The sequence below is a fragment of the Urocitellus parryii genome, chromosome 3 (genome assembly GCF_045843805.1).
Source record: "Urocitellus parryii isolate mUroPar1 chromosome 3, mUroPar1.hap1, whole genome shotgun sequence".
NCBI classification, from domain to species: Eukaryota; Metazoa; Chordata; class Mammalia; order Rodentia; family Sciuridae; genus Urocitellus; species Urocitellus parryii.
Genome location: NC_135533.1, coordinates 134,819,880 through 134,942,156, shown reverse-complemented (window position 1 = coordinate 134,942,156; position 122,277 = coordinate 134,819,880). Strand labels below are relative to the sequence as shown.

The window sequence follows — 122,277 nt, the reverse complement described above, 5'->3', positions numbered from 1 at the left end:
ATTCTTGTTCTGTGGCCCCTGTGCTTAATGGTGAGACCTGCTTCCTGCAGGTGCTACCTGTGATATCTTGAAGTACTCTCTTACCCTTTCAGTTACCTCAGTTTATGCCTAGGTAGCAAAGCCTTATATCACCTCCATTAAATAACTGGTGTAATCAGGTATTTAATGGCACACCCCTGTAATCCCAGAGACTCTGGAGGCTCAGACAGGAAAATCACAAGTTCAAGGCCAATGTCAACAACATAGGCCCTGTCTCAAAAAATAAAAAGGGGGGCTGGGGATATAGCTCAGTTGGTACAATGCTTGTCTTGTGTGCATAAGGCCCTGGGTTCAATCCCCAGCACCAAAAGAGAGAAAGAGAGAGAGAGAAAGAGAGGAGAGAGAAAGGTCTGGGGATGTAGCTAAGTGGTAGGAGCACCCTTGAATTCAATCTCCAGTTCCCCCCAAAACATACAAACTAAAAACTGTTGTAGTTTCTTTTCTTTTTTTAAACTGGTGTAGTCTCTGTCTCCTTCCTGAACTTTGATTAATACAAACAAAGCATGTGGTGGCCACACTTGTAATCCCAGCAACTTGTGGCGAGGTTGAGACAGGAGGATCTCAAGTTTGAGACCAGCCTCACCAACTTATTCAGATCTTGTCTCAAAATAAAAAATAAAGGGCTGGGGTTGTGGCTCAGCGGTAGAGCACTCGCCTAGCACATGTGAGGCCCCAGGTTCGATCCTTAGCACCACATAAAAATAAATAATTAAAGATATTGTGTCCAACTAAAGAAATAAATATTAAAATTTTTTTAAAAATAAGGCTGGAGATGTGGCTCAAGCGGTAGTGCACTCGCCTGGCATTCGCGTGGCGCTGGATTCGATCCTCAACACCACATACAAATAAAATAAAGATGTTGTCTCCACCAAAAACTAAAAAATAAATATTAAAAAATTCTCTCTCTCTCTCTCTCTCTCTCTCTCTCTCTCTCTCTCTCCCTCTCTCTTAAAACAAATTTAAAAAATAAAAAGGACTGGGATATAGCTCAGTGTAAAGTGCCCCTGGGTTCAAACCCTAGTACCAAGAAAAAGTTAGCAGTAAGGAAAAGGTTGCAAAAGTATTTGAAAGCCATCCTCAAAGAGCCTTCTATTCTCAAGATTTTGAGTTTGGACTTTATTCCGTAAACTATGGGGAACTCAGAAACCTCCTGTGCAGAAAACCACCACACTTGCATGTGCATGCTAGAAGGTCACTCTGGAAGCCATGGAGTGGCCCAGAGGGCTCTGAGAACCTTACTGCAGGAGACGGGGTGTGGCTCAGGTAGAGCACCAGCACAAGGACCTGGGTTCCAGCCCCAGCAGGGCAGGGGAGAAGGACTGGGCCCCAGATATGAAGGCCAGAAAGGCCAAGAGAAGGTAAGAACTTGAACCAGAGCAGAAATGTTGAACAATAAAAGATGACTAAGTTCAAGAAATATTTAGGAGGTAAAGGCAGGGGAAAAAAAATGGCGACTTGTTGAATAGCAATACTGGAGAGAGAGGAATCTAGGGTGATACCTCAGTTTCTGGCTTGGGTTCTACCCTAGATAATGATGCAATAAGTTGAAACTATGTTCCCAAGAAGAGAAGCAAGTATAAAGAGAAAGTTAATGACTTTGGCTTCAGGTGCAGAGAATGGTTTCCTTATCTACTGCCATGTAACCAGCTACGCCAAAATGTAAAGGTTAAGCACAACAACCACTTTGTAATTTCTTATGATGTTGCAAACCAGGATGGGCTTACTTAGCTAAGCAAATGTTGCTAATAGTTATTTGTTGGATGACTATAACTAGCTGATGGGTCAACCATGGGCTGGGCTCAGCTGGGATGTTGGAGTAGCTGATTATCTCACTCTTAGACCTGCCCATGTGATCTCTCCAGTAGCCGTTCCATGGTTCTTTATGACAGCTAAGAGATCTCAAGCATATGAAAACAGAAGATGCTAGTCTTTTTAAAATATTAGGTTTACACTTGACAAAGTGATGCTTTATGTTGGTTAACAAGGCTGACTCAAGCCAGGTGTGGTGGCACATGACTGTAATCCCAGAGAATTTGGAGGCCGAGGCAAGAGGATTACAAGTTTGAGCCCAGCCTCAGCAGCAACTCATCGAGGCCCTAATCAATTTAGTGAGACCCTGTCTCAAAAAGAACAACAACAAAAAAAAAACCAAAAAAACAGAGGGCTGGAGAGGTGGCTCAGTGGTAAAGTGCCCCTGGGTTAAGTCCCCAATACCTAAATAAATACATAAATAAAATAAAAATAAATTGCTGAAGCTGGCCTGGAACATGCAATCCTTCTACCTTAGACTCCAAAGTCAGTGGTATTATGGGCACGCCTCACTGAACCCAGCTTCTTTTTATATTTTTTACTTTGAAACAGGGTCTCACTAAGCTTCCCAGGCTGTCCTTGAATTTGTGATCCTCCTGCTTCAGCCTCCCAAGTAGCTGGGATTATATGCCACTGCACCCATTTTATCATAAAGGAATTGAAAGCCTATGGGAAGTCCAATGGCAGTGTTTAGAAAGTGGCTGGAATCAACATGCTGAGGTTCCTGATGGGGGTTACAACAGGGGAGAATAAGAGAGTGTACTAGGAGAGACTGCAGAGACAAGAGCAAGGACCAGGAGCTGACCCTAGAGTTCCCATCTAAGAGGTAAGTGCCTAGTAAGCTTGAGATAGATCAGTCAAGGAGACCAAGTTGAATCTGGGAGAGATTATTTCATGAATGCCAAGGGAGTAAAGTTTCAAGAAATGAGTGATCTGAAACAGCTAATACAGCAGAGGATACTGGAATGCGGCTAAAGTATTTATGGTTTTCTTTCAAAATGGCAGACCTCAGGGTAAACACAGTAGCTGTTTCTGACTGTTCAGAATCCATCCTTGTTTCTTCACATAGAATACCTCCATTTTATCTCCCCCTCTTAAAAGTCCCCTCAAAAGACACGAACCCTCACCCCCACACAGCATCAGAGTTGAGCTTGAAAGCCAGGTTTGGCCAACTGGAATACTCAACTATTGCAAAGCCAAAGTGACTGACTTAGAGTCAGGCTAGGGAGCCTCAATTCCAGGGTTACTTTTTTTTTGAACTGGTGATGGCCCCCAGGGGTGCTCTACCACTGAGCTATATCACCAGTCCTTTTTACTTTTTTAAAATATTTATTTATTTATTTTTAGGTGTAGATGGACACAACACAATGCCTTTATTTTTATGTGGTGCTGAGGATCCAACCCAGGTCCCGCCTGTGCTAGGCGAGCGCTCTACTGCTGAGCCACAATCCCAGCCCCTTTACTTTTTATTTTGAGACAGGGTCTTACTAAGTTCCCCAAGCTGGCCTTAAACTTGCAATCCTCCTGCCTCAGCCTCCTTCTTCCTGCCTCAGTATCCTGAGTCGCTGGGATTACAGGCATGCACCACTGCACCCAGCTCGAGTCACTTGACTTTAAATATTTCAGGTACCTAAGAATCATCACTTGTTTCTTAACATGGAGGTTCACATAGAAAGCGCATTTATAGTTATTATCTCACGGGGTCATCACTGTAACTATCTTCTCAAAGGAATTATTCTAGTTTATGTATGGAACAGTTCTGAAATCAGGGGGATTGACAGGGTGGGAAGAGAGTTTGTGCTTGAACTTTTCACCCTATGTATAGATCAACATAAAAATATTTTTCATGTTTTTATAATGGAAGACTTGCTATTCACTTTTGTAAACTTTCCCTTAAAAGCACCACATTTAAAATTTTGAATTATTATGATTATTATTTTTGGTACCAGGGATTGAACCCAGGGGTGCTTAACCACTAAGCCACATCCCAGCTCTTTTTATTTTTTATTTAGAGAGAGGGTCTCTCTGAGTTGCTTAGGGTCATACTAAATTGCTTAGGGTCTCACTAAGTTGCTGAGGCTCGCTTTGAACTCACGATCCTCCTGCCTCAGTCTTCGAGCTGCTGGGATTATAGGCATGCACCACCACACCTAGCCCAAATTATTTTCCAAAAGTACTGTCAAGGGGCTGAGATTGTGGTTCAGTGGTAGAGCGTTCTTCTAGCACATGCAAGGCCCTGCGTTCGATCCTCAGCACCACATAAAAATAAATAAATAAAATAAAGGTATTAAAAAAATACTGTCGGGGCTGGGGATGTGGCTCAAGTGGTAGCGCGCTCGCCTGGCATGCCTGCAGCCCGGGTTCAATCCTCAGCACCACATACAAACAAAGATGTTGTGTCCGCCAAAAACTAACTAACTAAATAAATATTAAAAAAATATACTGTCACTATCTGGGCACGGTGGCTCATGCCTGTAATCCCAGTGGCTCAGGTGGCTGACACAGGAGGATCATGGGTTTAAAGCCAGCCTCAGCAATGGTGAGGCACTAGGCAACTCAGTGAGACCCTGTCTCTACATAAAATACAAAATAGGGCTGGGGATGTGGCTCAGTGGTTGAGTGCCCCTGAGGGTTCAATCCCCAGTACCAAGAAAAAAATAATACTGTCATTAAGTATTGTGTTTTGTCCCCCACAAATTTACATGTTGAAATCTTGACTCCTACTACCTCAGAATGTGACCTTATTTGGAGATAGGATCTTTATAAATCTAATCAAATTAATCTATTCTTTTAAAAAAAAGAGAGAGAGAGTGAGAGAGGAGGAAGAGAGAGAGAGAGAGAGAGAATTTTTAATATTTATTTCTTAGTTCTCGGCAGACACAACATCTTTGTATGTGGAGCTGAGGATCGAACCTGGGCCGCACGCATGCCAGGCGAGCACGCTACCGCTTGAGCCACATCCCTAGCCCCCGAATTAATCTATTCTAATGATTAGAGTGGGCCCTAATCCAACATGACTATGTCCTTATGAAAAAGAGAAACTGGCTAGGTGCAGTGGTGCACACCTGTAATCCTAGTGGCTAGGGAGGCTGAGGCAGGAGGACTGTAAGTTTGAGGCCAATCTAAGCAATTTATATAGGTTCTCATCAATTTAGCAAGACCCTCTCTCAAAATAACAAATAAAAAGAATGAGGTATGGATCAGTGTTAAGAGTGCTCTAGGAGTTTAATCCCCAATACTCCCCCAACATACATACAAAATAATAATAATAATAGGAACCTGGCAGGGTGGTGCCATCTGTAAACCCACCTATTTGAGAGGCTAAGACAAGAGGATTTCAAGTTAGAGGCCAACCTGAGCATCATAGTGAGAGCCTGTCCCCCCAAAAATAACAATAGAAATAAAAGTAAAATAAAGGTGGGGAACGGGGCTGGGGTTGTGGCTCACTGGTAGAGCACTAGCCTAGCATGTGCGAGGTGCTAGGTTCGATCCTCAGCACCATATAAGAATAAATAAATACATAAATAAAGGTATTATGTCCAACTCCAACTAAAAAATATTTTTAAAATAAATAAAAGTGGGTGAAATTTGGAGACAGAGAGAATGCCATGTGGAAAAGCTGGCAAATATTGGGGTGACCCTTTTTTCCCCCTAATATCAGGTTTTGAACCCAGGGACACTTTACCACATCCCCAGCCCGTTTTAATGTTTGAAACAGGATCTTGCTAAATTGCCTAGGGCCTTGTTAAATTGTCCAGGCTAGCCTTGAACTTGTGATCTTCCTATCTCAGCCTCCAGAGCCTCTGGGATAACAGGCATGCACTTTCTTCCTCAGCCCTCTCAGGGAACCACCCCTGCCAAAACCTTGATATTGGACTTCTAGCCTCCAGGTGAGAAGTTGGCTGTATAAGCCATCCGGTTTGTGATACTTTGTTACAGCAACCTTAGCAAACTATTGTAACTATTAAGAAAACTTCCTAGGACTGGGGATATAGCTCAGTTGGTAGAGTGTTTTCTCATATGCATGAGGCTCTGGGTTGGATCCCTAGCACCACAGGCCTGTGCCACTGTACCTGGATAAGATGATAGTTTTTAAAACTCAAAGGACTTGGGCTGGGGTTGTAGCTCAGTGGTAGAGCACTTGCCTTGCATTTGTGAGGCCCTGGGTTCATTCCCCAGCACAACATAAAAATAAACAAATAAAAATTATATATATATATATATATATATATATATATATATATATATATGTATGTATCAAAGGACTTCCCAATGAATTGCATAACTGGTTTATAATATAATATGTGTGTATGTGTGTGTGTGTGTGTGTGTGTGTGTGTGTATGCATGAGTGTGTTGCTGAGGAACAAACTCAGGGCCGTGTGCATGCCAGGCAAGGGTTCTACAAAGGAGCTACATCCCAGCCCATATCTTTTTTTTTTTCCCCACTTTTTTTTAAGTTCTAGGGATTGAACTCAGGGGCATTTGACCACTGAGCCACATCTGCAGCCTTATTTTATATTTTATTTAACGACAGGGTCTCACTGAGTTGCTTAGCTCTTTGCTTTTGCTGAGGCTGGCTTTGAACTCAGGATCCTCCTGCCTCAGCCTCCAGAGCTGCTGGGATTACAGGTATGCTCCACCGTGCACAGTCATATCTTTTTGTAAAGAGAGAAGGTGGAGAGAAAAGAAGCTATAGCCATTTGACAGATAAGAAAAAAAAACTTATCTTTTTTAAAAATATTTTTTAGTTGTTGATGGATTTTTATTTTCACTTATTTGTATGTGGTGCTGAGAATCAAACCCAGTACCTCAAGTATGCTAGGCAACCCCAACCCAAGAAAAAAAGGCTTATCAAACATAAAATGTTACTTGGAGAGTACTTCATCTGAAACCAATTTTTCAGCCCTTGAAACCATATTTTCTGTTTATTTTCTACATGTCCAATGACAAGAGAAACCTGACTATAGAAACTTCTCTTACAGGGCTACTTAAAAGAAAAGTTTTGGCCACTTTCCTAAGACACCAAGGAAAAGTCTAAGGAAGGAAGTGTTGCTAACTCTAAATTACAACAATCCACTAAGATGTGATTTTGTAACTATTTTGTTCACCGCTAAATGGCTAAAAATTTCAAATTCCTACATCATATATGAATTATATTAATTTTTATTACTTAATCCTAACAAACCCATGCAGCAGTTTACATTGTTTTAGTTTTAAGTATATTATATACAGCATATGTGTTATTCATATTAGTGTGTGTACATATGGAAAGGGAATTATATATGTGTTTACATGTAAAACATATATGCATATATACGTAATACTCTGCATGTGTGCATGTGTGTGCGTGTGTGAGTATTTACAGTGGAAGACTGGGACGGAGTTAGCTGACCACAGTGGCCACTGGCTGTGAAAGTGGGCCCTCCATATCTGTGGGTTCTACATCCATGGATTCAGCCAACCCAGGATGGAAAATATTGGGAAAACATTGCTGAATCTGTACAGAACACAGACAGATTTTTTGTTCAGGGCATTATTCCCTCAATGATTCAACATAATCACTACTTTTATAGAATTCACATTGTATTTAATATCATAAAACATCTAGAAAATGACCTAAAGTATGTAAAAGGAATGTACATAGGTTCTATGCAATACTTTTCTATTAAGGACTTGAACAACTATAAATTTTGATATCCATAAATTTTGATAACCATAAATTTTGAGTCTTGTAACCGATCCCCTTGGATACTGAAAAGCAACTCTGTACATATCCCATTTGGCACAGACCTTACAAGAACTTCTCAGCATGGTTGAAAAAGCCTGTAATACCAGTGGCTCACAAGGCTGAGGCAGGATGATTGAAAGTTCAAAGCCAGTCTCAGCAACTAAGAGAGGCCCTGTCTCAAAATTAAAAAAGGGGGCTGGGAATGAGGCTCAGTGTTAAGCACCCTGGGTTCAATCCCTGAGGGGGCGGGGGGAAATCTTGCAAGAACTGATACTAACACAAAGTATTTAACAATGGCAAATATATGGAGTAAATATGAACACAAAGATAACACTAGAATAATGAAAGTCATCTTAGCATTTGTGTGATTGCACTGACAAAACGTGTCCACCTCAGGAAATAAGGAATCTAATAAATAGACAATCTAGAAATGTGCCACATTATTCCAAGATTCCAAGTCTGAAAGTAGAAACACATAACTTATGTCACTCTTTGCAATTAGAGTTACTCTTCAGATTTCCCAACCTATCTATCTATCTATCCTTTGCTTAAAACCAGTTAGTAGGGGGTGGAGGCTGGGGTTATGGCTCAGTGGTAGAGCTTTTGCCTTCCATGTGTGAGGCACTAGGCTTGAGCCTCAGCACCACATACATAAATAAATTAAAAAAAAGGTATCGTGTTATGTGGAACAATAAAAAATAAATAAATAAATAAAATCTAACTTCTTTTTTTTTAGTTTTTGATGGACCTTTATTTTATTTATTTGTATATGGTGCTGAGAATCGAACTCAGTGCGTCATACATGCTAGGCAAGTGCGCTACCGCTGAGCCACAACCTCAGCCCCATAAATCTAACTTCTTATTAAGCCTCTCTGACAGTTAGGGTCCAGTCAGAAAAACAGAGTTCAAAATAGGAAATTCATGAAATGGGTGCCAGAGGACCAAAAAAGCAAAAAGGGGAACATTGAGGTGACATAAATCACCAGTACAGGAAGCAGCGACCATGTCTCCAAGGCTGCAGAACAAGGTGGGGTGAGCAGAGCTGGTAAAGTGGGAGGGGGAGCCCTGGAGAGCTGGTTCTTCTGCCTCCAAGAAAGGGGTGCCACCAAGTAGCTGCTGGCCCTCCCACTGATAGACCCAACCTTTCTTAAAATTGGGCATCTCGCCATAAAAACATGAAAAGATAATTTCGGCTTTACTATAAATTACTGCAAATTCTGAACCTACTTGGAATGCCTGCCCGTGCCCTGAACTCACCCAGGTCCGGTTTTCCCTGACCAGATAACAACCCTTTCCTAAACCTTAGTGACACCTCATAAATTCTGGCCTTCCCTGGCTGGACAATGACCCTCTCTGAGTCTCTAAGATCTCCATAAATTCTGATGCCGGGGCCAGCAAAAATGTAAACTTGTGTTATGCTCCTCAGAGTGTTGTTATCTGTAACCCCCCTTTGTGTAACTTTTTGGGCTATAAAACTGGGCCACAAAGAAGCCTCGGGGCTGTCTTGTTCCCGCCGTTTTTGGGAGGGAAAGGCAGCCCGGCCGGTCGAAATAATAAGCTTGCTTTAATTTGATTTTAATTGGAGTCAGTGGTCTTTTCTTGCGTCCTGGTCTAACACCACAGCCTACAAAACTGGGGTCCAGAATTCTGAGGGGGGTGGTGCTGGCATTGTGGGGGGGTGTGCATGAAGGTTGTTTCTTTTCTTTTCTTTCTTCCTTTTTTTTTCTTTTTAGTACCAGGGATTGAACTCAGGGACACTCAACCACTGAGCCACATCCCAGCCATATTTTGAGATTATTTAGAGACAGGGTCTCACTGAGTTGCTTAGTGCCTTGCAGTTGCTGAGGCTGGCTTTGAACTCGCAATTATCCTGTCTCAGCCTACCTAGCCGCTGGGATTACGGGAGTGCGCCATCATAATTGGCCATGGAGGTTGTTTCCGTGAGTATGGAAAGAACTTGGAGATTGAACTAAATGCCATTGCCAGAGTAGAATGTCACTACATAGGGAGCAGGTAAGGTACAGTAAGGACATGGGAGTAAGCCAAGAGTAAGTCCCTTCTCTGCCAGCCTTTTGTCCTTCCTCCTCCACTCCTAATAACAGAACCAACTCTAGCTGGCAAGAATTATGATTTGTAGCCCTGATTTCACAGAGCAGCATTGAGAAAAGTGAATTTTGAGCTGAGATACCAGCAAAGTCTTAAGGACCTAGATGATATAGCCCCTGCTCACCTTCCCAGCCCAATCCCTTTCATTATCCCCCCATTATGAACTCAACTCCAATCATCCTACTGGGCTTCTTTTTATTTCCCAACCACCACTAAGCATTTTTATTTGCTATCCCATCTACCCAGAAGTACCTTTTACTTTGGGTCTTCCTTAAAGCCACCAACTCAAAGAGGACTTCTCTGATTTTACCAACCTAAAAAAAAAAAAATAACTGGCTCCCTTTACACTTGGTAATATTTCCCATTTTCATTTTTCTCATAACATTTATCACTATTTAAATTACGTTTTGCAGCTGGGTACATGGCACAGGACTGTAATTACAATGATTCTATAGGCTGAGGCAGGAGGACTACAAGGTCAAAGCCAGCCTCAGCAATGAAGCAAGGCCCTAAGCAAATTAGTGAGACCCTGTCTCAAAATAAAAAGTAAAAAGAGCCAAGGATGTGGCTTAGTGATAAGGTACCAAAGTCCCTGAGTGTTCAATCCCCAGTTCAGCCCCACCACAAGTATTTGTGAAAGTAGATTAAAAAAAAAGTTAAAATTTTTGTGGTGCTAGGGGTGAAATCCAGGGTCTTATGCATGCTAGGCACAAGCTCTATCACTGAGCTACACTCTCATCCCCTACTTTTTTTTCCAGTAGCGGGAGATTGAATTTAGGCATGTTTTACCACTGAGCTACATCCTCAATCCTTTTTGCATTTTTTAATTTGAGACAAGGTCTTGCTTAATTGCACAGACTGGACTTGAACATGCCATCCTCCTGCCTCAGCCTCCTAAGTAGCTGGGATTACAGGCATGCACCAAAGCCCCTGGCACAAACCTTTCAAATTTAGGAATGAATGAACAAAATTGCTGCAGAGGCCAAGGTGTTGGAGATGCCAAACTGGGCGAACTCGATTGCCCAGGTCATAAGGTGAGGTGCAGGGGTCAAAGGTCGGGTTCCGGTCAACACCAAAAAGAACCGGAAGTCCCAGATCAGGTCCACTCAGCCCGGACCTCCAGCTGCAAGACTAAACTAACCGAGGCGGAGCTTCAGCACCAGGAGAGGGAGGGGCTTGCGGTCCTCCAATGGCAGCTCGACTGTCCTTCCACCGCAGCCAATCAACGCCAGGAGACGGTCAAATTTAAACCCCCTCCCATCTCCTCCGCCGGGACCTGTCCCGAAAGCGTTTGTAGAAAGTGCGGCCGCTGGCCCCGCCCCCGGAGGGGAGGTGAGGAGAAGGGCGGGCTCTCTCAGCCAGTTCGCCTATCACGACCGGCAGCCTTTGGAGAGACGGGAGGAGGCGCCAATCAGGGCGAGCAGCTGCAGCTCACCGGAGCAGTTGGCTACAGTTGTTGCAACTTTTTTCGAAAGCTCGGTTTCCCGGGAGATCCAGGAGGTGACAGAGCCGGGCCATGGCTAGAGGTATTTGCTTGGGTGGCTAGCGCAAGGAGCGGGGGATGGGGGTCCCCTGGAGGGAGCCCGGTGGCGGGAGCGGCGGCGGGGTGGCGCCCTCCTGCGGGTGGAGCGCGGGGGCCGGGAGGAAGGGGGCTGCCACAGAACCTTCCCCGCCCGCTCCCCGCCCCCTGCCCCCTGCCCCTGCTCCTGAAGCCTGCAGGAGCGCCTCCACCGCGGCGCCTCAGGCTCTTCTCAAGTGTGGGCGCCCACTGACCGCCTCTCCAGAGGCGGCGGACCCATGTGCCAGCGCCCTTTGGAAACTGACGACCGGGGCACCTCTAGGAGCGGTTGTTTGTTCGGGGGGGTGGGGGCCGAGGCTTCGCCCACCTTGGGGCGCCCCGTCGAGGGACAGGAAGCTCCCGGGGCGAGGGCGCAGACCCGGAGCCTGCCTCCTGGGAGCGCCGCGGCGGGCACCCTCCTTCCCCACTCCCTGAGTCAGCTCTGCGCCGCGGGGCGAGGGCCGGCCGCTGGCACACTTCGAGCAGAAACGTGTCCCCCGGCACCTCCCGGAGCAGCCCTCCGCCCAGAAGCCGGCCAGGACTCCAGCCCTTCGCGGATGGCGTGGGTGGGCTTGTGCAGCCTCGGCGGGCGACGTCCCTGCCTCAAGTCAGTCTTTGCATACTTAGTTTGCTGTCAGGACAGTGGAGCCCACGTTATGCGGCAAAGAGATCTCCAACCGCTGGTCATTTCCAGCGGCTGCCTCCTCCTGCACGCTCAAGGGACAAAAACTTAAGCGTGACAGGCAACTAGAATTATCGATTTTTTAAAAATCGAGTTGTAGTATTATATTCTTCTCGAAATTCCAAGGCATCGTGTGTTGGTAGTAATTTGGCTTACTGTAGTGTACTCCCTGTAGCAATAATAATTAATAAAATCACGATTCATTCAGCAAATCTTTATGGAGCCCCTTTGTTGTTTTCAGGCCCTATACTCGATTGCATCATTTATTCAGGGTAGGATCTTTTGGGACAAGACTTCCCCAGGGATTTATTATTTAATTTTGTTAGTACTGGGAATTGAGCCCCCCGGGGACTTTACCATTGGGCCATATCTCCAGACATTTTTATTTTATTTTATTTTCATTTTAAGACAGAGTATTGGTGAGTTGCCCAGGCTGGCCTGGAACCTGTGATCCTCCTGCTTCAATAGTAGTTGGGATTACAGACGTGGCCACAGCATGGGGCTAGACTTCCCTAGATTCTAATGAAGTAATGAGGCCTAGTAAACTTCCGGTTAAAGAGTTGTAATCCAATTCATAATTCACAGGGAAATTAAAACTAATATTTTTCCTGAAAAAAGTGTTAACCATCAAAAAGTATATTCATCTGACAAGACTTAGTAAAACTGATTCTTTGTTTTCCCCATCACTGCAAAAACATTTAAACTACCAGTTTCAAAAGTAAAAGTTAAAAAAAAGGAAAAAAAGTGCTTAAAATCATTATTTTTAAATTTTTCTTTTAGATATTGATGGACCTTTTATTTTATTCATTTATTTATATGCAGTGCTGAGAATCGAACCCAGTGCTTCACATATGGTAGGCAAGTGCTCTACCACTGAGCTACAACCCCAGCCCAAATAATAATTATTGAGGGCCAGGCAGTTTATTATCTTATTTAATCTTTTTTTTTTTTTTCCCTTCACTTCAGATGGGTAATGTGCCTATGCTGTAATATGTTTAGAGGGAGGCACATCTCACACAATTGCGGGAATACCCAATCATCACTTACGAACAGAAGGAGCTCATTTAATCTTTACAAAATGTTTTTTCAGAGATGGAAGCTGAAGTTCAAGTCACCTTCCAGACTCTAGCCATGCTGTGCCTTTGCTCATTGGGCCCCCATCTCCCTTAATTAGCCTCAGTGAAGGTCAAAGTTTTCCAGCTTCTACCATGGTAGGCTTACAAATCACCGTTGTAATTATTGGTTGGAGATTTTCACTGTCTCACTTGACCCCTGGATTAGTACTTACCTGTTTCTTAGGCTTCGCTAAGCTTGCAGACTAGTAAATTGGATTGTAAACACCAAATTATTTGTAGAATAGCAAAAGAAAGCTTTTTCTTCTAGAAAATCATTCTTTGTTTCAGATTTGCAGTTTATTTTGAGAGCCCCAGTATGTTACAAACTGTTCAGATACCAGTCGACTCCTAGCTGGTTTTGAAGTTTTATTTATTTATTTTTGTGGTGCTGGGAATTGAACCCAGGCTCTTAACCACTGAGCCACATTCCTAGGCCTTTTTTTTTTTTTAAAGAGAGAGAATTTTTTAATATTTATTTTTTAGTTTTTGGTGGGCACAACATCTTTATTTTACTTTTATGTGGTGCTGAGGATCGAACCCAGTGCCCCAAGCATGCCAGGCAAGGGTGCTACTGCTAGAACCACATCCCCAGCCCCATCTAGGTCTTTTGAGACAGGATCTCACTAAGTTGTCCAAACTGTCCTGGAACTTGTGATCCTCCTGCCTCAGTCTCCTGAGTCGCTAGGATTACAGACATGGGCCTCCCCACCCAGTTGGTTTTAAAATTTTATAGTCTCGTAACTATTTACAACCCCAAGTATTTTAGCTTGAGGAGGATCAGTCCATCTACTTCTCTCATCTCTTCTATTGTCAAATGGCCCTTTTCAGATGGTTCTTCCTTCATGCATTTTTACCACTTCCAGTTCATTATCCCTTCATAGGTAGAGTAGTTCCCGAGAATACAGATTTTTAGCATGGGACCCTTACTACTCTCTCCTTCACCAATCTTCCCATTGCTCCTAGAATAAAAGCCACAGTAGTTAACTGTGGCCCACAAGGTCACCAACAATGCCACGGCAAGACCCCTGGCCTCACTGTGCTCCACCTATTTTTGTGTTCACTGCCCTATTTTTAGCACAAGACCTGAAACAAAGTAGGTATCCAATAAATATTTGTTGAATGAATGAATCAGTATGTTAGCATTTGAATTCAAGAGATGCTATATACATTCTTTTTTTTGGTAAAATATGCTTATCTAGCAGAACTAGGTTCAGATTCCACCCAGTTTCATCACTTTCTAGTCATAGAACTTATAGTGATTTATTTGTCCTGACCCTCAGTTTCCACATCTGTGAAACAGGAGTAATAGTACCTTCTCATCAGTTCCCGGGAAATTTAAATAATGCAATATTTCAGGGCCTAGCACATCATAAACATTCAATAAGTGTTAGTTATTAGTAATATCACTGTTGCATTATATTTCTACAAATTCCTGGGCAAAATAGAGCATCTGTATTTCCATCGATGGATATATATATATTGCAAATAATGCAAATAAACAGGTGCAGAGAAGGGGAGAACTGTTTTGATACATTGAATGATTTGCATTTACTTCTTCTGGGTACTCAAGCTTCAGTTAGAGGAATTGGTGCTAGACTTGAATCCCCTGCTTTTGGGACTAACATTGCAATGAAAGCTATGGCCATAAGTGTAGAGAGGGAGAATGGTATCCTTGTGAAGTGAACAGAATGATTTGTATGTATGTTTCCTTCTCTAGAGCCATGATTCCCATCATGATTTGACAACAGTCTGCAAAATATGCTCTATATGTAGAGACACTTTTCAAATGGCTTTACTGGGTGTCAGAATGTCACTTTGGAATCCTCTTTCTTCCTCATCCCGGGTATTCAAGTACAATAGACTCTGCAGAGGGCATGTGAAGAATGCCCTATCCCACTGGGGTTAATGGTCAAGGTGGAATCCTGTCTTGATGGATGTTAAAACTTGAGCTAGTTTGGGAGGCATTGCCCTGAGTGCCATCCTGTCACTTAATCCTACTCAGTCATATCCCTTCTGAAGGGAGGCAAGGCAGAGAGGTGGCTATAGCCTTTTTTTTTTTTTTAACCTGTATATGTTAGAAGGTGCCTTGGGTAGATTATGGAATAAAATGTTCTTGATTTTTACCCATGAGGAAGCTGAGGGCTAGCCTGGGGAAATGCCTTGGCCATGGCCACAAAGCTTCGTTGGGCAAATACAGTGAGAGAAACCCAGGCAGTAAGAGCTGGACATCTTGAAGTACCTTGTTTGCATCTATGACTTTGCACAAATATACTGACGAATTTTTGGCTGTGGGCCCACAGCTCTAGCACAAGGCAGTGAGCTCTGCAGAGACAGCCATCAGAGTGCCTGGAACCCAGTCTACCTGGGGCATTTTCTCATGGGAGTTAAGGCAGGAGCACAAGGTGACCTGCTATACCCTCTGCAACACCATTTTCTCCTCCTAAGCTCAGTTGCCTCATCTGTAACAGGGAATGGTAGTGGCTAGGAGAGCAGTCTTCAGGGTCTGTTGTCCTGGGCTAGAAACCCGTTTCTAGTTGTGAGATCTGGCCAAACTCTTCACTTCCCTGAAGCTTATTTTCCCCATCTGTAGAAAAGAGTTAATGGTGCCTTCCTGCGTGAGACTTTTGTGAGGTTTGAATGACACAACTATGCAAGGAAGCACCCAGTAAGCTTATCAATACAAGCCCAGGCTCTGCCTCCCCAGGCCTCCTATCGGCTAAGTACAGACCACTTAGGTTTGACTCTTAGCACGGTCACTTCCTGGTTCTGTGACTTTGGGCAAACTCCTGCCCAGACCTTTAGCCTCAGCATCCCCATCTTAAACTGAGATGGCGACAGTGCCTGCCCCCGCGGGCTGGCGGAGTTTAAGAGACGTCGGTGAGCACAGCTCCGGGCGCACCGAAGCCCTCTCCTCCCATTCTCCGCTGCTGGTTTCGCCTGGCACCAACCGGGCTCCCTGAATACCCGTGGAACCGCGAGAGGACCGGCCGGCGGGGAACCTGGCAGTCGTGACCGTGTTCCGCACCCGGTGCTCGGCGAGTGGCTGAGGACGCGCGCGAGGGGGCGCGCCCGAGTCCGGATTCGCCGCGCCGCGCCCTCCCTTCTCCCGCCTCGCTCGCTCCCTCCCTCCCTCCGAGGAGCCTTGCAGCGCCGCCCCTGCCAGCCCCCTCCCCGGGCGGGGAGCCGGACGGTGGGCGGCGGCGGCGAGCGGGCCGCGGAGGACGCGCCGCCAGCGCCTCTCTCCTGCGTCCCTCGCCCCGGGCAGCCCGGGGCTGCCGCGGCGCGCGGGTGCCCGCCCTGCCTCGCAGGCCATGGGGGAAGGGGGCGCCGTGGGGCGCCGCCGGCCCTTCCCCGGGGCGCCGCGGCGGCGCTGGTGGCGGCGGCAGCAGCAGCAGCAGCGGCAGCGGCAGCGCTGGTGGCCGGGCCGCGGCGGCGGCGGCGAGGGCGCGGGGCGCGCCGCCATGGGCCTGGCCGGGCTGCAGGTGGGTGTGTCGGGCCCGGCCGCGCGGGGGGCGGGCGGCGCGCGGGGCCCGGCCGGGCCGGGCGGCGGGAGGGCGACGCGGGCCCCGGCCCGGCCCGGCCGGCCGGCCCCTGCCTCCCGGCGGCGCGGTTGGCCCACTACCGCTGGGCCCTCGAAACATGGCTGCGGCGGGAGGCGCCGCCGCGGCGCCCGGCCCGGGCGGCCCCGCTCCCCGCCCCGCCGCGCCCTGAGCGCCCCCTCCCCCGCTTCCCCCGGGTCCCCCTCTCCAGGCAGGAAGATGTCCAAGCCCCGCGCGGTGGAGGCGGCGGCGGCGGCGGCGGCGGTGGCGGTGGCAGCGACGGCCCCGGGCCCGGAGATGGTGGAGCGGAGGGGCCCGGGGAGGCCCCGCACCAACGGGGTAAGCAGGCACCCTCCCCGCACTCAGCGGTGCGCCCGCCGGGCCCGGGCCGCGAGCACGTGGTCGCACCCGGGCCCCCGCCCGCGCCGCCCTGGGGCGCCCGGCCGGGGCAGCTTCCTTTTCTGCTGCCTGGCTGGGAGTGGCGGCCACGCTGGGTTCCGCCATGACCCTGGCAGTGTTTGACCTCGAAAAAGTTTGACGGTGGCTCAATGTGCCTTTCCGCTCCCCGAGACTCAGCGTCTCCGGGGGTGGCTGCCTTCCGAGGATGTGCGGGGCCTGTCTGGGTGCCCCCAGAGAGGTTGCCGGTTCTCTGACTTGGCGTTGGATGGATCACCAGGCAGCAAGGCCCGCATTGTTTCTGGGGAAGACCTCCCGCTATGTGCTCACTGGGAGGAGAGGCCCCACACCCAGAGACCTGCAGTGACCTGTACCCTAACCCTGCCCACTGTTAGTAGCCAAGTGCGGTTTTGCCTTAGGGTGACCGCCCTAAATGTCCTGGCCCTGCTCTGCTTTCATTAGTCTCCCTCACCACCCTGGAGAATCTGCCAACCACAGTCCAGGGAGGAGGCTGGGTTGTGGTGATTTGAGAGGGGCCAGGCTGGGCACTCCGGAGGCTCAAGCAATATGACAAGCCTTCCCAGGTGATCTCAGGACCAAGTGATTAATCATGTTCCCTGAGGCCTGTTTCTAAGTTAGAGTTGCTGCTCCTGCCAGGGAAGTTAACTTCTAAGCTCAGCCTAGCCCTCCAGATTGCCAGTAAGTTTTCCTTGGTTCACTTGGACCTGGTAGGTCTGCTTCCTCCCATGTAGACCTTGGTGTACAACTGGTTCTCCCTCTGGCTAGATACCACCATAATTGGAGACCTCATGTGTTCTTGGATCTGGGGAAATTCTAAACCTGCCAGTGCTCCCCTGAGAATTGGAGCTGGCAATCCCTTGTAGCTTAGTTGTTGTTGAGAGATAATGTCATTTGTCTTTTGTCTTTTTTTTTTTTTTTTTTTTTTTTTTTTGGTACCAGGGATTGAACACAGGGGTGCTTTACCACTGAACAACACATCCTCAGTCTTTTTAAAAATTATTTTTTATTTTGAGACAGGGTTTTGCTACCTTGCTGAGGCTGGCTTCGAACTTGTGATCCTCCTCTCTCAGCCTCCTGAGTTGCTGGGATTACAGGCGTGTGCTCCCACACCCTGCTGTTTTTTGTATTCTTATTTTCCCTTCTCCTCTTAAATGCTATGAGATTTTCTTCTTTTTCAAGCCTCTTTCAGAATACTCATTTGTCTTTTTAGGAGAACGTATTTGCCGGGCAATCAAAGATCTATACCTACATGAGCCCGAACAAATGCTCTGGAATGCGTTCCCCCCTTCAGGAAGAGAACTCAGTTGCACATCACGAAGTCAAATGCCAGGGGAAACCATTAGCTGGAATCTACAGGAAACGAGAAGGTAAGCCTTCAAAATGGTCTTATTCTGATCTCAGCTGATTAGGTTGCAGAAACCCCCTCCTTTGTGAGGACATATATGTGTATATGTTTATCCAGGCTTTCCAATCCCTAGTTTGAGAAATTTGAACTATGTTCCATCTTCCTGCTAAAAAACACAGGGGAGGGCTGGGGTTCTGTTTGCCTAGCGCGTACTGGGTTCGATCCTCCGCACCACCTAAAAATGAATAAATAAAGATGTTGTGTTCATCTACAACTAAAAAAATATTTTTTAAAAAAATACAGGGGAGAGCTGAGGTTGTGGCTCGGCGGTAGAGCGCTCTCCTTGCACGTGCGAGACCCTGGGTTCGATCCTCAGCACCTCATAAAAATAAATAAGTGAAATAAAAGTATTGCGTCCAACTACAACTAAAAAAAATATTAAAAAAAAAAAAAGGGAAAAGAGTAGCCTATCCCAGGGCGTCTGCCCTGTTGGTCCAACAGGTTCTCCCTGCCTTCACAGGAGTTAGCATGTCCTTCAACTTGTCTTGCCAAGTTACAAACTAATGCGCCTGACCCACAGTTAGAGAATCTAAGTGTGAAAAGTACAGATGGTATAGACAAGGCAATCATGTGCTGTGTGAATACAGGGGATCAACTTCGTTCCCTTTGGTGGGCCTTGACTCCGTTTCTAAAGTTTCTTTCTACCCAAATATTCAGCATTACTGTCTAAAGCAGCATACTCTGCAACAGGATGTGGAATTGAAGTGCTGAGGGAGAGCTAGGGTTTAGCCCCGTCATAGAGCGCTCGCCTAGCACACATCAGACTCTGGGTTTGGTCTTCAGCATGGCAAAATAATTAATTAATTAAAACCAGAAAATGCATGGTTATGTAAAATTCTGTCTGGTCCTGCAATCAAGCTAAGAATCTTACTCTCATCCAAATATTCTCTTTTGGAACTTCAATAGGGAGCGTGAGTTCTTTCCCAACTAGTTAAAACCTGCCTGACAGGAGCAGAGCCTCTGGCTCCCAGCGGCTCCATGGGGGAAGCCTTGTATTTGCCGACAGATAACATCCTAAGTGATGATGGAGCCTGACCTCTGGGGCCAGATCTGAGAACCAGGCATGGAGGCTGGAGCCTGCCCTCAGCTTGATTCCCCCCAGACACAGAGTGATACTATTCTAATCTCAGATGAGTTGGGTTCTAATCCTAACTGCCATCTGGAAGGAGGATCCAGGGAGGTTGCTTATCTTCTTCGAGCCTCGAACCTCGGTTGTCTCATCTGTAAGTTGGGAAAGAGCAGTCCTACCTCACCTGCAGGCTATCTAGAGGATAAATTTCAGCAAAAATGCAGAAGGGCTTTGTGATACGCTCTAGATGCCAGCTTTCCCCACTGCCAGCATCACGTCCTTGCTCATTCCTGTTCCTGTAGCACTTAGGATAGCACCTGCCACTCAGGTGTGGGGCAGGAAGCTGTTGTGGTAGCCAGCCAGCCTCACATGTATTTTGGGATAGGACAAAATGTATGTTGTCCCAAATAAGCTAACTTATTTGGCTAATGGTGTTACCAACTGGCAATGATTAAAATTTGGAGTCAAATGTACTTTGGAGACCCCAAGGGCCAGGCTCTTACACCTAGTTCTACCATGGCAGACTGACCGCAGAGGGAATATTCATGGAGACTCCTGGGGTTACCCGTGCCATACTGACGCCAATATTCTGTGGTTCTACTCAAGAAGGCATGTAAGGGAGTGAAAAAGATCAGGATTGATATTGTCAGAACCCACTGACAATCTGTAATTCCTGGTACAGCAGAGATGCTTAAAAAAAGACACACACTCACATTCAGTAGAAAATGAGCACTTTCTTTACTTTTTTCTCTCCTTCTTTTGTACCACATTGTTAATTAAAACAAGGGAAAAGTAAAAACATCCTTTCGGCAGCTTAATCCTTTTAAGCATGGATAAACATCCTCAGGAAAACTTTATGGTCACAGTGCTCCGCACTTCTTATCATTTAACTTGTGGTTAGTTATTCCCAGGCAAAAACATATATATAAATTTTACACTTGGCAGAACATTCTTTTATGTTCTTAAGACAGCAACAAGGACACAGTTCAAAGAGTTCATACTTTCTCACAGAACCCCTTGTTTTGCTAAGCACAGCAAAACTTAACTGTTTGTGTGCGTGAGCACACGATGTACTTATTTATTTTTTTATTTATTGAGCTGTAGTTCATGTATCATAAAGTTGAACATTTTAAAATGTACAGTTCAGTGGTTTTGAGTATAGCCACAGAGTTCTGCAACTATTATCGATGACTGATTCCAGAAGATTTTCATCATCCTTAAAAGAAACCCATGAGGGCTGGGTTGTGGCTCAGTGGTAGAGCACTTGCCTGGCATGTGTGAGGCATTGGGTTTGATTCTCAGCACCACATATAAAAATAAACAAAATAAAGGTCCATTGACAAGATATTTTTGAAAAACTAAAAAATAAAAAGGACCAGGTGTATAGCTCAGTGGTAAAGTGCTTGCATAGCATCTGTGAGGCCCTGCGTTGCATCCCCAGCACCACAGATAGAAAAGAAAAAGAGGAGAGAAGGAGAACTTGTTTTGTCAAGCATCTGAAAGGATGCATGCTGGGCAGTGCTTGGACAGAGTTTCTCCTTTGTCCCCTACTTGCATGGACCAGGACTATCGTGCTTTAGGAAGTGAGCTTGTTTTTTGGGATCTGAAACCTAATTCCTAAAATCAGTTGATTGGGTGCTCCTGCCAGTGTTGCCGTCCGTGGTGCTTTGCCTTACGGGCTCTCTCCCCGATCAAGAGGCAGAAGGCTAAATCCTCTGCCTGGTGGGTTAGAGACTAGAACCAGGCACTTCTGCCTTGATGGCATGGTGGGCCCTGGCTCAGTAGGCTGGGCATTGCTGCCTGAGGTTCTCATGATCCTCTGTCTAAAGATTGGAAGACGGGGAGTAGAAAATAAACCCGTCTTTTCCCACCCTCCCCTGCAGAGAAAAGAAGTGCTGGGAATGCCATCCGGAGCTCCCTGAAATCCGAAGAACAGAAGATCAAAGACGCCAGGAGAGGTCCCCTGGCACCTTTTCCAAACCAAAAATCTGAAGCAGCAGAACCTCCAAAAACTCCAACCTCGACTTGTGATTCTACCAATGCAGCCATTGCCAAGCAGGCCCTGAAAAAGCCCCTCAAGGGAAAACAGACCCCTCGGAAAAAGTAAGTCCCCTCAATCTCTCCTCCCAGAGCAGAGCAGTTTGACTCCTATGACTGCCAGAAGGCTGCTTGGGTGCCCACTGGGGTTCAGCATTCCATCTTCTCAGCCCCTATCGGGCAGAGGCTCAGACCCCTGAGGCCTCATCCTGGTGTCCTTGTATGCCAGCACCTCAGTGTGGCTTGAGCCGACAAGGCCTGCTCTGCCTGCCGTCCCTCCCTGATGAGAATAGACAGTCTATCCTTTGTCTCTGAGGCCCCCCGGGCAGGTGAGCTGATATGCCACCAGGCCCCAGTGGGCAGAGGTGTTAGGTGACATTGTGTCCAAGGTGCCACCTCTTAAGGAGCTGTATGGGTGTGGTTTCAGGCCTGATGGTTGCTTTCTCCTCTTCTCACCCAGAGCTCAAGGAAAAACGCAACAGAATCGCAAACTCACGGACTTCTACCCTGTCCGGAGGAGCTCCAGGAAGAGCAAGGCCGAGCTGCAGGTAGAGTTGGGTGGTGTGGCCCCCCGGGCCTGGGCTTCATGCTGTCGTCTTAGGCCAGGCCTCTTGTCTCTCTGGAGCTGGTTTTGCCCTCCCTGTAGCAGGGGTCACCAAGAGCTTGCTGGGGTCATCAGGGGCTGCAGTTGGGAGGCTTCTGTGAAGAAGCTCAACCTATATCATAGGGCACAGAAAGCCAGGTGTTCTTGTCAGGGTGGCTTTTCCAGGACTTTGGCAGAGCCATTTGGAGCTGGAATTGTGGGAAAGGCCATCTCTTCTTTCAGAGGCTTGCCCTATCTGTAATCTAAAAGTTTCCATGTTGTTGTTCAGGATAGTAAAGAGCAGCGGTTGGAACCATTTCCTGATTGTGCAATCACAGGTCGGTCACCTACCCTGCCACACGCTCCTATCTGTAGAATGAGGAGATAAAATAGTGCCTGGCGTGGTTGGTGAGGGGAATAAAGAAATGGGTTCAGATGTGGGGAACACAGGACTGTGCCCGGCCCACAGTGAGGCCAGTTAACTGTGACTATCGTCCCCATTGCTTCCCAGCCAGCTGGGAACATGCAGAATGAGTGGAGAACTCGGGCAGAAAGGCCAGGCAGCCTGTGGCGGCTACACCCGCATGTGCCATGCAGGGGGCTGCAGTGTCCTGTGTGCTGCAGTGGGCGTGGCCACTGCCTTCCTGTTCCGGAACTGCAGGGTGTGGCTGGGCCCCAACACATGGACACATACACCCTGACTCCCCTCCCACAGCCCTCCCACAGACCTGGGTGCTCAGGATCACCTTCCCGCACAAGGAGGGAGCCCAGCTGGACAGTGTCTCTGCCTCAACCTTTCCAGACTCCTCTAGCTCGTGTTACGTTAAATCTGCAAATGTAGATACACAGATCTACCATGCTTTTACTTTTAATTGAGGGAGCTTTATTTTTAAAAAAGAAAGAAAGAAATTAAAACAGTCCATTTTTCTAACCCCAGAGAACTACTTTGGCTTTATTTTTGGAGAATGGCAGTTTCTTTTGGCCAAGAAGGAGCTGTTATAAAACAGGCCAGCAGTGGGAGGCTGTGCTTGTCACTGCCAAATGCAGTGATGCAGAGGGAGGGCGGGGCCTGCCCAGCGGACTCCTCCCAGCCAGGGCTGGAGCTGCAGGCTGCTGCTCAGGAGCGCTGGGGCTCGGGTCCAGGCAGCTGAGTTCACCTTGTTGTACTAGGAAGCCAGGGTTCTTGGGCCTGGAGGAGAGAGGAACGCAGTGGGGTCTGCTCAGTCTTGGAGTACAGGCGGGGGAGGGAAATGTCCTGGTCTTCTCAGAGCTTGGGCTGCAGACACAAAAAGCTCATTTGGGGACAGACCAGGAGCCAGTTGTGAGCAACAGCTGTGCTGTGCCCTTCCCTATGTGTGTGGGCTCTGCCGAGTGAATGCTGGGCTGTTGCTGCCCATGGCAGTGAGCCTGCTGCTGGCCAGGGGTGAGGCTGTCTCTGTCCCAGCCAACGTGGCTGCTGTGGGCCTGGGTGTATACTCTCTTGAGTGTGCAGAGGAAACCCCAGGGTGTGGCCAGTGGGGCTTGTCTGAGTGGTGAAGTTGGTCTGACCTTGCTGCCCTTCAAGGCCAGCAGGAACTGGGCCCAGGCTGGGGTCCAGGTAGGTGGGAGTGAAACTGAAATGAAAACCTCTGAGACATTTCACTGAGCTTGGAGACAAAGTGGGGGATGGGTAGCTGGGTCCAGGGTCCAGGCCAAGGCAGGAGAGAGGAATCAGGTTGCAGGATTTGAACTCGGGATGGGTCCTAGGTAGTTACCCTCAGCCCCTTGGTGCTGTGCAGAGGGGCCCCAAGGCTGGCTGGCCTGGGTGTGGACAACATGGCAGCCACACTGGGTTGCGAGCTCCACCTTTTGGCAGCCCTTTCTAATTCCCAACCAGCCCCAGGGCTGGACCTGTGGTGTTGTTGCCGATCCCACCCTGGCACTGTTAAAAGCGTCTGCTTCTGTCCACAAGCCCCCCTCACCCTCACTCAGGCCCTGCCAACACCACTCCATGTGCTGAAGGCCAGCTTGTATTCTGCCAGAACTCTCCTTAGGAAGCCCAGAACTAACTGCTTGCAGGCCTTGGGCTTCTGGCCTTGAACCAGATTCCAACTCCCTGGCTCTGTGTTCAGGGCATCTAGCTGCTTGGGTCCTCTAGCCCGCGTTCAGTGTCAGCAGGAAAATTCCAGTTACCTGTCCCCGGTTTTCCACGCCTGCTCCCATGTATGTGGCCCTCGTCCCTCATCTGTACACTTTAGCCATCACTATGAGTAAGGTGCGTGTGGTTGCTAAAGGGGTTTGTTTGCTCTACCTCCAGGTCCTAGTCAGGATTCTCCAGTGGGAGCAGGGTAGGCTCCTGTGCTCCTGGAGCTTACATTCAGGTGGAGAATGAGTAGCAATTTCAAAAGACCATTGTGCTAAGGACAGTAGTGCAGGTCTGTAATCCCAGCCCCTCGGGAAGCTGCTACAGGAGGATCACAAGTTGGAGGACAGCTATGATAACTTAGTGAGACCCTGTCTCAAAATAAAAATCAAAAAGGGCTCCGGAGGCCTGGGGCTGTAGTTCAGTGGTAGAACACTTGCCTAGCATGTGTGAGGCACTGGGTTCAATCCTTAGAACTATATAAAAATAAACAAATAAAATAAAGGCATTCTGTCCATCTATAAAAGAAAAAGGGCGGGCTGGGAATGTGGCTCAAGCGGTAGCGCGCTCGCCTGGCATGCGTGCGGCCCGGGTTCGATCCTCAGCACCACATACCAACAAAGATGTTGTGTCTGCCGAAAACTAATAAATAAAATTCTCTCTCTCTCTCTCTCTCTCACTGAGCTAGGGCTATAGCTCTAGCTCAGTGGTAGAGGACCCCTGGGTTCAATTCCCAGGACTACAATACATTTTTTTAAAAGGGCAGTGAATGCAAAGCCCCATGGCAGGAGCAAGCTTAGCCTTGGAGGAACATCTGTGAGGCTGTGGTGGGCTCCGGGTAGGCAGGCATAAGGGCTGGGAGGGAGATCTGGATCTTGCAGAACCTTCCAGACCACAGAGGAAAGTCTGGGTTTTATCCCAGTAGCAGTAGAACCTTTGTTTTTTTTTTAAATGAACTTTTAATTTTGGAATTATTGTTTTAGATTTATAGAAAAGTTGCAAAGATAGTACAGAAAGTCCCCACAGAGGCTTTGCCTGGCTTCTCATTGTTAACATTTTTTGTTACTCTGGTAAATTTGTCACAACTAAGGAGCCAGCTCTGGGATGTGAGTGCCTACTCTGAAGTCAACGCTGCAGTGGCCGATCTCTTTGACCTTTTCAAAAGACTGCTCCCGCTGCTGAGTGCAGAATGGGGTGTGGGGTGGCAGAGTGACAGCCAGGAGACCAGCAAGGTGTAGCTTGAGTGGAAAGGAGGCAGAGACCTGTCCCATTCACCAGTGTCCCCAACACATCACAGTGTCTGGCCCACTGCAGGTGTAGAGAGCTGGTTCAGGGAGAGCTGGTCTCTGCTGTCATGTTAGGCAGAGGTCTGCTGCTGCACTGCGCTGGCCTGAGGCTGCTAGTCGGACTTCACGTAGTCCCTTTTGTTCCATAGTGTCTATGCACTGAGAGCAGCAGGGCCCAGCTCCATAGGAAAAGGGATATGATAGCTTTGCGCAGTGGCAGTATCCTAGCCAATGAGGTTTATTATTGCTAATTGGAAAAGGGAGATGGGAGTGTCCACTCTTCCAGCTTCTCCACTCAGGGCCATGTGGACTGTCTGGCGGGGATCCCCCTTGTCCATGGCCGTGGCTCCTGGGGAGATGCAGAGTTCTGTGGGCCTCACAGAGGTGATGGGCGGGGAAGGGTATGGAGCACACGTGTCCTCTAAAGGGCTCAGCCTCTAACCTCCTACAGTAATTATGTATGGAGTTAGACTCCTGCTACACGCCGAGAAGAACATATCTAGAAGGCTCTGTGTTAGCTTTCTGTTACTGCATCAGACACCCGAGATGGTCAGCGTATAGTGTGATTTTCTGCTTTTACCTCATAGTTTAGAGGTTTCAAACCATGACCCCCATGGCTTTGGGTTAGCCAGCATGTCACAGAGCAAGTATGTGACAGCAAAACCACTCCCCTAACAGCCAGGAAGAAGAGAGGCTGAGGTCCTACTGTGCCCTTCAAGAGCATGTCCCCAGTGACCAGAAGACCTCTACTAGCTCCTACTTTCTCAGGGTTTCACTGCCCCCCAGTAGTGCCACACTGGGGACCACACCTTTAACACATGTGCCTTTGGGACACTTAAGATCCAAGATATGACAGACCCCCTCTGCCCTTGGGCTAGCACTGGGTCCCTCCTGCTCCAGGTGAAGCTGGTTCCAGGTGACAGTTGTCCGCAACAGATGATGATGAAGAAAGGACGGTGCTTGGGGACCCATGTCATAGAGACCAGCCATGGCCCTGTGATGTAGCCTAGAGTAAATGCTAAAACTGCTCTTTTCTTCTCCACCCAGTCTGAAGAAAGGAAGAGAATAGATGAGTTGATTGAAAGTGGGAAGGAAGAAGGCATGAAGGTAAGGGTGGTCATGCGTGCTGGGCTCGTGGGGTTCTGTCCTCCTTCTCGGGGCCCCAGGACTGTGGCTGACAGTCCTGTTGCCTTTATTGAGGTGTCACTGACAAGTCAGATCAAAAAGCCAGGTAGGAAAACTGTTGTATGAAGGGAGCATGGATGGGCTTCGTATGTAAATGTTATCCTGAGAAACTTCTTAAAAAATTGTAAAATACCCATAACATTTATTATTTAAACTAATGCCAGCTATTCACGAGGCTGAGGCAGGAGGGTGGCAAATTTGAGGCTAGCCTGGGCAATATTGTGAGACCGTGTCTTTTAAAAAAAAAAAAAAAAGACTGGGGATGTGGCTCAGTGGTGAAGCACCCTTGGGTTCAGTCCCCAGAACCACACACATATTAAAAATAGGCATGCCATTAAAGTGAATGATGCAGGGGCATTTAGAACATTCAGTTTGGGCAGCCAGCATCCCTGTGTACTTCCAGAGCTGCTTCATCTTCCCAAATGGGAACTTGGTACCTTGTGCCCACCATTCCCTCACCAGTTCCTGCCTGCCACCGTCTGCTGTCTTCTCCACAGAAGTGACTCTCCAGTCCACACCCGTGGAAGCTCATAGTGTGTGGCTGGTTGCATCTGGCTTCTTTCACTTGGCAACATGCCTGGGCAGACTTTTCAAAGAGCAGTTGAGTTTGTCCTGACTTTTACCACATGACCATGTTCATGACATTTGCTTTTCTCTGTGTGTGCATGTATAAGGGGAAGGTTAACCCTGAACTCAGGACCTCACGCATGCCAAGCACACACTACCCCTGAGCTCCACCCCTGGCCCTTAGTGTATTTTAAACACAAGTGGCTCTGTCAGGAGGGGGTTACTGCCCCACTCTATGGGGACTGGGAGCCAAGGGACAGAAGGCTTCCTTTCCACCCACCATCTAAGAGGATCCAAACTTAAGCCTTGGGCCCCTCAAGCAGCTACCCTCGGACTCCATTTATAACAGAGCGAGGACAAACACGGAGGGTAAAGGAAAGAGTGCAGGAGAGGCCAGGACACAGGCCCTGCTCCTTACCCAGAGCGCAGTGCATTGTGGGCTGACTTCCCACCACACCCCTTCCCAGCCTGTGGCCTTAGACACGTGGCTCTGCCTCAGTGTCCTCATCTGCAGATGGGGCAGTACCCACCTAGCAGACTGCTGGGATCTGATGGAACAGTGTGTGCCGATGGGCGCGGAGGTGCTCTGCAGGGGCGTGGAAGGCGCCTACAGTTGCATTGCGGTTGCACAGCGTGTGCTTTAAGTGAAGCCCCTGCAGCCGTGCCCCGGCAGGAGTGGATTTTGTTTTTATTGAGGCCTAGCTCAGTTAAGTTGGTTAAGAACATGCAAGGCTCCAGGAAGCCCTCCAGGCTTGGTAGCATCCATCAGGCTTATCAACCAACAACACTCCTGTCACCTCCTGACAGATTGACCTCATTGATGGCAAAGGCAGGGGCGTGATCGCCACCAAGCAGTTCTCCCGGGGCGACTTTGTGGTGGAGTACCACGGCGACCTTATCGAGATCACTGACGCCAAGAAGCGAGAGGCTCTGTATGCACAAGACCCCTCTACGGGCTGCTACATGTATTATTTTCAGTATCTGAGCAAAACCTACTGGTAAGTGCACTATTTGAGTGACTTTCCCACCTTCTGGGCACAGAGGACGACCACAGGGCCAGGAACTGTGGAGGGCTCCCTGTGCATTGGTTGGGCTGGCCCTGCAGTGCTTGCTGTCTGTATCCAACTGTGATGCAGTGCTGCCTGATTTTAATACTTGAGATTGGAGACATCCTAGAGGCCATTTCATCTGGCCAGGAGCAGAGGTGTCACATAGAAACCTGCTGGCAGCTCCCCCGACCTCTCCTTGGGGCACCTGGCTGGAGGGCCACTCTCTCCTATGCCCAATGGGGCTGATTTTTATCCATTTATTTATTTTGCAAACTCTGCAGCTACCTCTGGTGCCTCCATAAAGAGCCATTTGGATTCTACCCCTAAGCCCCCACCCAGGGCTACTCCAGGCTCTCAAAAGTCACTTTTTCAATTGAATTGCCCAAAATGTGGCTCTAGATTGAGATGCCACCAGAGCGGAGCTGGCGCAGCTCTGCCGGATCAAAAGCCTCTTTATCACTTTGATGCCCTCTTGCCCCTCTCCCACCAGTGTGGACGCCACCAGAGAGACAAACCGCTTGGGAAGGCTGATCAATCACAGCAAGTGCGGGAACTGCCAGACGAAGCTGCACGACATCGATGGCGTGCCTCACCTCATCCTCATCGCCTCCCGCGACATCGCGGCCGGGGAGGAGCTGCTGTACGACTATGGGGACCGCAGCAGGGCCTCCATCGAGGCCTACCCGTGGCTGAAGCATTGACGCCATCGGCCTCCTCACCCGCCTCCCTTCTTCAAAGGACAAAGTGCCCTCAAAGGGAAATGATTTTTTTTTACACACTTAATCTTAGCGGAGTACTTCAGATCTTTTTAAAAAATATATTAAGATGCCTTTTCACTGTAGTATTTAAATATCTGTTGCAGGTTTCCAAGGTGGACTTGAACAGATGGCCTTATATTACCAAAACTTTTATATTCTAGTTGTTTTTGTACCTTTTTTGCATACAAGTTGAACGTTTGTGCTTCCCGTGCATGCAGTCAAAGACTCGGCACAGGTTTTAGAGGAAAGAGTCAAACATGAACTAGGAAGCCGGGGGGTCTCCTGCCACCAGGTGAAGAGCTGGGCCTGCCCGCACACCCCGATGTCCCAGGACGGGCGGGTGTGAGGGCGCCGCTGCCTCCCAGGCCTGGGCGGGATGTCTCCAAGCTCTTGTCTCCTCACGTCTCGACAGGTGCACCTTGAAGTATATGAAATATTTTTTAAAGGGTTTCGCAGTAAGCTAGTCTTCCCCTCTGCTTTCTTGAAAGCTTACTGGCCTGCGGCCGGGGAGTGCGGCTGGGCCTAGACTTTCTCTTCCATGGGCGGCCGCTTTTCCGGGCACCTTGAAGCATCAGGGTGGGTAGTCACCCTAGAGGCAGGCAGGGACAGCTCTGCTCCCTGCACCTGCCAGGGCAGGGCTTCCTGAAACTGGGTTAATTCTTTATAGAAATGTGAACACTGAGTTTATTTTAAAAAAATAATAGTAAAAATTTAAAAAAAAAAGTCAAAAAAAAGAAAAAAGGAAAAAAAACCACAGAGAACAACTTACATGTATATAGGTCTTGAAGTGAGTGAAGTGGTTGCGATTTCTTTTGTTTTGTTTTGGGGTTTTTTTGTTTTTGTAGAAGAGATTTGAGATGGTACTCTATTCTAATCAAAAATAAAGTTTTGTAGTGGGACCAGAAATTATTTCCCCAAACCCCTCACCCACCTGCCCAGTTCTGCTGGGTTGAAAGTTCCAGATCTGCTGTGAGGCCTTCTGTTGTCAGACCACCTGGTGTCCTTCCTGTGAAGTGCAGCCATAACCAGAATTGTGAGCCTAGAGCTCAGGATCCCGCCCAGCTGTCTCCACCAGCCTCAAAGAAAGGCATCTGGTGCACATGGAGCGGGCAGGGCCCTTAGCCAGGGAGCAAGGACAAGGCTCAGTTCTCAGCTTGAATGTGATACCAGGAGGAGTAGCTGGCTTCCTCTTCCCTCCCTAGGGGTCTGATTCTCACTCACTGTCCACCTTCTGTCCATGGGGCTGGGGCTCCTGTCCACCCTGGTCCCAGGTAAATGTGAATGGAGACAGGTGTGAGAACCTGTCCTCATCCTTACCCCATCCTGGGCCTCATGACGGTGCTACCTAAGAAAGTCTTCCCCCCACCCCCACTAGCCTGGTCAGTGGTCAGCAAATTGGAGGAGGATCCGGCAGGAGTCTTTAAATGTGAGATAAAAATGTCTTGGTTGTACCTGTTTGTGGTTTAGCTTTGTATTTAAGCAAACAAACAAAAAAAAAGGAAATAAACTTGAAAATTATTTGTCATCATAAAAATGAAACAAAAATTAAAATATTTATTGCCAGGCAAGGCCAACTATGTGTCTTTCTCTTTTTATAAGGTAGAAGTAGAAATATGTAGGGTTTGAGAACCAGCTTTGGGGATTGTCCTAGGAATCCAGACAGTCTTGTTGATACAATTTTGAGCAATCCAAACTCTTCAGTTTCCTCACCTGAGTAAGGGGTCAGGAGTCATAGGGCACTTGTGAAGATGAGAAGTTTTAATGCATGCTGGCCCTAGGACAAGGTCTGGCATGTAGTAAGCACCATGAGTTTTATTTATTTTATGTTTTTGAGAGAGAGAATTTTTAATATTTATTTTTCAGTTTTTCGGCAGACACAACATCTTTCTTTGTATGTGGTGCTGAGGATCGAACCCGGGCCGCATGCATGCCAGGCGAGCGTGCTACCGCTTGAGCCACATCCCCAGCCCCACCATGAATTTTAGATGCTATAATTGGTTAGATCCAATTCTCAGGTGGCTCAGTACCATCCACCCAGGCCTGTCTTGTGCTGGAGACCCTCCTTCCAGGCTCTCAGTCCCCACTACGCATCCCACTGCCCTCCTTCCGTTCATTCCCTCAATCCCAGTACTTGAGCACTTGAGTAGATTGTGACTGAGGATTTGAGAGATGTATCATCAGCTTAAGTGTTGTCAGTCCTACGACCTTGGACACAGATCACTTCCCCTCTGAAACCTGTCCATCAGGCTCACCTGCCTTGTAGGGGTGCCCTGAGAACTAAGTCACAAGTGTTACTATTTATCTTGGAGGGGACTGTGGCCTGGTGGTGGGGTAGGAACTGGAGCTCCTAAGTAAGTCAAGTTTCCTCCTGCATGGCATGGAGAGATGTACTGACATGGGCAAACGTGAGGATTTGGTGAGTTAATATGTAAAAAGCACTTGGACTAGTGCTTTGCACATGGATAATTCTCAGTAATCACTGTTAGCTATTAACAGGATTCAAAATTGGTGTTTTGGGCTGGGGACATAGCTCAGTTGGTCGAGTGCTTGCCTTGCATGCACAAGGCCCTGGGTTCAATCCCCAGTACCACAAAAAAAAGTATTTTACAAGTGCTCAGGACTGATGGCTAATTAGTGCCTCCAAGTTTCTGATCTTTGATTGTATTTTATTTTTTTGCAGTACTAGAGATTTAACCTAGGACCTTCTGCATACTAGGCAAGTGCTCCTCCACTGAGCAACAGCCCCAGCCCCTTTTTAATTTTTATTTTATTAATTTACTTCTTGGTACTGGGATTGAATTCAGGGGCACTCAACCATTGAGCCACATCCTCAAACCATTTTTGTATTTTATTTAAAGACAGGGTCTCACGGAGTTACTTAGGGCTTCACTAAAGTGCTGAGGCTGGCTTTGAACTCACGATTCTCTTGCTTCAAGCCTCCTGAGTTGCTGGGATTACAGATGCGCGCCACAGTGCCTGTCTAAAATTTTATTTTGAGGCAGGGTCTTGCTCAGGTAGGTGTCCAGGTGGGCCTCAACCTTGTGATGCTCCTGCCTTAGCCTCCTGAGTTGTTGAGATCACGAGTGAACACCACTGTGCTTGGCTGATCTTCATTTTTAAAAGATGATTATTGCTGCAACCATTTCTGGTGCCTTTTGAGTCAGGGCTCAAACACCAGCTTTTAAGCCTGCCCCTCCCTGGGACCATGCTGGCTGGAAGCCAGTGTTGTGGGAGCTTTAGAGCCCAGGGATGTGGCAGCTCTCATCTATGGTTACTCAGAACCCGCCTCTGGGAGAAAAGCTCCCAGGACGCATCTTCCAGGATGCCCACGCCCCAGCCAGGGATGACCAGGGTCTGCACTCCAAGCATTCCTTATGACTTCCATGAGTCTCTCCCAGGGAGCCAGAGTCCCCAGGGTCATCTCAACATGACATTGCTTTTGGAGGGGGCTCTTGCCATCTGTCCCCATGAGGGAGAAAGCAGGAGAGCATTTAGACAAGGGAACCCCATGTCTCAAGATGCAGGTGTTACAGAAATGGCTCATAAACAGCAACACACCCACCTCATGGGCTTATGAGGACACAATATGGGTGAGATATCTAAGAGGGAACTGAGCAAGGCATGTGGGAAACTTTGGTCACTAATATTAGCACTTATCGAAGATCTGCACCAAGAACCAGGCCTCAGGATTAGATCTGCCTTTGTACCCCCGGCAGCCACTTCCCTGTGTGACCTTGTGAAAGGCATGTATGAACATGAGCTGCCTCAAGTCCTTCCTGCCCCCTGCCCACCTCCCCACCACCTGTATTGGTGATTGATCCCAGGGGCACATGATTGCTGAGCCACAGCCCAGCCTTTTATTGCTTTTATTTTTTAAATATTTTATTAGTTGTTGATGAACCTTTATTTATGAGGTGCTGAGAGTTGAACCCAGTGCCTCACACATGCTAGGGAAGCAATCTACCACTAAGCCACAACCCCACCCTCCAGGCATTTATTTATTTATTTATGGTGGTGCTGGGAATTGAACCCAGGGCCTCATGCATAAAAGGCAGGCACTCTACCAACTGAGCTATATCCCTGGCCCACCTTTTTTTTACTTTTTATTTTTTTGAAACAGGGTCTTGCTAAGATGCCAGGCTGGGCCTCGGCCTCCTGAGTCACTGGGATTACAAGTGTGATTCACCATACACAGTTTCCTGAATTGTTATGAAGAACAATCAGGTAATCCATGGTAAGTTAGTGTCACCTACCAAGAAGACAGACCCCTGGGACATGTTCAGCAGGCTCATTCATTTATTTGTAAAGTGTGGCCACCTGCACTCTCTGTGGTGCATGTCATAGATTCCTAAATCCCCATTTGTTTTTCACATTTTAACATCTTAAGAAATCAAGATGAGACTTAAAATTAATAGCCTCTTAAAATTATAACTGCAGTCAGGTATGGTGGCACTCACCTGAAATCCCAGCAACATGGGAAGTTGAAGCAGGAAGATGCCTGGGCAATTTAGTGAGACCCTTCTCAAAAAGGGATGGGAGCTGAGGATGTTGCTTATTGGTAGAGGGCTGCTGGGTTCAATCCCCAGTACCCCCCTCAAAAAATATATGTGTGTGTGTGTATATACACACACACACACACACACACACACATATACACACACACATACATGCTGTATACACCACCTTAATTCTACCTTAATTCACTGTAAAATAGCTATAGAAAATATAAATGCTTCCCAGCAGATCAGGAGACTGAAGCAGGAGGATCACAATTTTGAGGCTAGCTTCAGCAACTTAGTGAGGCCCTGAGCAACTTAGTAAGACCCCATCTCAAAATAAAAAATATACAGGCTGGGGACTGTGGCTCAGTGGCTAAGCACCCCTGGGTTCAATCCCAATAATGAAGGGAAGAAAAAAGAAGAAAAATAAAGAAGTACAAAAGTCATTAAACTTTAATACAAAATTATGCAAAGGAAGTCACAGGAGCTAAATCGAATATTCGCCAAGTGCCAGTGAAGAGGGCACTGGGAAGTCAGTACCACGTGCTGCTCCTCTCTCCCCCACCTTGCCACCTTCAAAGGCCTGGGGCATTGGTGGGACCGGAGGTGTCCGCACACTGGAGGCCTCTCCCGGCCCTAGAGGCAGAAGGTGGCTCTATCTCACACTCCTTCTGCTTTCTGGATTTCTTGGGGCCCCGTCGCCGACCCTGGCCAGAAGTTCCAGGGTGTCCAGTTCTGTGGCCGTGAGAAGGTGAGCCTGCGACAACCTCCGCTCCTTCCTCGGAAGCAAAAGAGCAAAAACAGTTTGGACGCGGAGGGAGACGGTCTGGAGGGCATCTTGCTGAGGTCAAGTCTGAGGTCAGAGGTCACGGCTTGGATCTAGGTCGGCTTCCCAGACCGGAAGGAGAACCTGGGTGGAGAGAGGGGCAGGGTGAGCAGAGAGCAAGCCACTCTTGTGGGCCATGACTCAAACATTTACTCAGGCTTCTTATGGGTCAAACCCTATTCCGGGTGTTCCGTCCATCAGCCCGAGTCACACTCTCAGCAATTCTGCTGTCACACAATTAATATCTTTGTTTCATAGTGGAGCAAACTGAGGTCCCATGAGGCTAAGGAACAGGCCCCATTTCACACAGTGGGCTGTGCAACCAGGAGTTGGGTCCAGATTCACATTGTCACTGTGCCACCCTGACAGATGGTGTATGGCACTTTTTTTTTTTTTTTGGTACTCGGGATTGAACCTAGGAGCAGTTAACACCTGAGCCACATCCCGAGTTCTTTTTAATATTCTATTTACTTTCTTTTTTTGGGGGGGTACTGGAGGTTGAACTCAGGGGCACTTCCCACTGAGCCACATCCCCAGCCCTATTTTGTATTTTATATTTAGAGACAAGGTCTCACTGAGTTGCTTAGTACCTCGCTAAATTGTTGAGGCTGGCTTTGAACTTGTGATCCTTCTGCCTCAGCCTCTCAAGCCACTGCGATTAAAGGCATGCACCATTTTTTTTTTTTAAGTTTTGTGATAAAGGTAAAGATCACTTTTCTTTTTTAAGAGAGAGAGAGAATTTTTTTTAATATTTATTTTGAAGTTTCCGACGGACACAACATCTTTATTTGTGTTGTATGTGGTGCTGAGGATCGAACCCAGCAACGCTCGAATGCCAGGCGAGCACGCTACCGCTTGAGCCACATCCCCAGCCCAAAAATATCACTTTTCAATGTTAACCTACAGTTATAAAACAGACCTGTGTAATGAATAACACATGGAGTCCCAGGTAGAACAGACAAAACCTATAAAGGTCTCCCCAGAGCCAGGAACACCAAATTTAGGTGACCTCTCCCTCACAAAGAGCTTAGAACAATGTTGGGCTGGTCACAAAGTACAACCTGGACAGAGAGGCCAGGACATGCGGGGCCAACGTTGGGTGTTGGGCCGAGTCGTGTCCTAAGGGCCAGCCCCTGATCCCCCCAGCAGCCTGTCCCCACATGTGGATGCTGGTGTCACAGCTATGCCAGGCCATCCTCCCCTGAACCAGTAACATGCTCCCCACCCTGTCACTCCTCCCGTCTCAGGAAACGACACCCCCACCTCCAACTCATTCATGCCAGAGGCCTGGCAGGCATCCTTGGCCAGCCATCTGCCACAGGTTAGTCATCGCATCCCGAACACGTTCCTGGTATTGCCACTTCTCCTCTGCCACCCCCATCCAGGCCACCACAGCGTGCATGCAACCTCCCAGAGATGCCTGACACCTACGTGTGAAAGCAGCAGCCAGGAGGACCTGTCCTCCACCGTGTGCAGCTGACCAAGCCATTCCTCAGCTTAGCCCCCCGGGGGCTCCCCTGTCCTCGGGATCAAGTCAGAAGTCCTCCTCCTGGGCCTGACCCCTTCTCCAGAGCGTCACTCCTTGATTCATTCATTCTTTCCACGGCTCGATCAGCTCATCCGACCACGACTTAATGGCCTTGTGCTTATGCAAAGGGCAGATGTTTCATTTCTGTCACATCAGGCTAGAAGTTCAATAAGCAACCAGAGAACTCCCCCAGAAGTGGATGCCTTCGGGATACCCTGAGAGCCTGAGCCGAACACCTCAGACCCCTGCCTGGAGCGGGCCGCTCCTCACTGCCTTGCCTGGAAGAGGCCCCCAACCTCTCCAGGGAAGCCAGAGGATGTGTTTACTGCACACGTGCTGACCTCACTCCCAGCTGTCCCCAGCAGGACCCCTGGCTCTCCACCTCCATTGTCTTCACTGTCCAGCCTCCCTGTCCTTCTGTCCCCTAAGCTATCTGCAACCTTGAGGCCCTTTATTCCTACTGTCCCATCTGCCTTCAATTTTTATTGACTTGGCTTGAATGTCACCTCCTCACAGATGCCTCTCAGGACTCCCCAGGTCACTCGCTTGCCACTGTGTCTGATGGTCTTCATAGCACTGTGGCTCTCTGAAATTCCCTGCAGTTTATTTCTGTGCCAGTTCCCTCTCCTGTCCCAACCAGGGTGCCAGCTCCACTGGGGCAGAAACTCCGTCTCTGTGTCTCCAGCATCCAGAACAACGGTAAGAGCCTTGAGTTTTGTCTTTCTTTTTCTTGCAGTGCAGGGTTAAGCCCAGGCCCTAGAGCATGCTCAACATGCCTCCACCACCGAGCTCCACCCGCCATCTTCCATGTCATTTCTTCTCTTTCTTTCTCTCTTCTCCCCCCCCCACAAATGGGGTCTCTGTGTTGCCAGGCTCCAGTCATCCTCCCACCTCAGCCTCCAAGGACCGGGGACTATAGGAGCACAACACATGCCCGGCTTAAATATGCACTGAACAAATGAACGAGCCGGCTGCAGTGGCCACGCATGTAACCCCAGCAGCTCTGGAGGCTGAGGCAGGAGGATTGCGAGTTCAAAGCCAGCCTCAGCAATTTACAAGGTCCTGAGTAACTCAGTGAGACCCCGTCTCTAAATAAAAAAACACAGAAGGACAGGGGATGTGTCTCAGGGGTCAAGAGCCCCTGGGTTCATCCCAGTACCAAAACTAAATGAATCAATTTGGTTTCAGGTGGTCTTGTGGAGAAAGCAGCCTCGAGAGGCCTTTCCAGACAGCTTGGTGCTGCTCATCCACTTAAGAACGTGCCCCCAGCTGGGTCCATCCCCTCCCTCGCTGCCCTGGGCTCCTCTCCTCCAGCTTCTGCTGGGCTCAGTGACCTGGAGCCGTTGGAAGGAGAGGCAGGGGAGAAGAGAGGCACGGGATCTGTTTTCAGTTTCCCACCAGGCCCCACCTTCGCAGTTCCTGTGCTTGATTTCCTCTCATGTTCGGCCTCTGCCCTCAGACTGAGCAGTCACACTGCCCCCCTGGGCAACAGTCCTGCAGTGCTTGTCCACGCCCCAGGGTTCCCTTGCGCTTACCTCACCTCTGCAAAATGTCCCTTCGCTGAATCTCTTTACCTCCCTACGTGTGTGTGTGTGTACGTGTGCTGGGGACATAACTCAAGACACTGTACCACTGAGCCCTTTTTAAAAATTTCCTTTTGAGACAGGGTGTCACTAAGTTGCCCAGGCTGGCCTCAAACTTGGCAATCTTCTGGCCTCAGCCTCTAGAGTCACTGGGATTACAGGTGTGGGCCACCACTTGTTCAGTGATGCCTATTTGAGTGTGACATCTGATTCTTGGCAGGTCCCTGACCAGCATAGCTCATAGCCCAACAGCTTCACTCATGGAGGCATCTCCCTGGAAAATCTGAATTTCATAGGAATGGGGGTGGTTTTGCTGGCAACCTGGGGGCCCCTCACTGTGTGAAGGATTAGGCTGGGGTGAGAAGCAAGTGGTGGAACCTCACACTGCTGTCTGGAAGGATCTTAGAAACGGTGCTTACTCATCAACAGATGAATGAATAAACAAAATACGTCCATCCATACAATGAAATATGATTCAGCCTGAGGAAGGAGTGAGGTTCTGACACATGCTATACCACGGATGGACCTAAGGACACTAGGCTAACTGAAATCAACTGGACGAAAAGGCTGGGAATGTGGCTCAAGCGGTAGCGTGCTCGCCTGGCATGCGTGCAGCCCGGGTTCGATCCTCAGCACCACATACAAACAAAGATGTTGTGTCCGCCCAGAACTAAAAAATAAATATTAAAAAAAAAAAAGGTACAAATGTAGGGTTTCACCTACAGGAAGATGTGTGAAGACAGAAAGTAGGATAGAAATTACCAAAAGCTGGTAGAAAGGAAAACAGGGAGTTATTGTTTAATGCACAGGGTTCCACCTGGGGATGATGAAAAGGTGGTGGAGGTAATAATGATAATTAATAGATGTGCTAATTCGGTAAACACCTGGAGTGGTGCACTTAATGGTCAGAATGATATATCTTATGTTATGAATATTTTACCTATTGTTAAAAAAAAAAGAAAAAGAAAGGAGGAAAGAAGAAAATCATCTGGACTCAGTTCTCAAGAGCTGAAGATTCTGAGCATGCACCTGCCAGGGCTGAATTGTTCAATATGGCCGCCCCAGGAACATGTGGCCCACAAGCACTAAGAAGGCAGTGAGTCTTAACTGAAATGTGCTGTACATTAAACATACAGCAGATAACACACAGAATGGAAAATATCTTATTAATGATGTCTTATAGGAATCACCTGTTGAAATGATAGAATTTTGGATGTGTTAACAAACTATATTATTAAAATTAAGAACATGGGCTGGGGCTGGGGCTGGGGCTGGGGCTCAGTGGTAGAGCACTTGCCTAGCATGTGTGAGGCACTGGGTTCGATTCTCAGCACCACATATAAATAAATGAATAAAATAAAGGTCCATCAACATCTAAAAAAAATTTTTTTAAAAAAGAACATACATATGGGTGGTCAGTGAGAAATAATTTAAAAAAAATGTTTAGTAGGGGAAAAAAAAAAAAAGAAAGTCAGGCATGATGGTACATGCCTGTAATCCCAGAGACTCAGGAGGCTGAGTCAGGAAGATGGCAAATTTGAGTCTAGCCTCAGCAATTTAGTGAGATCCCATCGCAAAATAAAAACTAAAAAGAGCTAGGAGCCAGCATAGTAGTGTACACCTGTAATTCCAACGGCTCAGGAGGCTGAGGCAGGAGGATCTTGACTTCAAAGCCAGCCCTAGCAATTAAGTGAGGCCCTAAGCAACATGACAAGACCCTGCCTCTAAATAAATATAAAAATAGGACTGGGGATGTGGCTCAGTGGGGTTAAGCACCCCTGGGTTCAATCCCCAGTACAAAAAATAGAAAAATTAAAAATTAAAATAAGGGGTTGGGGGGGCTGGGGATGTGGCTCAAGTGGTAGCACGCTCGCCTGGCATGCGTGCGGCCCGGGTTCGATCCTCAGCACCACATACCAACAAAGATGTTGTGTCTGCCGAAAACTAAAAAATAAAAGTTAAAAATTCTCTTCTCTTCTCTTCTCTTCTCTTCTCTCTCTCTCTCTCTCTCTCTTTAAAAAAAAATAAATAAATAAAATAAAATAAAGGGTTGGGGTTGTGGCTCACCCTCAGCAGTATAGCACTTGCCTAGTATATGCAAGGCCCTGGGTTCGATCCTCAGCACCACATAAAAACAAATAAATAAAATAAAGGTATTGTGTCCAACTACAACTAAAAAAAAAAAAAAATTAAAATAAAAGCTGAACAGACACTTCTCAGAAGATATACAATCAACAAGTATATGAAAAAAATGTAATCTCTAGTAATTAGAGAAATGCAAATCAAAACTTAAGATTTCATCTCACATCAGTCATAATGGCAGTTATAAAAAATATAGACAAATGGGGCTGGGGTTGTGGCTTAACGTAGAGCACTCACCTACCATGCATGAGGCACTGGGTTCGATCCTCTGCACCACATAAAAATAAAATAAAGATATTGTGTACACATATAACTAAAAAATAAATATTTTTTAAAAAATACAGACAACAATAAATGTTGGGAAAAGGCACACTGATACATTGCTGGTGGGATTACAAATTGGTGCAACCAATCTGGGAAGCAGGATGGAGATTCCTTAGAAAACTTTGAATGGAACCACCATTTGACCCAGTTATCCCATTCTTTGGTTTATACCCAAAGGACTTAACATCATCATATTGTAGGAACGCAGCCACATCAATGTTTATAGCAGCTCAATTCACAATTGAGTGAGGCAAAACTGTGGAAACAACTTAGATGCCTTTCAATAGATGAGTAGATAAAGAAACTGTGGCATAAACACACAATGGAATATTACTCAGCCTTAAAGAAGAATGAAATTATGGGATTTGCCAGTAAATGGATAGAGTTAGAGAATACCATGCTGCATGAAATAAGCCAATCCCCAAAAAACCAAAGGCTGAATGTTCTCTCTGATAAGTGGATACTGATCCATAATGAGGGTGGGGAGGCATGGGATAAATGGAGGAACCTTGATTGGGCAAAGGGGAGGAAGGAATGGGGTGGGGGCAGGAAAGATGGTGAAATGAGATGGACATCATGACCCGTACGTACACGTATGACTACATATATCATGCAACGCAACATCATGTACAACCAGAGAAATGAAAAGTTGTGCAGCAATTGTGTTCAATGAATCAAAATGAATTCTGCTGTCAAATATACCTAATTAAAGTTAACTAATTAATTTTTTAAAAGATTTAAAATAAATATTATTATTTTTAAAAAATACTGGGAAATAGAATAAGGCATTGAAACAAAATTTAAGCTACTACTGAAAACACATCCGCACAGAACAATAAACATGGGTTAGAAATGCAGTCAAGTAAAATGATACATGTTAAATTCCATACAGTGGGCTGGGGATGTGGCTCAAGCGGTAGCACGCTCGCCTGGCATGCGTGCGGCCCGGGTTCGATCCTCAGCACCACATACAAACAAAGATGTTGTGTCTGCCGAGAACTAAAAAATAAATAATATTAAAAATTCTCTCTCTCTCTCTCTCTCTCTCTCTCTCTCTCTCTCTCCTCTCTCTCTCTCCTCTCTCACTCTATCTTTAAAAAAAATAAATAAATAAATTCCATATAGTGGCTGGTGGGGGAGGGCCGCTGGGAAGTAGAGGGGAGTGGGGGATGGGAATGAAAAGGGAATAAATAAGAAAGTGTTTTGTGCTAACAATGAAGACTTGTGCAGGAACTGCAGATCATTAACTCAACCCTGTTCCTGAGGTTAAAAAAAAAAGAAAGAAAGAAAGAAAGAAGGAAAAGAAAAGCCTAGCTCAGTGGCACCTGCCAGTCCTCCCAGCTCCTGGGGAGGCTGAAGTAGGAAGACTGCAGCCCAGGAATTGAGGGCCAGCCTGGGCCATGTCAACAAGACCCCATCTCAAGAAACAAAATACAAGCTAGGTGCAGTGGCTCCTGCTTGTAATCCCAGTTACTCAGGAGGCTGAGGCAGGAGGATTGCAAATTTAAGGGCAGTTGGGGCAATTTAGGGAGGCCCTGTCTCAATACGAAAAATTAAAAGGGCTGAGAATGTAGGTGAGTAGTACAGTGTGACCCTGGGTTCAATTCCCAGCAGCCCCCCAGCTCACCAAAAAAAAAAAAAAAAAAAAAAAAAAAAGAAAGAAAGAAAGAAAAGAAAAAAGAAACAAAAGGATCCTAAATTGGTCCTGAAAAGTAACCCAAAATCTCTGACCCCTCAAAAATATTTCCTGCCAGGCATGGTAGCACATGCCTGTAATCCCAGCCACTTAGGAGGCTAAGACAGGAGGATCTTGATTTCAAAGCCAGCCTCAGCAACTTAGCAAGGCCCTAAGCAACTCAGTGAGACCCTGTCTCTAAATAAAAACAAAAAGGGCTGGGATGTGGCTCAGTGGTCAAGCACCCCTGAGATCAATCTCTAGTGCATCCCCCGCCCCCACACACACACATATGGAATCAGAACCTCTGACAGCGTGTTATCCCTTGGCCAGACAGAGCTGAGGGACAAATGGCCCCTGCCCTGCCCCACGTGCCCATCCTTCCTCTGCACTAAGTACTGGGCCCACAGACATTGAGTGTGAGACCCTGGTCTAGGTTGCTTCTCGGTCTCCATCTAGGGGACAGACCTCCCAGAGCAGCCAGAACAACAGCCGTCTGCCTCCGCTCAGGGTGAGGACAAGCGTCTCACTGTCCCAACACCTGGCACCGAGAAGCACATGTCCGCTGACTTGATTCCTGAGAATCTGAATTTCACATGAGAAGGGCCGAATGGGGCTCCACCGTGGTGCACAGACACGAGGGAGAACTGGCCCAGATCTCAACTCGCTGTCGCCCACCTGTTTGGACTTGGGTAAATTATTTTACCTCTTGATATCTATTTATCCATCTATAAGATGGGAATGATTAATAGTGCCTACCTAATAGGGTTGTTGTGATGATTCCATGAATTAATACACAATTGTCTCCTCTTATCTGCTGGGGATATGCTCCAGGACCCCCGGTGACACCCCAGACTGCAGATGGTACCAAACCCTATAGATACTATATTTTTCTAAACCTTTCGACTTTGCACTTAAAGGAAGCACTTTGCAGATTCTCTGTGGCACATCCTAATTGCCAGCATCATGGATCTCAAGCTCTGCAGCCATTACTGAGTAAAATAGGGGTCACCTGAACAAAGACCCTGTGACACTATGATTCAGAAACTGTCAATCTGATGCCCAAGACAGCTACCACGTGACTAACAGGCATAGTGTACACACAGCATGGATACTCTGGAAAAACGAATGATGCACTTCCAAGATCAGGAAGTAGGAGGTGCTGCATGTCATCACATGGCTCAGAACAACACTCAGAGTAAAAATCAAGAGCTGGGGCTGTGGCTCAGTGGTAGAGCACTTGCCTAGCATGTATGAAGTACTGGGTTCGATTCTCAGCTCAGTAGTGGAGCACTTATCTAGCATGCTCAAGGCCCTGGACTTAACCCCCAGCACTGTAGAAATAAATAAATCTCATGAATTGTTTATTTCTGGAATTTTCCATTTAATATTTTTTGGACTTTGATTGACAGCGGTTAATTGAAACCATGGAAAGTGAAGCTGCAAATAATTTTTTAATTATATTAATAATATTATGGTTGAAAGTACAAGAGACAGAGAGATTCTGATTCACATACCAAGTCTCCTCTCCACTTTCCTAGTACTGATGGGTGTATGTCCAGTGCTCAGACTGTGGGCTGGGGATCCCATACTTATGATGTCCTCACACTGAGCTTTCCTGTCAGATACAGCACTACCACCAGTAGGAGGAACTCCCAGCCCTGGCAGCTGACCAATCTTCCCTTGCCCCCATGACTTTCCTGAGCCACCATTTAGTCATAACAGGGATAGCAAGTTGACTTACAGCTTCTTCATGATTGTCTTCTCCTCCTTGTCACTGTTGGCATTGCAGGCTCTGGTAACCACAGTATCGTTTCTTCTTCTTCCCCCTGGGCCTTCTCTTGGTGCAATCAGGCCACTGAGGAAAGGGGGACAAATAAATAGATTGTTTTTTATTTTTTATCTCTGCAGCTTGAAAGTGAAAGGTCTTAATAATTATTCCTATAATAGTAATATTAGGGTTGAAAGTAATTGAATCAGAGATATTTTGATTGAAATACTGAGAATCTTCTCTCCACCTTTCCAGTGTTGATGACTCTTATTTCTTTCTCTTGTCTAATGGCATTGGCTAGTATTTCAAGCTTCTGTATTTTCTAGGAATGTGACCATGTATAAATTATCTAACTTATGCCATGTTTTCCCAACCTATAAAATGAAGATAACAGTACCTACCTCATAGGATTGGGGGATTAAATTAGAAAGTATATGCTGTCTGGCATCATTTATTAATTAATACAACAAATATTTATAAACTCATCTACTGTGCCAGGAAATTATAAATACAACTGTACTTCTATATTCCCAGGTTCTACATGAGTGGATTTAACCAATCATGGATCAAAAATATAACTTTTAAAAAATTGCATCTGTCAGGTATAGTGGCACATGGTTGTAATTCTAACTACTAGGGAGGCCCAGATGGGAAAATCATAAGTTCAAGACCAGCCTTAGCAACATACTGAGAGTCCAACTCATAAAGGGGGAGAAGGGGCTGGGGATGCAGTTCAGTAGTAATACACTTCCCTACCTAGTACAAGGTCAAAAGTTCAATCCCCAGTACTGAAAAAAGTAATCAACTCTAAGGGATGTAGCTCAGTGGTAGGCTGCAGGCTTATTAAGTGTGAGGTACTGGGTTCAATTTCTGGCAAAATATAAAATAATAATGAACTCGTACAGATTTTTTTCTTGTCATTATTCCCTAAATAATAACTATTTACCTAGCACTTACATTGCATTAGGTATTGTCAGTCATGTAGAGTTGACTTAAAGTGCACAGGAGGATATGAGGAGGGCATAAGCAAATAGTGAACCATTTAAGGGACTAGAGTATCTGAAGATTTTGGTATTCACAGGGGTCATGGAACCAAGCCCCTACAGATAGCAAGGAGAATGGTATGATCTAGACAAAACAGACAATGTATCAGCTCTCATGCCATTTGTATTTCATTGGGGAAGGAAGAAGAAAACAGTCAATAAATGAAGAAATATGTAAACTAAAAATATAGAATAGGGCCTAGGGTATGATGGTACTGCACTTGCCTAGCTTTGAGACCCTTGGTCAATCCCCAGTACCACACAAACACACAAACAGTTGAGACAGGAAGATCGTAAATTCAAGGCCAGCCTCAGCAACTTAGTGGGGTCCTAGGCAACTTAGCAAGACCGTCTCAAAATAAAAATTTTAAAAAGGGCTGGGATATAGCTCAGTGGTTAAGCATCCCTGGGTTCAATCCCTGGTACATCCCACCAAAAAAAAAAATGTGTATGTATGTATGTGTGTGTGTGTATATATATGTGTATATATACACACACATATACAAACACACACACACACACAAACACACACACACAGTAAGTAAGATGGTGATAAAAGCTAGATGGTTACTGATTAATCAATAAGACACTGAGGCCAGGAGAAGTCTGGCTCAAAGACAGGCAGAGCATTTCTCTGGACATCCAGCCATTCTCTCTCACTCATCCAACTGGGATTTTTGCCAGAAGCCACGTTTCCTGAAATTCACAGAAGTCCCTCTGAACAAGCCAAGAGGAGAAGGAAGGAGCAGCCCTTGGCTGCAATTTTAATTCCTGGACCTATTCCAGGACCCCCCTTAATTATATGACCCAGGAAAGTTCCCTTTTGTCTTGATGCTAATTTAAACTGGGTTCCTGTCAGTTGTGACCTAAAGAAGGTTGTTCATGATGACACGTGTCAGCATGTGAACTGCACAACGCACGGCGTCCATGTGGCATTCTGAGGGGTGCCTGATGCTAGACCACACCTTGTCCCTGAAAAATTCCTACCTGGAAGTCCTAGTCCTTCTTGGTGGTAATTGCCAATTAGGTGTAAATGAGGTCCCAAGGGTGGGGCCCACATGATGGATTAATGTCTTTATTTTTGGTGCTTTATACTGAGCTACATCCCCAGAGCTTTAAATGTTTTATTCTGAGAAGTGCTTTGCTAAATTGCTGAGGCTAGCCTCAAACTTGCCATTCTCCTGCCTCAGTCTCCTATGTAGCTGGGATTACAGGGGTGTGTATCCTGCCTGGCTGGATGAGTGTCTTTGTGCTCTGTCTCCCGGGCCATGTGAGGACTCCTGTGAAGCCAGCTGTCTACCAGTTCAGTCCTTACCAGAAATTGACCATGCTGGCACCATGACCCTGCACTTCCACCCTCTAGGACTGCGAGAAAAGCAATTTCTGTGGTGAAAGCCCAGCAGTTGGTGGTATTTTGTTATAGCAGCTGGAGATGACTGACACATCGCTTTCAGTGTGAGTCACAGGGCAGAGTCATCCTCCCTACTCCTTTATGAAAGGGTTTTGAATAGGTGAGCTCTTATTGTTTAATGTTATTATTTTTATTTTATTTATTTTAATGTTAGGATTATTTCATAGTAGGCATCATCTAAAAACTCCCTTTTGGGGCTGGGGATGTGGCTCAAGCGGTAGCGCGCTTGCCTGGCATGCGTGCGGCCTGGGTTCAATCCTCAGCACCACATACAAACAAAGATGTTGTGTCTGTCAAAAACTAACTAACTAAATAAACAAATATTTAAAACAAAAAACAAAAAAACTCCCTTTTGGGCTAGGGGTGCAGTTCATTGATAGAGCGTGTGCTTAACATGCACAAGGCTCTGGGTTCAATCCTAGTGCCAAAAGCAAACAAATAAAAATAAAATGCCCTTTTTCAGATGGATGGGGTTGCACATGCCTGTAACTCCAACTACTTGGGGAAGCTGAGCAAGAGGATCCCAAGTTTGAGGCCATTCAGGGCAACTTAGTGAGAACCTGTCACAAAATTAAAAGGTTTGGGGATGTATGTAGCTCAGGGAGGGGTAGAGTGCCTATAGATTCTATTCCCAGTACTTAAAAGAAAAAAAAAAAAAAACCCTTTTTCTTTTATCTATCGTGACATGAATAAAATGCAGTTACATCAAATAATGATTTACAGACTCTCTGGCCCTACCTCTGCTGATTAGCATGGTGGTTCTCTGCTAATCTAGTCTGATGATGTCACTTGGCTGTATCCAAGGGTTGGGCACAGTGGGTATCGGTGGGCAACCTGGTCCTTTCCCTGTGACTACCCTGGACATCCTCAGCACATGGTGGTCTGAAGACGGCACTCCAAGCAGGCAAAACAGAAGCCCCAACATAAGGTGCCAGACGGCATTCCTTCTGCCCTATTCCACTGGTCACAGCAAGTCACAGGGCCAGCCCAGATTCAAGGAGAGGGAATACAGACTCCACTTCTGTGTGTGTGTGGTATAGGGGATTGAACCCAGTGTCCCCAGCATACTCTACCACTGAGCTCCATCCCCAGCCCTTTTTAAAATTTTAAGACATGGTCTGAATAAGTTGCTGAGGTTGGCCTCAAACCTTCAATCTTCCTGTCTCAGCCTCCTGCTCCTGCATTGTTGGGACCAGAGGTGTGCACCTTCACACCTGAACAGACTCCACTTCTTCCTGAGTTTCATCGATAAAGGCATGCAGGATGGGAAATACCGACGTGGCCATCTTTGGAAACAACCTACCGGATTTCTCTTTCATCTCAAATTATTGTCATTACACTGTAAGTTTGGACATGCAAATTGATGCAGTTGCTAAGAGAACATCTCAGTTGGCATTATGTTTTCTCTGGAAATTATATCACTAGTGACTAAGCAGAATCCTGTTTCTGTGTGTGACTGCACGTTTCTTGTTCTCTGGGAATCTAAACCTGGAAATAAAGGATGTCACTTTGTTCACTAACAAGCTGCTCCCAACCCTGTCAGCTTGGCAGCTTCTCTTTTTAACTACCTGTGTCTGAACTGTTTAATTAAGTGAAACGAAGGCAGCTCTTTCCACTGGATATGGTGGCACAGACCTGTAATTCCAGTAACTCTCAAGGCTGAGGCAGGAGGACTGAAAATTGGAGGTCAGCCTCAGCAATTTAGCCAGACCCTGACTCAAAATAAAAGTAAAAGCAGGTGCCATGGTGCACACCTGTAATCACAACAGCTCAGGAGGCTGAGGCAGAAGGATCATGAGTTCAAAGCCAGCCTCAGCAACTTAGCGAAACCCTGTCTTAAAATTAAAAAATGAAAGGGGCTAAGTGGTTAACTGCCCCTGAGTTCAATCCCCAGTACCAAAAAATAAAAATAAAGTAAAAAACAACTAGGGATGCAGCTCAAAGGAGAGCATCCTTGAATTCAATCCCCAGTACCAAAAAAAAAAGAAAAAAAGAAAAAAAAAAGAAAGAAAGAAAATCGAGAGGTTGAGAGGGGGATCACAAGTTCAAAGCCAGCCTAAGCAATGGCAAGGTGCTAAGCAACTCAGTGAGAGCCTGTCTCTAAATAAAATACAAAATAGGGCTTAGGATGTGGCTCAGTGGTCGAGTGTCTTGAGATCAATCACCGGTTCCAAAAAAAAAAGAAATGAAAAGAAAAAAAAAAAAAAACAGCCCTTTCCATTAACAAGGTCCAGCCTCTGCAGAAGAACACAATAAATTCCTGTTGGCAGAACTCATTTCTTTTGGCTTTTGCTTCTTAGAGTTCAACTTTACTGCTGCTCTTTTGCTCTTTTTACTGTGGGGTGGGTCCTTGTGCACATGAAGTAAGCGCTCTACCCCCGAGCCATACCCCAGCCCTTTGGCTGCTGTTTTTTCTCTTTATTTTGGTACTGGGAATTGAATCCAGGGGACTTTACCACCGAGCTACATCCCCAGCCCCTTTTATTTTTTATTTAGAGACAGGGTCTCACTGTGTTGCTTAGGGCCTCCCTAAGTTGCTGAGGTTGGCTTTGAACTTCCGATCTTCCTGTTTCAACTTCCTGAGCAGCTGAGATTCTAGGCATGTGCCACCATACAAGGCTAATTTTAAATTTTGAGACAGGGTCTCAAAAGTTGCTGAGGTTGGCCTTGAACTTGTGATCCTCCTGCCCTAGACTCTTGAATTACAGGGATTACAGGTGTTTATTTATTTGTTTATGGGGGTGTGTGCTGGGTATTGAACTCGGGGCACTTGACCACTGAGCCAGCCAAATCCCCAACCCTATTTTGTATTTTATTTAGAAACAGGGTCTCCCTGAGTTACTTAGGACCTCACTAAATTGCTGCAACTGGCTTTGAACTCATGCTTCTCAGCCTTCCTCAGCCTCCTGAGCTGCTGGGACTATAGGTGTGTGCCACCAAGCCCCGCTTCCTGTTTTTTAAAAGATGATTAAAACCATCTTTAAAATGGGGTGTGGGTTAGTGGTAACGCCCGTAGTTTGTGCAAAGTGCTGCACTCTCTCCCCAGCACACACAGAAACACACAAATAATAATATCACAAGGGCTGTGTGTGGGTGTCGTACTGGGGACGGGACCCCGGGTGCTCTGCAGCTGAGCTTCACCCCCAGCCCTTTTTATTTTATTTCAAGTTGGTCTCACTAAGTTGCTAGGCTGGCCTTGCCCCTGTGATCCTCCTGCTTCAGCCTCCATGGTAGCTGGGATTACAGACATGCACCAGCACACCCAGCTTTTTATTTTTGTTTTTGATCAGGGCATGTCCTTAATTCCAAGTGTTCTGGGTCCAAAGGTAGCACGCACAGGTTGTGGTGTCAGAGCATCGGAGGCCACATCCCACTGTGACTACCCCTGGCTGCAGGACTTGAGGCAGATACCAACGACGCTGAACCTGCGCTCACCAGGGCAGCACCACTGAAGTGCAGACCTCTGTGGCAACGGCCTCCTCCCACTGTCCTGGGGCCGCTCTCCACAGTACTGCTGTAATGTTCTTTTAAACTTCAATTCAAACTTGAAGAAAAGGTATAAGATGAGGACAAGGACTTACCACAGGCCCTTCACCCAGATTTCCAACAGTCCCTCGTCCTTCTGAACCATCCAGAGTTAAACTGGAGACATCCCTTTACTCCTCAATACCAGGGTATATTTCCAAAGAATATGGAAATTCTCTTATATAACCAAGTGACTCAGTTGTCAAAATCACCACATTGATCTTTCAAACTAGTAAATCAGAACTTGTCATTCCTTTGATCGAAACTTTCCCATTATACTGACAAAACTCAACTCCTCCCTTCGGCTGATGAGCTCCCAGGCCTCCTTCCTACCATCCTCCCCGTGCATTCTGGGCTCTGCCATGTAGGCCCTGTTAAATTGCCAAGCTGGTTCCTACCTCAGGGATTTTGCACTTCCTGCTCCTATTTGCCCTGCCTGATATTTACATGGCTGACTCTGGTCACTCACCTGAGAGTGGCCTCTCTGACTATCCAACTGAAGAAAGAGCCCCCCACTCCCATTTTACTGCCTGTGATAACTTGCTTCACATTCTTTTGTGTGTGTGTGTGTGTGTGTGTGTGTGTGTGTGCGCACATTACCAGGGATAATTCTAGGACCAAACAGTATAACAGACAAGTGCTCCATCCCTGAGCCCCAGCCCCAGTCCTGGGCTTCCTGACTGATGACCTGTCCCCTCTACTAGATTAGCAAGGACTTTCACTTTCTCCTTCCCCAGTTTGTTCACTGCTGAATCCCCAGAACAGGCCCTGCACATAGTAGGTCTTCATTAGATTGGCTGAGTGAACATGGAACAATTCTGTGGCCAGCAAGGACCCCAGACGGGCCTGGCTGGGCAGGGGCAGACTGCGTGGCAGCAAGCCCACCTCTTGTAGCCCTGCAGCTCTTCCTGCACCACTATCAGCTGGGACTTGAGCTTGTTGCGCTCCTGCAGCACGTCCCGCAGCTCCTGCAGGGTGAAGCGCGGCCGGTTGGGATCCATCAAGTCAACCACCATTTTGTCCGGTCCCAGGTTCACCTGTAAAAAAGGATGCTACTTTAATGGTCTTCCTTATGGCCATGGATGCTCCTCTTGGGAAGGCAGGCTCTGTCCTGTAGCTCCCAGGAGCCCCAAGAGCTGAGATGGCGCCTGTTGGCAGATGGGAAAGAAGCCAAAATTCTAAGTCCTGCTCTCCAAGAAAAGATCCAGGATTCCTGGAAGGGCTGACTCCAGGGCTGGAACAGACAAAATACAAACTGAGTGAGGAATATTTCCTTATGTAAGGGATGCAGATGGATCAGAGTGACCCAGTTTGGCGAGGCAGGGTAGTGCACACTTAAGTCATCCCTATTGTTCAGGAGGATCGAAAGTTCAAGGCCAGCCCCAGGGACTCTATCTTAATAGGCACTCATATTTAAAATACCAGAATTGGGGCTGGAGTTGTGGCTCAGTGGTAGAATGCTTGCCTAGCACGTGTGAGGCCTTGGGTTCGATTCTCAGCATCACATATAAATAAATGAATAAAACAAAGGTCCATCAACACCTAAAAAATATTGTTAAAAAATAAAATAAACTCAGCCTGACTTTCCCATAGCCGTGCAAGTGACTTCCCTGGTCACCAAGGCAGTGCACGCATATTGGGGTTATCTTTACCTTTTCTATAAGTTGTACCAAAACATCCACTTATGTTCTTTAATTTGTACCATTCCTTCAAATAAAGATATTTGGTACCCCAAAAAATAAATAATTAATTAATTTTAAAAAAATAAAATACCAGAATTGGGGCTGGGGGTGTAGCTCAGCCATAAAGTGGGTATTTAGCATGGGCAAAGCCTTGGGTTCAATCCTCAGCACCAAATAAGTAAACAAATAAAATGCAAAAATAAGCCAGGCATAGTGGGTGGTGCATTCCTTTAATTCCAGCTACTTGGGAGGCTAAGGCAGGAGGATTGCAAGTTGAAGGCCAGACTGAGCAACTGAGCAAAACCATATTTCAACAAAAGAAATAAAAAGGGCTGTTGGGTGTCATGTGGTGCGTGCCTATTATCTCAGTGACTCAGGAGACTGAACCAGGAGGATAGCAAGTTTGAGGTCAGCCTCTGCAATTTAGCCAGATCCTGTCTCAAAGTAAAAGCAAAAGGGCTGGGGATGGAGCTCAGTGGTACAGTGCCCGGGGTTCAACCCCCACCATTACCAAATAAATATATAAATGAATGAATAATAAAAAGGACCAGGGAGGCAGCTCAGGGGTAAAGCACCCATTGGTTCCATTGTTAGTACTAAAAAGTTAAAAATTAACAATTAAGAAATTAAAATTGGGGCTGGGATTGTGGCTCAGTGGTAGAGCATTCGCCTAGCATGGGCGGGACCCGGGTTTGATCCTCAGCACCATATAAAAATAAAGGCATTGTGTTGTGTCCATTTACACCTAATAAATTTAAAAAAAAAGAAATTAAGGGCTGGGGATGTGGCTCAAGCGGTAGCGCGCTCGCCTGGCATGCGTGTGGCCCGGGTTCGATCCTCAGCACCACATACCAACAAAGATGTTGTGTCCGCTGAGAACTAAAAAAAATAAATATTAAAAATTCTCTCTCTCTCTCTCTCTCTCCTCTCTCACTCTCTCTTTAAAAAAAAAAAAAAAGAAATTAAAATTGACTCGTTAATAAAGTAGCTAAAGGGAAAAAGGGAAACCTGTAGTTTACAGCAGAATGACAGTGACTTAAAGTAGAAGGTATCACAGTGGGAACATCTTCCTGCCACCATCATGGTAAGAGCTGGTTCAGGCGAGGCTGACACTTCAGCAGATTCCCTGCCAAGTGCTCATCCCAGGAAACATCAGAACCAGTCCAGATGGAGGTACATCCTGCACCATCTTCAGAAATGTCAAGCTCAGGGCGGAGGCTGGGGCTCAGTGGCAGAGTGTTTGCCTGGCCTGTGTGAGGCACTGGGTTCAATCCTCAGCACCACATAAAAATAAATAAAATAAAGGTATTCTGACTATCTACAACTACAAAAAAAAAAAAAAAGAAAGAAAGAAAGAGAAAAGAAAAGTAAAGAAAAGAAAAGGAAAAGAAAGAAAGAAAGAAAGAAAGAAAGAAAGAAAGAAAGAAAGAAAGAAAGAAAGAAAGAAAGAAAGAAAAAGTCAAGGTCAGGAACTCTAAGGAAGGCTGAAGAGCTACTTAGAGCTAAGGCTGTGGGGCCCTGGGACAGATTGTGCTTTTTCTTTCTCTCTTTCTTGCAGTGCTGGGGGTCTGACACATGCCAGGCAAACACTCTACCACAGAGTCACACACCCACCTCCTGGACAGGATCCTGCATCAGAAAAAAAGGGGCTGGGGCTGGGGCTCAGTGGTAGAGCACTTGCCTAGCATGTGTGAGGCACTGGGTTTGATTCTCAGCACCACATATAAATAAATAAAGATCCAACAACAACTAATAAAGTATTTTTTAAAAATGCTATCAAGAACATTATGCTGCTGCTTACAAGGACACTACATGAGCTCAGCATTCTACCACATTTTTTCTCGGCACATGACCATTTCCATTGTCAAGTAACAGTATGTCTTAGGAGATACACAATGAAGTACTTAGGGATAAAGGATCATAATTTCTACAACTAATTCACAAATGGCTAAGCAAAAAATGAAAATTATTCACACATACAACACACCTGAAGATAATACCTGAATTCAGACCAAAGATACAAGTGTTCATTATACTTCTCTGGAAACTCTTCCTTAGGTTTAAAATATTTTCATACTAAAGTTGAAATAAGTGCAGGTGATCGGCATGTACCTGTAGTTTCAGTTGCTCTGGAGGCTGAAGCCAGAGGATCACTTGAACCCAGGATTTTAAGACCAACCTGGGTGTGGGGTGTGGTGGCTCATGCCTTTATTCCTAGGGACTTGGGAGGCTGAGGCAGGAGGACTGTAAATTTGAGGCCAACCTCAGACACCTTAGGGAGACCTTCAGCAACTTAGTGAGATGCAGTTTCAAAATAACAATAAAATAAAAAAGGGCTAGGGATCAGCTCAGTAGTAGTGTACTCACCGTGCATAACTGAGGCTCTGCATTCAATTCCCAGTGCCACAAAAGGAAAAAAAAAAAAAAAAAAAAGCCTTATTTTATTTTTATTACAGTACTGGGGATTGAACCCAGGGCCTCAGACACGATAGCCACTTTCACTACCACTGAGCTACATCCCCAGCCCTTTTTTATTTGAGACAGGTTCTCACTAAATTGCCCAGGCTAGCCTTAAACTTGCAATCATCCTGACTCAGCCTCCTGAGTACCTGGAATTACAAGCATGTATCACTGCACCTGGCAGAAATGTCTGTATATAGCAGACTGGTTAAAATGGAGATTAACATTTTGTGATCCATTTTGGCAGCTTGATAAAGACCATGTGGACCCTATGTTTGATCCTCCAGAACAATGTTTTAATATCGATAAAAATGGCAGAATGGCGGGTAAACCAGATGGGGTGGCTCACTCCTGTAATCTGAGTGAGAAGAATCACAAATTCAAGCCAGCCTGGCAATTTAGCAATTCCCTGTCTCAAAAAAATAAAAAGTGCTGAGGGTGTGGGTCAGGGGTACAGTGCCCCTGGATTCGATCCCCAGTAGCAGGGAAGAAGATGTCATAAGGACATCAACTAAAATGACATACAGCTATCAAAATATTGCAAGGCAAGGTGGGTACAATGGCTCATGCCTATAATCCTAGCAGCTCAGGTGGCTGAGGCAAGAGGATCCCAAGTTCAAGGCCAGCCTCAGCAACTTAGCAAGACTCTAAGCAAATTAGTGAGACCCCTGTCTCAAAATAACAAAAAGGGCTGGGGATGTGGCTAGGTGTTTAAGTGCTCTTGATTCAACTCCTCAGATTCAACCCCTCGGTTATTCCCCCCACTAATATATATATATATATACATATATATATATATATATATACATATATATATGTATATATATACATACATACATATATATATATACATATATATATATATACATATATACATATATATACATACATATATATATATATATACATATATATATATATATATATATATATATGGTAACACTCCTAATTGAGGAAGATTATACACGTTTTCTCTGGAGGTTGGTGAAATGAAAATAATTTTTTGTTCCCAGGCAAGTTCATATTCTTTTTGAAACAGAGCATAGTCCCCTCGGTGACTCCCGAACACCAAGTCTAGAACTCTCAGTGGGACAATTGATAACACTGTACAATGGAATTTTTCAAAAGCCATTAAAAAAACAAAGAAGCTCTTTATATTCTGATTTAGTACAACTTTCAAGCTGTGTTAAGTGAAAATGAGCAAGAGGCCGAACAGTGTGTAGATTACAATAACATTTACGTTTAAAAAAAAAAAGAAAAGAAAAATACAGTCATATTTGCTTTTGTTTGCATAAGTCTCTGGAAGGCTTGTGGCAGCGTCACAGGCCTGTAATCCCAGTGACTTGGAAGTCTGAAGAAGGCAGATCACAGGATAGAGGCCAACCTTGGCAATCTAGTGAGACCTCATCTCAAAAATAAAAAGGACTGGGGATATAGCTCACAAAATGAAAGAACCCCTGGGTTCAATTCCCAGTACAAAAAAAAAAAAAGTATCTTTGGATACCCCCAAATTGATCATTTATCTGCAGGAGAGAAATTGAATGGGTGAGGAAGAGTGGCTTTTCAAGGCTACCACCTTTTGAGTTCATTTTTTAATTTATTGTGCTGGGGATGGAACCCAGGGCCTCCCACGTGCCAGGCAAGTGCTCTACAGCTGAACCACAACCCACCCCACACTCTTCTTTTTCTTTGTTTGGTACTGAGAATTTAACATAGGGGTGCTTTACCACTGAGCTACATCCCCACCGCTTTTTATTTTTTATTGAGAAAGGTCTGGCTCAACAGCCCACGCTGGCCTCTAATTTTTAAATCCTCCTGCCTCAGAATTCCTGTGTAGCTGGCTCCCTACCCCTGTTTTTTCTTCCCTCCCACCCCAGTACTGGGGATTGAACCCAGGCTGTCCCCATTCTTAACATGGAGGTTTGGAGTTTGGCCAGGTGCTCACACTTATAATCCCAGGGCCTCCAGAGACTGAGGCAGGATGGTCTAAAGTTCCAGACTCATCAATTTAGTGAGACACTGTCTCAAAAAGTAAAATCGGCTGGGATGTAGCTTAGTGGTTAAGAATCCTTGGGCGGTTAGGAATCCTTGTGGCTCAGTGGTAGAGCACTTTCCTCACACATGTGGGGCCCTGGGTTCGATTCTCAGCACCACATATAAACAGATAAAATAAAGGTATTGTGTCCATCTACAACTAAAAATATTTTTTTAAAAAAATGGGTTGGGGATATAGCTTAGTTGGTAGAGCATTTGCCTTTCATGTACTAGGCCCTGGGTTCAATTCCCAGCACCAAAAAAAAAAAAACCAAAAAATCCTTGGGTTCTATCCCCAGTATAAAAAAAAAGAAAGAAAGAAAAAATAAAGACTGTGTGTGTACTGGGGAAAAAAAGAAAAAAAAATGTGCCTTCTCATCTGCTGCCTGATGACGCTTTTGCACTTTGTCCCAAGTGAGAAGTCACCCAGGCCCCTGCAGACCACAGGTTCCGGGCCAAGACTTCCTCCATATCCTGTGTGTGGAGATCAATTGCCGACAGCAGCGAATGAGGGTCCTGGGCAGGTCACTGAACTTCTCTTGACTCTCCACAGACAGACAACTGCACAAGACCCTGAGTCATCTCACACAATAGTCGCTAAGTAGAACCTCAACTACAATTCCATGGTCACTGTGACTTAGGAATAAGTGAAAGAAAACAGCGAGGGGCTGGGGCTGCGTCTGTAGCTCAGTGGTAGTGTAGGTCCCTAGCAAGTGGGAAGCCCTGGATAATATATGTGTGTGTGTGTGTGTGTGTGTGTGTGTGTGTGTGTATGTACACACACACACAATACTGGAGACTGAGGGCTGGGGGTATGAGATATACATATACATATATATATATATATATATATATATATGCTATTATATATAAACTATTATAGATAGATAGATAGATATAGATGGACACAATACCTTTATTTTATTTATTTATCTTTACGTGGTGCTGAGGATCAAACCCAGTGCCTCACACATGCTGGGCAAGCACTCTACCACAGAGCCATAACTCTGACCCAATTTTTAACTATAAAAGTAGAATAGGATGGGCTGGGGATGTGCCTCAAGCGGTAGCGCGCTCGCCTGGCATGCGTGCGGCCCGGGTTCGATCCTCAGCACCACATACCAACAAAGATGTTGTGTCCGCCGAGAACTAAAAAATAAATATTAAAAATTCTCTCTCTCTCTCTCTCTCTCTCTCTCTCCTCTCTAAAAATAAATAAATAAATAAATAAATAAATAAAAGTGGAATAGGAGACCAGGCACAGTGGTACATGCCTGTCATCCCAGAGGCTAGGGAGGCCGAGGCAGGAGGATGGCAAGTTCAAAACCAGTCTCAGCTATTTAGCAAAGCCCTAAGCAACTTAGTGAAACCCTGACTCAAAGGGCTGGGGATGTGGCTCAGTGGTTAAGCACCCCTGGGTTCCATCCCTGGTACCAAATAAATATATAAATAAAAAATAAAAATAGAACAGGAAAGAAAGATGCCTGTGCACCATGTAGAGTAAGGGCAAGTTTGGGTTCATTGTTTCTTGAAATTTTTGCTTCATTGATACTGGAGATGGAGGGCTAGGGGTGTCATCAGCAGTGGATTCCTGCACCTTACCCAGCATGCTCCAGGCTCTAAGTTCCATCCCCAGCATGGGGGAAGAAAACAAGAAAGGACAATGATGTAAAAACAGCATTTGGTAAAACTAAAGTATAACACAGTAATATTCACTCATCTTGACTTTAGATTGGTGATTTCTAACCTATGTATACACCTGTATAACCATATCCCGATAAAGACAGGAAACGTGGGTAAAGCATTTGCCCTGCATGTGTGAGGCATCGGGTCCAATTCTCAGCACTGCACAGAAACAAATAAAAATAAAGGTCCATCAACAACTAAAAATAAAAAATAAAAGACAAGATATGTGTAGTTATCAGTTTCCTTTCTGCCCACCTTCCCTCATTCTGCCTCCTATAACTAAAAGGTTCTTATGCTGGTTCTTGAATTTTATACAAGTCTACATAGGTTCTTTTTTTTTATATTTATTTTTAGTTTTAGGTGGACACAATAACTATAACTTCACTTTATTTTTACGTGGTGCTGAGAATTGAACCCAGTGCCTCATGCATGCTAGGCAAGCACACTACCACTTGAGCCACATCCCCAGCCCTACAGTAGGTTCTTTTTTGCGCATAATTGCTATCTTTCTTTTTTGGTTGTAAATGGACACAATACCTTTATTTTATTTATTTATTTGTTAGTGGTGCTGAGGATCGAACCTAGTGCCTCACACAGCTAAGCAAGTGCTCTACCACTGAGCCACAACCCCAGCCTCCTAGTTCCTTTTTCTCAAAGTGACATCTGGGAGTTTCATCTAAACTGTTGTATCACTACTCAGTTCTCTTTCATTGTTGTGTAGTATTCCACTGTAGGACCACAGCACAATGTAAACAACCTATTCTGTTGCAATAGAGTTCTTTCCATTTTGACACGATCACTATTACTAAAGCTGCTCTGAATCTTCTTGTGTTTGTGGTTTGTTGTCATATGCACTAATTTCTATTTAGTTCAAATGTATCTCTTACTCAAGTCCAGTCTCTCAAAGTGTGGTGCATCAGCGTTACAGGAAAACTGGTTAGAAATGCAGATTCTCAGGTCCCATTTCGGACCTGCTGAGTTAGGGACTCTGGGGCTGGGATCTGGTCATCTGTTTTAAGGGCAACTCAGTGTGCGAGACTGGCATGTACCCTAAAGCTTCAGGCAAGCGCTCTACCACGGAACCATTTTCCCAGCCACATATGCTAAGCTTTTAGCTGATCTAAGTCAAGGTCAGAAATGATGGAGGCTGACTTAGAACACACCCCACAGCCCGGCATCAAGTAAGTACTCAATGAATGTCAACTGTCCAATCTGAGGATTGGAAATTCGAAGAGAACTGTTTTGAGCGGCTCCTCCAACAGAGGCCAAAGGCCTCCCTCGGGTGGGCGCCTCCCCCACTCACCTCCCCTTGGGCCGGCGGGCCCCGTCTCCGCAGCCCCTCCACCTCCTGCCTGAGGTTGTCCCTCTCCATCCTCAGCTCCTCCGCGGCCAGGCTGCCCTTATCCACCAGCGCCTCCAGCATCTCTAGCACGCGGACAATCTTGAACTGCAGCTGGGTCACCCGAGGGTCGCTGCCCAAGGCCATCAGCTCGCGGCCCACCACGTAGGAGATGTCGTACACGTCCTCCGTGGTCAGCTGGAAAGGGCTCTTGCCCAGGGCGCCCTCGGGCCCGGCTTCATCCATCTCTCCGTCCCCTTCCTCCTCCTCTCGCACCGGGGGCTCCTCCATGACCACGAGTCCCCCGAGGCCACCACCGGAGTCGCTTGCTCGGAGTTTCCTAGGTTCAACTTCCTCCAGGCACCGAAAACTTTCCGCCGGGCGGAGACCCCGCCTGCCCAATCAGCACGGCCGAGGGGTGGACCCGGGGAGAGCGCGGGGACTGTCCCGCGCGGACGCGGGTGCCCGGTGCTGGAGCGCGGCTGCAGGAGGTGGCCTGGGGCCGAAGAGGACAGCGAGAAGGGAAGGCGGCGGCCGAGAGGAACCGGGAGGCCGAAGCGGCGGCGACCTCGGCTCGCCTGGAGCGCTGCGGGGCCGGGGGGCGTGGCCGCGGGCCGCCGTTTCCAGGGAGACGGGGGCGGGGCGCGGGCGGCAGCGCTCACTGTTTCCGCCCGAGAACTCAGTCTTTCCAGCCCTGTGACCTGCGTGGTGCGGGGGAGGCCGGGTCACATCGGAGGGTACTCACCCGAAACCTGTAGCAGAACGGAACACAGCCGCGCCCCGGGTCTCCAGACTGGCGTTCTGCACAGCCCCCAGGCCAGTTGTCGCCAAGACCTCGGGGTGTCTGGACTTTGCTCCGATCTGGAAGAAAATGCTTGCCCTGCTCACTTTGCAGATCCCTTGGCCCCTCCGCTTTACCAGCGTCGCAACCCTGGCCAGTTACTTAGACCTCTGAACCTCGACTTCCGTCTCTGCACAATGGGGGTAATAATAGGACCTAGTGGTAGGGCAGCTGTGAGGAATATGAGGTGATGCGTGGAAGAAAGCAAGCAGTTAAATTAAGCATTCCTATATATGTTAGCTGCGGCCACTCACAGTGTTGCACTGCTTGTAATCCCATCCTCAGGAGGCTGAGGCAGGAGGATTGCAAATTCAAGGCCAGCCTCAGCAAGTTAGCAAGTTAGCGAAATAAGACTTTTTTTATTTAAAAAAAAAAAAATTGTAGAACAACTAGGGGGAAAAAAAGGCAAAAATCATCATCTGCTTTGAAACTTAGAAAGCATCTCTTTGAGGTCCCGAAGGTTGTCCCAGGAAAAAACCAATGCCACAGAGACAGCTGTTGGAGTAGAAAGAAAGGCTTTATGGAGGTCACTGGCAACCTGGAAAGTTGCAGGGCAGAGAAGCACTGAAAAGCTGGGGCAGCCACGGAGCACCCCTCTTCCCCCAGATCCTTGCCAACAGCCAGAAAGATTCCAGACATTGGCTCAGAGGAGCAGGCATGAGTTTGTTTGTTTTGGTGATGGGACTGGTGAACCCAGGGGCCCTTCACACTCCCTGCTTTTTTAGTTTTTATTTTAGGCAGAGGTCTCACTAAATTGCTGAGGCTGGCCTTGAACTTGTGATCCTCCTGCCTCAGTCTTCTACAGGTGTGTGCTGCCAACCTCTCTCAGGCCCAAGTTTATTGAAGGGCTAACAAAGGGAAAGGGGACACTTTCAGGGGACAGATGGAGTCCTCTCAGAGGAAGGATAGTGTCTCTCCTGCCCTCCAAGTTTGTGTGTACCTGTGTGTGTGTTACTGGGGGTTGGAACCCAGGGGTGCTTCAATCATTGAACTACATTCTCAGTCCTTTTTATTTTATTTTTGAATTTTTGAGACAGTGTCTCACCAAGTTGCTGAGGCTGGCTTCAAACTTATGATCCTCCTGCCTCAAACTCCTAAGTCTCTGGGATTACAGGTGTGCCACCAGCTAGGACACCTGGCCTGCCCTCCAGTTTTACTGTGAGTCCCAAGGAAGTTTCCAGAGAGTCCCACCCAGGTCCACCTTTTGACTTGTGACTGACAGCTGGATGGTATCAGTCAAGTCCCCACTGTCATGACAACTCTAGGTCGCTTTGGCCCATCCTGACAGGTTCTAACTAGAACCTCTTCTTATAGATTTTAGGGGGAATTACTATTATCTCCCTGAGTTCCCACATCTAAGGGTCACAAAAGTCATCTGCTTCGGTGTAACTTGTGTTCTCCTCATCAGCATTTCTGGCCTGGCATTTAGATAACAGGTTGTTGGCTGAGGAATGTAACATAACCTGTCGGCTTACACCAGGCAGGCTGCAGGTAAAAGGCTTTAAAAGAAAAAAAAGAAAGAAAGAAAGAAAGAAAGTGAGGATCAGCACAGCAAGCCCAGTTTATAGAATGATTTCCTTAACCTCATGTTCCTGCTACTCATGTCTGTTTCTTACCAGGAAGGATGACAACTAATGCCTCAAGTCCCCTTTCCAGTCCCCTCCGGGGAAGTAGGAATATTTATTTGAGGATCAGGTCAGGGTCTCTGAGCAGAAATCAGCATTTCCCAAGAGCTTAAGTCCCACAGTCTGGTGTTTTGGCCTGACCCCAGGTAAACTATCTCTTCTCCTGAGGGCAGGAAGTTCCAGTTTAGGGGTCAGTTTTTATGATGAACCAGCTGTTTTCTGAAATCATCTCAGAAAAACAAGCAGGATCGGAAGAATGCAGTGCAAAGGCCATCTCCAGGAAAGAGAAAGGGAATGGGAAAAAAGAAAGATGGAGTCGCCACCCATGGCAAGACTCTGTACAATTCCACATGCACACACATGCACACACGCAGGACCAGTATTACAGAGAATTTCCTGTTTCTTTTTTCGGCCAGGGGGATTGAACACAGGGGTGCTTTACCACTGAGCTACATTCCCAGAACCACTCCCCTTTAAAAAAAATTTTTAGATAGGTTCTGGCTAACTTGCTGAGGCTGGCCTCTTGAGTTCCTGAGATTACTGGAGTGTGCCTTGAATATTAACAGTGTGACTTACAAAATTTGAGTAATTTGAGATTTGATTAGAGGTTTGCAGTAGTGTGGCACGGTGGTACATGCCTGTTATCCCAGGGACTGGGGAGGCTGAGGCAAGAGGATTGCAAATTGGAGGCCATCCTCAGCAATTCAGCAAGAGTCCTTTCTCAAAATAAAAAGGACTAGGGATGTGGCTCATCGTTAAAGCACTTCTGGATTTAATCTCCAGTAACAGCAACAGAAAAAGAGGTTTGTAGTCCTATTGTTACCGCTGTTGACCGGTGACGAGTTCTTGCTCCCCTATGTTGAAGAATAACACCAAAGAAGCACGCCGAGGCAAGGTCAGAGTAGAAATTAGAAATTTATTAAAGGACAGAAGAAAAGACTTCTCCCGGAGGAAGAAGGGGACCCAGAAGGTGGAATCCGTGGAAGTGCAGTTGTCTCCCCTTTTTATAGTTCTTTCAGTGATGGAATGTAGGTTAGAAGGCCTGAGGGGGGGGACACAGGTGGGCCAAAGAAGTGGTCTGAGCAGGAAGGACTTCATTATCACTCCTTTGTGATGGGCTATCTTCAAATCTGCTGGGGGCTATTCATTAATACTTCTTCCAGGTGGACTTTGGCCTAGGGCCTCTTCAGGACTTCATTAACATTCCATGAGTTGTCCTGTTTTCCCTGAGTCATTCCCAGCATGGCCTTCATTTTAGATTTTACTCGGTATTAGACCCGATTTACCTAACTACACTGACTACCTAACTTTAAATCTGGCTTCACTATGAGGTAGAGAGCTCAGCACTGAAGTTTTCTTTGTTGTAGGCGCTCTGGGGTCCTAAAATGACAATAGAGACTTCACAAGAATTAAACAAGCAATCCAGAAGCAAAGGCAACAAAGGCACTGTCTTCAGCAAAGACAATGTTTTGACAGTCAAAGCAAAGCCTGGGCAAGGGTTTGGTAGCCCGTGAATCACGAAGTGACAACGTGAAATGATTAAATACTAAGAAAAAAATATTAAGCTTACTGTAAATAAAACAGGCTCTATTTATAACAATGGAATATTAGCTGTAGAAAGGAATGCAAGAACTGGAAAGAGAGCCCAGATATAAACTCTCAAATACACAGTCAAATGACTTTCAGTCACCGGCTGGAGTTGTAGCTCAGAGGTAGAGCACTTGCCTCTCAAGTGGGAGGCACTGGGTTTGATCCTAGCATCATATAAAAACAAATAAAGGCACTGAGTCTATATTCAACTAAAATTTAAAAAAAAAAATGACTTTCAGTCAGGGAGTCAAGACATTTGGTGAAGAAACGAAACTCCACTCAAGTAATGGTCCTGGAAAAAACGGTGATGCTGGGTAAGTAGAGGGACAGAGGCAGCCCAGGTACTCAGGAGGCTGAGGCGGGAGGCTGAGGAGGAAGGGTTGCAAGTTTGAGGCCAGCCTGGGCAACTTACTGAGTCCCTGTCTCAAAATAAAAAAAATAAAAGAACACCTTGGATGTAGCTCAGTGGTCCAGAACCTGCCCAGTGTGCAGGAGCCCTGGGTTGCTGAGAGCCATAGCTAAGTAAGAATGATGCATGGCATGACCCAGGTCATTTGCAGTGACATTGCATGAAAGGTGACCTTGCTCAAGGACCAGGGCGGATCTGGGTTTAGGGCGCTCCTTGGGTTAGGGCAGTTCCAGGTTTAAGGTGTATCGCTGGGAATAGGGCATATCCTGCTGCCTCCAGGCGCCTGCTCCTTGAGTTCCTATTGAGTTCAGAGAGTATTTTGGGATGCAGAGCCCAGTGGAAGTATGGATTTCCCCAGAACCTGTGTGTAGAGTGCTGGTGTGAGTTCGGGAATAAAGAATTGCTGTTTGAATCTACAAGGTGTGAGTGGCTCGTGATTTTGTGCCCAGCCAGACTGCAGCACTGGGTTTAATCCCTAGTGTGGCCCAAAAAACTAATATCATAAACACAACTCTTGGATCTTTTGTAGAGGTTGACATGCTGTTGGCAAAATACTCTCCTGTGTTGGATAATTCTGAATGTAATTAGGAGTTATAGCAGAGATTTATTATTTTTATTTTACTTTATTATTACTATTGTTGTTGGCTGTACTGGGGATGGAACTCAGGGTCGCTCTACCACCGAGCTACATCCCCGACCTCATCCCTTTTTAAAAATTTTGAGGCAGGGTTTGGCAGAATTGCCCAGGCTGACCTCCAGCATGCAATCCTCTGGCCTCAGGTTGCTGGACTTCTGAGTCACTGGGATTACAGGAGTGTACCATCATCCTGGGCAGCTCCAGTAGAAGGTTTTACCCTATAGACCTGGGACCACCACCAGCAGCAGCAGCAGCAGCAGGACATGGAAACTTTTTAGAAATGCAAATTCTTGGGGCTGGAGCTAGGTCAGTGTCAATAGAATATTCTAAGTCCCGAGTTTAGTCCCCAGAGTGAAATAGCAACAAAAGAAATGCAAATTGTCAACATCCTGGATTAGAAACTTTGGGTCAGGGCTGCAGCCTGTGCTTGAACACTCTCTCTAGGTAATTCTGGTTAATGCTCCAGCTTTGAAAACCGGCGGGTGATGGTGCAATGTTCAAGAGGGCTGGGGCTGTCCTGGCGCTGTGGCGCATGCCTGTAATCCCAGTGGCTTGGGAGGCTAAGGCAGGAGGATCACCAATTCAAAGCCAGCCTCAGAAATGGGGAGGCTCTAAACAACTCAGTGAGACTCTGTCTCTAAATAAAATACAAAATAGGGTTGGGGATGTGGCTCAGTGGTTGAGTGCCCCTGGGTTCAATCCCCGGTACCAAAAAAAAAAAAAAAAAAGCTGGGGCTGAGGCAGCAGATGGCAGGTTCAAAGCCAGTCTCAGCAAAAGTGAGGTGCTAAGCAACTCAGTAAGACCCTGTCTCTAAATAAAATATAAAACTGGACTGGGGATGTGGCTCACTGGTCGAGAGCACCTGAGTTCAGTCGCCAGTAACCCCACACACACACCCACACACACACCCACACACACACACAGAGAGAGAGAGAGAGAGAGAGAGAGAAAGAGCTGGGTCTAGAACTGACTCCAGGGTTCAAGTCTTGGCTCTGCTGCCAGCAAGTTGTGTGATGTTAGGGGAGACAATCATTCCTAGGTGGGGACCCAGGTCTACCAGCTATTTGCTTTTTGTGGTACTGGGAGGCTGTTGTGATGGGCAAAAGGTTCGACGCATGCAATTCAGGGGGAGAAATAAAGAATGTCCACGGGCTTCTGCCCTTTTCCATCACTCAATACACTTTTCAAATCACTCAATACAATTTCACTCTATAGGTTCTTAATCAAGAAAATCCTTAATGCTAGGCACTGCATAATCAATTCACAGCACAAAATTCTAGATTAATTAATTCTAAGCACTGAAAACACACTTAATCTTGACAGGCTAATGACAGACATTCCCTCTGCAGGCTAAGTTCAAGTCTAAAGTCTGAAGCCTTAGGCTGTTAAGTCCAGCAGCTGCACACTCACTCTGACCACGATGATCAGGTCAGGAACCAAGGCAGGATTATCCTGGGGTGGAGCTGATGGCCGGCTGAGGAGAGGATCCGAGGGAGAAATTGCGGCTCTCACCCGGGTCAAGATGTGGCTGTAGAGTTGGAGAGCAGTGAGGACCATGCAGAGGATCAGGCAAATGGTGACAAGGGATGGGATGTCAGTCCAGGTCCTAATCAGGCTCTCCAGCTGTGTGCTTAAGTCTTGGCGGCTGTCTGTTCATTTGCTCTATTATTTATACTAAATTTGGGGGCTTTTGACACTCCTTTCAATCCTTATCAGCTGCCACAGGATTTCTCAGTGATATCACTTACCCTGGGGTTAAAACCACTGGTCTGGGGCTGAGGTTGTAGCTCAGTGGTTGAGCTCGTGGGTGAGGCACCGAGTTTGATCCGCAGCACCATATAAAATAAATAAGTTTTAAAATATAAAGATATTGTGTCCATCTACAACTAAAAAAAAAAAAAAGAAAGAAAAGAAAAACCTGGCTAGTGGTCCCACCCTAATCTTTTTGCCTTTTCCTCTCATCTGGGCAGTGAGGACAGCCAGCCAGAGGCTTCTGAGTTTATCCTGGTGGGGAGAAGTGACTTGTTTGTGCCTGAGGACCATACATACATTTTTTATATCTAGGAGTGCAGGGTGAGACTGCAGGTTTCAAACTGGGATTTTTAAAATGGAGTGGCTTAGGCTCAGGCCCAAGGCCATCCTCACAGAGCTCAACCCATAGGTGCTCTATCACTGAACTACACCCCCAGCCCTTCTTTATTTTTATTTTCTGACAGTGGCACACTAATTTGCTCAGAGGAAGAGGAAATCTCTCAACTCTCCACAATTATTTGGGAACAAGGTAAGAAAACATCGGATCCATGACACACCTAGAATATGCCTACATAGCACAGCTAAAAAAAAAAAAAAAAAAAAAAGTTCCAATGATATGTCATTATACAACATTTTAAAAATAACTTCAAAAAAGACTATTCCCCTGAGAGCTAAGACAGGCAAGGAAGAAATGAAATGGAAAACAAAAGTGTAAGCGGCCCACGCTTGATAAAAATGGAAGCAGAGCTGTTTGCTGGTCCCTCCATAAATAGGACAGTTCCACTCAGAGCTTAGAGTGCCTCTGCTTACGGTGGCACCGCTGACTTCCACGTGGCACATTCAGCCTGGCTCTCTTCCTGTTCTCCCCCCACCCCCATCCTTTTGTATGAGGATTAAACCCAGCCTTGCTCAACCACCCAGCCACCTCTCCAGCCCTTTTTATTTTCTATTTTGAAACAAGGTCTCCCAAGTTGCTTAGGGCCCCCTAAATTGCTGAGGCTGGTCTTGAAGTTGTGATCTTCCCAGGGGCTCCTCAGTCACTGTGATTACAGGCGTGCACCACAGTGACGAACTAGGTTAACTTGAAAAGAATCTGTTTAGCAGGAAAGGTGGCCTCCAGGGCACTTGTTTTGAGACTGTTTACTTATGTGAATAAGAGAACACTTCCTTTTTTTTTTTTTTTTTCCTTTTGCTTTTAGCTGCCGAGATGTGTTTATTCAGGATGGTGGGTGGGAGGAGCATTTGGTGAAGGGACTAAATGTCTGCCTCACCCCCAAACCCGCCCTTTCTCCACCACTGGAATGCAAGCACATCTCCCAAAGGGGTTTTTGTTTTATTTGTTTTGGGTTCTGGGGACTGACTGAGCTCAGGGCCTTGCACTTGCTAGGCAAGCTCTCTACCACCTAGCTGCATCCCCTGCAGTTAAAAAATATATTTTTTATTTTGCCGGGTGTGGTAACACAGGTCTGTAATCCCAGCGTTTTGAGAGGTGGAGGCAGAAGAACTGCAAATTGGAGGCCAGCCTCATAAAATATAAAAAGATCTGGGGCTTGGGCTGGGGTTGAGGCTTAGCGTTAGAGCAAGCACTCCACCAGCACAAGTGAGGCCCTGGGTGTCAGGCCAGTGGCGGTGACTTAGAACAAAGCAGCCCACATGGGAAAGAAACATCAATCAGACACCCATGGAAATGCCTGTCAATCCGTGGGATCTCCTACTAACGCCTATCAATCAGCAGGACCCTCTGGACAATCCTGGAGTTCAGCCAGCTCCTCTGAACTCCTTGGGACAAGGGACTCTAAAAACACTTTTTCCTGTCCCAAGCCCTTTCCTTCCTGCTGTAAGCCCCATAAAAGTCCAGTCTGGTCGAGCTTCCACGTGGTTTCTCCTCAGACCCTTCTCCTGTCCACTCTGTGGGTCTGATCGAGTTCCGCCTGGGAGTGACATCTCAATAAAGCCTCGTTCCTGGGCCTTTTTAAATCTGCCTCCTTTGGCCGCTGCCCTATCTCGCCTGATTTGACATTGGGCTTGATCCTTAGTACTTCATAAAAATAAACAAATAAAATTAATGGAAAAAAAAAAAGTCTGGGGCATTGGTTTAGTGGTAAGCGCCTGAGGTTTCAATATCCAGTACCAAAGAAAAAATAATTTATTTTAAATGTTTAATTTTACAGACAGCTCTGACAGTCATGGAGATGGTCCTTCAGATCACGTCTTTTTGGAGACTTGAATTCAAGGCCCTGCACACATCAGTGTGCACTCTAACACTGAACTATATACTTCCAGCCCCAAATGGTTATTTATTTATTTTTTTTCTTTTGGGTACTGGGGATTGAACTCAAGGGCACTTGACCACTGAGCCACATCCCTAGCCTTATTTTGTATTTTTTTTTTTTTTAAGAGAGAGGGGAGAGAGAGAGAGAGAGAGAGAGAGAGAGAGAGAGAGAGAGAGAGAGAGAGAATTTTCAATATTTATTTTTTAGTTCTTGGCGGACACAACATCTTTGTTGGTATGTGGTGCTGAGGATCGAACCCGGGCCGCACGCATACCAGGCGAGCGCGCTACCGCTTGAGCCACATCCCCAGCCCTTATTTTGTATTTTATTAGAGACAGGGTCGCACTGAGTTGCTAAGCACTACATTGCTGAGGCTGGCTTTGAACTCATGATCCTCCTGCCTCCGCCTCCTGAGCCACTGGGATTATAGGCATGCGCCACTGTGCCTGGCCAAGATGGCTATTATTAAAAGAAAGAAAGAAAATAATATGAGAAGAGGGGAGTAGTGGGGCTGTGGGAAGGGGACAGTAGAATGAGACGGACATTATTACCCTAACACATGTATGATTACACTACTGATGTGACTCTGCACTATGCACAGCCAGAGGAATGAGAAGTTGTGATCCATTTGTGTATAATGGATTCTACTGTCCTGTATAACTAATAAGAAAAAATTAAAAAAGGAAATAATATGAGAATATGGAAAAATGGGACCCTTGGGCATTGCTGGTGAGTATAAAATGGTTCAGCTGCTAGGAAAACAGCATGGCAGTTCTCAAAAAATTCAGCGAATGGAAAAATTGGTTTTCCATATGTAGAAAAATGAGACCAGACCCTTTTCTCTCACCCTCCACAAAAGTCAACTCAAAATGCGTTAAAGACCTCAGAATTAGACCATAAATTACACAACTCCTAGAAACAAAACAAGGTCAACACTCCAGTACATAGGCACAGACAATGACTTTCTCAATAGGTCCCCTAAAGCTCAGGAAATAATGCAAAGAGTTAATAAAGGGGATGGCATCCAATTATAAAGCTTCTGCACAGCAAAGGAAACAATTAGGAATGTGAAGAGAGAGCATACAGAATGGGAGAGAAATTTTTGCTAGCTACTCTTCTGACTGAGGATTAATATCTAGAATATAGAAAGAACTCAAAAAATTTAACATCAAAAAATAAATAAAATAAAATAACCCAGTAAGAAGTGGGCAAGTGAATTAAACAAACACTCCTCAAAAAAGAAATATAGGGGCTGGGGATGTGGCTCAAGTGGTAGCGCGCTCGCCTGGCATGCATGCAGCCCGGGTTCGATCCTCAGCACCACATACAAACAAAGATGTTGTGTCTGCTGAAAACTAAAAAATAAATATTAAAATTCTCTTTCTCTCTCTCTCTTTAAAGAAAGAAAGGGGCTGGGGATGTGGCTCAAGCGGTAGCACGCTTGCCTGGCATGCGTGCAGCCCGGGTTCGATCCTCAGCACCACATATCAACAAAGATGTTGTGTTGGCCTAGAACTAAAAAATAAATATTAAAAATTCTCTCTCTCTCTCTCCTCTCTCTCTCTGTCTTTAAAAAAAAAAAAGAAATATAAATTATCATCAAATACATGAAAAAATGTTCATCATGGGCTGGGGATATCGCTCAGAGGGTAGAGTGCTTCCCTTTTTTTTAATATTTATTTTTTAGTTTTAGGTGTATATAAAGATATTGTATTTTTATGTGGTGTTGAGGATCGAACCCAGCGCCCAGTGCATGCACGCCAGGCGAGCACGCTACTGTTTGAGCCACATCCCCCGCCCTGGTTTCAATCCCCTGAACCATACACACATACAAAAAAAAAAAAAAAGTTCACCATTAGCAATTAGGGAAATGCAAATCAAAACTACATGGAAATTTCATTTCATACCTGTCAGAGTGGCAGCCATCAAGAATACCAACAGGGGCTGGGGTTATGGCTCAGCCATAGAGCGCTCGGCTCGCATGTGCAAGACCCTGGGTTCGATCCTCAGCACCACATAAAAATAAATGAAAGTAAAAAAAAAAAAAAAAAGACCAACAATAATAAATGCTGGAGAGTTTGTAAAGAAAAAGGAACACATAGGCTGGGGATGTAGCTCAACCGGTAGCATGCTCTCCTGGCATGCTTGTGGCCCGGGTTCGATCCTCAGCACCACATACAAACAAAGAACTAAAAAATAAATATTAAAATTCTCTCTCTCTCTCTCTCTCTCTCTCTAAAAGGAAAAAAAAAAAAGGAACACATTCACACTGTTGGTGGGATTGTAAATAAATACAGCCACTATGGAAATCACCATGGAGGTTCCCCCAAAGACTCCTAGCTGTACCTCTCCTTGGTATTTATCCTGAAGAATTAAAGTCATCATGCTACAGATACCTGCACACCTATGTTCACAGCAGCACAATTCACAATAGCCAAACTACAGAACCAGCCAAAGTGTCCATAAATGAAAACATGGCTGAAGAACATGTGGAATGGGTACACAATGAAGTTTTAGTCATGGGGCTGGGGATGTGGCTCAAGCGGTAGCGCGCTCGCCTGGCATGCGTGCGGCCCGGGTTCGATCCTCAGCATCACATACCAACAAAGATGTTGTGTCCGCCGAGAACTAAAAAATAAATATTAAAAATTCTCTCTCTCTCTCTCTCTCTCTCTCTCTCTCTCTCTCTCTCTCCTCTCTCACTCTCTCTTTAAAAAAAGTTTTATTAGTCAGTCATGAAGAAAAATGAAATTGTATCATTTGCAGAAAAAGGGGTGGAACTACAGGCCATCATGTCAAGTGAAATAAGTCACACTTAGAAGGTCAGGGGTCTTGTTTTCTCTCACATGTGGAAGCTAGAGAGAACACAGGAAAAGAAAGCATATGGAAAGCTGGTTACCCATAGTGGTGGGTGAGTGAGGGGACAGGGATCTCATGAAAATCCAAGGGAGGTCAGTAGAGGAAAGGGACCAGGGCTGGGAGAAAGGGAGGGAGGGGGAAGTGCTGGGGAAGGGTATTCACCAAACTATATTTTTATATTGTGTGCATGTATGAATATGTAACAACAAATCCCATCACTGTGTGCCAGTTTTTGAAAATATTTTTTAGTTATTGATAGATCTTTATTTTATTTATTTATATGTGGTGCTGAGAATCAAACTCAGTGCCTCACTGGCTAGGCAAGTGCTCTACCACTGAGCTACAATCCTAGTCCCTATCACTGTGTACTATTATGCACAATAAAATAATGTGGAAAAATTAAGCGTAGATGGGCAGGGGGTGTGAAAAGTGCTTGCCTAGCAGGTGTAAGGCGTAGGGTTTGGTCCCCAGCTCTCAAAAAATAAGAAAAAGAAACAGCATAACTGATATAAGACCTATCCATTGTGAAAATCCAAGGGAGGTCAGCAGAGGAAAGGGACCAGGGGTGGGACAAAGGGAGGAAGCAGAAGGGCTAGGGAAGGATATTCACCAAACCATATTTTTATATTGTGTTCATGTACGAATATGTAACAACAAATCCCATCACTGTGTGCTATTTTTTTAAAAAATAATTAATTATAATATATTATTTCTAATAATTTGTAGATATTTGTAGTATTTAAAAATAGATTTGTAGGGGCTGGAGTTGTGGCTTGGTGGTAGAGCACTTGCCTAGCATGTGTGAGGCCCTGGGTTCGATTCTCAGCACCACATATAAATAAATGAATAAAATAAAGGTCCATCAACATCTAAAAAAAATATTAAAAAAGATAAAAATAAAAAAAATAGATTTGTAGATTTTCAAAAATAGATTTTAAAAATATTAATGATATTATTTCTAATAATTTGTAGATATTATTTTTTAATATTTATATTTTAGTTGTAGTTGGACACAATACCTTTATTCCACTTATTTTTTTTTTTTATGTGAAGCTGAGGATTGAAACCAGGGTTTTGCAGGTGCGAGGCAAGCACTCTACCACTGAGCTACAACCTCAGTCCCAAGATATTAATTATTTTTAAAAAATATATTTCAGTTATTGATGAACCTTTATTTTATTCATTTACTTATATGTGGTGCTGAGAATTGAACCTAGTGCCTCACACATGCTAGGCAAGTGCTCTATCTTTGAGCCACAACCTCAGCCCATGTAGATATTAATTATATCTACTCCCTCTCACCCTGGGTTTTTAAATTTAGCTCCTCCTTCCTTTTTAAATGCAATTTTTAATTTTTTTCTTGAGAGAGAGAGAGAGAGAGAGAATTTTTTAATATTTATTTTTTAGTTTTCGGCGGACACAACATCTTTGTTTGTATGTGGTGCTAAGGATCCAACCCGGGCCGCACGCATGCCAGGCGAGCGCACTACCGCTTGAGCCACATCCCCAGCCCCCCAATTTTTAAATTTTTAACTTGACACATAATTGTGAAAGACCCCCCGTTTCCCTGTCCAAGGAGAATCACACGAAACACTGGCTGCAAAAGCAAGAGGTGGTTTATTGAGACACAGGCGCCTGCGGGTGCCCAGCAGAACCTCAGCCGGAGCTTTGGTGAACTGGCACACTGGGCTTGGGGATACAGAGATTTTTATAGGGTTTAGGACAGGTTTCGAGCATCCTTCATAGGTTGGTCCGTGAGGTCTGGCCGGGTCCCCTGTGTCTCTGCAAGAATCTGCTGGCAGTTGTGAGGATTTGCTTCTCCCGGGAGCGGTAGGAGGGTCACTGGATTCAGTGTGACCATGGGGCCCAACTGAATTCGGTCAGTGTCCAATAACAAAGACTGGTAATGGGTGAGTCGGGCGTTTGACATCCAGCGATCGGGCAGTTGGCAAATTATTGTCTCAATGGCATGAGGGGTTAATAGGGTTAATGGCTGCCCCAAAGTCAGTTTAGTGGCATCCTTAATCAGAATAGCTACAGCTGCTATCATCCGGAGACATGGTGGCCATCCTGATGCCACTGGGTCCAATTTCTTTGACAGGTATGCTATAGGACCCCTCTAGGGCCCCGATTTTTGGGTTAGGACCCCTTTTGCGTAACCCTGCTTCTCATCTATAAACAGGTCAAAAGGCTTGGTAACGTTCAGTAGGCCTAAGGCGGGGGCTGACAGAAGGGCCAATTTAATGCGATCAAATTCCAGCTGGTGTTCTTCAGTCCAGGTGAAGGAGTTACCCTGTTTAGTCAGTGGATACAAGGGGGCTGCTATCTCAGCAAACCCAGGAATCCAGAGTCTACAGAAACCTGCGGTCCCTAGAAACTCCTGCAGCTGCCTGGGACTCTGGGGGGTTGGTATGCTCAAGATAGTCTCTTTCCTGGCAGCTGTCAACCACCGTTGGCCGTCATGAAGTTCGTAGCCAAGATAAGTAACTGTTGTCTAACAGATTTCGGCCTTTTTAGCTGACGCTCTATACCCCAACTGCCCCAATGTTTGTAGTAATGTCTCTGTACCTGCCAGGCAATCCTCCTCGGAGGTAGCAGCCAGCAAGATGTCATCTACATATTGAAGCATAATTAAGGAGGGGTGTCTTACACGAAAATTGGCCAGATCCTGATGTAAGGCCTCATCGAAGAGCGTCGGGCTGTTTTTAAACCCTTGTGGCAGTCTTGTCCAGGTCAGTTGTCCAGAGACTCCGTCTTCGGGATCCTTCCATTCGAATGCAAAGAGAGCCTGGCTTTGGGGAGACAATCTTAGGCAGAAGAAGGCATCTTTCAGGTCCAGAACGGTATACCAAGTATGGGTAGGGGGCAAGGTGCTGAGGAGATTGTAGGGGTTAGGCACCGTGGGGTGAATATCTTCTACCCTTTTGTTTACCTCTCTTAAATCTTGGACAGGTCTGTAGTCATTTGTTCCTGGCTTTTTTTTTTTTTTTTAAAGAGAGAGTGAGAGAGGAGAGAGAGAGAGAGAGAGAGAGAGAGAGAGAGAGAGAGAGAATCTTTTTAATATTTATTTTTTAGTTCTCGGCGGACACAACATCCCTGTTGGTATGTGGTGCTGAGGATTGAACCCGGGCCGCACGCATGCCAGGCGAGCGTGCCACCGCTTGAGCCACATCCCCAGTCCTGTTCCTGGCTTTTTGACTGGCAACAATGGGGTGTTCCAGGACGACCGGCAAGGAGTTAGGATGCCTTGGTCTAGGAGGCATTTGATATGTGGTCTGATGCCCTGGTGAGCTTCCCTTGACATAGGATATTGTTTAATATTTATGAGAGTAGCAGTGGTTTTTAGGTGAATGACTATCGGAGGTTGTTGTTTAGCCATTCCCATTCCTCCAGTTTCAGCCCAGGCCTCCGGGTAGGAATCAAGCCAATAGTCCATGTCCTTCATAGGTACAGAAGGTTTGTCAAAAAGTTTATATTCGTCTTCTAATTTGAAAGTCAGTACATGTAAGGGGGCCTGGTTTGGCCCTGTGACGGAGGCACTCCCATCCTTAAAATAAATTTGGGCTCTCAATTTGATCAATAAGTCTCTTCCTAGTAGTGGATACAGACAATCAGGCACATGCAGAAACGAATGGGAAACTTTATCTGTGGCAAGGTGTACTTCTCTTTTGGTGGTCCATCGGTACGGTTTGCTTCCGGTGGCACCCGTGTTAGCACCGAGTGTTGGGCTCCCGTATCCACTAGGAAGGTCACAGGTTGCCCTCCTACTTGCAGAGTTACCCGGGGCTCAGGGGGGAGCTCCTGGCCCTGACTCCCCTAATCTTCATCCAAGGCTAGCAATTGAGGGGTCCGGTTTGTACCTCTTCTGGGGTTGGGGGGTTTCTTTGGGCAGTCCTTTACCCAATGTCCTCTTTCCTTGCAGTAGGCACATTGGTCTCGGTCTACACGGGGTCTGCCTCGTTCCCTCTCCTTGCCTGTCTTACCTCCTCGTTGCCCTGCCTGAGCTACAGTGGCCCATATTTTACTTAATTCTTTATGACGCTTCCGATCTCTCTTGTCTAATTCTTCCTTAAATTTGAGATCTCTTTCCTCCTGCATTTTCCTGATTCTTTCCTCCTTTTCCTCTGGAGTCTCTCTTTTGTTAAAAATCTTTTCTGCTTCTCTCAATAAATCTGCTAGAGAAAAATCTTGTAAGTTGTCTAATCTTTGTAACTTAGTCCTAATATCTGGAGCGGACTGCCAAATAAAGGCCATAGAAATGTTTCCCCTCTGATCCTCACTGTCGGGGTCAAAAGGTGTGTACCTCCGATAGGCTTCCTTTAGTCTTTCTAAAAATGCAGTCGGAGTTTCCTCTGGTCCCTGTGTAGTCTGTCTTACCTGAGCCAAATTGGTGGGCCGTCGCCCTGCTCCATGGAGACCCGCTATGAGTAACTGGCGATAGAGACGTAGGTGGTTCCTACCTGCATCAGTGTTATAGTCCCAGTCTGGCTGAGTCAAGGGGAAAGCTTCATTGATCAAATTTGGGAGTTGAGTGGGGCGCCCGTCATCCCCTGGCACCTTTTTACGGGCTTCCAGGAGAACTTTCTGTTTCTCCTCAGAAGTGAGAAGGGTCTGTAGAAGCTGCTGGCAATCATCCCATGTTGGCTGGTGAGTCACTAGAATAGATTCTATCAGAGAGGTTAGAGCTACAGGGTCACTGGAAAAGGATGGGTTATGTGTTTTCCAGTTATAGAGATCAGAGGCAGAGAAAGGCCAATACTGATATTGGCCATTGGGGCCTCCCGTGTGCCGCAAGGGGGGAACTCTAGATGTATCTCCCGAGGCGGTAGGCTCCCGGCGGCCACGAAGTCTCCCGACCATGGGGGATGGACCCGGAGGGTTATTGGTGACTGGATCTACTTGTTCTTCCTCTTCCTCCGAGGAAACCTGGATGGAATCAGGAGCCGGTACGGGTTGGGGCTGATAGGGTGGGGGTGCGGGTATTGGGATAAGTGGAGCGGAAGGTGGAGGTGGGGCTTCGGAAGGAGTTCGCAGGGCAGGCTTAGGCGGAGAGAAAGGGGCGACCCAAAGGGGTGGGTCAGAGGCCAAATTCTCCCAGGTAACGATGTAGGGTACCTGATCAGGGTGTCCCTGAGAACCTTGGATGAAAACCTGGGATTTCACCTGTAATATAAGATCAGGGTTAAATGTTCCTTCTTTACGCCAGCCCACATTGAGTGTTGGCCATTCCGCGGTGCAGAGTGTTATCCATTTCTTCTTTTTGACCTCTACCGAGAGGTTATTTGCCCGATTTCGGACGTCTTGCCAATGGTCGAGGGTGAGACTCAAAGGGGTTGTGATTGATTGCCCCATGTTAATTCTAGATGGAAGAGAAAAAGTAAAAAGGCAGACACAAAAATCAGACCAGACAGAAAGAGCGCTGCGCGGTTTCGGCACAAACCGAAAGTATCTGAGGGCTTAGGAGAAGTAGATGTATCTCCTTTGCTCACGAGGACAGTGTATCCCTCGGAAACACTGGGGGCTCCGGAAAAAATGGACCCCTGTGATCCCTGGGACGTCTCCCAGGGTGGCAGGAGAGAAGTCTGAGTTCGTCAACTCCTTCTCAAGCTGCCCAAAATACAGAGCGACTACGCGTAATCGTACCGATGCAGCGCACAGACAGAACAATGGAGACAGAGTATCAGTCAAGGGTTACAAACATAGGAGTGACACCAGACGACACGACAAACACGACATGAGACAAACACGACATGAGCTGGCCAGCTTACCTCCCAGTGACGCCAGGTGGTCCTCGGGCAGGGATCTGGACTGGGGGGAAGGGAATCTTGGTGGGACCTCCAAAATGAAAGACCCTCTGTTTCCCTGTCCAAGGAGAATCACACGAAACACTGGCTGCAAAAGCAAGAGGTGGTTTATTGAGACACAGGCACCTGCAGGTGCCCAGCAGAACCTTAGCCGGAGCTTTGGTGAACTGGCACACCGGGCTTGGGGATACAGAGATTTTTATAGGGTTTAGGACAGGTTTCGCCCGCACGCGGGAAGCAACGGGTTTCTCATTGGTTTCTTTAAATCTAACATATAGGTCACCTAGGGGGTAAGGTTGTTTTTCACTTTATGTTCCCTGTGGGTTTACATTCCGTTGCTTATCTGTTCCTGTTTATTCATGCATGCCCCAGGATGTGGGTGCTCTGTTCTTTATGTGCAAAGCACGTCTGGCGCCTGAGCCTGTTTATGACATGCCTGGTATCTTGATTTCATATCTTGGCCTTAGGTAACTGGGTTAGGGTCTTTCAATTGTACATATTTATTAAACTGGGCTTCTTACTGCAGGGGTTTTCTGTGCTCTTACAAAAATCATCAGGGAGCCTGGCACTGTGGCATGCTTGTAATCTCAAAAGAGGTGGGAAGGTTGAGGCAGGAGAATCACAAGTTGGAGACTAGCCTTACCAACTCAGCCAGATCCTGACTCAAAATAAAAAATTAAAAAGGCTAGGGCGGTATCTTAATGGTAAAGAGTTCCTGGGGTCTGTCCCCAGTACCAAAAATAAGTAAGTAAATAATTGATAAAAATAAAAGTAGAAAGATTTGGGGATGTAACTCAGTGGTGGAGCCCTTCCTGGTTTAAGGAAAAAGAAAAAAAAATACTGTTCTACTTGTGTGGAAAGTGAACTTATTAAGTCCAAGTGTAACAGGGGTTCACTAGATGCTTTGAAACTTACATGTTTTTTCTTTATCCCAACAATCTTCTCCCTGACCTCCTCCCTGATCTTCTTTTCCTTAACCTTCTCCTCCCTAATCTCATTTTCTCTGAGTCACCTCTTTAAAAGACCCCTGTTCTTGCTGATGGGAGAATCCCAGCCTTTGGGACAGGAGTCCTGGGGTTTCTTCTTTGCTAGCAAAGCAATAAACCTTCTTTTTCCTGTTTCTCAAAACCGTATCCTCCTTATTGGATTGGCATGGGGACAAGGACCGAGCTTTTGGTAACATAGGGATTATGAAACCTCTGGGACCGTGTATAAAATTTCATGCCAACGGGGCTCATTAAAAATCATCATAACCACATGTGAGCCTAAGCCGTTCCCAGAAAAAACTAACTGCACATTCGGTGCTATAGCAACTGGTCAATTTAGCATTTTTTGTTTTCGTGTAAAAAAAAAAAGAAAAGAAAAAAGAAACAAATGAAAGCGCAATGTCTTCGGAAGATACCCGCCCCTGAGGTCCAATGCAGGTGACGGGACGTCTTAAAACGGCAAAAGGAAAACAGCATCTGACGAATCTGCGGATGGCAACGTAGACGTCTGGTCGAGGCCGGCATCAGGAAGCTTCCCTTGCCCGGGGTCGGGGCCTATCTATCTCGGTGTCTGGGAAGGTCTCCGCGAGCCGGAGCTGTGCCGAGGTGAGTGGGAGCATCTGAAGGGACGGGCCCGAGCCCGAGGGAAGGAAGAGGGACTCTGTGGGGATGCTGTGGCCGCCGAGGTGCGCGGCGCCATGTTGAAACCTGGCAAAGGGGGACAGTTCAGAAACTGCGTTGCGGGCCAGAGGGGCGAGAACTGGAACGGAAAGGTGGCCCTTTCCTCCTTGCGCCCATCCAGGAGGTGAGGGGTCGGAGGACCCAGCCAGGCTGAGGTGGTGGCTGAGGGAATGGGGACGCTGGCAGTGTGGCGCAGGCCGTCCCACTCCGACTTCCGCCCGTGCTTCCCCAGCGCCTTTGCGCATGCCGGGAGCTGTCGGCGGGAGCGGGGCTTTGGCTCATCCCAAGACCCTGGAAGGAGAGACTTGTATAGAACAAAACTTTCATTTGTGTTATGATAACTTATAAACAAGCACTTTCTTTGATACCATCCAGTCCGCAAAAACCCAGTGACGTGGCGTGTAGACGCGTTTTATAGATAATAATTCCGATTCTCAAATTTTTAAATAAATTTTAAGTTTTGGCACCACATGGTAGAACTGGGTCTTCAGCCTTGAGAGTCTGACTTCCAACCTAGTGCTCTTTGTCGTTTTCCCATATTTTTGCCTTTGACGGTTAATTGCCCCATCCACTTCCACCCCATCATTCCTCTCTCAAATCTCTCCCTTGACCAGGGAGATTGTTGCAGGAGATCTCAATATAATGCTGCGATGCTGCAGATACAATTAGAAATATCATATTATGAAAGTGCAGGCTGCTGTTGTATTGATAAAAACATGCAGATGAGACAGAACAAATCTTGTGCTTAATTCTTTATCATTCTTTAGATTTTAATTTTAAGTAATTTTAAAGCTTGGAACAGGAGCTGTCACTATGTACGATAATGTAAGTTTTTTAAAAATATATTTTTTAGGAATAGTTGGCCACAGTACCTTTATTTTATTTATTTTTATATGGTGCTGAGGTGAGGATCAAATCCAGGGCCCCACACGTGCTAGACTAGCGCTATACCACCGAGCTATATCCCCAACCCCAATAATGTAAGTTTAGTTGGTGGATCCTTGTGACTTTTTTTTGTGTGTGTAGTGTTGGGGATTGAACCCAGGGCCTTGTGCATGCAAGGCAAGCACTTTACCAACTGAGCTGTAAGAATCCCAGCCCATGGACATGGTTTTTTTATATTGCATGAGGAGGGGTTCTTTTCCTCCTGGGGTTGGAGGCGGATCATGGATCTCAGTCTCCAAAACCCAGAATCCTGATGGATTTTCTTCATTCCAATCTCCAAAGCCTTATCTTTCATGAAAGCCCCCTGAGCAAATGGTCAAGAGCTCAAGCTCTGGGGTTCAACACAGCTCCTGGTTCAAAGCTCCTGGTTCAGATCCCCTCACTGGGCCACCACTTAGCTTTATGACTTGGGGTAAGAGTCTTTAATCTTTTTTTTTTTTTTTTTTTTAGTACTAGGGATTGAACCCAGGGGCGCTGCTTAACCACTGAGTCATGTCCCCACTCCTATTTTATATTTTATTTAGAGACATGGCTCACTAAGTTGCTGAGGCTGGCTTTGAATTTGTGATCCTCCTGCCTCAGCCTCCCCAGCTGCTGGGATCACAGGTGTGTGCCAGGGTGCCTGGTTGTGTACAGCTCTTTTCATCTGACAGGATGGTGACAGCGGTGCCTACCTACATGCTGTTGCTGAGAGCTGAGAGGAGGGTTTAGCACAGTGCTTGGCACCTGTTAAGTGTTGGACTAATCTGTAATCATCATAGTTTTTTCCTGCAACCCTGTGATGGAATGGGGAATAAGACTAAACTCCAGGAATATCAGGCCCAGTAGATAAGGGGTCTCTGTAGACCAAATACCAGAATATCGGGACCAAAATACCATAGCTCCATCTCTTCTGTTTTCACGTGGAGAAATTCTATCCATGAGAGAAAAGACAGTGAGCCAGAGCCAGAACAGGACTGCAAATGTCTCACTCCTGTCCTCTGTGCCTTCTGATGCCCTCATGGTCTATCATCCTTTACTGCTTAAGATACCAGAGAAGCATCTTCTCCAAAGTTGCTTGACTTTTTAAATTTTTTTCAGAGCTGGGAACCCAGTGGCACTTAACCACTGAGCTTACATCCCCAGTTCCTTGTATTTTGACATACTGCCTCCATGAATTGTTGAGGGTGGTCTTGAACTTTCGATCCTTCTGCCCCACCCTACCCAGTGGTGGGATTGGCAGCGTGGCCACAGTGCCTGGCTTCCACTTGCTTGTCTTCTACTTGCTTGTTGATGACAGGCGGGACCCTCCTCCTTCCACTGCCTGGTGGTGTGTGGCACAGTGTGCTCCCTCTCCATTCTCAGTGATGGGCCCTTTTGTTTAACTTGGAAGGCGGTTAGTTCAGTTCTCCAGTGTTCAACAGGAAGTGTCCTAGGACCTGGAGATAATAAACTCAAGGGTGTTCACTGTGCATGGGGCAGAACAGTCAGTCCAGGAGGGGTCCCGGGAGCCGGGGGAGGCACATTTGCTCTGTGGGGGGAGTTTGAAGCTGGACTTGGAAGGATCAGTGGGATTTCTAAAAGTGGATGTGTGGGAGGCAGAAAGGAAGGAAATATTCCCTGCAGGGCAGCTGCGCAGGGCAGAGAGGAGCTGAGGACTAGGGTGCATCCAGGAGCAAGCCTTCTAGGTGTGCAGAGGCTTTGTAATGGGGTTTGGTGAGAGTGTGAGCCAGGCCAGAGGCCTCAAGTGCAGTGCCCTTGGCTTTGAGTTTATTCTGTGGGTGTTCAGCTTTTTACTGGGGGAGCAGTTCCACAGTGTACCCCATTAGCAACTGGTCATTGCCCCTACTCACCCTGTCAACTGAATAAGCAAAGCAAAAAGATTCTTGAGGAAAACTTGAGTAAGAGGAGAAACTTTATAGACATCATTTTAATATTATGGGAAGATGCCATCAGGATGAATGACCATGGACAGGCCACAGAGTCCTGGTTTTGGAGGAGGGGGTTATGTGAGTGTTAGCCGGGTCTGACCTTAGGATTACAGCAGGCATCCCGCGAGTCAGTTGTCACCCATCAGAGTGACTGACGACTGCGGTGTGCCCACCAGTGAAAGTTCCCTGTAGTCAGTTCCGGGGCTCCTGGGATAATAGAGTCAAGAGGAGATTCCAGGTTCCTGGGGAGCAGAGGAGCCTGCCATGTGGGCTACTCCTGAGCTGCCCTCTCAGCCTCCTGTGGCCACCTTGTAAATTGATTTATTTTAATAAAAAAATAAATAAATAAATAAATGCAAGTCCCAGGGTTACTTTACCACTGAGTTTCGCAGGGTGGCCTTGAGCTCGATCCTCCTGCCTCAGCCTCCTGGGCGCTGGGATTTCAGGCGTGGGCCATCTTGCCTGCCCTCTCACCCAGTCCCTGGCAGGGAGGGTCTGGGACCCTGGGAGCAGCGTCAGTGCCCTGCTGTGGGGGAACCAGGCTCACGCCCTGGGCTCTGACTGGGTGGGGGACTGGCGGCTCTCGCTGCCCGGGCTGCATGGCCCTCACCGCCTGTCTCCCCCAGATCATGAACGACTGGATGCCCATCGCCAAGGAGTATGACCCGCTCAAGGCGGGCAGCATCGACGGCACGGACGAGGACCCGCACGACCGCGCTGTGTGGAGGGCCATGCTGGCCCGGTACGTCCCCAACAAGGGCGTCACGGGGGACCCGCTGCTCACCCTGTTTGTGGCCCGGCTGAACCTGCAGACCAAGGAGGACAAGCTGAGGGAGGTGTTCTCGCGCTACGGCGACATCCGGCGGCTGCGGCTGGTGAGGGACCTGGTGACCGGCTTCTCCAAGGGCTACGCCTTCATCGAGTTCCGGGAGGAGCGCGCCCTGCTCAAGGCCTACCGCGACGCCGACGGGCTGCTGGTGGACCAGCGCGAGCTCTTCGTGGACTACGAGCTGGAGCGCACGCTGCGGGGCTGGGTGCCGCGGCGGCTGGGCGGCGGCCTGGGCGGCAAGAAGGAGTCGGGGCAGCTGCGCTTCGGGGGGCGCGACCGGCCCTTCCGGAAGCCCATCAACCTGCCGGTGGTCAAGGGCGACCTCTACCGAGAGGGCAAGCGGGACCGGAGGGAGCGGTCCCGGTCCCGGGAGCGACACTGGGAGTCCAGGGCCAGGGACCGGGACCACGACAGGGGCCGGGAGAAGAGGTGGCCCGATAGAGAGCCAGCCAGGGCGTGGCCTGAGAACGACTGGGAGCGGGACCCCAGGGAGGACAGGCCCAGGGGGAGGGAGAAGAGGGACCGAAGCAAGTAGAGGCCCGGCGGGGGACGGGGCAAGGGACAGGGGCAGGCTGTACTCAATAAAGCACGAATAAAGCTCATTGATGATGGGGTTTGGAGCCCGGGTATTTCCAGGCCGGAGCCGAGGTTCAAGGTGGTGTTGTGAACCTGTCACCTTCACCTCCTCTTTCGTCTGCCTTTTTTTTTTTTTTAATATGTATTTTAGTTGTTGATGGACCTTTATTTTATTCATTTATTTATATGAGGTAAGGAACCCAGTGCCTCACACACTTGCTAGGCAAGTTCTCCACCACTGAGCCCCAGCCCCAGCCCCAGCCCTTCACCACCTCTTTCTAAAGACACAGAATTTTGTCTTGTCTTTGGCAGTGCTGAGAATGGGACCCAAGGCCTGGTACCTGCTGGGCAAACGCTTTACCCTGAGCCATATCCCCACCAATCACTGTTATTTAACAGGATGGAGAAGCAGTTCTGCTGCTGGTCACATTTGTACAGCAGGCTCTTATGAGCTTTCATTTGCCTGTAGAGAATTTGTCTTGATTTTCTCTCTGAAATTTCTTCTTAAAAATGTTATTTTATAGTTATAGTTGGATACAATATCTCTATTTTTATATGGTGCTGAGGATTGAACCCAGCACCCTGTATGTGCTCGGCCGAGCACTCTATGACTCAGCCCCAGCCCCAGCCCTGAGTTTTTTTTTTTTTTTTTTAGTTTTTGGTTGTAGATGGGCACAGTACTTTGATTTATTTTTTAATTTTTAAAATTGTTTTAATAGTAGATGGACATAATACTTTCATTTTATTTTATTTTTATTATTATTTTTTAATGAGGTGCCAGATTGAACCCAGTGCCTTACACATGCTAGGCCAAAGCTCCACCACTGGGCTGGGGATGTGGCTCAAGCGGTAGGGCGCTTGCCTGGCATGTGTGCAGCGCTGGGTTCGATCCTCAGCACCACATACAAATAAAATAAAGATGTTGTGTCCACTGAGAGCTGAAAAATGAATATTAGAAAATTCTCTCTCTCTCTCTTAAAAAAAAAAAAAAAAAGCTCCACCACTGAGCTGCAGCCCCAGTCCCTCTGAAATGATCTTGAGTGTGGGGCAAAAGGAGGGTTTGGCTCACAGTCCTTCACACTGATCTGAGACTCTGGGACCCTGATCTGGTCAGAATAAATTATATCTTTTTTTATTTTTTTCCTTAGTACTATGGATTGAGTCCCAGGGGCATTTACTGCTAAGCCATATCACAGTCCTTTTTAAGTCACATCCCAGTGTATTTTGAGACAGGGCCTCACTAAGTTGTTGAGCCTGGCCTCCAACTTGCGATCCTCCTGCTTCCTTCAGCCTTGCTGGTAGCTGGGATCACAGGCGTTCGCCACCACTCCTGGTCCTTTTCTGTTTTTTTTATCCATAGCCCAAGTGTTGGTTGAATTGAATTAAAAGTAGGATAGAGCTGGGCATGGTGGCTCCCAATGACTCCCAATGAGCCTGTGACAGGACTGCAAATTTAGCAAGATCCTGTCTCAAACAAAAGACAAACCAGGCTGGAGATGTGGCTCAGTGGAAGTGAACTCTGGTCCAGTCCCTAGTAACACACGTAAGACGCTCAAAGGGATGGGAGAGTGCCAGCTGCAGAGGATGCGTGGACTTAATACTAACACCAGTCCAAACATCTGGGCACTCTCAAAGGTAAATTCTAGCACAAACTGCTGACCCTATGTTTTCTTCTGGTTGGCATTTAAAATTAAACCCCAGCATTGTGGGGCTGTGATCTGTGGCGGTCTCATGGCTCTCTGAAAGGTCAAGCTACACAGAATGAAGTGAAGAACACAGGGGTCAGGATCAGCGAAGGCACTGTGGCTTGTTCTAATGGGCTGAATCTCCCTTTTCTGATTATTTGGCCTCTGGTGGGTTTGAGAGCTAGATCTACTGGCCTTAATTTCTGTGGACTTAAATAAATACCATACCGCTCACATAATTTTGAAAAAAGTGACATTTAGCATTTTTACTTATGGCTGTATCTCTTGAGAGTTTAGGTTCTTGAAATTCAAGAGGTTTCATCCAACATAAATAATTTAACACTAGAGTTACACATTCATCCCAAGGTGTGTATATGTGTTATGCAAAGAAAAAAAAATGTGTGTTAACCAAAATTTAACTCAGGGGTATTTTATCATTGAGCCACATCCCCAAGCCCTCCTTTTTTTTTTTTTTTTGGTCCTGAGTCACATCCCTAGCCTCTTTTGTTCTATTTTGGGATGATAGGATCTTGCTAAGCTGCTGGGGCTGGCCTGCAACTTGTTGTGATCCTCCTGCCTCAGCCTCCTGAGCTGCTGGGATTACAGTACTGCACCTGGCCATGCTCCTACACTCTTTGAGAATAAACACTAACTGTTCTAAGGTGCAGGCCAGTTTGAGAACCACTGCTCTAAAGCAACTACATATCCCATCCAAATCATTTCCACAGCAGAGGCTCTTTAGATTCTTCAGATCCACCTCACAGAGACTCTACTGAATGCACAGAATGTGGCCCCACCTGTCAGATATCCTCGAATGCTCTTAGGAAGTGCTGCCTTTCTGGATCCCTGCACACCTAGCCCTGCACACCAGGTGTTCCACAGGTGGAGAAAAGCCATGTGAGCTAGCCCATCTGCTCAGGGGCAGCCAGGGCAGCTGGCCACTGCAGCTGTGAGCCAGGTGTGCAGTCCCAAGCCACCTGCCCCTTCCCCCCCTCAGCCTTCCTCTGCTACCCCACCTGTCTTCCTGCATCGCCTAGGCTACCGCACCCTGCTCCCAGTCTGGAGACATTTGCTTTCTTTGCAGGATGCTAAACACAGTGAACACAGAAGAAAAAAGATGCCATTAAAAGGAAGGGAAAAAACCCAAACCCGCACACGAGATGTTCTAGCACCTCATCCTTAGCAACTGTTGAGTTAGGACAGCAGGCTCAAGGTGCGTGGCCTTGGATGTGGCCCCGTGCTCTGGACTTAGGAGGAGCAACTGCCGGCTCTTGCAAAATTGTCCTGTTGCTTTGTGTCTGAGCTGGGCAGCTCACCCGGGGACATCAGGCTGGCTGTCCAGTCAGTACGCTCTCTGCAATCTTTTATCACCACGACGGTCTCATGATAACACGAGCCGCCTCTTACTGCCTCCCACAAAAGTGATGATAAATCCTCTACACCTAGAATTTCATATAAGGCAAAGCAAACAGCAGTTACAATGGCAAGTGATGTATTTGGCTTAAAGAAGCTTGTTACTAAGGTTAACGCAAAGTCTGGTCTCAGTCCACGGGAATATTAAATATATATCCTAAGGGGTCAAAGTCATCTATTATAAACGGCAAAAGCCCTGGATATAAATAGACATTTCTTTAGGGTTTGGCATCAGTTTTTCAATGTCCACCCCCAAAGCACACAGTTTGTCTGAGGGGTTCATTTTGAGGGCTCGTCTGCACTGGGGCGTAGGCCAGCGGCCCCTGGCTGGGGTTCAGTGGGCTCCCTTCAGTTCGGTAGCTGGTGTGGCCTTCGGACGTCTGTGGCCCTCGGGTGGAGGGGTGACAGTCACAGGTGCTGCAGGGCTTCCTGTCCTTGCTCTGTGTACCCGTCGTCCCGCTGGGTGTTGGCCCACTGGCCGAAGGACTCGTGGATGTGCATGCTCCTCTGCGTGTTGGCCAGGCGCTTCTTATCTCTGGAGAAGAAGCTAAACCTTTTAGAAGGGAAATGAGACAGAAATGAGAGCCGGCCCTTTGCCGCACGTGGTCTTTTTTTGTTGGCAATGCCAGGGACACACAGCAAACATGGGGGCAAATCCACGTAAGGAAGAAGTCACAGGGTAGGTCAGAGGATTCTAGAAAGCAGCAGGGGCGTCTGCATGGCATTCAGCCCCAGGACCTTGGAGGCCGCTTGAGCAAGGCATGCACATGTGAAATGTGTGAGATCCTTCTGGGGACCAGGGGACACTGAGAGTTATGGGAACGCATCTTGGTTCTGTTCTTTAGTGCCAGGAGTGGAACCCAGGCCCTGCTCATGCCAGGCAAGCGCTCTGCCCTAAAAGGAGTCCCTGAAGTGTGTGGAATTTAAGGTGATTCTGATGTACACCGCGAGTGCTCCTAATTGAAGTAGTTATGGGTTTATGTGATGTCAATCGGGAGACTATGGAAGTCGCGTATTGAAAGCCCAGATTTCATAGATTTTACTGCTTAGGATGAGGCTCATGTAGGTATTCAAGAAAAATTAGACTAATAAAATGTGTTAAGTACATCTTGGCACAGAGTTCTCTGGTTAGAAACACAGTGTGAATGTAGTAGGTGAAAGAAATTTGGGAAACATTGGTTTGGACTTTCAAAAATGGGCCCTGGGGATGTGTTGCTATAACCAGCTACAGCACGACAGGTACCACAGGCCCAGGGTCTTCCCCTTGCAGTGCTGGGGATGGAGTCCAGGGCCTGAGCATGCAAGGCAGACACAACCTTGGCCCAAGAAGTTTGTCTTTCTTTCTTTCTTTCTTTTTCCGCCCCCAGTACTGGGGATTGATCCAAGGGTGCTTTAAACCAAATTGTATCCCAGTTTTTGTTTTTGTGGTTTTTTCCCCGAGTCAGAGTCTCCCGTCTTCCTAAGTTGCCCAGGTTGGCCTGGAACTCGTGGTCCTCCTGTCTCAGCCTCCTGGGTCACTGGATTACAGGCATGTGCCACTCTGCCCAGCTCTGGCTGTGACTCCTGCATATGGATCACAGTGAACCTGAGAGACAGAGGCAGAAGGGAGCACAGAGCTCGCGGAGAAACCTATTAGTCTGCTTCGAGATCGCATGAACAGCGACTAGGACCCAGGCCCGTGAACCTGGCCCCTTTTGAGGATCCCCAAAGCTCTAAGCTCCTGGGTCTCTATCAATACTTCAAGCTCTAACGGGATTCCTCCTGTTGCCAGCAAGTTCTTACTCGCCTTTCTGAACTCTGTGAGAGAATATAACAGCTGTCTCACGTTTCCTGGGGGCAGGAAGAGGACTCAAACCATGGGGACTTCACACCTTCAGAGAAGCTATATTTAGTTCCTGCCTAGGTTCACCCATCCCTTCTTTTAGCGCAGTCACCTGTGGGGCTCTGTTTGAACCACGTCCAGGTGAAAATACCTGTACTCGTCTGTGTTCACCGGGCGCTCCGGGCCCCCACTACCAGGAATCAAGTATTCTTTCATCAGAAAGCTGGGGAACCCGAGTGTATCCCAGGATGTTCTCCCTAGCAAACAGGGGCTCCCTTCTCCACAAGGACACGTGAGTGTGTGGTCCCACTCCACGGGGGGGCTGCAGCAATGAGCTGTCGGAAACGCAGCGTGACCCTGTCGTTGGCCTCTGCCGACAGAAGCAAGCAGGAAAGCCACTCAGCATGGCGAGGTCCCCGCAGCCGCCCCCCTGCTTTCCTTTCTGTCACAAGATCAAACAGTGGCTGCCCGTGGCTCAGCACAACAAAGAGGTTTAGGAAGCGTGGCACCACGAGGAGGGAGAACACGGGTTAGTGGCACTCGGAGATGGCAGTGGGAGGTGCTTACTGACCCGTCAGTCAAAGGACCTTCTTTACTGCATCGTGGGCAAGGTGGTTTTGTGTTTTTTGGTTTTGTTTTTTTTTTTTTTTTAGAACAAAAACAGAAAAGATAAAAAGAATTAAGGGTGATCGAGCCGAGACTCCAGGGTGGCAGCGTGCAGGTGGGGCAAGAGAGCAGTAGCTCGATGGCCACTTCAGATGCCATCGCACAGGTGACGGCCATGCAGCTCAAGTGACCCGAGGACACAGGCCAGCCCCAGCAGTAGCCTCAGCACACCCCCAAGGCACAGGTCAAATGGAACCCCAAACACACACAGTGCCTACAAGGGAAACGAGGCGTCGCACAGGCTGCAGCGTGGGGTCATCTAGAATCAGTCCAGCTGCCACCATGGGCATGATGGCTGTAAAGATCCTGGTCAGAGAAGTACAGACAGACACGGAGAAGATGAACAGGGAGCGACAGCCGGGCCCGGGGCCGCACGCCTCTGTGTCAGGGGTGAACTGTGTCCCCTTCCCACTACAGCTGTGGATGTCTGCTCCCCAGCACCCCAGAATGTACCCTCATATAGAAACGGGGTCCCTGGTGGATGTCACCAGGTAGGGCGAGGCAGCACTGCAGGAGGACGGGCCAACCCAAATGTTCTCCTCAAAGGCAGCGACTTGGATGTGAGCCTGAGCAAGGGGCTGTCGTGTGGTCTCAGAGGCCGAGCCCTGGGTGACCACAGGCTGTATATGCCATGGCCGGCCAGAGAGGCCAGCAGACCACAGAGGGGAAGGGAGCCTGGACTGTCCTCATGAGCCAGCCTGCTGACACCCTGATCTTGGGCTCTGGCCTGAACACCTGAGAGCTGATCATTTGAGCCCCCCACCCTGTCTGTGGCACTTTGTTACAGCAGCCCAACAAAACATGGCATATGATAGCTACCGAGGGAACAGAGTGTCCCTCCAGGGAGGGACAGAAGGCCTGGGCGTGGGGGGAGCCAAAGGTGCTTCCAGCCTCCCCTAGCACCACGAGCTGCAGGCTCCCTGCTCCTAGGCTGGCCGGCAGGATGAGGGCCAAGGCAGCTGTGCCACCCTAGGGGGTCTTCCCATCTGGGTGGGCCACTGCCACAGCCAATGCTCATCTGTCCCTCAGCTGGGGCACAGAAATGAAGACAACTCCAGGCCTCCAGAGCTTATTGTGAAAAGCTATAATTTTTTTTTTTTTCCTTTTTGGGGCAGCCAGGAGCCCAGGGTTGCTCTGTCATTGAAATACTTCCCCAGACCTTTTGTAAAATTTTTGAGACAGGCTGGGTGCAGTGCTGCGCACCTGTAATCCCAGTGGCTCAGGAGGCTGAGGCAGGAAGATTATGAGTTCGAAGCCAGCCTCAGCAACTGCAGTTCAGAGAGGCCCTATCTATAAATAAAACATTCAAAAGGGGCTGGGGATGTGGCTCATTGGTTAAGCAGCCCTGGATTCAATCCCTGGTACCATAAAAATTTATGTCTCCATATTTTTTGAGACACGATCTCCCTAAATTGCTGGGGCTGGCCTCAAGCTTGGATCCTCCTGCCTCAGCTTCAGGAGTCACTGGGATCACATACCACTCTGCGCCCATCTGTGCCAGGGAGCCCCAAGCAGGCACCCCCTGGACACACGTGGCAGGTGTCCCTGACACCAGGTGGATGTTTGTCTGCCCACCTGGAAATGTTGGGCTCATTTGGGGCCTGGTCAAGGGGCTCTGGTCCCCTGAAGGGTCCTGGCTGGGTTCCTGTCTGTATGGCTGCTGGGACCGCTACCTGGAGCCCCTGTCTGCAGTATTCCAGGCACTGCCCTGCAGAAGCCTCCACCTCGACAGGGAGGTGTCTTGGACATGGTGTGGCTGGTTTTAACTGCTTTCCACCCCCACCCCCCAGATAATTCTGGAAGACTCAAACCAAATGCAGCTCTAAGGGTGGCATTTAGGCGGTACAATGGGCGGCTGAGAAGCAGCTATTTCTGGCTGGAACGAGGAGGGGTGGTGGGTGGGAGGAAAGGGACAGAATGCGCTGCTTCCCCTCCTGTTTAAGACTGTGTGGCCACCTGCTCCCAGGCCAGCCTTTCCGCTCCACAGGGCCAGTTCTGAGCCCTCACTTCCCTGGGGTCCCCATGCGGCTGCTGCACCCTGCTCCAGGGCAGCCTGAGGCCTACCCCAGTGCAGAGCAGCCCTGTGCCTGGGCAGGAACCGGAGGCCGGGACCACACCAAGGGGGCGCTGCTGCCACGCTCTCTGGGGCGGAGTCTGAAGTCACCAGGGGCTCCCGCGTGACCTTCCTGATCAGTGCCAACGTCCCCTCCAGCCAGTGGCTGCTCAGTCACAAGCTCTTCTTGGACCATCTTCAGGCATGCTGTTGACTGGCAGCAGAGTTTCTGGTTCCCCTATTATGTTCAGCCCAGAAATGTCGAGTCTGCCATCTCTGACTCATGGCATATTTGAGATAAGGGACCTGGGAAGGCAGCCCACAGCTGGAAGTGGGAGGGGTTTGCACAGACAAAAGCCAGGGGTTCAGCAGCCCGACTCCAAGCCTCGGTGGCAACATGATCTAATGGACTTCCACACCTTCCCTGGGCCTTGCCTTCCTCATTTGAGAAATGGGTAGAACTATCCCGGCTCTGGGCCTCTGGCAGGGTGGAGGCTACTTTAGTTCAAGTGGTCTTAGCTGGTGAGGTCTCATAGCCTCCTTGATGATCATTACTCAACACCTGGGAGTGAAAGGTGGGGAACACTGGGCCAGGGGCACTAGACTGGGCTGGAACCCAGCTGTGAAGTCCACTCAACAGCTGCAGGAATATGGCAAGGCAAGGACAGCAGAGTTTCCAGGCCCAGATGAGTGTAGAGGGGGAGGTAAAGACCATCGGCTAAGAACCATCTTAAGAACTGCTGTTCCCCACCCCAGGGAAGATCCCTCCCTGCCCCAGGCTCCTCCCAACCTCTGGGCTCACAGGCCGAAGCTCTCAGTCCCTTGAGGAGGACAAAGGCTACCAGTGTCTTGGCTGGGCTGGTCAAAAGCCTTTTGTGCCAGCTGGCTCCCCCAGTGACCCCAGAAAGCAGGGCTTGCCATGGGACTGGCCACCTGCACCCCACGGTGCGAGGTCGTTCCTCTCTGTCTTCTCTTGGGCTCCCAATTCCAGTTGCCTCCCCAGGCAGCTCGCAGCACCAGAGGATAAGCTAAAGGAACAGGGGCTTCGAGAGATGAAGCCACGTGGAAGGGAAGGGCAGCCAGGCAGCCTGGTCAGGCACGGGTAGAAGAGCTAATGGAAAGAGGGTTCACGGGGTGATTCTGATAACTCAGGATTTCACCTAGTTTGAGGCTGGCAAAAGTCAACTCTTCATTACCTGTTGGGAGGGGTGGGGGTGTGCTGGAGTAGGAAAGCCCAGCTGGAAGGAATTCTGAGACTTGTGGGCCAGAGGCTCCCCAGAGGGCAGTGCACAGGCCCTGGAGATGCTGGAGAGGTCTGATCCTTAAAGACCTGGGATGAATGATGGAAGGATGCAGAACCCGGTCTCCCCTCCCTCAGCCTAGGTAGCTGCGGGGCTCCTGAACCATCTGGCAAAGTCCCTAGGGGATACCCAGAAGCTGTGGCCACTGAAGCACATAGGATAGGCTCTGCCTGTCCTCACTCGAGTGGGGCTGGCTCAGACACCAGAACTTAAGCCAAGACTTATAAGAACCCCTGCCAGCAGCAAGAGTTCTCCTGGCACCAAGAACACAGAACCAAGATTGAAGGCCTCCCGGTGCCCAAGGAGAAGCCACAGGGGACTTCGTACCTCTGTCTAGCACTCTGATCCTGCTGGGGACTCACTTCTTCCCAATCTTGGTCTATACAAACAGGGAGGAGAAGGGGGTGCAGACCTGGCAATCCATGTGCTGCCCTGTGATTGGTTTAGGGATGATCATGTGACCAGCCAGAGCCAATGAGGCTTGGTTCTGTGATTTCTGTGGAACTTCTGGGAAGAGAACCTGAACCAATGGCTGCTACCTGCTGCCTTCTGGGGGAGCCCGGAGAGAGGACGCTAAGTCAAAGGCCTGGATCCAGCTGAGCCTGAAGCTGGAGCAAGCTGGGAAATTGTGGTTACTTAGTCAAATTCATTTTCTTCAGTTACTTGAATTTCAGTTATAAATATGGAAGATCACAAATTATCAAATGGTCAGAACAGTTGGGGAATTCAGAGGAAGATTTTCTGGCTCCATGCTTCATTCCTAGGAAATATTGATCTGTAACCAGAACTAGGGACCAATACCACCTCCGAATCCAGCAGGGATCTAGGGCCAAGCTAATAAGCTACATGTAGCTGGGAAGAAGGGAGCTGGTGTTAACCCAGATACCCCAGGAAGCCATCCTCCACTCCCATGCCCACCAGGGCCTGGAACTTGAACAGGGCACTGTGTTCTAGGCAGACGTCCAGCTGTCACAAACCCTCACACGCCCTGCATTAGGTCAACCCACCAGCTAAGAACCAGCCAAGAACTCCCCAGGTGACCGGAGCGTGAAGGAGGAGACACATGCCGATGCTGCGCTTCCTCTCTGCACATCCAACCACCTGCCTTCTCAAAACTACCGCTGGGGCTCAGGGACAGAGCTGAGGCCTCTCCTGCCGGAGGAAAAGCTGGAAGGCCCAGGCCCAGGAAGGCCCTCTAGGGGGAGAGGGCCAAGTTAGGGTTCAAACCCCAGCTCTGCCTCTTATCAGCCACAAAACCCTAAGCAGGAGACTCAGTTTCCTTAGCCACAAAATGAGCAGGATAGAGCTCTACCTCCCAGCCTACGGCGAGGTCTCTGAGGCCCCTACAAGATACAGCTGGCACAGGCCACCCTACAGACCTCTAGCTCCAGGGCCTCAGGGGTCCACAAACCTCCTGAAATGGCACACAACATTTCATGTCTGTCTTTCCCAAGGAAAAGATCCGTCAGCTTTCATCAGAATCTCAAATGGACCCTGCGATGCCAAGAACCATCTAAGTGGCCTCAAGTCTAGCTGAGGGTGGGGACAGGTTGCTCTCTTTTTTATGCATCTCCCAAACAACCAAGGCCTGACTCTGCATGTATTTGGCACCACTGAATACCTAGTGAAGGGACAGGGCTAAAAGGATGAGTCATTGTTGAAATGTATGGTCAGGGCAGACCAGGCCCCACAGACGCCTCATAGCCAGGGTCAAGCCCTTGAGATGCTCCAGCCCCCACCCCCGGCCTATTCTCTGGTGTTGAAGGCTGAGGCACATCCCGCCCCATCTGACACACTCAAGCTTCAGCCTGAGCTTCAGCCTCAGGCCCAAGCCTCCCCAAGACCTGGTGCTGCCCGACCTCTCTGCCTAGAGACCCCCAAGGGAGCTCAGCGTCCAGGCAGGGAGAGGAACCCGAGATTGGGAGCCGGACCAGGGGTTAAGCACATGTCAGCAGGATGTGGTTATTGACATGCCCGGCCCCAGAGCAGTGCCTGAGGGTGGGAATCCAGATACCCATGGACCTCATGGCGAGCAATGTGCAGAGAGCCCCACGTGCCCAGGGGTGTCACTTACAGTCTCCTAATGCCAGATTCCGGCTGGGGGGACATTCTTGGGTGTGCAATGGGTGGAGGTGGGGGTATCCGATTCTCCTCTTCCATTTCTTCACTGGAAAGAGTTGAGAGGTACGAGATCAATGAGTCAAGAATTCTGGCAGAAGTGGAACATTCCAGAAGTTCCTGCGTGACAGTCTTGAGAGGGCACACATTTGGGGGTCAGGGAGTGAGAATAAGGAATTTCGGGAAAGGATCTTGCCTCCTGATTTTCAATTTGCCCAGACTCTAGCCAAACAGAACTGCTCCCTGTTCCCTGTCATTACAAAAACCTGCTACACCTCTGGGTTTCTTCCGCCTGAGGCTAGTGGTCCACACCTCGGAAGTCCCAGACCTGGAACTACCGTACCTGCAAGGGTACCTGCAAGGCAGGCCCAGTCCAAATGCCGCCTCCACGAAGCCTTCCAGTCTCACCCAGATGATCCCACCCATCTCTGAACCCACAGCGAAGTCATAAATCTCCCAGTATTAGCTTATATTTTATTTTTTTAAATAACTTTATTTATTTATATGTGATGCTGAGGATTGAACCCAGTGCCTCCCACGTGCCAGGCAAGCGCTCTACCACTGAGCCACAATCCCAACCCATCTGTTCTTCCTTCTGGCTTTCCCACCAACAGATATGTGTTATGCACCTACTGTGTGCTAAGCTCCATTCTAAATGCTGGGAACTGGGAACATAGCCAGGGGCAAGACCAACCAGGCCTCTGGTCCACCTGGTGAGATAGCTTATAGTCTGCCACGGAAAACAAGCACATTAAAGAACAGGAACGAGGAGGGGGGAAGGGCCATGAAGTAAGCAGAATAGGGCAAGGCGTGAGCGCATCAGGCTGCTCCATGGTTTTATCAATGCCAGGGACTGAACCCAGGGTGCTCCAACACTGAGCGCCAGCCCTTTTCTTTTTTTATGTTGAGACGGGCCCTCACTAAGTTGCTAAGGCTTCGAAATTACAATCTTTCTGTCTCAGCTTCCAGGGTTGCTGGGACTCCAGGCATGTGCTACTGCACCCAGGAGGGCACTCCCTTGGACGGGGGTGAGGAGGAGGTGACACTTGACTGATCTCTGGATAATGAGAAGTCCACCATGGGGAAAGCCAAGTGAATCCCTTCCTAACAGCAGGAGCAGCACGTTCAAATATCCTGAGGCAAGAACAAGTAAGGTGGGATTTTCTTTTTCTTGCAGTGCTTGGAGGAATCAATCCAGGGCTTGCACATGCGAGGCAGGTGTTCTACCACTGAGCTCCATTCCCAGCCCACAGCCTGGTGTATTTTGAGTAACAAAAAAGCAGAGCAGTGTATATGAAGCCAGGAGCCTCTGAGGGGGATGGTCCCAGACGGAGACTCAAGTCAGGTGCAGCACAAAAGCCAAGAATATGTCTTTCTTTCTTTCTTTTTTTTTTTTTTTTTGGTAACTCATTTGGTGGCAATAGCTGAAATGAGGCTGCTTGCAATCTTCATTTACTACGAATGCTCTTATGTTGGCTGCAAAAATATTAAGTAAGGTGCGTGGTTTTGGGGTGCTACCCCAAGTCTCGCTGCCGTGTTCCTCCTAACAGCAGAAAAGCTGTGAATAAGCCAGTGCTCCGGCCGAGCTGCACAGAGGATGAGCTTGTGCGTAAGGCTCTGGGCCCGAAAGGGGTTCCTTGAAGACACAGACGGATGCCGATCCCTGGAGGCAACCGCATTGGAACTCCAGCAACTCCAGAAAGGAGGTGCTGGGGCTGTCCAGGCCAGGCCAGCCCTGCAGTTCTCAGGGACACTCACCTCTTGTAGTAGGCCAGCTCCTCCTGCAACAAGAAGACCTTGGACTTGAGCTCGTTCCTCTCGTGCAGCACATCCCGCAGCTCCTGCAGTGTGAACCGGGGGCGGTTGGGGTCCTTGAGATCCATGGCCATCTTCTCCGTATCTGAGACACACTCCTCCCCGCCCGGCTCTGTCTGGAGGAGGAGAAAGGCTCATGAATTCCTGGCAGCCGCCACCAGCGCCCACTCTGCGTCCTGATGCAGCTTGAAGTTCCCACCTCCTGGGTAGGAGCAGCTTGCCAAGGGCGCTATTTTAAGCCCCCGAGGGCGGCCTCTGCTCCCAGTTCTGTACGGTCTCCCCTGGAGATGGAAGCTGCAGGCCACCTGTTCATTGTGCCCCCTCAGTATCCAACTTGCATCCCCGCGCCTCCCCACTCAGGGTTCTGTTAGAAAGAACGTTCGAGAAGCCCCCGCCTCCAACTCCGCCACCCTCCTGCATCTGCCAGTGCTTCCCTTCCAGGTTCTCCACTCACACCCCACTAAGACCTTTGCTGATACGGCCAACGTGGTGGTTATCGCAGCCTACGCCTTCTTCCATTCATTTCCCCCTCTGCCACGGGGCCTCGCAGTTTGCCCCAGCAGGGGTGTACACGTGGGCATTTCTCTTTCACAAAGGCACACGTGGATCCCAGTGTTTCGCTAAGTCGCTATCCTGGGTCAGACCCTGTCCTTCCCACCTTCTTCCAGAGCAAGGGGCCTTTTTCCTTCAAATCATAGTAAAATATACTCGACAAATTTTACCATTCCTCCCCCCCCTTTTTTTTTTCTTTTTTGCAGTGCTGGGGACCAAACTTGGTCTTGCACACACTAGACACCCCCAGCTCCATTTTACCTTTTTTTCTTTCTTTTTTTGTGCCCCTGGGGATTGAGTCCAGGGGCACTTAACCACTGAGCCACATCCCAGCCCTTTTTTATCTTTTATTTAGAGACAGGGTCTCACTGAGTTGCTTAGGGCCTCACTAAATTGCTGAGGCTGGCTTTGAACTTGTGATCCTCCTGCCTCAGCCTCCGGAGCCACTGGGATTACAGGCATGTGCCACTGCGCCCAGCCCCTGTTATCTCTCTCTCTTTTTTTTGTGGTGCTGGGGATTGAACCCAGGGCCTTGATGCGAGGCAAGCACTCTTACCAACTGAGCTATGTCCCCGGCCCCCCATGTGATCTTTCTTAAAGTATTCTTAAAGTAGCTTTCACCTACAACTCTCACCTCTAATCCCAGAACATTCTCCTTGCCCCAAAAGGAAGCCCCACACTCATCAAGCAATCACTGCCATTCCTCCATCACCCCAGCCCCAGTGGCCACCAGCCAGCTTGCTGCCTCTGGCTGTGCCTGTTCTGGATGCTATTCGGGAGGCCAAGGCAGGAGGATTCTAAGTTTGAGGCCAGCCCAGGGCCACTTAGCAGGACTGTCTCAAAATAAAATGAAAAAGGCTGGGGACAGAGCTCAGGGCTACAGTGCTCATGCAAAGACTCTGGGTTCAGTCCAGAGCAGCAACCAGCTCAGTTCCCCTGTTTGTGGGTGATACTCCTTTGTGGGCATAGACCACACTCTGTCCAGTTGAGGGGCGCTGGGCTCTTTCCACCTCACGGCTGCTGAATGGTGATGTTAACATACTTCCTGTCCAAGTATCTGTCTGAACCGCCATTTCCCCTCTTTTGGATACACACCTAGGTATGTATCTGTGAACTGCTGGATCTTCTGTGACCCTATGTCTAACTGAGCTGGGTTTTCCATGCCAACCTGTCCCCTGCAGTGGCTGCCGACTTCACATTCCCACCAGCAAAGCACAAGGTTCCAGTCTTTCCACATTCTGGCCAATTCTTGTTACTTCCTGTGTGGGTGTAAGTAGGGATCCCCAGTCCTTTTTATTTTGAGACAGAGTCTCATTAAGTTGCTGAGGCTGGCCTCAAACTTGTGATCCTCCTGCCTCAGCCTCCCCAGTTGCTGGGATTACAGGCGTGTGTCACTGCACCCAGCCATTTTCCATTTGGGAGGTATTGCAAGCTGTCGCCAAGTCACCTAGCCAATCTACAGGTGGCCTATCATGTCCAGGTGGTGAAGTATCTGACAGTCTTGCTTCTCCAGTGTTCCACAGTCCCTCAGAAGAAATAGACAAAGGCCGGGACATCAGTGGAGACCCTGGAACAGGGAAAGGGGGATGCACACAGTCAGCCCACCCACCCACTCCAAAAGGAACTCCACAGCGGCCCAGGGAAAATGGGACTCGAGCCAGGGTGGTGGCACAGGGCCGAGAGGCCAAGGACTCCCGAAGGCTGAGCTGCAATGCTGCACATCCCGAGAGTCTAGGACGGGCTGTTCTGGGAAAGGACACGTGAAAGGAGACACCACCCACAGGGCAGCTCAGATGACAGAGGAGCCACAGGTGGGCGCTGGGGGGAGAGGGGTTCTGACCACACCAGCCTCAGAATGGGGTGGGTGGGCAGCAGGGAGGCATCTCCAGCACAGGAAACCCTAACCCGTCACATGTGCCCCCAAATCCCAGCAAATGGGCCTCTTTCCACCCGAGAGCTAGCAGGACAAACTCCCAGGAGTCCACGCCCCAGAGGGTCCCCAGCATCTGCTGGTGCGACAGGTTCAGGGGGGCTGTGTTGGCAGGAGCCTCCAGGGCTACTCTCACACCACCACAGCCACGTACTTGGACAGCACCCTCCTGAAGGACACCTTCAGCAAGTGACTGCCACCCGCAGGCTCCCGCCCTGCCTGGGCTCCCCACGGAGTCAACCCGGTCTGGCATTCATCCAGCCCTGACTGAGCACTAACTCTGTGTCTTGGTGTCACTGAGCTCACTCCTGGGGACAGGTGCAGACAGACACACAGAAACCGACCAGCTGACACAATAAAAGAGAAACGGAGACACCAAACTCCTACTGGCAACGATCCGGGAAGGTCCTGAGCTGGAGGTGGTCTCTGTGCGTGGGGTCCTGACAAATGTGAGGAGTTTGCCATGGACTCTGCGCATCAGGGGCGTGGACCAGAGATCGCAAACCGGGGGGCCTCCAGACCCCCACTGCTTGGTGGGGCCCTCGCTGTGTTTTAGGACGATCGAGCCAGTTACCAAAGGCGAAGGGTCAGGAGATTGCATGCTGAAGTCAGGGTTCGAGACTTCCTTTTAGAAAAAGCATCCGAGGACCCGGCCACCCTGGGCTCCGCTGCCCAGAGCCACCCTGGGCTGGTGAGGAGCAGCAGAGGCTGACTCTTCGCCTCCCTTTTACCTTCGCAGCCTGGACACTGCGCCACAGCTTCAGCCCCTCCCTCCCCAGGAGACACAGGGCCTGCCCTGTCTCTGGAGGCCCGTGGGGCAGGGACAGAGCCTTTCGAGGGACTGTCCACTCCTCAGCACCCAGGAGGGCTTCGTGCAAGCCACCAGCTCCTCACCGGCCTTCATTTCCCTTAGCACTGGTGACCAGGTCCCCGCTACACATGCCAGGGTCCTCGGGGCACAGAGGGTCTAAGCTCACCGCAGCACAGAAGGCAGTTTTGAGGGGATGAGGCCCTGACCCCCCCAATGCCGAGGGGATCCCCAACCAGGTGCGCAGGCCCTGACTCAGGCACCAAGGTGGCCAGCGTGGGGGAGGCAGGCCTGGGGCTCTGCTTTTCCAGAGGCCCAGGTGGTGACCCCAGCACCATGGGCAGCCCTGTCCTGACCAGAGCCTGAGAGGCTCTTCCCACGATGGCAATCGGGCCAGCCCGATAAGCCTTCTAGGCTTATCCCACGAGGAACCACAGAGGTGGCTCTGCTTATCTTGGATAAGCCGGGCCTCTGCCTTGTTCACGGGTCCCTGGAGGCTCTCTGGGCACAGCTAGAGGGATAGAGACACCTGGAGGCTTCAGCTGCTTTACAGGGAGGCCCAGGGGACAGCTGGCCAGCAGGGCTTGTCCAGGGGCCTCCAGGAGGCAGCACCTTGGATCAGGGCCTCCGTTCAGAGGCCTGGCCTCCCAGGAGTGTTCCCGCTGCCAGGCTGTGGAGGTGCCCATGAACGTATTTCAGAGCAGTCCCTGGCCCAGCAGAGGGGACGACGGTGCTCTGGTCACACTCTGGACCCCTGTGCCTTCCAGGCATAGACCCTTTCAAACCCTGTTCCACACACCAGCCACCAGGCCCTGGTTTTAGAGAGGGCAGTTAGCAATCAAAACTGGTAGGTGGCGAATCCGAGAGGGCAGGGTGGACTTGCGTCTCCTGTGGAGCTGTCCTGTGGGACCTCTGCAAGGAGCCCACCTCCGCTCTCAAGGACACCTCTGAGGAAGCTGGATTCTGCCCACAGGAGATGCCAGCACAGGGCTGGAGGTGGAGGGGCAGGGCCTGCTGCTCCTGGGGGCTCCTCTCTGGGTGACAGAAACGGCCCAGAGCTATTGTCCACGCAGTGCAGTGAGCCATTAAAACCCACAGGACTGTACACCTGAGACCAGGCACCGGCTCTGCCACAAGCCACATACCAGTCTTAAAATTTTACTTATTTATTATTCTTCCTTTTTTGCAGTACTGAGGATTGAACCCAGGAGGGCTCTACCATTGCTACACCCCCAGCCGTTTTTATTTTGTTATTTTGAGACAGTGTCTCAAAAGTTGCTGAGGGCCTTGCTAAGTCACTGACGCTGGCCTCAAACTTGCAATCCTCCTGTCTCAACCTCCTGGGTAGTGGGATTACAGACATGCCGCAGCCGGCTGAACTGGATACCTTAGACGGCTGAACTGTGTGGCGTAAGGAGGATGTCAAAACACGAGCGGGGGGGGGGGGGGGGGGGGGGGGGGGGGCGGGGGGGGCGGGGGTCCGCCTGTAGCTTACACTGAGTAGCATTGAAGGATCGTAGGAATTGGGAAAACCAGAAGAGTCCTGGCTCTGGGATCCCCCACAGCACCCGACTCCCACCCCAGATGTGCTCCAGGATAGGCCCCACCCCAGTCACATGCAGCTTTCTCCAGCGGCTCATGCGGTCCCCCTGCCTGCTACAGCCTGCCCCACATTCCACTGGAAACCCACCCACCCCATGAGGCCAGAACCCTGGGGTGGCGCCCTAGGCCCAGTGCTGCCTGCAGCCCCACAGGCCTCTGCCCTCCCCTGACTCCCCACTTCCTGCCCCCCCCATCTTCCCTCCCTGCTGCTGGGGTGAGCCTACTGGATCCCGTCCGGGTCACTATGCTCATCTGTCCATGGCTGCTGACCACCCTAGAGAGGCCACACAGAGCCAGCAATGAGGCCACAGAACCCTAGGCTCCCGCACCGACTGACAACCTCAACACAGCAGAGCTCCCAGGGACAAGGATCGGAGCTGGAGTGAATGCTGCAGCCTGCTGCTGTCCCCACCGCTGTCCCTGCCCCCCACTCCCCACCCCTCACTGCCAGAAAGGGAAGCCAAAACCAGCAGGCGCTGGGAGGTGTGGAATGTCCCTGTCCTGTCCTCGCCAGAGATCTGGGGCGGGGCCAGGAGCCTCGTGGCTGTGGCCGGGATGGTGTCCTTGGGACACAGTTTGGACCAGGACTGCCTGGCCAGGAGACAGGCCTGAGCTCCGAGGGACCCACGGTGGGCAGGGCCACCCAGAGCGTGGCCCATGGCCCTGTCCTGGCGCTGGCTTCCTTCCCTCCATCGCTGCCACGGCTCGTCCCGCCCTCACCTTCTGCCTGCCCAGATCACGGCAACCATTTAATTTAGGTTTAGCTAAAAGCAGGGCCCTAACCTGTTTCTTTACAGACTTCCCCGCAGCCTGTGTGTCGTGGCCACACCTGTACTCTCAGCTATTCAGGAGGTTGGGGCAAGAGGACCACAAGTTTGAAGCCAGCCTGGCAAGTTAGCAAGACCCTGTCTCTAAACAAAAAGGGCTGGGACGTGGGGGAGGAGCTTGGTGGCCTAGGGAGCACAAGGCCCTGGGACCACAGATCAGCAACCGGCCCCAGGCACAGGCTACTCAGTGGCTGCCCTGGGTCTCGACCCCCCTGACCCAGCCCACTGTGGCCAGGTGCCTGGCAGTGACTGCAAACCCTGACCAGCAACAAACCTCTGCAGGAGGGGAGGGCAGCTCCACTCCCCGCTTCACTCTGCTCTTCTCAAGCAGCAATCCACCTCCTGCACTTCCTATGGTAGACCTTGGCATGGGCTCTGGCCTCCAGCTAGAGGAGGCTCCTCACGAAGCCCCCATCACCACCTGCGGCCAGCTGTCCTGCCCTGCGCTCCTGGCGCACCCTGGGGCTCACTGTGTGCTGGACATGCTAATGCCCACTCACCTGGTGCCCACCATCACCTGAGCCTACCTGATAGTCCCCTCCACGCACTCAGGGTGCAGCGTCTGCCTCTCCATTTCTGCCCCAGGACCTGCTCAGGATGTGGGGGAAATGACAATCTCAGGCCACCCTTAGCCACCTGGGACCAACCTGCAGAAAGCGGGTTCTGGGAGGTGCTCTAAGTGCTTCCTAGAGCTTCCAGGCCTGGGGCGTGACCTCCATGCCACACCCTCCAATTCCCTTCTCCTCCTTCCATCTCACTCGCCTGATTAACAGGATCTCATCCAGCCAAGTCCTGCTCCCAAGCTGTGCTGTGAGGGACCCCAACTAAGACACCCCTCACCACTGGGAGTCCTCTCCCCAGCCCAGGTGGCTGCTGGGGCCCCGCCTGGCCCGCCTGGCCCCACAGGCCTCTCTGACCTCATTCAACCAACCTCCCTCAGCCTCCCTGTCTCTCCCTCCCTGCACACCACCCACCCTAGCCTGCCTTTTTTTTTTGGGTAAAGGATTGAGCTCAGGGGCACTCAACCAACCACTGAGCCACGTTCCCAGCTCTGTTTTGTATTTTATTTAGAGACAGGGTCTCACTGAGTTGCTTAGGGCCTCACTAAGTTTCTGAGGCTGGCTTTGAACTCATGGTCCTCCTGTCTCAGCCTCCCCAGTCACTGGGATCACAGGCCCCGGCTTTGGGCTCTAGGGCTGAGTCCTCCTGAATGGAAGGCCCATTAGTCCACTGAAGGATCACACTGCTATGAACATCTGTGAGTGGGTCTCCATGTGGACGCTCATTTGCAGCTCTCCAGGTGTGTCTAGAAGGCATTGCTGGGTCACATGGTGTGTGACCCTGGCCAATGTCTGTCTCCCCTGCTCAACTGTGAGCTCCACGTGGACAGGGATGGGGTCTGTTTGGCCCATGTGTCCTCCCCTGTGTCTGCCACATGGATGCCAATTATTTGAATGACCACCACTGACCTGAACACCCTGGGCTAGAATGCTGGGAGTTCTAGGCCCAGCTCTGCCTCTGTTCTGCTGTGTGTCTTCAGGCCAGTAGCTGGTTCTCTCTGTTCCTCCCATTGTCTTAAGTACAATGGAGAAAACAAGGCAACTCTGCCTACCTCCAGCCAGCTTAGACTCACCCTCCCGCACACCTCCGCACATCTCCGCACCAGCTTCTGCTTACCTCTGGCTCCTCCTCCCCGTTCTGGCTGAACTCTCCCTGCAGCCTTTCTCGAAGCTTCCCAAGTTCTGCCCTTAGGCTGCCCATCTCCTGCTCCTTAGTCTGCAGATCTGCCTCCAGCTCCACCTTCTGTTCGATCAGGGCCTTCCCCTGGGCCTCTACCACGGTGACACGGTGTCGGAGGTCGTGGTTGATCTTCATCAGCCGAGTCTGCTGCTGTTGTAGCTGTAGAAAGAGGGAGGTCATTGTGTAGGGCTGCCAGGTACGGCAGCTCTGGATAGGCACCGCATGGGGGCAAATCCCCTTCAGGTTCACCAGGCATATTACAGATCTTTACTTGCTTGGAAGTTGTTCATGTTCTTATGACTCTGTTGACAGCAGAGATGGGCATTAGTACACTTACTGAGGTCACTTTATGGCAGATGGAAGCCAAGTGTCTTGTTAGAATCAATGCATCACGACAATTTTCCAGCAGATGGAAATAACAGGCCTCAATAAAGAGGCGTCATTTTTGATTCAGGTGGAGACACTGCAGGTTCCTGGGGCAGCACGAGGCCCGTGGGGCCTGGCCTCACAGGGGAACAGAGCAGTGGGCTGGAGGAAGCCCCAGGGTCACAGCAAAGGGGACTCCTGCGCCTGCAGTGGAGACTCTGCTGAGGCTCCTCCGCCAGCCCCGATTCGAGGCTGAGCCTCCGAGGATGCCCAACCTTCAGAGCCCAGAGAACGAGATGGGAAGCTCCCGAGTGGAGCGTCCGGTCTCTGGCTGGAGCCAGCACTAGGGAGGAGGTCTGCCCGCCACTCACAGCCTCCACGTCCTCGTTCTTGAGGCCCAGCTCCCTGTCCTTGGCCCGGATCTCGTCACGCTGCTTGTCCACCACCTCCTTCAGCTTCTTCATCACCTGCCGCTCCCGTTCCGACATGCCTGGGTGGGGACACCAGCCCGTGACTCCACCTGCCCCCTTGCGTGGCCGCCCCGCAGCTCCTCCACCTAGACCCGGCCTCCCCCAGCCTTGCACCAGCTGCAGCCGACCACCGGCACCTGCTCTGTCCCCACCCCTCCCAGCCCATCCGCCTCAGAGCCTTTGCCCTCCTGTCCCCTCTGCCCACAACTCCCGACCTCCCCTGCAGCCTCCAGGTGAGCCTCCATCCAGCCACCTCTGCACACAGGCTCCCTCCCTGACCCCTGCCAAGCCGCCACCACCCCAGCCGCCCGGCAGTCCCCCCTTCTCCCGCTTCACCTTTCAGTACTTTTTACAACTCCCGTAATTCTGTCACTGAAGGGAGGGTGGCAGAGCACAGAGATCCCCAGGCCAAGCTCTGGCTCCAGGGCTGGCCATCCTACCTGATGGCCGTGTGGCTCTGGGCTCTGCTCTTTGAGTCTCAGTTTCCTTATCTATAAAGTGGGGAGGTGGCAGTACCTCCCCCAGGGCTGCTGAGAGGCTGAACCAAGTGACACTGAGGACCTGCATCATCTGACGCCTGGCACCAGTGGGAGGTCAGGGGCTGCCACCCAGGGCTGGCTTCCTCACGGTCCATTCACCCCCACCCTGCCCCAGTCCCAGGCAGACCATGGGCCACAGGGGGACAAGGCTTCAGCTGACCCCTCCCTGTCACACTGCCCAGGCCTCCACGGTGCCTGCAGATAGCAGGTCAAGCTACATGGTGAGTTTGCTGAACGGTAAGGACAGGGGCTGTATGAGTTTCCTGCGGCTGCTGTAACAAATGATCCGCAAACTTGGTAGCTAGCTCGGTCCCATCCAGGTCTTCCCACCGACCTCCTCTCTCCCAGCAGGGATATTCCCAAGCAGGTTTAACCCACAACAATAACCATCCTCCCAGGTGTGTGTATTACAGTGTGTGACACCCGGTCACCAAACTAGGTGGGCCAGGTTCTGCCCTACAGAGCCCAGGATTGCAAAGAGTGACATTCCTGAAGGGGAGCCGTCCTGCCATTCCAGGCTTCACATGGGGTCTGCACTCAAGGCTGCCAGGGAATGGGGGCAGATTCCTCCTCCAGGATCCCAAAATGCAACTTCCTCCTGAGAGGCCCGGGAAGGATACCTGGACCCTATTGGCCTCATTTTGCAGATATGGAAAAATGAGGCCCAAGGTTCAGGGTTGCTCAGCCAGGAACTTGCAGAGTTGGCACGCAAACCCTGGTCTTCCCGTCCTCACCCAGACTCCGAGGTTCCCTTGAGGTCAGCAGACCATGTCACCAGGGCCAGACACCAGTCCACTCTCCCAGACAGGACTACCTGCTTGAAGCGGCGCTCAGCTTTCTGTACATGCACACACGTGCACACCAGATGTCCATCCTTCAACTACTCACTGAACACCTGCTGCATACATGATACTGAACTAGTCATGGGGACACCACGGTCGACAGTGAGACTGGGCTTTGCTCTCACGGGCTTCCAGAAGTCAGGCAGACAAGAACAGGTGACACAGAGACCCAGTGTGGACTGTGGGTGTGGGAAGCCGCCTCTGGGGCCAGGCACATTTACACTGAGCCCAGAGGACAGCAGAGAAAGAGGCCAGGTGATGAGGCCATGTCCCCGGCAGGCACCAGCAGGTGGGCAGGCCCAGGACTGGAAGTGGTACCCGGAGTCCAAGGGCAACACCAGGCTGCAAAATAGAGGCCACCAGGAGATGCAGGCTTGAGCCGGAACAAGCCCAGACCAGAGGCCAGAGCGCCAGGCAGTGGGCCGGGCCAAGGAGGCCAGGAGGGGACAGTCAGGGAGGAAAGACCCTGAGGGCAGGGACTGGGAGGCCCCAAGGTGCAGAAAGTTCAGCTGGACCCCAAAAAGAAAAGAAAGAAAAAAAAAGAAATAGAATCTCTGGAGATGCAGTTAGCTAAGAGGGACTCATGGTAGATGAGGGGAGGTGGACCCTAAACCCAGTGACTGGTGTCCTTAAGAGAAAGGGGTGGACATCAGACAGACCCAGAGGAGGCGGCCACGGGAGCAGGAGGCAGAGACTCCAATGGCAGCGCCACAGGGCAAGAGGCGTGAGGTGAGCTGAAAGGGGCCAGGGAGGTGCTTTGGTTTGGATTTGAGGTGTCCCCCAAACACTCCTGTATGTCAGAGGTGACATCATTGGGTTAAGAGAGCTTCACCTGTTGGGCATGATAGCGCACACCTGCAATCCCAGCAACTTGAGGCCAAGGCAGGAAGATCCCAAATTCAAGGCCAGCCTCAGCAATTTAGGGAGACCCTAAGCAAGTCTGTGAGGCATCGTCTCAAAATAACAAAATGAAAAGAGCTGGGAATGGGGTTTGGGGGTTAAGCAACCTGGGTTCAACCCCAGGAGCCTCCCATCCACTGATAGGGATGAAGTGGGTGCTAAGCGTAGGCAGCAGGGTGTGGCTGGAGGAGCAGGTGGCTGGGGTGTGCCTTGGGGTCTATGTTTTGTCCCAGTGAGCCGAGCTCTCTCTGCGTCCTGGTTGCCATGCCCTGAGCAGCTTTCCACACCAACGCCCTTGCACCGAGGTGCTCTGCCTGACCTCCGCCCTCGCTGTGGCGTTCGCAGATCACAGACTGAAACCGTGGGCCAAAGTAAACTTCTCCTTGGCCTCGTCCTTCCCAGGTCCAGCAAGGAAAAGCTGACTGAAGCAGAGCCATCTCCCCTCAGAGCCCCTGGCCCTGCTGGCACACAGATTTGGACCCCTGCCTGCAGAGCTGTGAGGGGACACGTGTTGCTGTCATAAGCACCCAGTTTCCTGCAGCAATGGGTCACGGCAGCCCCCTGGAGACGTCAGAGAAAGGCCCAGAGAGGGTGCGCACGCGATTTCACTGAGCTGAAGTTCATACCGAACGAGACTTTGTTCAATGCGGAGGAAAAGACGCCCTTGGGGACATCTTTTACTGAGCACTGACCCTGGAAATAACTTGAGGGTTGGACTAGTAAGTGACCTGCCCCAAATGACCCAGGCGGTAGAGGCGAGGCTGGGACTGGAGTCGGGTCAGCAGCCTCCACACCTGTGTGGTATAGAGTCTCAGTGTTTCGAGATGAAGACTCGGAGGGTGACTGACGGTGGCAGTGGCAGCAAGTGCTCTGAGTGTGCTCATCGCCAGCACTTGGCAGCGGCCAAGGTGGTATACTTTATGTTGCCCGTATTTTCACAACCACCCTGCCCCCGCCCCAAGACTTAATAGGAAAAAAATGCAAAACACCCCACGAATCGTTGATTCGCGTTGCAGGGCAGTGTTTGGGATCTGTGGGGTTTAACTGAATATGATATCGAAATTCCCTTCTCCTGTTCCCTTTCACTTTTCTCTCATGTGCTGATGAGAAAAATCCCAAGAACTAATCCTACTGCTTTGCAGAGACGCCTGCACTAGTGGTTTTCCTCCACTCCCGACGCCTAAACTGTTCCTGCACAGCCCAAGGACTTTCTGCAGACCCGAGAGTGTCTCTTCACACCTGTCTCCCGGGTCCAATGGCTTGGAGATCTGTAATTCACTCCCTGGGTGCTGACGAGTCATTTCTACTCCCTGCTTTCTAAATGACAAGATGGATTCCAAAAAACAGGCGAAGAAGTGCTTTCTTTTTTCTTTTTTGGTACTGGGGATGGAACCCAGGGGTGCTTAACCACTGAGCCACATCCCCAGCCCTTTCTTGTATTTTATTTAGAGACAGGGTGTCACCGAGTTGTTTAGGGCCTTGCTAAATTGCTGAGGCTGGCTTTGAGTTGGTGATCCTCCTCCTGCCTCAGCCTCCTGAGCGGCTGGGATTACAGGTCTGCACCACTGTGCCCGGCTAAGAAATAGCTTTCTTGTTTTTTTTTTTTTTTACAGCGGAAACTGAACCCTGGGTGTTCCACCACTGAGCTACATCCCCAGCCTGTTTTGAGACAGGGTCTCACTAAGTTACCCAGGCTGGTCCTGAACTTGCAATCCTCCTGCCTCAGCCTCCTGAGAAGCTGGGATCACAGGAAGGAAGTGTTCTATCATCTGGATGCTTCCACACAGTGGGAGAGAGGAGACCCCCCAGGTAGCTCTGAGAAACGGGGCGCCCCATGCTAGGAGCTGAGAAAGCCATGCTGGCTGCCCTGGAAGGCTCCCCTGAGAACCCTCCACCTCCCCAGGATTCAGACAGCTGCACCCCTAAATCCTCAGCGTGCCCAAGCCTCTGCCCAGAGTCACAGCTGGCACAAGGTGCAGCCCGATGGTCTCCCGTTCCTTCTCTGAGGGACTTCAGCAGCGGGAGGGAGACCACCGGCCCAGCACCTGCATGGCAGGAGCCCAGGATCCCCACTGGGACCCACTCCAGCTGGGATCCACACTCCAGCTGCTTCCTGACAAGCCCAGCAGGGGACAGGAGGCTGTGGGGACACAGCGAAGCTCCCCACGCTGCAGCAGATGGAACCCAGCCAAGGGGCAGCTCAGAACTATGCTTTCAGGCCCCTGGCCCAGGCCCTCGCGCCTCTTCGGCTTCAGTGGGGCAGGCAGAACAGTTCCCAGGTCATCGGCAGAGGCCTCTGTGTGCCCTCAGAAATATCACAGGCAAGAATAAGGCATCAGGTCCCTTGGATAAGTACAACTTAGTTCCCGCATGGCCCAGCATCCCCTGCTGAGGCACCTGCCTGGGGATCTGAGAACACACAGAAAGACTTGTGTACAGAGGCACATGGCAGGGTGGCAAGGGGGGACAGCCCCAGAGTCCAAACAAACCGCTCCATCTGCAAAATGGAAAACGACTCAGCCATAAAAAGGAACAAAGTAGCTACTGACACCTGCTCAAAAAGGGGCAAAGCTGGAAAACATGACCCAAGTAAAAGGAGGCAGACAGAGGACCATGCAGGGTGATCCCCGCTGTGCAAAGTTCCGGAAGAGACAGATCCACGGACACAGAGAGAGCAGCGCCATACTAACTCCAGAATGCCAAACCCGCCGGCAGCCATCCCCCTCTGCTCTCCACCAGTCTAACTTAGTCTTAATGAATCGGCCTGCTTTGGACATACTTCTATTCACTTTTAAAATATTTTATTTAGGGGCTGGGGATGTGGCTCAAGCGGTAGCGCACTCGCCTGGCATGCGTGCGGCCCGGGTTTGATCCTCAGCACCACATACCAACAAAGATGTTGTGTCCGCCAAGAACTAAAATAAATATTAAAAATTCTCTCTCTCTCCCCTCTCTCACTCTCTCTTTAAAAAAAAAAAATGGATATGTATGTAAGTATGTGCATATATATTTTTTGTTTCTGGGAATTGAACCCAGGATTGCTTAACTACTGAGCCACATCCCCAATCCTTTTTATTTTTATTTCTTTAAAAAATATATATTAATTTGACTGCTTGTATTTAATTTACATATATATATATTGCTTGTTGATAGACCTTTATTTTATTTGTTTGTATGTGGTGCTGAGAATCGAACCCAGTGCCTCCCACGTGCCAGGCAAGTGTGCTACTGCTGAGCCCCAGTCCCAACCCTTATTTTTTATTTTGAGACGGGGTCTCAATAGGTTGCTTAGGGTCTCTTTAAATTGCTAAGGCTGGCTCTGAACTTGTGATCCTGCTGTCTCAGCCTCCTAAGAAGCTGGGATTACAGGCACAGCCACCACACCTGGCTAAAAATATGCTTTTAGGATAAATTATTAAGTGCATGCAAATTTGGAAATCACCAGATCGTCCTAGAACACTGAATTTTTTATCATCATTGAAGTAACCCTTTAATAGTGTTTTTGCCTTAAAATACATTTTTCTTTTCTTTTTTAAATTTTTTTTTAATTGTAGATGGACAATACCTTTATTTTATTGATTTATTTTTATGTGGTGCTGAGGATGGAACCCAGTGCCTCACCCGTGCAAGGCAAGCACTCTATCACTGAGCCACAACCCCAGCTCCCAAATAAATTTTTCTTACATTCATACAGCTCCACGGCTTTCCCTTGGAGTGTCATTTCCCAGCTTTTTACTCAATCTCTGTAACTGATAAAATCCATGTCTTTGTGTGTGTGAGTCACTGGGGACGAAACCCAGGACCTCACCCATGCCAGGCATGCACTCCACCACTGAGCCACCACACATTTTTGGTACTGGAGATTGAACCCAGGGGCATTCACCACTGAGCTGTATCCCCAGCTCCTTTTATCTTTTATTTTGAGACAGGGTCTTGCTAGTTGTTTAGGGTCCCACTAAGTTGCTGAAGCTGGCCTTGAAATTTTGATCCTTCTGTCTCAGCCTCCCAAACAGTTGGGATTACAGACCTGTGCCCGGCTGACCCCAAGGGTTTTCTCAGGCTAAAGAGATGATTCTGAGATCCCTCAAGGTGGGAGGCAGGAGGCAGCTCTGATTTGCAGGGGAAGAGCCGTTGGCCAGTACAGGACAGAGGGGGCTTAGGAGGCCCAGCTCAGACCCACTGTCCGTCCTTGTATCCCAACAGCAGCAGAGGGCTGACGTGAAGGTTCTGGGTAGCTGTTCATAGGATGTGACAGTGGAGTGGACCCAGTGCCAGTCAGGCCTGGGCTGCTGTCCCTAGTTGCCCCCTATAAGAGCCTCAAATCTCTTTCCAGAGACTACAGCTTTGTCTAAGGGGCCGTGTGATCTGACCCCTGCTGGCCCTGACCTCATCTTCAGCCACCCTGGCCTGGGTCTTCTTGTATCCCACCCCAGCCTCCCGGGTCTCTCACTCTTGCCCCGGGGCCTCTGTGCTACTTGCTTCTTGCGTTAGGTACTTGCAGGGCCCACACTGTCACCTCACTAGGCTCAACTGTGACAGCCTCCGTCTCTAAAGAAGCCTCAGGTCACTACCTGCACCCTGGTCAGCTCCTCTCTGGTGCTGCTGGCCTCTGGAACCAAGCCACTGTCGGTCCACGTGCTCATCAACCATCTCCTCCTTCAGGAGGGCAGGGTCTCTGTCCTGTCTAAGGTGTCCCAGGGCAGGGAGGGAACCGGGGGCAGCCTGCTAAGCAAACCTGTGTCACCATCTGCTAACCCGGGCTCCCCAGCTTCTCGCAGAGCAGGGGTGAGAGTCAATGTGGCACCAGGACGCGGGCAGCAGCGCCGCAGGACAGTCCCCCTCGCCCGGGTGGCCCTCTTACCTTCATGCTTCTGGAACTCCTCCTCGGAGAAGCTGACGTCCTTGTGGGAGAGGTTGGTCATGAGCTGCTTGTTCTCCTCCTGCAGCTGGGCGATCTGGGACAGCAGGTCCTGCGCCTCCCCCCGCCACACGTCCTCCACCAGCTCCAGCTCCTGCCAGGGCAGGGACGGTGGTGCAGTCACAGCGTGCCCAGGGCAGTGGCCTCACCCCCGCTGCCCACAGGGAGCATTTCAGGTGGCTGGGGCTCTGGGCCACCCTTAGGCCTTGGGCAGAAGGATGGGAAAGGCCGCAGCCACCCCCCACAGGCACCTGGCCCCTGGGCCCAGCTGAGACTGCTCTTCAGTGATCACCCGGGGCCACAGGTCCCAACCACTTCTGGGGGGGGGAGACCCTGGGGAGCCACTCAGAGACGCCAATTCTCTCATTTGGGAACCAAAACATACAGGCAGATGTGAGGAGAAACAAGATCAGTCCATTAAAAGGATTCTGTGGCCGGGCACAACTGCATGTGCCTGTATCCCAGCTACTCAGGAGGCTGAGGCAAGAGGATCACAGTTAGAGGCCAGCCTCTGCAACTTAGCAGGCATACATCGGGCTCCGCGAATCAGAGAATATTCTGTGTAACTGTCTTAAACTAAAAATGGGGGCTGGGGTGTGGCTCAGTGGTAGAGCACTTGCCTAGCAAGCGTGAGGGGCTGGGCTTGATTCTAAGTATCCCATAAAAATAAATAAATAAAATAAAGGTATTGTGTCCATCTACAATTTAAAAAAAAATCATTAAAAAAGTACACACACACACATAAAAAAAAATATAAAAGGGCTGGGGATGTGGCTCAGCAGTAAAGTGGCCGAGTTCAATCCCCAGAACCTCAAATAACAACAAAAAGAGTATTTTGTGGATGACTGTAACCAAAACCACAGATAATCGCAAATGGTAACAAGGATGTGAAATGGATGGGACAGGAATAGCAAGCACTCAGAGCAGCCTGGCTGCTCCCAGCACAGCCAATACAGAGGGGCCCCAGCTGCCCCAGGAGCCACGAAGACACACGTCCACACCAACACACGTGGGTGTGGATGTGCGTGGCAGCCTGAGGTAGAAACAACCTCTGTCCATCAACTGATCAGCAGGTTAAAAAAATGGGGTGTATTCAAACACGAAATACTGCATGGACATAAACAGGCCTCGTGCTACACGAACTCCTGTCTTTCTGTTCTTTTGATACTGGGGACTGACCCCAGGGGCACTATATCATGAGCCACATCCCCAGCTCCTTTTACTTTTTGAGACAGGGTTTTGCCAAGTTGCTGAGGCTGGCCTCAAACTTGCAATCCTCCTGCCTCAGCCTCCCAAGGTGTTGGGATTATAGGTGTGGGCCACCACAATAGGCTTTCATGGTCTTGTTTCTATGAAATATCCAGAACAAGTAGATTCCCAAAGTCAGAAGGCACAGCTCTGGGGATGCGGGATGAGGCGTGACTGTCATGGGTGTGTGTTTTCTTTTTGGGGTGATGAAAATGTTCTAAAATTGACTGTAATGACGTGCACAGCTCTGAACACGCTGGCGATCTCTGAGTGGTGCACTTTCAATAGGTGAGTTGTATGTGGATCACACTCAATAAAGCTTCAAAAAAGAGAAGTTTGGTAAAAGCATAAACTAGTCACAAAGCACCCTTGCAGCTGTCAGATGCAAGTGTGGTTAGGGGCTCAGATCCTGGGGTCTGCGCTCAAGTTTGAGTCCTGTTTCTGCTACTCACTAGCTGGTCATGGGCAATCTAACCCTTGGGTGCCCTGGAGACAGGTTCTCGTGAGGATTAAGTGGTCACTCCCTGCAGAGGCTGGAAACAGTGCCTTGCCCCAGCAGGTCCTGATGACCCTGGTCCCCCTGCCATCGGCCACAAGCCACACGAGGCCCAGACGCGCTCCCCAGTCCCATCTCCTCCCTCGGAAAGCCTTGGCACTGGGGAGACGAGAGGGAATAACTAAACATATAGGTAGCTGGTTGAAGACCCTCAGGTGAAGGCCAGGGGCTGGGGTGGAGGAAGGATGGACAGGTGCAGCCTGGAAGCTGAACAGGATGCGGCAGCCCTGAGCCTCTGCCCCTACCTGGCACAGGCTGGGCATGCAGCAGGCTCCGTGAATCAGAGTGTTCTGTGTAATTGGCTAGGCCAAGAAAGCAATGGTCCCCAAAGGTGACCACACCCTATTCCCCAGAATCTGACAAGGTTTCCTTACGTGGCAAAAGGGACTTGGCAGCTATGATTAAGTCAAGGATTTTTTTTTGGTACTGGGAATTGAACCCTGGGGCACTTCACCACTGAGCCACACCCCCAGCCCTTTTTATATTTATTTAGAGACAGGGTCTCACTAGGTTGCTTAGGGCCTCACTAAGTTGCTGAGGCTGGCTTTAAACTTGTGATCCTCCTGCCTCAGCCTCCTGAGCCACTGGGATTACAGGTGGGCGCCACTGTGCCCGGCAAAGTTAAGGGTCTTGGGATTGGGGGGATGGTCCTGTGTGATCAGGGTGGGCCTGTGAAATCACAGGGTCCTCATAAGAGGGACGAGGGGAGCCGGGGTCAGAGTTAGAGGCCACACAGCCTCGAAACAGAGATCTGAGTTAGATCAGAAGATGCTGCCATGCTGGCTGTGAAGACGGGGTGCGTGCAGCCGGGGTCCTGAGACTGGACACGGTAAAGGAGAGAATTGGCCTCCAGAACCTCCCGGAGGAAGGCAGCCTTCTTATGCCTTGGTTTTACTTTATCATCATCATCATTATTTTTGTGCATGTGGTGCCGGGCATCAAACCCAGGCCTGGCTTGGGCTAAGTGTGTGCTCTACCCCTGAGCCGTGCCCTGGGCCCTGACTCCTGGATCTCAACCCAGTGAGGCCCAATCCTGACTTCCCCACCGCAGAACTGTATCCAGAACTATCCACATGGACAGTATCACGGGGATCCACAACACTGTATCACACTGTATCCACGTGTGTTCATAAGATGGCTCAGTCCAGCAGCGCATAATAAATTTAGGCTGTTTTTTTGGGGGGGAGGGGTTAGCTGTGGTGTTTATTTTTATTTTGTGGTATCAGGGATTGAACCCCAGGTGCTTTACCACTGAGCCACATCTGCAGCCTCTTTTATTTTGAGACCCTCTTCCTGCCCACCGGAGATGAAGACAGATGTCAACTTTCTCTTCTTCTGCTCCCTTCTCCCAGTGAGCTGTGGTCAGTGTTAGAGAGCAGGTTCTTGCCTCTGGGCGGACCAGGGGGAATTTAATCCTGCCTCACACAGCGGAAAAGGCTGCTGCAGGGAGTTACTGCTGACTCATGAAGTTCTTGGACTTCTCTCAGCCCCAACCATCCTGAAACCCCTTCTCCAGCCTACGAGGGCCAGCACCTCCCTACCTCCTCTCCCATTCCCGTTTCCCACTCCCTCTGTTCCTCCACTCTGGTCTTATTTGTGCTCCTTGCAGAGGCACATGCACTCCTACCTCAGGACCTTGGCACTTGCCATGTCTTCAGCCTGGAAGCTTCCCCCAGAGCTCTCTGTGGCTGGCTCCTACACTGCACTTGGATCTCAGTTCAGAGGGCACCTCCTTGGAGAAGACTTCCCGTCTCCCCAGCTGGTAGACCTCCACCAGTCAGTCCCTTTCACGTCTCCTTGTTTTATTTTCTTTGTGTCACTTAATCACAACCTGATTTGGGGTTATAGCTCAGTGGTAGAACACTTGCCTAGCATGTGTGAGGTGCTGGGTTTGAATCTCAGCACCGTATATAAAAATAAATAAAGATCCATTTACAACTAAAAAAAAAAATATATTAAAAAAAAATGTACTTCTTAGCCGTGTGCCATTCTCCTATAACCCCGTCTACTCAGGAGGCTAAGGCAGGAGGATCACAGGTTTGGGACCAGCTAGGATAACTTAGTAAGACGCTGTCTCAAAATAAAAAGGGCTGGGAATGGAGCTGAGTGGTAAGTGCCCCTGGGTTCCATCCACAGTACCAAAAATAAAATTAAAAAAAAATCCACCTTCTCACGTTAAAACTGTACCATCTCACAGAGTAGCCACAGGCCTCTGTGGCCATGGAGCCTCGAGATGTGGCTGATCTGTACTGAAACACGCAGTGGGGGTCAAGCACACATCAGATTTCAACAAGGCACAGGAAGAATAGATCGCAGAAGTATCTCATGAACAACTTTCACACTGAATATATGTCAGCATGAAAATACTCCGGATATACCAGCTCTGTCCCCAGTCCCCATTTTTTTTTTTTCTGGTAGTTATAGATGGACAGCCTGTCTTTATACTTATTTTCTTTATTTTTATGTGATGCTAAGGATCAAACCCAGGGCCTCACACGTGGTAGGCAAGTACTCGGCCACTGAGCTAAAGCCAGAGCCTCCCCCCCTCCACAGTTCTTTTTATTTTTATTTTGAGACAGGGTCTCACTGAGTTGCTTAGGGCCTCATTAAGTTGCTAAGGCTGGCCTCCAACTTGCAATCTTCGTGCCTCAGCTTCCCAAGTTGCTGGGATCACAGGTGTGCACCCCCCTGCCTGGCTGCCACATTCTATTTCTATGAGCTAAAAGGCTAGGGCCACCAGACTAAACCCTCATCTGTCATGGTCACTGCAGCCTCCCCAGTGCCCAGAACAGTGCCTGGCTCATAGTAGGTGCTCAAGAAACACCTGTGTTGAATGCGGGCAGGCATTGCTCATGTCTGTGCCTTTGCATCCACACAGCCACTGTTTTCTAAAGACGGCCTGTTTTCCCTGTCTTCTGTCATCCCCATCACCCTCCTGCTGCCTGACGTGAAACCCAGTTTTTCTCTGCTCTGCGTCACTGAGGAGAGCACCCTGCACGCCGTGGCCCATCAACAGTGTTGCAGACTGAGTAAGGAGAGAACAGGTCTGTGGCCTGGGCTGACTGAGTGAGCCCAGGTGTCTGTGGGTGGAGGGGCGCAGGCTTCCCTGCAGTCAGACTGGCTGGCTGGTAGGGGGAGGGAAGGAAAGGAGGAGGGGGGAGGACAGGACATACCAACGCTCACTAACAAGATTCTTGTGGAAACAGCACCTTGAAGAATCATCAAAGCTGCAGAAGAAACATCAGAGGCATCTCTCCCTCCTCCAAGAATAGCAAGTGCAGAGGCCTGGGCTGGGCAGGCAGGCAGCTGTGACTCCCTGTTTACAAACAAGCCCGGGCCCTGGACGCCCAGAGCTGGGGCGATGACCGCATTCCAGAAGCAACAAGTGCAGGTGGCCTGGTGACCTCCGGGTGCCTGCCTCCAAGGCCAGCAGGGGCAGAACCAAAGAGCTGGGGTGGGGGTGGAGGCGCCCCAGGACTTCTGTGGGACCTGGGCTGAGCCCTGCAGGCCCTGAAAATAAAGCCAACTTCCTGGGAGATGGCCAGTCCCTTCCCTCCCAGGCCCTGGCAGGGAGGAGGTGCCGGGGCAGGAGCAGAGGTGTCTGGGGTCGGGGGTCCCCGATATCATCATCCCGTGGGCACCTAGGCGAGGGTTCAGACCTGAAGCTCCCACTGCCTAGCCCCTCCTGGGCAGGCTCGGGCCCTAGCCCTCTGTGCATATTAACCCCCACCTACAGGCTGGGGTCCATGGTTACCCCCACTTCGCAGCTGAGGAAACTGAGGCCCAAAGTGGCTAGGGGGTTTGCCCACGCTCACATAGCCTGTGAGTGCTGGGATTTGAAACCGGCTGTCTAGCTCCAAAGTCCCTGCTCCTAGGAATCTTGAAATTAATTATAGGACTTGGGCCTGTCCAAGTTCCCGGTGTGACCTTGGTCACCCAACTCTGAGGAGCTCCAGTTTCTTCCTGGCCCCAGGGTATAGGATCCCCAAGGACAGAAACGGTGAGCCCTGGAGCAAGGGGTCTTCACCCACCAGCGGACCTGCCCTCAGGTCTAGGCAGCACACCCAGCTGTGGCCATTTTCCTTGAAAACACACAGATTCACCACAGCATAGAAGAGATGATGGCCTGCCAGAAAGGTTCAGAGAGGCCAACTGAACTTCTTGAGGCCACTCAGCAAGCCAGAGCCTGCTCGGCACCCAGATCCTGATCCCCCAGGGAAAGGCGGTTTCCTCCCATTCTCAGTCTGAAGGGTCTGCCAGGCGCTCCAGGCCTGAGGTTAGGGCAGGAAACCACATGTCTCCCACTTCCTTTTCCTCAGATACCTCGTCTGGACAGTGGGGAGGCCCCGATTTAAAAAGCTTCAGCTCCCAGGGCAGAGGCTAGACCTTGGAGCATCCCCTTCCCCCAATTTCAGCAGAGTGGGGAAGAGACACTGGGATACCTCCTCTAGTCCTGGGTCTCTCTCATGGCTAACGGGACAAATCCCTCCTGCACTCTGACCCTCTGTTTCCTCATCTGTAAAATGAAGTCCTACCTCATAGAGTTCTGTGAGGATTCAAGATAAAATCAAGGCAGGGAGAGCACTTCGGAATACAGGTTAATAAACTAAGGGAACGCTGGGAAGAAAAGTTGCAAATATAAGCCCAGAGGCTGAGGGCTTAGTGGTTAAGAGGTCACACATCTCTGCTCTGGGGGAACTTGAGGTAGAACAAAAAAGGGGCCTGGTATGATTGGTGTAAGGTCTTCTAGGGTCACACTGAAGGACAGGGGACTTATTAATTTGTGGAAGAGAATAATATCCAAGCACTTTATCTACATCATCACATTTAATAAGAATGGTGGATTCTATTTTGATTATTATTTGACAGATGAGGCAACAAAGCACAGAGAAGTTCAGCAACTTACCCAAGGTCACAGAGCTATTAAGCAGGTGAAGGTGGCACTGGAACTCAGGTCTGACTCTAGAGAAGTGCTCTTAACCTACTGGTGGTACATGCCGACTGCCCATGGCTGGGCAGAGAGGGTCAGGGACCTCCCTCCCTCATCCAGGACGGACTGGATGTTTCCTGCCATAACCTCAGCCCTGGACGCTCCTGGCAGACCCTTCAGACTAAGAATGAGAGGAAACTGTCTTTCCTTACTCTAGTCTCTGTCACACATACACATCCACGGCCACTTGCAGTTGCCGGAGGCTGAAGGGTCCTTGGGTCCCAGAGCCCCACTGCCCAGGTGGGCAGACTGAGGCCACTGCCCACCTTCTGATGCTTGCGCTCCTTCTCGATGCGGTCCATCCTCTCCAGGCGCAGGCGGTCCAGCTCGAGGCGCAGCTCATCCAGCTCGGGCGCGACGTGGTGGCGACTGACCAGCACCTCCAGGATCTCCAGGACCCTCACGACCTTGGGCATGAGGCGCGCGATGGCCTCGCAGCCGTGCTGGTCAATGACCCGCTCGAACTCATGGCCCACGAGCGACGCGATGTCGTACACGTCCATGACGGTCAGCTCGGCCACGTTCTTCTCCAGCGCCGACTCGGCCGCCAGCGGCGACCCCCGCTCCTCCTCCATGGCCGTTCGGGCCTCTCCGCCCGCCAACTAGTGCAACTCGCAAACTTGCGGCGATCGCGGGCAGCGCGGGCCGGGCCCACCCCGCGCCGAGCCGGCCGCGCGCAGGGGCCAGCGGCCACGGCGCCCCGGGGGCGCGGGCGCGGGCGGGGGCCGCGCGAGCCTGAGGTCAGCGCCCGGCGGCGGGTCTGGGCGCCGCGCGGCCGGCTCCCGCGGGAGGAGGACGAGGACGAGGAGGAGGAAGGCGCGCGCGTGCGCAGGCCGGCGCCTCCCAAGTTGGGAAGCGAGTTGGGCAATGGAGGCGCGGGTCCCGAGGCGCGCCCCCGCCCGCGCCCGGAGGAAGGGCGGCGCGGCCCCTCCGGGAAACTTTGGCGGCGCGGGCGCGGCCCGGTAGCCGCTCCCCTTGGGATGCCGCGAGCCCCGCCCCGGCCCCGGCCTGGCGAGGGGCGCGCCGCCCTCCTGCGCCCCGGGCGCGCCGCGGGCCCGCGCCTCCCCGCGCCTCCCGCACCTCCCGCGCCTCCCCGAGCTGAGCCTCCCCGAACCTCCCCGCGCTAAGCCGCCCCCCCCCCCCGGGCAGCCCCGCCGCAGCCCCAGCGCCCGGACGCGCCGCTCGCTGCTCCGGCGCGGCCCTGGCTCCTCCTCCACCCGCCGCCGGGAGGGGTCGAGGCTGGCCCGGAGGAGAGCGGGTGGCGGGCGCCGCCTGTCTCGGGCCCGACTCGCTGCTGGAGGGCGGGGGACGTCCGCCTTGGGGAGGAGCGGCGGGGTCAGAAGGTGGGCTCCGGGATGCGGCTCAGCCGGGAAAGAGAGTGCGGACCCCGGCCGCAGACCCTCCCGCTGCTCCGTCGCCAGCAGGACCCGGCGGCGCCGTTCAGCGCTCCAGTCGACTGACCCCGGAGAGGGGCAGTGAAGCGCGGGGTCCTCCGTCCCCAAGGCCACGGGGCTGCCCCGCCCGCCGATCCACACCATTAGCGGCTCCTGGTGACAGAGACACCACTCCACCGTGAAGGAGAGGCCGGGGTTTGAATCTGAGAGCAGAGATTTCTTGTCCCAAGTCGCCTCTCCTTTGGGCCTTGCTAAGTACACTTGTCCATCAGACCCCAACCCACCGGGAGAGCCTTTTCTGAACACGCTTGGTTATATAAGGGCCCCTGGAATCCCGCCATCGGGCCCCCATGTAAATTGCTCTCAGAATCCGGAGTTGTGACACTCTGGCTACAGATTAGCCCTCACGCTCAGGCCGTGGGGTCCTTAGTCCTTGAGAACAGAAATCTCAAGACCCTATAGCCATAAAGCCCACCCCAACCTGGCACATATTTATTAGGAAAAAGATTTTAAAAGGTGTGGGGGTGTGTGGCTCAAGATCACAAGTATGTGCAAGACCCTAGTTCAATCCCCAGCACTGAAAAATGTAAAAAAAAAAAAAAAAAAAAAGATAATGTTTTAAAGTTTAAAACTTATTGAGTATTTGCTTTACATTTAGCTAAAAAATATGTAGTGCTAAATAATATATATGCGCATATATATATATATATAATATTTACCATGTGCCAAGCATTATTCTGTGCTATACAGATGTCACCTTGTTAAATTCTTATTCTATGGGTTCTCATTGTGGCTCGAGGCCTGCCAGGGGTCCACAGTAGCCAAAGATCTCAATGAAGTTGTCCCTTTTCCCAGCAGATAACTGCCTGAGGCTGGATGTTCTTCATGTAGATAAACACCAAACAGAGCCCAGCAGACAGGATGCCAGAGCAGACCCAAGGGTCCAGTGCCCTCCTGATGAGCTGGACCTGGTACAGTCTTGTAGAAAACATAAAACATGCTGGACATGGTGGCGCCTGCCTATAATCACAGCAAATCAGGAGGCTGAGTCAGGAGATTCACAAGCTTGAGGCCAGCCTCAGCAATTTAGTGAGACCCTGTCAAAATACAAAATCACAAAATCAAAAGAGCGGGGATGTAGCGCAGTGGTAGAGCACCCCTGGATTCAATCCCTTGAACAAATGTATATATATTACACACACACACACACACACACACACACACACACATATATATATATATATATATATATATATATTATATACTTTATGTATAATCTACCTAACAAAAGCTTTTTAGTTTGATTTTTTGTTTGTTTGTTTGGCACAGGACCTCTGAGCGCCCCTCCAGCCTCTGCAACAGTTTTCAGGAGCATAAAGGAGTCCTGACACCAGAGAGCTTGGGAACTGCTGCCTTAGAGCACCCTGGGGGGGGGGGGGTTATGACCCCTGTGTACCAGTGAGGAAGCCCAGGCTCCCAGCAGTTAGCAGCTCACTGAGGCCAGGCTGCTTGCAAGTCAGGGTAGGCCTGAGGGGTGTGGGCTGGGGGTGTGCAGAACACCCCTCCTTCCTCCAGCCCCACCAAGCCTGTGCCACCTGTGTTCACAGCAACCCGGGCAAGGTGGGCGTGGCACTGCCCAAGGCCAAGGTCAAGGCCAGGAGGTGAGGGGAAGCTATCTCCACAGCAACAAGTTGCCTCAAAGTTCACGTCTTAGAAACTTATTCTCTCGCAGTTCTGGTAACCAGTCAAAAAATGGAAGTATCCCCCAGTCATGGTGGTGCACGCCTGTGATCCCTGAGGCTCTAGAGGCTGAGGCAGGAGGATTGCAAGTTCAAAGCCAGCCTCAGCAAAAGCGAGGCTCTAAGCAACTCAGTGAGACCCTGTCTCTAAATAAAATACAGAATAGGGCTGGGAGGTGGCTCAGTGATCGAGTGCCCCTGAGTTCAATCCCTGGTGCCTCTCCAAAAAATGAAGGGTCATCAAGGCCACATTCCCCACCAAGGCTGCAGCGGTGCCCCCTCCCCCCAGTCCTTGGAGTTCTGGCAGCTCCAGGCGCTCCGGGGTTCTGTGGCCACATCACTCTGCCTCTTCCCACTTGACCTTCCTCTGCATGTCTCCTCTGGCTCCTGCCGGGTACCAGCCACTGGCTTCAGGGCCCACCTGGGTAGCCAGATGAGCTTCTCATCTCAAGGTCCTTCATCCATCCATCTGCCAAGGCCTTTTGTCAAACAAAGCCACCGTCACAGGTTCCAGGCATTATGAGAAGGTTACCCCCTGTTAAGGGGAGGAGATGCTCATGGTCCGTCACTACAGCAGATCCAGTAACCTGTCCCACAGCACTGGGAGCTGAACCCAGTTTTGCCCGGGGTCAGTGGAAGAGTCCTGAGCACCTGAGTCGGGCAGCTTTGCCTCAAGGCAGCAAAGATCACTGAGTCGGCTGGGACAGGACAAGGATTCAGGAGCTGCTGTGCCAGCCGGCAGCCTGTCCCTCAGGATGGGAGCAGGAAAAGAACCAGGGGGTGCAAACCAAGGGGAGGCAAGCTGGGTGCAAACTCTAAATAAAATACAAAATAGGGCTGGGGAGGTGCCCCTGAGTTAAATCCCTGGTACCTGCCCCCTCCCACAAAAAAAAAGATGGGGAGGCAAGAGTCAGAGATGACCCCAGATGGTGACCTGAGTTCTTAGAGAAGAATTAGACGTAGACAGAAGCTGGGCTGGGGCTAGGGCTCAGTGTAGAGCACTTGCCTAGTATGTGTGAGGTACTGTGTTCAATTCTCAGCACCACATGTAAATAAACAAACAAATAAAGGTCCATCAATAACTAATAAAAATTAAAAAAAGAAAGAAAGAAAAAAAAGTAGACAGAAGCTGTTGGGCCTAACTGGGAAGCTCCAGAGCCACTATTCACATTCCGATTAGCACTGCCACTGATCAGGTATGTGACCTAGGGCAGGTCATGTGACCTCTCAGCACCTCACCTTTCCCTCTTATACAGTGGGATGTACCTATTGAGAGGGTAAATGTTATTATTAAATAAATCACATCCGTACCAGCCATACAAAATGCTATGAAAATCTAATATTATTATTCTCAAAATCTGTAGGAGTTGTTGGGTGTTGTGGCGCACATCCTTGGTAGAGGAGGCTGATGCAGGAGGATCACAAGTTCAAAGCCAGCCTCAGCAACTTAGTGAGGCCCTAAGCAACTTGGTGAGAAACTGTCTCTAAAAAAATAAAAATAAAAAATCAGAAATTAAAAGAGCTGGGGATGTGGTTCAGTGGGTATGTGCCCCTGGGTTCAATCCCTGATACAAAAAAGAAAGAGAGAGAGAGAGAGAGAGAGAGAGAGAGAGAGAGAGAGAGAGAAAAGAGAAGAAAAGAAAAGAAATCTGGAGGAATTCTCTGGATGTAGATACAAATG

The 122,277-nt window shown here is 49.2% G+C and overlaps 5 protein-coding genes and 2 non-coding genes across 15 annotated transcripts; 2 read left to right on the top strand and 5 right to left on the bottom strand.

Annotated features, from left to right (window-relative positions):
* Positions 1-11,159: 11,159 nt before the first annotated feature.
* On the top strand, positions 11,160-30,619 carry Kmt5a (lysine methyltransferase 5A). Of its 4 annotated transcripts, XM_077796830.1 has the most exons (8): positions 11,160-11,210; positions 16,790-16,917; positions 18,206-18,362; positions 21,353-21,572; positions 21,967-22,054; positions 26,545-26,604; positions 28,057-28,247; positions 28,789-30,619. In XM_077796830.1, exons 1-8 carry the CDS (start codon positions 11,201-11,203, stop codon positions 28,997-28,999), a joined length of 1,065 nt encoding a protein of 354 aa, XP_077652956.1. In that variant the 5' UTR covers positions 11,160-11,200; the 3' UTR covers positions 29,000-30,619. The 4 variants fall into 4 exon arrangements, with proteins under 4 accessions (XP_077652956.1, XP_077652957.1, XP_077652955.1 ...); XM_077796831.1 differs by lacking the exon at positions 16,790-16,917 and having other exon boundaries at positions 11,193-11,210; XM_077796829.1 differs by lacking the exons at positions 11,160-11,210; positions 16,790-16,917 and adding an exon at positions 16,351-16,521.
* LOC113192795 (small nucleolar RNA U13) lies at positions 12,885-12,983 on the bottom strand. The gene has a single exon (XR_003302061.1). It is a non-coding gene; the product is annotated as a small nucleolar RNA U13 (small nucleolar RNA).
* Positions 30,620-33,065: 2,446 nt separating the features above from the next.
* Trnak-uuu (transfer RNA lysine (anticodon UUU)) lies at positions 33,066-33,137 on the bottom strand. Its single transcript has one exon. It is a non-coding gene; the product is annotated as a tRNA-Lys (tRNA).
* An 879-nt stretch (positions 33,138-34,016) lies between these two features.
* Rilpl2 (Rab interacting lysosomal protein like 2) lies at positions 34,017-59,164 on the bottom strand. Its single transcript, XM_026403003.2, has 4 exons — positions 58,549-59,164; positions 50,269-50,420; positions 43,378-43,491; positions 34,017-34,465 (listed from the first exon to the last, which is right to left on the bottom strand). Exons 1-4 carry the CDS (start codon positions 58,873-58,875, stop codon positions 34,435-34,437), a joined length of 624 nt encoding a protein of 207 aa, XP_026258788.2. The 5' UTR covers positions 58,876-59,164; the 3' UTR covers positions 34,017-34,434.
* Positions 59,165-73,762: 14,598 nt separating this feature from the next.
* LOC113192765 (uncharacterized) lies at positions 73,763-77,886 on the bottom strand. The gene is made up of 3 exons (XM_026402976.2): positions 77,778-77,886; positions 76,340-76,463; positions 73,763-75,930 (listed from the first exon to the last, which is right to left on the bottom strand). The coding sequence occupies exons 1-3, from the start codon at positions 77,884-77,886 to the stop codon at positions 74,388-74,390; spliced, it is 1,776 nt and encodes a 591-aa protein (XP_026258761.2). The 3' UTR covers positions 73,763-74,387.
* On the top strand, positions 77,884-82,328 carry Snrnp35 (small nuclear ribonucleoprotein U11/U12 subunit 35). The gene is made up of 2 exons (XM_026402977.2): positions 77,884-77,967; positions 81,524-82,328. Exon 2 carries the CDS (start codon positions 81,527-81,529, stop codon positions 82,259-82,261), a length of 735 nt encoding a protein of 244 aa, XP_026258762.2. The 5' UTR covers positions 77,884-77,967; positions 81,524-81,526; the 3' UTR covers positions 82,262-82,328.
* Positions 82,329-85,462: 3,134 nt separating this feature from the next.
* On the bottom strand, positions 85,463-118,154 carry Rilpl1 (Rab interacting lysosomal protein like 1). Of its 6 annotated transcripts, XM_026403022.2 has the most exons (9): positions 117,730-118,154; positions 110,613-110,763; positions 103,372-103,490; positions 102,572-102,793; positions 95,119-95,291; positions 93,317-93,409; positions 88,107-88,194; positions 87,794-87,817; positions 85,888-85,953 (listed from the first exon to the last, which is right to left on the bottom strand). In XM_026403022.2, exons 1-8 carry the CDS (start codon positions 118,036-118,038, stop codon positions 87,815-87,817), a joined length of 1,158 nt encoding a protein of 385 aa, XP_026258807.1. In that variant the 5' UTR covers positions 118,039-118,154; the 3' UTR covers positions 85,888-85,953; positions 87,794-87,814. The 6 variants fall into 6 exon arrangements, with proteins under 6 accessions (XP_026258802.1, XP_026258803.1, XP_026258804.1 ...); XM_026403017.2 differs by lacking the exon at positions 88,107-88,194 and having other exon boundaries at positions 85,463-85,953; XM_026403020.2 differs by lacking the exon at positions 87,794-87,817 and having other exon boundaries at positions 85,864-85,953.
* Positions 118,155-122,277: the final 4,123 nt, after the last annotated feature.

Coding starts and splice junctions, on each gene's coding strand:
- Rilpl1 (XM_026403017.2), bottom strand. CDS start 118,038: ATGGAGGAGGAGCGGGGGTCGCCGCTGGCGGCCGAGTCGGCGCTGGAG. Junction 103,491..110,612: donor GGAGTTCCAGAAGCATGAAG/GTAAGAGGGCCA, acceptor GTCCCCACCCAG/GCATGTCGGAACGGGAGCGG. Junction 85,954..87,793: donor GAAGGTCCTTTGACTGACGG/GTCAGTAAGCAC, acceptor CCCTTCTAAAAG/GTTTAGCTTCTTCTCCAGAG.
- Rilpl2 (XM_026403003.2), bottom strand. CDS start 58,875: ATGGAGGAGCCCCCGGTGCGAGAGGAGGAGGAAGGGGACGGAGAGATG. Junction 43,492..50,268: donor GAGCTGCAGGGCTACAAGAG/GTGGGCTTGCTG, acceptor CCCTTTCCTCAG/TGGCCTGATTGCACCAAGAG. Junction 34,466..43,377: donor AAGACAATCATGAAGAAGCT/GTAAGTCAACTT, acceptor CTCTCCACCCAG/GTTCTCCTTCCGGTCTGGGA.
- Kmt5a (XM_077796829.1), top strand. CDS start 16,351: ATGGGGGAAGGGGGCGCCGTGGGGCGCCGCCGGCCCTTCCCCGGGGCG. Junction 16,522..18,205: donor TGGGCCTGGCCGGGCTGCAG/GTGGGTGTGTCG, acceptor TTGTCTTTTTAG/GAGAACGTATTTGCCGGGCA. Junction 22,055..26,544: donor AGAGCAAGGCCGAGCTGCAG/GTAGAGTTGGGT, acceptor TTCTCCACCCAG/TCTGAAGAAAGGAAGAGAAT.
- LOC113192765 (XM_026402976.2), bottom strand. CDS start 77,886: ATGCCGGCCTCGACCAGACGTCTACGTTGCCATCCGCAGATTCGTCAG. Junction 76,464..77,777: donor GCATTGGACCTCAGGGGCGG/GTATCTTCCGAA, acceptor TTGCTTTTGCAG/CCAGTGTTTCGTGTGATTCT. Junction 75,931..76,339: donor CCACCTGGCGTCACTGGGAG/GTAAGCTGGCCA, acceptor TCTTCCATCTAG/AATTAACATGGGGCAATCAA.
- Snrnp35 (XM_026402977.2), top strand. CDS start 81,527: ATGAACGACTGGATGCCCATCGCCAAGGAGTATGACCCGCTCAAGGCG.